At 37.7% G+C, this 144,179-nt stretch overlaps 4 protein-coding genes, 2 long non-coding RNA genes and 2 pseudogenes across 8 annotated transcripts; 6 read left to right on the plus strand and 2 right to left on the minus strand.

Annotated features, from left to right (window-relative positions):
- The first annotated feature begins 1,234 nt into the window (after positions 1 to 1,234).
- LOC113700801 (peptide methionine sulfoxide reductase A5-like) lies at positions 1,235 to 26,743 on the plus strand (annotated as a pseudogene).
- Positions 26,744 to 29,004: 2,261 nt separating this feature from the next.
- On the plus strand, positions 29,005 to 30,444 carry LOC113700800 (uncharacterized). The gene is made up of 3 exons (XM_027221242.1): positions 29,005 to 29,535; positions 29,623 to 29,731; positions 30,236 to 30,444. Exons 1-3 carry the CDS (start codon positions 29,005 to 29,007, stop codon positions 30,442 to 30,444), a joined length of 849 nt encoding a protein of 282 aa, XP_027077043.1.
- Positions 30,445 to 52,558: 22,114 nt separating this feature from the next.
- Positions 52,559 to 57,821, minus strand: LOC113700450 (small nuclear ribonucleoprotein SmD3b-like). 3 transcript variants are annotated; one of them, XM_072059046.1, is made up of 7 exons: positions 57,613 to 57,821; positions 54,993 to 55,082; positions 54,545 to 54,742; positions 53,420 to 53,472; positions 53,275 to 53,341; positions 53,133 to 53,189; positions 52,559 to 52,836 (listed from the first exon to the last, which is right to left on the minus strand). In XM_072059046.1, exons 3-7 carry the CDS (start codon positions 54,701 to 54,703, stop codon positions 52,774 to 52,776), a joined length of 399 nt encoding a protein of 132 aa, XP_071915147.1. In that variant the 5' UTR covers positions 54,704 to 54,742; positions 54,993 to 55,082; positions 57,613 to 57,821; the 3' UTR covers positions 52,559 to 52,773. The 3 variants fall into 3 exon arrangements, with proteins under 3 accessions (XP_071915147.1, XP_027076702.1, XP_027076703.1); XM_027220901.2 differs by lacking the exon at positions 57,613 to 57,821 and adding an exon at positions 56,162 to 56,517; XM_027220902.2 differs by lacking the exon at positions 57,613 to 57,821 and adding an exon at positions 56,162 to 56,470 and having other exon boundaries at positions 54,545 to 54,767.
- LOC140011055 (uncharacterized) lies at positions 55,857 to 56,253 on the plus strand. Its single transcript, XR_011818309.1, has 2 exons — positions 55,857 to 55,989; positions 56,137 to 56,253. It is a non-coding gene; the product is annotated as an uncharacterized lncRNA (long non-coding RNA).
- Positions 57,822 to 83,020: 25,199 nt separating the features above from the next.
- LOC113700798 (dolichol-phosphate mannosyltransferase subunit 1-like) lies at positions 83,021 to 86,057 on the plus strand. Its single transcript, XM_027221241.1, has 7 exons — positions 83,021 to 83,104; positions 83,845 to 83,912; positions 84,131 to 84,230; positions 85,253 to 85,278; positions 85,367 to 85,531; positions 85,613 to 85,727; positions 85,953 to 86,057. Exons 1-7 carry the CDS (start codon positions 83,021 to 83,023, stop codon positions 86,055 to 86,057), a joined length of 663 nt encoding a protein of 220 aa, XP_027077042.1.
- A 1,296-nt stretch (positions 86,058 to 87,353) lies between these two features.
- LOC113700804 (peptide methionine sulfoxide reductase A5-like) lies at positions 87,354 to 93,846 on the plus strand (annotated as a pseudogene).
- Positions 93,847 to 99,979: 6,133 nt separating this feature from the next.
- On the plus strand, positions 99,980 to 100,533 carry LOC113700797 (uncharacterized). Its single transcript, XR_011818449.1, has 2 exons — positions 99,980 to 100,081; positions 100,385 to 100,533. It is a non-coding gene; the product is annotated as an uncharacterized lncRNA (long non-coding RNA).
- A 4,215-nt stretch (positions 100,534 to 104,748) lies between these two features.
- LOC113700803 (small nuclear ribonucleoprotein SmD3b-like) lies at positions 104,749 to 106,827 on the minus strand. Its single transcript, XM_027221244.1, has 6 exons — positions 106,669 to 106,827; positions 106,054 to 106,122; positions 105,528 to 105,580; positions 105,377 to 105,443; positions 105,235 to 105,291; positions 104,749 to 104,939 (listed from the first exon to the last, which is right to left on the minus strand). The coding sequence occupies exons 1-6, from the start codon at positions 106,825 to 106,827 to the stop codon at positions 104,877 to 104,879; spliced, it is 468 nt and encodes a 155-aa protein (XP_027077045.1). The 3' UTR covers positions 104,749 to 104,876.
- Positions 106,828 to 144,179: the final 37,352 nt, after the last annotated feature.

The following is a 144,179-nucleotide window of genomic DNA, read 5'->3' on the forward strand; positions in this document are numbered from 1 at the left end:
GACTTCCACTGGACGCCCCTTTTCGTTTCGCGTGAAAGTTCCTTACTTGTGCCCTGGCAATCTCGATTCTTTGGGCCTTCTCCAAAACTTCAGTAAAAGTATTGATCTGAGCTGCCGCCAAGGCCTCTTGTATTTCCACATTGAGCCCTTGAACAAACCTCCTTATCCTTCTTTGCTCTGTGGCTATCAATTCAAGAACAAATTTAGATAACTTCGTAAACTGGGTTTCATACTCAGCTATACTCAAAGTTCCCTGCCGGAGCTTAATAAAATCGTCCTCTCTCTTCTCCTGGACGATAGGTGGGAAGTATTTTTCGTTAAACTCTCGCATGAAATTCACCCACGTCCATGCGGTCCCCTCTCGCTTCCACTTAGCTTGAACCACATTCCACCAAATCCTGGCCGGAACTTCAAATTGAAAAATGGCAAAGTGCACTTGTCTATCCTCCGCATAGTTCAGAATGGCAAAGATATTGATCATGGTCTCTAACCATCTCTCGGCTTCCTCAGGGTCCGGTCCTCCCAGGAACTTAGGAGGAGAAAACTTTTGAAATCTCTCAAGAGCTTTATCTTGTCCCATATTGGGATCCCTAGGTTGGTTTACAGGGGCTTGACCCTGTTGCTCTACCAAGCGAGCGAGGATATTGGTCATTTGTTGGATCGCAGTTGCCATCTGATCCCACCCCATAACTTGGTGTCCAGGTTGCGGTCCACTCGTTTCACCCATTTTCCCTCTCGGTTCTTGCGTGGGTCCTTGCGTCTGTCTACCCCCACGCCCACGATTAGAGCCACGCCCTCGAGTAGCTCCCTGATTTTGGCTCCTCCTACCTTCCATGGTTCTTAGCTAACCAATCATATAAATATGAGCAAAATAAGGTATGGTTCGGATAAGACATTTCCAAACCATAAAGCAGGGACAATAAAACACATTTAAAACAAACATGGCCTTTATATACATAACAAAAGAAGACACATAGCAAGTGAAAAGTGCTATACATATCAACTGGTCAAGTCAAAGGCTATACTAGCCAAGGGATAACCACATCGTCCACTAGCCCCCTGCACTCGGATAAAATACGGTCGGCCCGATCTCGAACATCTCCGACTACCCGTACAAGCGATCAGTAGTCACCTGAGCCTGCATCCTGAAGGCATCAGTGCGCTGCTGGTTCTCCAGAATCGAGACCTCAAGCTCTCGGATCCTGGCACTGTGTGCTCGGAGGGTTTCCCGGAGATGCTCTATCTCCGACTGGCACCTACGGTTGGCGCTACCCAACCGCCTCCGCTCGTCATCCACGGCGAGGACTACCCGATAGGGGTAGGAATAGGTCTTCCAGCAGTCACAGCGCCGGATCTTGGGTACTGGGGACCACCGACACACGGGCCCACCGGGGCTCTCCTGGTAAGTCAATACCCGACATACGGGTCCCTAGAGGTGTATCTCATCAGTAGGCACGGGCTGAGATGGCCCAGCACCCCCAGCAGCGTCAATACCCGCCATCACCTATATTACGAATAAAATTACAAGAAGAAATAAGTGAGACGTATAAATCGTGGCTTAAGGTCGATGCTCAAATGCAAAATCCTGGCCTATCGTAACCAAACTATAACCAAGACATATCAAGTATAAATCACTCAAGCAACCCAGATCAATTCAAACCTAGGCTCTGATACCACCTGTGACGACCCCACCTCCCCCTAAAGAGTACCAAAGGGTTCGGCGGACCGCCTGTCCAACTCTCGTCAGGACTCACTCACTCGTGTCTCACGCATACATCCATAGACAAGAAATAACATCGCAATTCAACTTATAATATACATCGATGCACAAATCAAGATACAAAACTTCTATACACCCAAAATATTTCAACATATATACAATCCAAGTACAAGTCATCCTAATCGAGTGATAGCGCGAGTACAAGTCAAAAGTCAAAATATCTAGTCTAGGCTAGTCTGTACACGTCTCACGCCCCGCTCGTACCCCTGTAAGGAAAACAAAACTAAAGGAGTGAGATAAAGCTCAGTGAAGTTCCAAATATCAAATTGGCCATCAAATAAAGTAAAGGTAGTGCAAAAGTGAAATAGCGAGCAAATCAAGTCAAAATTAAGTAATAACGCTTCATATAACCAGATAACAAATATTACGCATTTCACATGTAAGGATACAGTTGCACATATATAGGTTCCACCATAGCTTGATCGATTGGTAGTTGACACTCCGTCAAATTTCAAATAAGAAAATAGTCCAGTAGAACGCCACTTAACTCCAATCTCCGTCCACCAAGCAAACCCCTTACCGGGCCCGAACTCCACAATAAACACTGGTGGTAATACTCGAGTATACCGATTAGTCGAGGAGATAACACTCCACTCGACATCACTAACTACCCAGGGTTCGTTGTCTAATCTACCAGGCTCTTGCCGGCTCGACTCGACTAACTAGCCACGGGATTTCTGGAATTCCAGGCAAGATACAATTCACACGCATGTAGAGCAAGTCAATTGAAATCGATGAACAAGAACAAAGCTCGTTAGGGCAAGTGCGATAAAGTACACCCTTGCCCTATCAAATCACTTATATGTCATGTAATCACATTGGTCAAAGATAAATCACAAATATCAAGTTCAATCAGATATTTGGAAGCACTCACCCAAAGTAGTGCCTCTAGTGATCGCGTCTGGGTTGTACTCCGGGTTTGGAGTCCAAATCTGCGATAAAAACTTTGCTTAAGAACTTTAAAAATTGACTAAGTTTCGAAACTTAGACATTTCGTTCAAATTCACTTGGAGAATAGTCGTGAAACACTTGCTCGCTTTTTAAACTATAAAACTTATTTATACTTGGAAATGCCATTTGAGTCAAAAGTACAAGGAAAACATACTCCTAGTAGTCATTATTTTATTTCTTAAGGGTACAAGTTCAGCCAAATCCTTACTTATATACCTCGGTAAAAGAAGACGCAAATATCCTAGATGGTTCAAGTGGTAATCACTCTTAACCCTTACTCAAGTTGCAAGTATGTCTACCTAGCCCTTGAGCGTAAATTTGGCCAGCACGCCCTTTGTATTTTCCTATTTCCAGCCATTTATGGATTCATTCTTTTCCTCAATCAAACCCAAAGTTACACACAAAATAATCTCATTTCAATAGCCGTTCAATAGGCTCAAGGTCATACAAGTACAAAATCAAGCTAACGACATGTGCGGAAATGAAGTTTAGCAAAAGACAGATTTGACGTTGTTTTGCGTAACGGATACAACCGAAGCTACGCTTAGCGGATTGGGGTGAAATTTATACCATTTTGAAGCTAAGGCAGAGAGATACAACTTTGATGAAGATCACCTAGTCCAGTTCATAGTGTATCTAGGTCAAAATTTCGAATTACTAAACCAGAAGTTCACAAATAGGTTAGTTAACCGCGCTATGTTTAAACAACAATAACTCAGGCTACCGAAGTCCAAACGAGGTGATTTTAGGGGCGTTAGAAAGCTAAGACATAGAACTACAACTTTCATGTTTTAGCTAAATGCTAATTCAGTACACATCAGTGTGAATAGACACGGTTAGTATTGTGAAATATCAAAACTGTCCATTGGACTAAACCTATGAGATTCAGGGGTATTTTTGTCTTTTCACAGGTTACATTGCTCCGATTGAGTTGAAATTTTGTAGAAAACTATAAAACAGCATTATCTAAAACTTTCATGTTTTATGCTAAGCCTAATTCAGCCTCTAACATGGTGAATTGAAACCGGGTAGAACAGGGTACATACTAACTTCAATTCTGGAAATTTGCTACCATCAAGATATAAATCTCATTTTTAACTTGAAACCATCACTACCACCTCTTATACCAACATATATACATCATACACCATCCATACAACAAGTATGAGGAGGGTATCACTCAAACCCTAACTCAATTGCATCATTCCAATCATTCAAAATCACTTGATATAAGCATTATTATAACCAAAAATACAAGCTACTAAGCAACTCCAACATGATTAAAGGACAAAGAAAGGTGTGGGCAGCCATATTACCTCAAAACAAAGCTTGCTAGAGTTATCCTCCACTTCCCCTTGAAATTTTTGGTTCCTTGAGCTTCCCAAACTCCCAAACTAGTGATTAATCGGTTTAGTTTTTCTTGTTTTCACTCAAAATGTTGGATTCAAGGTTGAAAATTGAAAACTCTCTTCACTCTTTCTCCCTCTCTTGCTCTCGGCCAAACCAAGAAAAATGGTGAAGAAATGGAGTCCAAGTGAAGATAAGAAGCAAAGAAAATTGGCTTGGTCAAAGGTCTCTAAGTGACCAACAAGTGTCACACTTTGGTGCATCCAAAATTTATTTTCTTTTTTTTGTTTTCTTGGTCAATAAATTCAGCCAACATGATCAGATTTTGGCTGATTTTTAGGCTCTAATAATAAGGAGATTAACTTGATAAAATGGTGGTCAAATGGTGTGTTCAATTGGTAGCCAATCGGTAGCGAACCTTACCCGTCGGTTATAGCTGTTTTTCCTTAAATCGCGTATACTAAGGTTTGAACTTATAATTCACTAACTCATTATTACCACTTCTAATCACACTCTTAATATCATCTACAACTCACTCTAAATCACCAAATTTGATCCCCACTCTGTACCGGATAGTCACACTACGGATAGACGTAAAAACCCTAATTCGCTCTAACTCGAAAACAGAAGGGAAAACCCTTAGTTCTATGTTCTTTTACACTTATTGTGGGGTGATTGGGTAGTAGGGCTATTATAAAATATTAATTTCCAAATAAAACGGGAATGTTTAAGAAAAATATAAGGAATTTGCAAGTCCTCACACATTCCCCATTTGGCCTTTTTCCGTTTTCTTGTTACCCCACCCGTAGACAAATAGGACTACTATACTCTATACTCTATACCATAAACTCCAATCTCCGTTCATCATATATATGTATTTGTGTTTTGGACAGTGTGATTGTGCATGAAATCCCCATTTGATTAATGACTGATCTAGAGAATTAGGATATGGTACGTTATATGTGACGGCCCCACCTCCCCCTAAGGCGAGCCAAAGGGTTCGGCGGACCGCCTGCCCAGCTTTCGCCGGGACTCACTCACTCACTACAGTCCTCAAACAAATTACAAGGCACAACTCAAATAATACATCAAATTCTCTAAGAATTATATATCATAAGTGAAGTGGAAACTAATTCTAAGCGTGGAACGTATATATACAACCAATTCAATTCCAAATATTTATACAGGCCCACAATTACACAAGGTGAATCATCACATCCAATAACCTATGGTACAATCTCAATAATAAACGAAATAACATTTTCCCCAAGTTCCACGAATATACAAACCACAAGTGAATCAAAATCGAAATATACATGAAATAATCTTCCAGATATGTTAACAACTTATTACACGCGCTTCCTTTGCCTCGATCCCTGTGGGGAGAAGAAAACATTTGGGGGTAAGCTAGAAGCTCAGCGAGTGTCCAGTAAAATCAACAATCAAGTATATTTCACAATAAAGCATTTAGATGATGTCATGATGCAGTAATCAAATGTACATTTATTGCTCGTGTGAGCCAGTGAAGTTCTTGTACTTAAATATCCAACGCTCATTTAGATCAGGTAACAGATAAACAGAAATAAGGAGCCATCGTGCTCCAAAGAATGTGTAAACAGTAGTGGAGACGTTGGTTCTAAGCACAAGATTTTCCCAAGAACTCATTGGAGCCAAATTATGTCATGGCACACACACACACACAAATGATATGCAATCAAACAACCAATACAAGAAATTTAGTAACCAGTGCAAGAATTAGTTCAAAAGTAACTTTAGAAGTAGTTAAGGGATCACTCACCAGTTCCAGTACAGATACTTCAAAAGTTTTTTTTTTTTTTACCCAAAGTGGCTTTAATCGCCGAGAAATCCTAAAATAATCAAGACAAAACAATTATAGCTAGCACATCCACAAACCCAGTAAATGGAATGCATAAATGAGGCTTGACTACATGTCGTACGCCTTTCCAGGTTAAGTACGAGTATAAAAGAATAAAAATATGACTTTTGAGTAAAAAGATAACAATTGGTCCTAGGGTTACAAACAACCCCCAAAACCCCTCATTTTTTTGTTTTACTGAGATCAACTCAACTTGAAGGAATCACGTAACCCTAAAATTTTGGGCAGCATGCCCTCTGTATTTTGCTATATTCCAGCCATTTATGGCTTCATTATTTTTCCTCAACTCAGTCCAATCCAACACATAATAAATCGCAATACAATAGCCCATCAACTTGGCTCAAGTTCATCCAAATACAAAGCAAGTCTAGGAATGCAACTGGAAATCAAGTTTTAAGGACAAAAGCTAAATCGCAGGTTTGACGTCCCTTCATGTATCGATCACAACCAAAGATACGCTTATCAGATTGGGATACAATTTATACCATTTCGAAGCTAAGACAGAGGGCTACAACTTTAATGAAGACCACTCAGCCCATTTTGCAGTGTAACTAGGTCAAAATTACCAAAACAACCCCAGATTTTCCAGTTCGAAGCTCACTGTGAAATTCAACTAGCAGTCCTGATTCATTCAATCATATCTCAGCACACAAAACTCCGATTCAGGTAATTCCAAAGCCATTTGAAAGCTAAGATACAAGGATATAATTCTTAAGAAGACATTGACAACCAAATCAGTAGTATTCCCGGTCAAACTAACCATTTACAGAAGCTGATTATCCGTTCCGGACAGAAACAGGGCATCAGGGGTATTTCGATCTTTTCACAGGCTACAGAGGTCGGGATGAAATTTTTCAGGAAACTATACAACATCATTCTCTACAACTTTCATGTTTTATACTAAGGCCAATTCGGCCTCTAACTAGGTTTAACAGTACCGGGCAGAACAGGGGAAATTGAAACCCTAATTCTGGAATTTTCCGCACAACATGGAAATTTTCCGCAATTCGCTACAATTTACGCACTATAGCTTCATTCTAGATCATTCCCAACCATCATCCATGGCCAACCAATATAAAACATATAAAAACAGAAAAAATCCTCAATAAATAGGAAAATTAGACAACTCAACCATCACTTGAGAAATAATCTACAAAATGACATGCTTCACCACTAGAAACCCTTAATTGATCACTATTATCATGAGAAGGAAGATATCTAGAAAACTCACCTTTGCAACTCCAAGAAGCAAGATAACTAGAGCTTGTTCTTCACAAATGGCTCCACTAAAAGCCTTAAACTAGCTTATCAACTCACTTTTGTGGAGGAATTTGGAATTTAAACGGTAGGTTTGCAAGATTCAAGCAAGAAAGGAAGGAAAATTGAAGAAGCTTTCTCTCTTCTTTTCTCCACAATAATTCTGCCAAGATGCTAAAGAATTGAAGATGATTTTGGTCAAATTTTGATGTTTAGTAAAGGTAAAGAAAGCTTGGTCAAAGTCCACACCCAATAGGTTCATGACACTTGGCTCCTTTAATGTTTAAGCTTATCTTCTTGTCTCTCCATACTAATTAATCTAGCTAACCTCTAATTGTCTCCTAGCACCTTGTAAAATAATATCACTTAATACAAAACTCTAACAAGTTGTCAAAAATATATAGCATTTACCGCACTAGCGGGTCCCACGTCCATAATACACTTCAAACTTAACGTGGACTAACTTGTATCAAGGAAATGATTTGAAAACTATATTCCCTTATAAAAATGTATAGGAAATTAATATATTGAAGAAAGGTATAAAATTATAGACAAGGAAACAAAATAATGTCTAGAACATATATAAAAATTTTCGGGTTCTCACACTCATTCTTTCGGGGCGTCACAGACTCCCCTCCTTAAAAGAATGTCGTCCTTGACATTCCAACTTGCACTAATCAGATCAGAATAGCTCTCGAAAGTCGGTCACGTACTACAAATCACTCTAATCTCACTTTTCACAATCAAGTACTAAAAAGCACCCCAATCCAGCTTATCAAATAGTCATGATCCAATAGATAGTCGATCGAGTAACTAGATAAAACATGCAAAAGGCTCGAAGTTGGACTTGAAGTCCCAGATATTCGAAAAATTCAGGACATGGTTAATCTCAAATCAAAATTTCTCAAGTCGGAAATATTCCCTTGGTGGTGCTGGACAACACAACAAACTAGCACCACGGCTATACTTCGCCAAAGAGTCTCAGTTCAAAAATTTCATCCTTGGTGATGCTTGATAATGTGACAGCCCCACCTTCCCCTAAGGCGAACCAAAGGGGTTAGCGGACTGCCTGCCCAGCTCTCGCCAGGACTAACGGTTCGGTATAGAGCGAGCTAATACGTTCCGGAACTTACAAACGCGTGTAAACAGGTCAAAATGTCAAAATAAAAAAAATGAAACCGGAGTCGGCTATGAATAGTAACCGACCCGTCAGAATCCAACCAAATATCAAGCAAACATTCACATCTTGAAATTTAGCATTTACAAGCCAAAGTGGCATACAAAAGTATTCAAAAGTGGATACATGTCTGGTTTGCCAAATCAAAAGAGAAACGGTCCCAAAAGTACATTTAGGGTTTCAATAAATGAGCTATACAAAAGATATGTCCAACTAGCTCAATTCGGCAACCAATTATCAATTGCAGTCCAAAAGTATTTATTTTCCTGTAAGGAAAACAAAAGGAATAGGGTGAACTTACGCCCAGTGAGATAATACCACTCAAGCAGCAAAGTTCACATAAGCATAAAGCTTTTCATTCCAATTCATCAAAAGTAAACAAAGGCACACATTAATGGTGGTGATAAAAGGATACGGGCGGCTCTCAAGAGTCATTTTCCTCGTTTGCATTCTTGATCGAAGCTCATTGACCCTCCGTCAATGTTTAAGAATAACCAACCGTAGACTCCACTTTACTTCCATTCCTTCCACCCAACATACCCCTACCGGGCCCGAACTCCAAACACTTGCACTGTGGTATTACTCGAGTATACCGGAATCGAGAGTCTCTCATACTACAAGATTCCATATAATAGTCCCCAAGGTTCATTAATTGGCACGACCAAGCCCTCGCCGGCTCAATTCAATCAATTACCAATGGGGTTGAGCTCAATGGTCACAATCATGGTCGTTGGATACTCGTCCAATCGACACCAAGTCAAGTACTTTTCATTTCGTGTAACATTCCAATAACATGAGAAATAAGTGAGAGTGATAAAGTACACCCTCACTTCAATCAATATCGATGGTGCAATAACATTCAACTCATCAAGTTCAAGTATCAAAGCCATATAGTAACACACAAGTGAGTAGTACACTCACCAAGCTTGAAAATGATATTTCATGCACCTCCGTCAAAGGAGCGTCGTGAACCACCGTCACGCCCTAAAACATGCAAACAAGTACAATGAGACTCGATAACGAGTCATAAACCAATGCCAAATATTCTCAAAATAGGGTTCCATAAGCACACACAAGCAATAGAGGAAACCAGAAAAATCCGGAAATGGAGTAAGTGTTAACCCGGAAAAAAACAGTTTTTGACATTATTTTGCGGTTTTGGTACCAATGGCACTACGATTATCGGATGAAGGTGCAAGATCCACCGTTTCGAAGCTAAGAGATAGGGCTACAATATTACAGAAGGTCACTCAGCCCAGTTTTGAGTGTAACCAGGTAAAACATGCAATCTACTACACCAGAACAGCAAAAACAGATTCACAGAATGCATTCTAGTGCAAACATCATAAATCAGCCTACCTAAGTCCAAATCCAGAAATTCCAATGCCATCTGAAAGTTAAGAAACAGGGATAAATTTCATCAGAATACCTCAACAACCATTTCGGAAGCATTCCTAACCAAAATAACCAATTACAGAAGCAATTCCCAAATTCGGGTAAAACCAGGGCAGCAAGGGTAATTCCATCTTTTCTCAAGCTACGCTACTCGGATTGACCTGAAATTTTGCAGGCACCTCTAAAATATTATTCCCTACAACTTTCATGTTTTAACTCAAGGCCAATTTTTCCTCTAACTATGAGCTACAAAACCGAGCAGAATATAATTCCAAGAACCCTAACTTTCCAATTTTTCTTCCAAAACAGAAATTGCTTGCAATTTACCACTTTTTCCACCTTCTAGCTTCCTTAAATACCATTTCCAATCATCATACATAACCACAGAATCATATTCATATGAAAACAGAAAAACCCCCAATAATTACAAAACTTCACCAATTCAACCAAAAATCAAGATATAAACCATAAAATTGCATCTTATACTACCACTAATCATGGATTAAACATCATTAGAGGGAGGAGAGGGGTCCTTCTCAACTTACCTTAGCAACACAAGAGAGAGAGCAACTAGTCACCTTAGCTTTCCAAACAACTTCACCAATCACCTCACCAACACTAAGTGAAGAGGTTTTATGGAACAAAAGAAAGTTTAAGTGGTTGTTTTGGTAGATTTGAGCAAGAAGAAATCAAGAAGTTGGAGAGGTTTTTCTTTTCTTCCTTCCTTGAGAGAGAGAGTCGGCTTCAAGCTTGCAAATTTTAAGGAATTTTTGGGTCAATTTTTAATTTATTGGTAAGAGAAGGAATAGTGGTCAAAAGTGAAACCAACCTCCAAGTGACACTTGTCACTTTATTTAATGCATCTCTATCTCTTTGTTTCCTCTCACACCAATCCAAATAGCAACTTCTCATTATCTCTTAGCACCCGATAATTTAAACCCAGTATCCATAACTTAACCTAGTTGGCCGAATTTTTCTGAACTTTCCGCACTAGCGGGTCCCACGTCCGGTATACGCTCTTAATTTCTCAAAACCTAACCGATACTAGAAAAATCATCTAAAAACTATATTTACTCATAAAAATTATCTAGAAAATTTTCCGGATACAGCAAGTGCAAAAAACAAGCCATTGAATGTAATAAAACCCTAAAATGGAAAAATTACGGGCTCTCACAGATAACACAACAAGTTAGCACAACGGTTAAACTTCACCAGAGGATCTTAGCTCAAGAAATTGGCCCTGGTGGTGCTTGAAAACACAACAAGTTAGCACAACAGCTAAACTTCACCAGAGAGCATCAAGTCAAAGTTTCATCCCTGATGGTGCTTGATAACACAACAGGCATGCCTCGCCAAAGGAATGGCGGTGCTTGATAACACACCAGGCAATACCTCATCAGAGAGGTTCAGTTCAAGAATTTCAATCCCTGGTGGAGCTTGAAAACACAACAGGCATGCCTCGCCAGAAAAATGGCGGTGTTTGAAAACACACCAGGCAATGCCTCACCAGAGAGGTTCAGTTCAACCGCTACAGAAGAGTAGTAGCCGGTCTACAACTACACAAGTACGAATAAGTTCAGAAGCAGAGTCAAAAGCAGGGTTCAAGTATATATATATATATATAGGTTCAAAAGCAGGGCCGAATATTTCAGGTTTTATGGTGCACGAATACGAATAAGAACTCACTCGCCTAACTTATGCCCAGCAATTCACATTCTCAAGCAATCACAGAATTCAAATCCACCTACAGGTCATATATGAACCAAGCTACTTGCTCAAGCATGAAAGAGATACCCTATTTTCAGTCAAGTCAGGTCTATCAAGTGTATGTAAGAGTACACTAGCCAAAACAGATTCAAGTCCTAAATGAGCTCAGTCTAGTCGATCTCAGACAGTTCATTTCAAATCCCAATGCTTACAAATTGGGTAGTGTACCTTAATAAAACAAGAAGACTAGAAGGAGGGTGCAAAACCAAAAGTTTCCCCAACAAATCAGATCACCACCATAATGTATCAAAACCCTAGCCAAAATCTTATCGGATGGATCCAAGATAGCAGTCATCATTTCAATGTCCTCAACTAGGTTAATCCATTATACACTAGTAGATCTAATCTTCTGGTTTATTTTCTATTCATATTCAGTACTAGGGTCTCCTTAAATTATATAAGACTATCCATCAATTTTTCTCACGAGGACGGGGTTGTCTAAGCCCTCGGCCACGACCCCTTTTTTCCCATTCCTGCTGCCATACTTAATAGAAGTCTATAAGCGCCAGAAAAGCAATAATTAAGCATAAAAGAACTTAATGCATATACAAGTTGCAAAAATATTTAGAATCAAGACATGATTCTTTACATGTATCAAAAGTCATAGCACGAGTTAAGAAGTCACAAAACAAGCCCAATATGTCAACTACTGCATATAGGAAATTAAGTGCCACAAAATGTAGAAGTATATGCAAGCAGGATACAAAAGGCCTCACGGCGTGCATCACTCTTCCTAAGTCCTGAGTGAAACCAAAGGGTCCAAATATCACGAATTTTCAATCAGATCACATGCCTTTACGAAATTAGATCCAATCAAACCATAACACAAGCTGAAACCATTGGTTATCCATTCGAAGTTCAAAATCTTCAATAAGCAAGCCACCAACCAGAGCACCACCATCTCAAAGTATAACCAGGCTTAGGGTTTTATCAGTAAAGCCTCAAGTTCCAAGTTCAAACCCAAGAAATAAGTACAACCTGCTAACTTACGTGTCAAATGGAAACCAAATCAATTCACACTAACTTCATGCTCTTGAATGCAGTTACTCTATATCTCAAAGTTCCCTCAGTCCGTGCATCTAAAGATAGGTTCACTCTTCTTGAAAACCAAGAATTTTAAAACATAAGAAGAGTATTTAAAGTTTTAAAATACTTTTGCCACAAACATGAAATTCTTACTAGGAAAACCTGTATAAATCATTTATGAGCACAAATACAACTGACTGTCCTCGTGTTCTGAATAGCATTCACCACCCAACCCATGTTACCTCCTTAAAGAGTGAATAGATTTCAGTTCCAATTTACTAACATCCCATAGTTTCAATTTTCCTGCCACAGAAAATCATCGTAGGCTTCCGCCCATCATGCATTGGAATCAAAGTGAAAGAAAAAGGCATTAAGAAGCTCGAAAGCAGCTTAAAGACACCAGAAACAGAAAAGCTGTGACGCCCCGAAAGAATGAGTGTGAGAACCCGAATATTTTTATATATTTTCTAGGCATTATTTTGTTTCCTTGTCTATAATTTTATGCCTTTCTTCAATATATTAATTTCCTACACATTTTTATAGGGGAATATAGTTTTCAAATCATTTTCTTGATACAAGTTAGTCCACGTTAAGTTTGAAGTGTATTATGGACGTGGGACCCGCTAGTACGGTAAATGCGATATATTTTTGAAAACTTGTTGGAGTTTCGTATTAAGTGATATTATTTTACAAGGTGCTAAGAGATAATTAGAGGTTACTTAGATGGTTAATCTTGGAGAGACAAAGGGATAAGAATAAACTTAAGAAGGGCCAAGTGTCGCGATCCGATTGGAAGTTGACTTGCCTAACTTTTATTTAAATTTCCTAAACTCCAATTTTGACCAACATTTTCTCATTTCTTTACCCCTCTTGGCTGAGACATGTAGAGAGAAAAGAGAGGAAAAACCTTCATCTTGTTACTTCAATTCTTGTCCAAATCTTGAGTTTCAACCAACCAAATCACAAACTACACCATACAAGTGATCATTAGGGAAGGTTAAAGGGGTTGGTGGAGTTGTTTTAGAGGAGGAAAGATTAAGCTCCTACCTTTCTTGTGGTTTTAAGGTATTTTGCCTAGAACATCCTCTTTACTTCAATTCATTGCTTATTAGTGGTTTTTAGTTGTTTTAGATATTGTTTTGTGGAGGATTAGCACTTGAATACATAAATTCCAGCTTGGATGATAACCTGCCCTGCTTCTGCCCGGTTCTATTTCACCTTGTTAGAGGCCGAACTAGTCTTAGCACAAAACATGAACGTTGTAGAGAATGATGTTTTATAGTTTCCTACAAAATTTCAACTCAATCGGAGCAACGTAGCCTGTGAAAAGACCGAAATACCCCTGCTGCCCTGTTTCTGTCCGAAAATGAAAATCAGCCTCAGTAAGTGGTTAGTTTGACCAGGAATATTACCGAATTGGTTGCTGATGTCTTCTTAAGAATTATATCCTTGTATCTTAGCTTTCAAATGGCTTTAAAATTGCCTGAATTGGAGTTGTGTGTACTGAGATATGAGTGAATGAATCAGGACTGCTAGTTGAATTTCACAGTGAGTTTTGAACTGGAAAATCTGGAGTTGTTTTGGTAAATTTGACCTAGTTAGGGTGAGAACTGGACTGAGTGGTCTTCATGGAAGTTGTAGGTCCTTATCTTAGCTTCAAAATGGTATAAATTACATTCCAATCCGATAAGGATAGCTTCACTTATGGATATTGTGCCAAAAGGTGTTAAACGGAACTTTTATACGTTAACTGCGATCGTTGCGGAAAAGTTACGCTTGAGGGAATAAATTCCGGTTTCTAGGGTTTAATTGGGGGTTTTTCTAATGGTGGCTCTTAAGCTTCTAATTAGCTTTTATTGAGGGATATTGTGGCCTAATTGGATATATTTTATTGCTTATTAACCGTATGTGTGATTGGTAATATATTGTAGGTTGGAAATGAAGCATTTATAGGGAAATGCTGTCCCAACTTTGAGAATGTATGATTGCTTTGAGTTTGTGATTTAGGGCTTGGACTCGGGCAAGGTAATGATATATGATGGATGATTTCTGAGCCGTGGAGGTGAGTGACCCTAAACCGTTTCCAAAGTTACTTTTGAACCGTTTCTTGCATTATTTACTTGTTTGCATATCATGTGTGCCGGCATGCGAGTTCATGACATGATTTGGCTTAACTGAGTTCTTGGGAAGTCTGTGCTGAGCACCAACGTCTCCACTATCTGTTTACTAGTTATTTGGAGCACGATGGCTCATCATTCCTGTTTATATGTTATTTGAGCTATTTGAGCGTTGGGTGTTTAAGTGCAATGATTTCACTGGCTCACGAGAGCAAAACTACGTACATTTGATCTTGGAATCATGACATCATCGAAATGCATTATTGTGAAATATATTTGATTACTGATTTTATTGGTTACTCACTGAGCTTCTAACTCACACCAAAAATATTTTATTCCCCTCCATAGGGCTCGTGGCGAAGGAAGGCTTGTAGTACTTATTCACGTGGCTAGATGGCATATATCTTGTACAGTTTGGATTTGGAATCATTTTATGTATAGTTGGGAATTGTTTCCGCTTCGCTTATGACATGTAATTATTGGAGAATTTGATGTAATATTTGAGATTTATCTCGTAATTTATTTGAGGACTGTAGTGACTGACTGAGTCCCGGCGAGAGTTGGGCAGGCGGTCCGCCGAACCCTTTAGTTTGCCTTAGGGGGAGGTGGGGCTGTCACAAAAGCACTTTCACAATTCTTAATGAAGGGCAGAATAACATTGGAACGAGAGTACCTTAGCTGTGAAAGTGATGTTCTCGAGCTGGCAATTCCAATTGTCTTCGCATTCAACCATGCTTCCTCTGTAGAGCTCTCCGCTCTTCAGCTCTACGGTCACAATGTGTCCTGTGGCTCGTGTAGAAGCTTCACCGGTATACCTAAGCTGCAACTCATTGCTATTGCTATTTCCTGCTATGCTCCCTACGGAAAACCCTAAACCCAAAGTCCAGCAGAAAGCTACCAAAAATTAATTAGCAGTAACTATATACCAGTAGATCCAGCACAAAGCTTCGAAAAAAAAGTTTAAAAAATCGTAGACAAATGTAAAAATAGAAATGCACAATCAATTCTAAGAATTATAGCAAAAAAAATGATGCATACAAGAGATAGAAATTTGTGAGATTAAAAGTAAATAAATAAATAAAAGGCAAGAAGAGAGAGATAAAATAAAGTAACCTTACCGGATAAAGAGGTAGAGAAGTATATCCTCGTCGTTGGCTACCGCCGGAAGATGCTGCGTTGCAGTTCAGCTAGGAGAACCGTGTCTTCACCTAGCGGCGAGGACAGGGAAAGTTTTCAAATCCAATGTTTTCAAATCCGAACCGGACCATTCGGTTTGACCGCAAACCGCCCATGTGTCCGGTCCGGTTCATAGCTTATGTTAACTTGGATCAAGAACTGGTCAAACTCGTAAAAAAATCATTCAAACCATTAAAAACCAGCGCGAACCGTGAACCGCAGTTTTCCAAATTTTGAGTCAAAATTGACAAAATTTCCAATTTTGATCGAAAGTATCTAAACCCTAATCTTCACTTCAGTCTTTCTCTTCACACTTCGCTTCGGTCTTCCTGCTTCCTCTCTCTACAATTGGCGAAATTGCCTTGCCTGCCATCTCTATTTCCTTCTCCCCTTAATAGCTTAACTCTAATCCCTTCTCCAAACTCCAAACTCCAATATTGAGCCATAGCAATCAGCAAAAGGAAGCACCGAAGCATGATGTTTTCCCTCCTGCTGCTGCGATTCTAAGCCAAAAAAAACTCTGGAATTCAAGCTTATACCAGGTTCGTTAATCTTTTTTCCTTTTTTTTTCCTTTCGTTGCTGATTCTAAGCCAAAAAAAAAAAAACTCTGGAATTACGTTTTGGTTGCTTTGAGGATAAGAAGAGCAATTCTTGCATAACAGATTTACAAAGTTCTTTTATTTTCCACTAAATTGCTAGTTTCCAAATGTGTAGAAGTTAAATTTGGGGATTTTAACTTTTTATACCCTGGATGCAGAATTTCTTTCGAAATGAGAATTTGTTGCCTGAGAGCGAGCTAGAATATTCCGCTGAGGGAGCTAGAATGAAGTTGCTAAACCTTATAGAGGGATACCTGTTGGAAAATTCTGTTACTCTCTGCAACTCTGCTCATTTAGTTTTCCTTTATTGTGCAGAGAATAGGACTGTATGCTGCACTTCACTGTATAAGGTCTAGTGTCTGGTGAGATAAGAGCCCTAATACGACTAGATCTACTGACAAAAGTGAAATCTCGCAACATTTGGAGGATTTTTCTTAACAGGCTGTTGATGAGACCTGGGCTTTTGAATCATGACATCACTGAAATATATTTTCTTTTCCTAAATGAAAGAATGTCTAAATTAGGCTCACAATTCTTACTGAATAAACATATTGTTGGTTTTTCCAAGCTGATATATCCACGCAATGCCCTATTTGGAATTCCTAAATTGATACATTCTGATGTGTTGTGTTCATTCTTGATGAATAAAGTATCAAGTGGTTATTTTGCCTATCATATGTTTAACTCCGGTTGACCTGATTGGAATTATGACTCGTCTGGAAATTTAGGATTATAAATGAATTCAAGTACTATTTTGCTACTGAACTACTATGAGCCATCTAAACTTCAACTTCTATTTGTTTTTTGGTGGTGCAAACAAGTGTAGAGTTCCCTTTTCTCCTTCTAATATTAGATCAATAGCTGTCCTACCTTCATTAACATGACAGATGAAATCCATACAAAAATCTACAGTAACATGACAGATGAAAGTTTGAAAATGTTAACCTTGCCAAGTTGATCAACTTCTGTTTTCCCATTGAATAGAGACTGCTTCGCTGAGCCAGATAAAAGATTTTGATTATCTCAACTAAAAAATACAATAGTGCATAAAACTATGCTCACTTGTACCACAAAGTAACCACCAAGTTAGTATATGGTTTCAAAGGGCTTCCATATTGATGTGCTAATCCAAAGTCACAGATCTTCAACTCACCACAATTATTTAAAAGCATATTGGATGTCTTTAAATCTCTGTGCAAAACCCAGTTATCGTGAAGATACTTAACACCGTCAAGAAATGCACAAGGCTTAGGGAATTAACTTCACTCTAGCTAAACGGTTGTTTCATTGTCTCCATTAACCCCTTTAGATCTTTTGGTAACAGTTTCAATTCCCAAATATGAATAGTTTAGACAATTGGACATGTAAGTTTGATAACTATGTTAACTGTGTGTGTGTTAATTGTTGGATATTGCTCTTATGTTAATTGTGGTTTAGCATTTATATCTTATTCTGTGCATAGGTGTGTGTCTCTTCTATATACATATATTTATTTATTTATTTATTTATTGAACCAGAGTTGAACCGGTCCGACTGGTTGAACCTTGACCCTTTCACTTCACCGGTTCAATTGACGGTCCGAGTTTTAAAACATTGTAGCTTAGGTATACCGGTGAAACTTCTACACGAAGCCACAGGGCACATCGTGACCGTAGAGTTGAAGACACTTGTCTCAGACTGAGCTGGAAAAGATCGAGCTCCTGTGTTCTTCTCAGTAGCTTACTCCACTTAGGTACTTGATCCTATCAACCAAATTGGACAGCAAAACAATTTTGGTACAGCTTTAAAATGCATGTTTTTCTACCGCATAAGATTTTCATTTAGCTCATTCTTCTACTTGTCAAATTATGCCTCTTCAATTCCCTTTTGTGTCAGCTGAATTTCCAAAAGCAGTATAACTATCCTAATTCCTTATCAGTGAGCAATAGCTCTAACAAATTCTTAAAATTTGAGGGAATAACACGACCGGTCTGATTAAAAAAAATCTTCTTTTAGTATAATATGAAGAAAGCCCATCTTTTCAAGTTCAATTTCGATTAATTCAAGTAAATTACATATTTCATGCTGAGTAAGAGCAGTAAAATACCACTCATGTCCAAGAATATATCCAAAACTTTTCGATACGGGTTGGTAGCTGCTGTAACTACGTGAGACTGTTCGAAGGAATAGCTCTAACATAAGGTATCCAATATGTATAAAACAATCAATAACGATTACACAAAGATTCCCATACAAAAGAAGATTTGGAAGCTGGGAAATTCAATCAGTTTAACAACTTGAATTGAAAATCAGAAATGATCTAACCTTAAAGACGACAACTTTATAAGGTATCCAATATGTATAAAACAGTCAATAACGATTACACAAAGATTCCCATGCAAAAGAAGATTTGGAAGTTGGGAAATTCAATCAGTTTAACAACTTGAACTGAAAATCAGAAATGATCTAACCTTAAAGACGACAACTTTATATGGTTTGGAAGCTTGAATTATGCGCAAATGGCCGAGACTTTAAGAAGACAATTATTGGGTTTAGTGCTTTGAATTGGGAGTTTGATAATATTAACGAGAGAAGTTCTCTCTTCTTTCGTCTCTTTCAAAAAATCAAGAAAGCAACTATTGATGAACGAGTGACAGTGTCGTGGGAATGTGAAAGTCAATCCTCTGTTACCCACCAACAGGGGTTGGTCCGAGTGGTAAGCGGCTCGGATTCGCTTAAGCAGGTCTCGTGTTCAAGTCTTAGTGTATATAGACACTCCTGTTGGGAGACTCTCCCACCATAGCCAGGTGCGCGACGCGGGTCGGGTCCGGATTAGTTGGAGCAAAGCTTCGGATACCAGGCGGGCAACAAAAAAAAATCCTCTGTTACCCATGTTGATGAACTGGGCGGGGAAGTGAGTTGACTTTCGCACCATTTTGGGCCACACATTTTAGCTTCTCTTGGAAGCTTCATTTTGATCAAAACACTCTCTCTCTTGCTCTCATTCCAGCCGGCCAAAGGAGGAGGAAAAACAACCCCAAGTTCTTCAATTTTCTTCTTCATTTCTTCATCAAATCTTCACCAAATCACACCAAACTTTAACCACACTTTGCTAAACACTTGGAGAGCACTTCAAGCTAGAAAAGGAGGCTGCTCTTACGGTTTTTCTTGAGCAAATAGGGACAGAAATTTCTGCCTTAATCATCTAAGTAAGTAAGTGATGATCAATCTTCAAAATCTTAACTTATGGAAGTTGTATTGCACATATAACCTCATATATTCATGTGGGTAGCTTTATTTATGTTGGATTTTGGTGAGTGGGCTCTATGAACTCCCACAATGGCTTGAAGGACTGATTTGTTGTGGTTAATCTAGTGGAAATAGGTTGTATTGTTGAAGGAAAGTTCAAAGGAAGTGAAGAAGGAATTTTTCCATTTCTGCCCCTGCCATGCCGTGGCCCTTAGGGCAATTTTTTTGTGGTTCTAATGACTTTTTTATGATGCAAACATGTTGTGTGGGTTGTGTAGAAAGTTTCATCAAAAAATTTCATGATTTGATTGGCCAAATGATGTATTTTCAGAAATCGGCAAAACTGGAAAATTTTCTCGTAACTGCTCTGGCAGTGTTTTTGTTTTGGCTATAACTTTTTGCTCCGACATCAAAATCGAGTGCTGTTTGTGGCAATGGAAAGTAGACATTCCCATATTTCCAACGATATAAAATGCACATTCTGATTCCACCTGATTAGTCCATACCAATCGTTTGAACATGACTGTCCTGTTTCACTGGTTCACTGGAGTCCACGTCTTGAGCTGCAACTTGATGCTCAAAGATGAGCTAGTTGTGGACAGATTTTAAAAACAACTTCTTCTAAGAAATTGTAACCTTATGAATGAAGTTTTCAACTCCACAAACTACACTCAATTCCAAGTTGAATTGAGTGAGATATGGCCAAATTACAGACCTGGATTTTTGCTTGAAAATCCTCTTTTGGCTAGTTAAATGGCCTAGCTTGATTTGGAACTTGTTGTTTTGGAAACTTTGATGTCCAACATATACCAAACTTTATATTAGATGTTCCTTGGACTTTGTTTCACAAATAAACCTGATTTGGGTTGGTTGCATCGGACAAAATGTTTAAAAGGGAAAGAAGAGCTAGAAGACAGTTTTGCCTTGGGAAATTTCTTGAACTTTGATGGTTTAGTTAACTACCTTCCCGTGTGAATTTTCAAATGAAATTTGATAGAGGAGTAGTTTTCATATGTAGGTTTAATTGTGAAAAATTTGGTGATATTCTAAGACCATTTTGATATCCAAATGATGTCCCAAAATTGCTCTTCGAATCTGGAAAACTTTTCCTTTTCTCTTAGCCGAATGACCAATCTTGACTTGGGACTTGTTATTTCAAAATTCTTGGTGTTAATCACCTAAGAACATGTATCTTGAATGTTACTTAGACATTGTCTACACAAATGAACCATGTTTGAAAATATTTCATTAGCCAAATGATTTAGAAAAGGGAAATGGTAGCACAAGGCAGCTTTACCTTGAAAATTTAGAAACTTTTGTGACTTTGTTAAACGACTTCCCATACGTATTTTTCCATGAAATTTGACAGAGAAATAGCCCTTATATGGTACTATAATACTGCTAAATTCAATGGCATTCCGAGTCCGTTTCAATGCTTAACCAAAGTCCCAAAGTTTGTGATTTGAACCTGGAAATTGCCTAAAAGTTTTGATTTTTCAGCAACTTTGAGCTACTATATCTTGGTGCTCAAAACTCTGATTCTTGTTCTGCTTGTTGTGTTTTAAACTTTTTCATGACTCTAATTGAGTTCCAAATTTCAGAGGCTAGTTCACATTGTGTGAACTTTGCCGAATTTTCAAACTTTGCCGAAAACCAACCCCGAAACTGTCTCGCAAGCCAAAACAGCAACTTTGAGACAAATTTTGAATACCTTCCGTTTGGAATCATAGAAAAATGTCTTCTAGAAACTTTTAGTACTTTGGAAGTAGTTCCCAACGGTACCAAGTTTATCTATTTTAGACTCATAGAGAGTGAGATCTGATTTTTCAAAGTTTGCTTGCCGAATCTGAAATTTTCGAACTTAAAGGAAATTGAGGGTTTCGAACTCTCCATTTTCCTCTGATATTGCTAGACCGTTTTACATTTGATTTCAAAGGCGAAAATCAGATTTCTCTTGTATTTTTGAAACCCACTTCCGAGCGTCGATTATAAATAATTAAGGCTCAATTCATCAATTCTCCTTAGATTGTACACTAGTACAACCTCCTTCGATAAGTAGGGGTTCTAAGTGATAGTGTATAATAATTGATGGTTATTTGCTCAGGCGCTCAAGGAGATCTTCAAAAGGAATTCGAAGTGGATGCCTAAACACGTGTTTGAGTACTTACTCACTTGTTTTGAATAGGTGAGTGTTCCATATAGGAGTACGAAATTTGAATAAATCTATGACATGCTTATCCCATAGTCATTAAGTGTTAAGTGCTACATGTTAAGTATTTACCACACTCATGCATATCTAAGTAAGATATACTTGAATTACTAGATATGAAATGCTTGAAGAGCATATTTACGTGACTACTTGAATTACTCGACCTAAAATCCTTGAAGGGCATATTTATTTAATATGTCTATCAATTAACCGTGACTACTTACCGTTAACCGTTAACCGTAATTACTTACCGTTTATCAATTTACTTGATTACCTTCTTACGTGATTACTTGACTACTTGATTACTTGATTACCATAAATTATATGTTCATATGAAATTATCGCATATTGCTTATGTGTTTACGTGTTAAGTGTTACTGGTAACTACTCATATGAAATTGTCCACCATTTTAAGGCGAGTGTGTACTTTATCTCATTCGACCTACTAAAATGATAAATTTTTACCGTTCATCGGTTTACTTGATTACTTGTGCATGTTGTAAACTCTAAGATGAACTAGGCCCTGCCCTTGGTTACTAACCTGCTCGAGCCAAGACTGAGCTCGGTCGGGTAGGTTGGATCACTGGGACACCGTTTCGATATACTCGAGTACTACCACTGGAGGGATAAGGTGATGGCCAGACAAACCGAGGGGATCCAGAAGTTATAAGGTGCAGATGACCGACATGGTTCCACTAGAACACCGTATCCTTCAATGTGTGTTAATTTTGCATAGAGATAACTATTTCATGCAAATGTGCCAACGTGCAAATCTTGAGTCATACCTGTGACATGCTCAAATTACTCGTACCATGATAATTGTCTCATGTTAATGTGTCATACCTGTGATATGCTCAAAGTACTCGTATAATGATAATTGTCTCATGTTCATGAGCCAACGTGCAACCCCGAACCATACATGTGGTATGCTCAATTACTTGATTTATTAGAACTGCTAGAGTGTCTTGGAACCTCACTGAGTTGTGTAGCTCATCCCATGTTTTTGTTCTCTTTAACAAGATTCGAGACCGAGAGTGCTTGTGAATAGTACTAGATTGATTTCTTTTGAAGACCTTAAGTTGTATTATAACGGATGGTTGTAGTACATATTCTTGTGGATTGTATTAAGCTCGAAAGCTAAGTATTTGTAAGCACGCAATATTTTGGAGTACTTTAATGATATGTTGAAGTTATTTGAAGTATTTCGAGCTTTTGAATTGTGGATTGTAGTGAGTCCTGGCGAGAGTTGGGCAGGCATCCCGCGGATACCCTTTGGTTCGCCTTAGGGAGAAGTGGGGGCATCACAATATATTTATGTGATCTTTTCTATTTGTTTCTTGTTTGTGATGTAGTTCGGTCTAGGTACTCTAGAGGGGGGCTTAGCAAATTCAAGACAAAACTGTTTGAATGGTGGTTTATTTGTAAAATTATGGGTTAATTCCACTTTGTCCCCCCAAACTTTGGACGATTACCCACTTCAGTCCCTAAACTTTAAAATGGGACACTTAAGTCCTTAAACTTATAAATACCTCACACTTAAGTCCCTAAACTTATAAAATGTAACACTTAAATCCCTAAACCCTTATAAAATGGGACACTTCGACCACCAACGGTATTCAGGATTTGTTAACAATTTTCCTTAAGTGGGATGTATTTATAAATTTAGGGACTTAAGTGTCCCATTTTGAAGTTTAGGGACTGAAGTGGGTAATCGTCCAAAGTTTGGGGGGAAAAGTGGTATTAACCCTAAAATTATTTTGATTGCATTATAAGCACAATTTATACATCAAAAAAGTATTATAATATTTTTAAAAAAAATTTTGTGCCAAACAATCCCCTATCCAAGCATATGAATTATTTCTTTGGTCCTACTCTTAAAGGAATTTACTTGAAATTTGTGGACAAATGAAATTCAACACAAGGAAGAATCTACATTTACTTTACATCAATCAAAATTTTTTTTAAAAAAAAAACCCATGGGTGTCTAAACAAGCTCTGTTGTACTAATTCGTAACTGAAGCCTAAGAAATCGACTTTTGATAGAAAGAAGATATCATTCTCCCCAACTTTTTGGGTGGGTGAATTAGTAATTTTCTCTTGAACATAAAAAACAGAAAGGAATAAAAAAAACTACTGGAAAACCATGAATTATTAATTCGTGCATTAACCGGAGAAATCATAACTAATTGGAAAATGAGATAATATATTTATAATGGACTTCCGAATTCGAATCGGATGATCCGATCACAGCCAGCTGAATTTTGGAGAAACCGGACTCGACTTCGTCGAACACTATAAAGAAATTCCAGCGACCGGACCGGATTATTCTGGCCGTCAACATCATTCAACTCGAGCCCAATGAAGGCGGCCGCGCGCCTTACATGCTATTTACCCATAATCATTGTATTGGCAGCAAATTTATGTGTGGGCATCAGATTCTCCGCCCGGATATCGGAGAGTTCAATTACAGACATAGCCAATCAACAACAGCTGCAAACAGCGATTTTTTGCTCTAGGAAGCTTCTGGAGATCGGAGGCGGTGTTTGGCTGCTTGGATGGGGTTGTGCGTACGACTGTCAGCTATGCCGGTGGATCCAAAACCAATCCCGAGTATCGGAGCTTAGGTGATCACGCTGAATCTGTTCAGGTTACCTCTTACGTTCCTTCTTTTCTTTAGCCTATTGATTTCCATTTTATTACTGGTTTAAGTCTTTTGGTTTTGCTAATTCGTAAAAGGTTGGACAATAAGATCTAATTTGAAATTTAAGGACTCATCAAGATTTTGTTTTTAGTTGTTTATTACTAATTCTCATACTCGGTTGATGTGTCTGAGAAGGCTCTAATGTTGAGTGATTGGAGATAAGTACTGGGGATGTTCTTTTTTGGTGATTAACAAAATTAGTTGGGAGAGGAAAATGGCGAATATTGATTGTTCCTATGAACTATCGTTACTCTAGGCAGATCATGGAGAATTAGTCAACTTCTTTTATTGCCAGTGAGTCTTAATCAAGAAAAACTAGGAAGTACTTCCTATGTTTTGCGGGAGATGGGGAATACAAGTGTAAATATCTTGAATTATTTTTAGCCAGTCTATGCAACTTAGTTTTTGACTGTCATCGTTTTGTTTGCTTAGAGAAGGCCTTGGAGATTCTGTAACATGACCGTGCATGAGGTTATTACTAATGGACTTGCAACAATAGGTTTCAGTCATCCCATCAACTTTGCACTTGTTACCTTTCAGCTGGATTTCTCAGTTGTCCACCAGCACTGAGTGAGAGTGGAAGAGTGGTACTTCATTTTGTGAACTAAATGCTTGTAGCAAACCTATTGTTGCAGTTTAATTTGTTATGAAGTCGGCACTCGTTTGATTTGGGTTCTTGACATAGTTAGCTGTTTTAAGCCTTTGAAACAGATCATTATTATAGTCTACTGTGGAGCTAATTTAATGTTTATCCTACCAAGAGTTTTGCTTGTCACCTGAATTAGCCGAGAGGTGGAAAACCATTTGCCTAATCTAATCTATGATAGCCTCAATAGCATAAAAGACATCCAAATTAAAAGTTTAGCAATATGAAAGTTTATGAACACTTTGAGATAACATGCTAGTCTCGCTACAGAGAAAATGGAATTGTACGCCCAAGTCAGTTACTGTTGCAATTACCAACTACCAAAATATTCTCTTTAATAGACATTCAATTATTTCTGCATTTGTTTTATATATTGAAATCGATTCTGTGCAGATTGAATATGATCCTAAGGTAATTACTTTTAAACAACTTTTGGAGGTCTTCTGGACCAGCCACGATTCCAGGCTGGTATTTGGGCAAGGTCCTGATGTGGGTGACCAGTACAGGTACTGTTGGTAACCTGGATTGAAGTAGTATTTTCTATGTCATAATGCTGGCTTTCTTAGTTGAAAGTTGAAACTTTCCAAGCAGATCCATCGTTTTCACAAATGGAACTGAAGAGTCAAGATTGGCTTCTGTAAGTAAAGAAAGAGAGCAGACAAGGTCAAAGAGTGGCATTGTAACCACTCAAATTCAGCAATTGGGAACATTATATCCTGCAGAGCCTGATCATCAGGTTAGTATCTTTCATCAACTTGTGTAAATCACAAAAAGCAAAATTGGTGTTACAAGTACAGGTTTTTCCTTTGTTTTGCTCCTATACGGAACGGATAGGAAGGAGTCACTGTAGCAACTTGTAGATTCTGAAATAGGTGGTCCAGCAGAATTTACGAGTGCAGAATGATGACCTCTGCTTAGTTTTCTTTAGAAGTTAAAACCTTTATCTTATTCCTGGCTTCTGCGATATTCTTACTGGGCACATTTTGCACTTATAAGAATGAAAGGAACATTAATGAAAATTTTGACTTGTGATCTTCAGAAATTTGAGCTGAAATGGAATCCATTTCTTCTTCAACTAATGGGAAACTTGCCTAAAGAAGAGCTTGAAAAATCAAGTCTGGCAGCCAAATTAAATGGTTATGCAGCAGAGCGCTTTGTCCGCCAAGATTGCAAAAATGTATTCATGCAAAGATCAATGACATCCTAAGAAAAGCTTGGCCCATCGTCAGAGAAGTTTAGGAAGAAATATTTTTTGGTGGTGAATTTAGAGATCCGGGGAGGCATATATTTTCGGAGGAAAATTTATTCAATTTCGTTCAGCTGCCCGCAACATTTTTTTTGTTAAATTATACCACTAATTTAGTTATTCCTTGGAAGATCTAACAATTCCTTGAGAGAGATTGAGCATTATGACAAATTTGGATTTCACGACATTTTTCCTCAAAATTGGAGCGACTGATTTTTTGTTTTTTGGCACAATATTGGGAAAATGACCAATTTAGTCCCTATATTTTTTTTACTGTCAATTTAGTCCTTATATAATTTTTTTGGCCAATTTAAACCCTATACTTATTTTTCGGCTCCAATTGAGGAGCTTCGCGGCGGCGCCACCTCCTAATTGCAATTGAATGTCTAATTGAGCACTTAAGCGTGGGCATTTCTGGTACTTCAGTATTGGGGCTCCTTTTTAGAAGTAAAAATCAAAACCAAAAAGTTACCGGTGCAATTTTTATCACCACTGAGAAAAGCCCTAACCAAAAACCTCAACTTTTTCTTGCAAAAATCGACTGAAATTGACTGAAATGGTAATGAATAAGGAAATGTAGTGGCGCAGGAAGTCGAAGGAATCTGAAAAGGGAGCAAGTGACAAAAGGCACGAAAGAAGAAATTTTGAGAAATAGGGGTCAACAAAAATGGGTAAGTTGAGCCACTTAAATCTATTTGATTTGTTGTGTTAATAGCTTAATGAAGTTCGGTGTGAGTTTGTATTGCCCTAAACAGCAAGTATTGTACTTGAATAGCAAGATCGATTGAAATGTGGTTGGAAAAGGGCTCTGTTTGCTGTTCTTCCTTTTTTTTTGAAAAGGGGTTGCATGGTTGTAAATCTAATTTGTTAAGTTCGGTTTGAGTTTGTCTTGCCCTAAACAGCAAATATTGTACTTGAATAGCAAGATCGATTGAAATGTAGTTGGAAAAAGGGCTTTTTTCAGTTCTTCCTTTTTTTTTTCTGAAAAGAGGTTGCATGGCTATAAATTTAATTTGTTATGTTCGGTGTGGGTTTGTGTTGTTGTGAACAACAAGTATTGTACTTTAATAGCAAGATCGATTGAAATGTGGTTGGAAAAAGGGTTATGTTCTTGGTTTTTCAATTTTTTTTCTGAAAGGGGATCATGTGGTCCATGGCTGTAAATTTAATTTGTCATGTTGCTTTCATGTCCCTCAAAAGGCAGACAATGACTGTGAATTACAAATTATGGTAGTAATTTTTGATTTGTTTGGAAAATAAAATAGGTGATGACTCGGATATATTCATTCTGTATATCTACTCTGGTGGGGCATACATTGAAGAACCAGAACCAAAATATGTGGGAGGTACCATGGAGCATTTTGATGGGGTTTTAGCCTCCAAGATTAACGTAGCTTCTGTGTTAAACTTTGGTCATTTACTTGGATGTGATGAAAATGCCAGCTATAGATATAGAATCCCTACCATAGATGGGAGACTGAGAGTTAGACAAATAGACAGTGAACAGGACGTGATGGACATGGCTGCTATAGGTAAACAAACTGGGAAAGTTGAACTGTACATTGTCCAAGAGTTTCATATTCGATCCATAGAACCTGCAGTTTTCGAGAGAGACTGTGAGAATGAAAAAAAAAATCTACTGTATGTGGACATCACATTTGATGAATTCTTTGGGAATGAAGAACTTGCAGAGCTTGCAGTTGAGGTAACTAAAGTAGATTGGGGGAAAATAAAAAAGGTTAAACGGAGAGGTGCTAATGTGATTGAAAAAGATGAAGGTGCAGATAATGAAACTAAACCAGAATTAGAGGAAACGGATGGTGGTGAAAGCTTTCATGATAGTGAATATGATTTTAGGGAAGACAAAAATGACATAATATACAAGAATTGTTCAACTACTGCTGATATCGAAATTGATGGTCAGAGGAGTGTATATGATGCTAGTTATGGAGGGGAAAATGCCACTGGTGAAGAGAAGAAAGGATCAGAGCAGCCACAAAAAGCCAAAGCACAAGCAAAAGGAAAAGATAAGTGTTGCGACTGACCATTACTGTGATATTTATGATGGTGACCAGATTCCTATCCAAGAGGAATCAGATTCCATCAACACAGGAGTTTAATAGTTGCTCTAGTAGCTCGGATGAAAATACCTCAAGAAAGAAACCGAACTATGCAAGGTTCAAGCCAGATATGGATATGAAGGACCCCCCAATTATATGTTGGTTTACTGTTTGACACTAAGAAGCTGTTTAAAAGAGCTGTTGAATATTATTCTGTGCAGTGGGGCAAAGAGCATGGTTGGCAAAAGAATGATAAGAACAGGATCATAGCAAAATGCAAGAAAGAGAAATGCAATTGGTTTGTTTATGCTACAAAAGAACCAGATTGCGAAGCATTATGATAAGAACGATAGGGCCACAACATCAATGTGGTAGAACTTTCTATCACAAACATGGAAATTCTGGTTTTTTGGCTACGCATTACATGGAGTTCCTGCGGATGAATAAAAAGGTTACGGTTGGTGCATTTAAGGACAAGGTGCATGAAGAACTGAATGTGAACATCACAAAAGATCAGGCTTATAAGACCTGTGGGAAAGCCAAAATTCTGATCCAAGGAAAATATAAGCAGCAATGCACAAGAATTTGGGACTATTGTGAGGAATTGTTGAGCTCAAATCCTGGTTCCACAGTGCATGTAGAGACGGAGGCTAATGAATTTAGTGGAAAAGAGACATTCAGAAGACTATACATTTGTTTTGCAGCCTTGAAGAAAGGTTTTAAAGAAGGTTGTCGGCCTGTACTTGGTATGGATGGGTGCCATCTAAGAGGACCACATCCGGGAGTACTTTTGACAGCAGTAGGGATAGATGCTAATGATTGCATCTATCCTGTTGCATATGCAGTGGTTGAGACCAAAAACAAGAGTTCTTGGACATGGTTCTTTGAATTCTTAAAGTTTGATCTCACAATCCAGGACCAAAGACAATGGACATTTATCAGTGATAGGCAAAAGGTATGGCTAAGTAATATAGAAATTTTGTTTGTTGGAAAACTACATATAATGACTAATTAGTGAATTTTTTGTTGTTTTATATAACAGGGTTTGGGTTCCGCCATCCAAGATATTCTTCCTAGAGTGGAGCATAGGCACTGTGTTGGGCATTTACACAATAATTTCAAAAAGGTCCATCCCGGAGAAACACTCAAAGGTATGTTTTGGGCTTGTGCAAGATCCTCGTATGTCAATAAATTTGAAACTGAAATGGATATGTTAAGGCAGTATGATGAGAAAGCACACAAATGGCTAGTGGACAACACATCACCATACCATTGGTCTAGATCACATTTTAGGATGACGGCGAAATGTGATATTCTTCTCAATAATCTTGTGAGAGCTTTAATTCTGTTATATTAGATGCAAGAGAAAAGCCCATCCTTGGTATGCTTGAAAGCATTAGGATATATCTAATGGAAGGACTTAGGACAAAAAGGGAATGGATGAGAAAAAGAAGTGATATTATTTGTCCAAAAGTTCAAAAAAAAAGTTGAAAAGTCGAAGGATGATGCTAGATCAAATATTGCCAAATGGTCTGATGATGACAAATTTGAGGTGACACATATGTATGGAGCCAAGTTTGTTGTTGACTTAAAGGCGAAGACATGTACATGTAGAAAATGGAAACTCACTGGTATACTGTGCTATAATGCTATAGGTTGCATTGCTTTGACCGGAGCCGAGCCTGAAAGTCTAGTGCATCCATATTACTCAAGAGATGCATATCTAAAGGCTTACGAGCCAGCTATTGGTCCAATTAATGGACCTAATAACTGGAAAAGGTGTAAGAGGGCCCCTATGTATGCACCTAAGAAACTAAAACTTTCCGGTAGGCCTAAGAAGGCAAGGAGGAGAGAGCCGGGATGAGCCACGAAGTGATATGGCTGGATGCACAAGACTGTCTAGAAAGGGTACTACACGTATGACTTGCTCTCTTTGTCATCAAAAGGGCCACACTAAAAGATGTTGTCACCTCAGCATGGAAGGAGTGGACAGCAATGAAAGAATACCACCTGTGAATAGTAATAGGTATGAAAAATGCAAGAAACTTTGATACAATGCAAGAACTTTTCCATTGGATGCCAAGAAAAAAGACGGAACTCATGGTGAAACTGGTATGGCTGAACTCCTATTTTCTTTCATGTTGCACTGTTTTAGCTAGCAGCTGCTAATTTGTTTTAGTTGTTGCAGCTGCTTCTGTGAATGGTAATGAGGAATTTTGAGACTGTATGAGACATTTCAAGACTCTCCTACATTGCAAGAAGTTGACACAAGTAGTCTTTGCTTTTAAGTTTTTTAACAACTACTGTGATTGTTGCTCAAATCCTGTTTACTGTTTGATGAATAAATCTGATATTTGTCATGTTTTATAATGCAAGTTGATCAAGTTTCTGAAGAAATTGATGTTCAACCTACTGCTCCAACTGAAAGCCCTCAGAGGCTCAAAAGGACCATGTGTTGTTTTTATTGTCATGCCTCGGGCCAGACCAAAAGAACTTGCATTTGCTGTCAAGCACAAGCGTGGAGAGACAGGATGGCTACTGTGAAAAGAAGAAAACAAAGGGTAACTTTTTTGGGGCCACAAAATCGTATATAAATTATTGATTTTAATTTACTCTTGGAGATTCTTACTACGTATGAATTTGCAGTCTCATAGGATACTCGATGAGCCAGATAATCAATGAAAATGATAATATTTACATGATGACGTTGTTGATGAAGTTGTTTTTGAATTGACTATTTTTGGACTGATGAAGTTGGCTGATGAAGTTGGTAGATGAATGCAGCTACATATGAAGCTGATGAAGTTGCTAGATTAAGTTTGTTATTTTTTTCATGCAATTTGATGTCCAGACCCTTATGTCATGGGATTCACTTGCTTTTGTAATTGATACGTTCCTCGATCAACTTGTTTCGAGAAACGTAGCACGTTTGCCCAAGGATCTAGCGAGGTTGTCCTACGCTTGGTTTGTGGGACCTTAAATCAACACGGACGACACGAGTTGGTTTAAAGCGGTGGAACGACGACTCTAATGAAGGTGATTACTCCAAGGGATAGGTCGGACGAACAATCATGGACAAGATGCAAGATTGCTCAATAACCCTTGCCAAAGCAAGTTAAAGGCTCGAATTCTCTCTTAAGAAGAAAGCGAAAATACTAAGAACTTTATTCATAAAATTTGTGTTCCAAAACCTTACAAAGCAAGCCTATTTATAGGCTAAGGTTGACCAAAAACCCTAAGGAAACAATGGAAAGGAGTTCGGCCATCTTGGTGATCAAGATGGGCCGGCCCAATGATCTACTAAGACAAACTAATCCAATCTAACAGGTATTAGGACTAGGGCTATAACGCCCCCACTTCTCCCAAGGGCGAACCCGAGGGTATCGGCGGGACGCCTGCCTAACTCGTGCCAGGACTCAAAACACAAAGCAAATAAAACCATATAAACCAAAAGAGTACTATTCATAATATATTCAATCCCCAAAAGAGTATTTACATCCTTAAAAGGAGTTATCCAGACTACTACATTATCTTATGCTAATAACCAAAATATAAAGTAGACCCGAAGAGGGTTCCTTAAACAGATCACCAAAACAAGAAGAAACATCTTAGTTGTGGAGCTATTACAAACCAAGTCTAACTATTCTAGTGATAGTGCCAAAAGTTCCCCGCGTCGGCCTCTGTTAAGGAAAACAAAAGGAAAGGGGTAAGCTAGATGCTTAGTAATTAAACAGGGGTAAAAATGTAAATTTCACAGTAATACGAACAATTTCGTCACAAAGATGTCAAATCGAAAATATAAAAGTAATAACACAAGTTAAGTATACAGGTTGGCTCCAACGCCACGTCATGTGCCATGTGTGACCTCCTGTCGACACTCTGTCGACCACAAATAAAGGTCCGTAGAACTCCACTTACTCCCACCGTACACCTTATCACCCACACTGGCTAGTCACCTCACAAAATGGCTCGAGCAAACGAAATTGAGCTTGGTTCACAAGCTCGGTTCACAAACTTGGTTCACATACTCGGTGAATCGGATTCACAAACTTGGTGACCTCAGACTAGGTTGGACTGACTTCGACCAAGCCCCCGCCGGCTCGAATAGTCCGTCTAGGTCTTGAGATCGGGCCCACAACTTCATCATATTTCACAAATTTCACAAAAGTCACCCCGAGCTACAAGCTCAAGGGGTTCAGCACCAAAATAATTCATATATAATTCAAAATAATTCAAATAATTCATAAAGAAGCACAAGTACAAATTAGGGTTTAGGTCGAGTGTGATCAAGTACACCCTCGCCTAAGTACCCTCTCATCCATACCAAAGCACATAAGCAAGTTATACACAAAAATGGCCTGAATACTTACACACAGAACAAGGATAGTAAAAGCATGAAAATCGCGTCGCGAATAATAGCTAGTAGGCCCCACTGGCTCTGTCTAGCTCACCACCGTCTGAAATAGAAGAGTGTACCACATTATTCCACAAACAGCTACTAGAATGCATAAATCAAACAAGACGGCAAAATTGGCACATGCATGCACGGAAACGGCTTGCAGAAACGGAAATGGAAACGGGCATAGTTGCTGTCCCAATCTGTTTTGATCAGATTTTAGGCTACAGGTATCGGATTATAGTGCATGAGATACCGTTCTGAAGCTAAGAATAAGGGCTACAACTTTCATGAAGACATCTCAAACCAGATCTCAATGGAACTAGGACAAAATTGCACAAAACAGTTCCAGCCGTTTCATTTCAGATTACCAAATAGGCCCTGCTTGAACGACCATAACTCATGACTCACAGATTGGAATCAAGAAATTCCAAAGGAATTGGAAATCTTATTGATAAGGCTATAACTTTTGTGTTTTGACCAAAAACTGAATCAGTACAGAGCATAGGGAAAAATGGGTCCAAATTTCCTGTCAGAACTGGCCAACTTCAAAGGCAGTTCTGACGCCCGATTTTGTTTTAGGTATAACTGGAGCTACGGAACTCGGATTTGAATGAATTTTATATCATTTTGAAGCTAAAACAAATATATACAAATCTTATGAAGACCTCAACACCCAGTTCATACGTTATCGAGGTGAACTGAGCATGGTCAGAAGTGAAATCAAGAAACGCAGCAAAATTCTGGGTTTAGAATAGAAGCGAGTGTTTTGGCCATAAGTCAGGCTACACAGATCCGTTTCACCTGAAATTTTGTAGGCACAACAAGGACTTAAGAAGCTACAACTTTCATGTTTTGGATAAACCTAGAATCAGTACGTAACATCAAGAAAAATGGAGCTCAAGTTCAGGTTCTGGGCTGCCCTGTTTGGGGGTTTGAACGGTTCCGCACATCGCAAACGCATGGTTCGTTTTCATGGTTCTCATGCAAGTTTTTAACCAATTTCATACCAAATATACACACATATACTATCTTCTAAATGGCCTACAAATGGGCCGAAAATTTCCCTCTAAGTCACCATAAAATTACCAAACACTAACCAAAATCCCTAACCTCCCTTCATTTGCACCAATGAACTTATTCTAACAATCTACTAACCAAACCCTAACCAACTAAACTCTAGCCAAGCTAAACTAACCTAATGGAGTCTAGGGTTTCATGGTCCAAACCAGATTTGGCTAGGAAGCAACCATATAAAGGAAATAATCATACCAAAGATTCCATTTGCAAGCCAAATAAGTAACGAAATCAACTAGACAAAGCATAAAGTAAAAGCCCTAATTCCTCATAGCCTTAACTGAAATTTCAGCAACATGATCATCAAAGTAAACCATGAAAGTACTCTAAAATCACCATATATTCACCATATAAACCATAAAAAAGCACAACCATAACAAAAGCATCACTTTTCATGGTTTCAAAGCTTAATCACCAAGAGGTAACTTTCAATTAAGATGATTTACCTTCAATCAAGCCTTGTTGGTGATCAACCCACAACAATCAAGTGCTCAAGTTGCTATTCCAAGCTCCAAGACCAAGATGAGTGGCTAAACTTGAAAGAACTTGGAAGGAATTTTTCTTTTTTCTTTGCTACTAATCTCGGCCCTCTCTCTCTCTTTTCTCTCCTTTGATGTTTTGTTTTGTATCTTATGGTTATCTTATATAACACAAAACTAGTCAAAGCATTGGAAGATATTTTCCCTAACAACCAATCACATAAAAGTTTCAATTTTGCTCCTTAGCCCCTTAAACCTTTAATTTCTCTTTCTTACACTATTGCCCAAACATATATAGAAAGCTTTCAATTAACTCCATAGGACCTAAACTTAATCTAGTCCAAACTAATTAATCTTACTTAATTTCTCTACTAATCACCCCACTAACTTCATCATCTACACTTAATCATACTTTCTCCATAATAAAAATAATTAAACAACAACCTTTATAACATTGGCAAAATTAGGATTTTAAACCCAACTTAAGCTTTCTAATCTATTGGAACACTAGAGGGTTTACTAGTCTGAGGTTTTCTAACTTTTAAACTTACTTAACATATATAAAATAAATCGAATCCTATACTTACTTGTACCAAAACACACTCTAGAATACCAAACATGAATTACAACTCAAATGTGTGATTAATACAAAAACTAGGATTTTATAAATAATCCAGTTTAGGGTTTTCTAATAATTTAGTACAAAATAGAACAAAATGCTATTAATATCACATAATTTCGAAATTAAGGACTATCCGGGGTGTCACAAGGGCCCTACTTGGCCGATTCTCTTGGAGGCCCACTTGAGTCTTCATGGGCTTGGATCAAGGTGTAGATAACTGGATTGTCTCTTTCCAAGCCTTCAATATCTCTATGGACTCCATGTTGGTCTTGGACAATGCGAACAAGGGCTTGGAGAGATTCTTTGAATAGCTTGGCCCGTGCACGTTGTGACAGCCCCACCTCCCCCTAAGGCGAACAAAGGGGTTAGCGGACTGCCTGCCCAGCTCTCGCCAGGACTAACGGTTCAGTATAGAACGAGCTAATACATTCCGAAACTTACCAACGCGGGTAAACAAGTCAAAATGGCAAAATAACCCAAAATAAAAAAAGAAATCCGGAGTCGGCCATGAATAGTAACCGACCCGTCAGAACCCAACCAAATATCAAACAAACATTCACATCTTGAAACTTAGCATTTACAAGCCAAAGTGGCATACAAAAGTATTCAAAAGTGGATACATGTCTGATTTGCCAAGTCAAAAGGGAAACGGTCCCAAAAGTACATTTAGGGTTTCAATACATGAGCTATACAAAAGATATGTTCAACTAGCTCAATTTGGCAGCCAATTGTCAAATCCAGTCCAAAAGTATTTATTTTCCTGTAAGGAAAACAAAAAGGAACAGAAAGGGGTGAGCTTGCGCTCAATGAGGTACCAGACATATAGCAGTAAAATCATGGCATTTCACATTTAACAAATCAGGTACACATGCCAGATGTAAAGTAAATGAACCAATGATTCAAATCAGAAGGATACAGGTGGCTCTCAGGAGCCAAATTCCCATTAGCATCATCGAAGCTTGATCGAAATAATAGTTGACACTCCGTCAACGCTAAAGGAGTAACCAATACCGTAGACTCCACTTTCTTCGATTCCTTCCACCTCACATACCCCACCGGGCCCGAAATCCAATCAGATCAGAAATGGTAATACTTGAGTATACCCGGAATCAAGGGTCTCAATACCCAAAGATCCCAAAACAGACTACCGTGGTTCGTTATCTAATCGAACAGGCCCTTGCCGGCCCGACTCGAGTAACTGGCCACAGGTGTTGAGCTCAAAGGTCACAGAAAGGTCATTGGACACAAGTTTCCAAACGACGTCAGAACAGATACAGATCCAGATACAGTTAACAGATACAGATACAGATACAGATAGCAGATTCAGATACGCGTTCAAAATTGGCATATGAACAGACCAGAGAACGAGTGTGATAAACTACACCCTCGCCTCCCTTTTATCAAAACAGTATTTGGCTCCAACAGTTATAAATCAAGTATTCAGATATTCAGATATTTCACATAACGGGTAGCAGGTAATGGAACACTCACCGGGGTCAGTACAGATACCTCCCCAAAAGAGAGCTTTAATCACCAAGAAACCCTAAGATAATCCAAAGAAAACAATTGAAGGTTCCACTTTCAAAATCGAGTATACAGAATGCACATGTGAGGCTCGACTACCAGTCGTATGCCTCGCCAAATGATGATTAAAGCAAGGGTGCAAAACATGAATTTTTGGAAACGAAAAGGTAAAATGAAGACCTAGGCTCAAACAACCCAAAAGTCCTTCGCTCAAATCACAAGTAAATCCAACTAGCCTTCAAGTAAAATTTCGGCAGCATATCCCTTGTGTTTACCTAATTTCCAGCCATCATGGCTTCATTATTTCCTCAAATCAGTCCCAACATCTCGTACAAAAATAATCTCATTCCCAAAAGCCGTTCACTAGGCTTAATGGCATTCAAGTACAAAATTTAGTTAGGAAATGACCGGATAAGAAAGTCAAGCCCTAAACTATTCAAATAAACACAATAAGACTCGATTACAAGTCATAAACCAATTCTACATACTACCAAAACAGGGTTCCCTAAGCATACACAAACAATAGAGGAAACCAGAAAAATCCGGAAATGATTTAGCTTTAGCCCTGAAAAAAACAGTTTTTGTCCTTATTTTGCGGTAATGGTGGCAAAGGCACTACGATTATCGGATAAAGGTGCAAGACCCACTGTTTCGAAGCTAAGAGATAGGGCTCCAACATTACAAAAGGTCACTCAAGCCAGTTTTGAGTGTAACCAGGTCAAAAATGCAAGATACCATACCAGAATCACAAAAACAGATTCACAGAATGCATTCTAGCGGAAACATCATAACTCAGGCTCTACAAGTCCAAATCCAGAAATTCCAAAACCAGATGAAAGCTAAGAAACAGGGATAAATTTCATCAGAAGGCCTCAACAACCAATTCAGAAGAAATTCCAGCCAAAATAACCAATTACAGGCGCAATTCTTACATTCGGGTAAAACCAGAACAGCAATAGTAATTTCGACTTTTCTCACTCTAAGCTACTCCGATTGACCTGAAATTTTTGTAGGCACCTCTAAAATGTCATTCCCTACAACTTTCATGTTTTAAGCCAAGGCCAATTCGGCCTCTAACTAGGAGCTAAAAATTCGGGCAGAATGCTCCCACTAGAACCCTAATTTTCTGAAATTTCTTCCAAACCAGAAATTGGTTGCAATTAATCACTTTTTCCACCTCCTAGAGTCATTATATACCATTTCCAATCATCATAGATAGCCACACAATCATGCTTATATTAAAACAGAAAAATCCCCAAAAATAATAAAACTTCATCACTTCAACCACAAATCGAGAAATAATCCATAATATTGCATCTCATACTACCACTAAGCATGATTTAAGCATCAATTAAGGGAGGAGGGTGGTTCTTCATAACTCACCTTAAAAACAAGAGAGAGAGAGCAATTGGTCACCTTAACTTTCCAAATAACTTCACACAACAACTCACAAACACTAATTGAAGAGGTTTTACGGAGAAATTGCAAGATTAAATGGTTAGTTTGTGAGATTGGGCAAGATTGGAGCAAGAAACTTGGAAGCTTTTCTTTCTTTTCTTTTAGGAAGAGGTTCGGCCAAGAAGCTTTGAAATTTGGAGAGTTTTTGGTCAATTTTTGGTTTTATTTAGTAAAATGGTAAAAAGATGAATAGTAAGTCAAAAGTAGGAATAAATCTCCAAGTGACACATGTCACTTTCATTAATTGTTTGCCTAACTTTTTGTCTCTCTCACACCTATCCACTTGGCAACCTCGAAATATCTCATAACACCCGGTAATTTAATTCCAGTATCCAAAACTTAACCTAGTTGGCCGAATTTTTTCGAACTTTTCGCACTAGTGGGTCCCACGTCCGGTATACGCTCTTAATTGCACCCCAATCTGGTAAGCATAGCCTCGGTTGTGCCCGTTACGCTATGTGACGGCAAATCTGTCTTTTGTTTTATGACTTACACTTCATTTCCAGACATTTTACTAGCTTGATTTTGTACTTGTACGATATTGAGCCTATTGAACGGCTATTGAATTGAGATTATTTTGTGTGTGACTTTGGGACTGATTTGAGGAAAATATTGAAGCCATAAATGGCTGAAAAATAGGTAAACACAAGGGGCATGCCGCCAAATTTTCACTGGAGGTATAAACCGATCTTTGGAGTTCTAGTTTGGTAATCAGCAAATTTGACTTGGATACACTGAAAACTGGGTTGAGGTGTCTTCATGGAAATTGTAACCTTTTGTCTAAGTTTTGAGATACTCCTAGTACATTTTGATCCGAGAACCACAGCTCCAGTTATGGTCAAAATCGTGTAACCCGTTTTGTACCATTTTCATTTCCGCGCACGCGCGCATGCATTCCTTTACCGTTTTGCTGCTTTGATTGTTCTAGTCCTTATTCCCATTTGGGATGGTCGATTCACTGATATTTCAGTATAATCTTCTATCACAGGCAGTGATAAATCGGACGGAGTCGGTGGACCCGTATAAAGTGCCTTGATTTGCGTGCTCACTATTTTGAGTGAGTAATTGGGTTGTTTATTGATGTGAAATTGTCAAATTGCTTTGTATATGTTAAATGGGTACTTAGACGAGGGTGTACTTTATCTCACTCGACCTAAGCCATCATTTGCTTTGATTTCATATGTGAGAATACATGTCTTATGTTGAGTATCACTCTTTTGCTGTGTGCTGATGGGGGTGATTATATGACTTTAATTGAACCCCTTTTTGCTGTGTGCTGTTGGGGTAAGTACTTTGTTGTGTACTTTGTTAAGAGATATCACCTATTGAGAGATTGGATATCTCAGGACTTGGTTCCAACCCGGTTCCAATGGTAGACGAACTATTCGAGCCAGTCGAGGCGTGGTCGAAGATAGTTCCATGCTAACCTTGAGATTTCGTTCTTTGTTAAGCTTTGATTAAAGCTAAGTGATTTTGTTTCGCTCGATCTGCTGTGTGCTGTTGACTGGTCAGCGGAGGTTGATAAGATGAACGGGGAAAGTTAAGTGGAGTCTACGGTCTATGAGTATTTTGGTTGACGGAGTGTCAATAGGCGTTCAAGCTTGTGGAATTGAACTGGTTTTGAAGCCACCCGTATCCTACCATTGTGATGTTACGTTTCTGTCTATTGATGTGAATATCTTGGTTACATGTTTATTTGGATGTGATTTTTCCATTTTTACCCCCGATTATTCACTAAGCATATAGCTTACCCCATTCCATTTGTTTTCCTTAGCAGAGGGTACGAGCGAGGCGTGAGACTTGTATAGAGTAGTCTAGTTTTGAAATTTCGATTTGTACTCGCACTAGCACCCGACTAGGGTTAATTGGACTTGGATTGTAAACGCGTTAATGTATTTGAACGTATATAAGCCTTGTAGCCGGATCTGAGCATCAATGTATATATTAAGTTTGAACTTGTGGTGTTACTTATTTTCCATGGATGTAAGTTATTTTCTCGAGATATGAGTGAGTGAGTCCTGGCGAGAGTTGGGCAGGCAACCCACCGAACCTTGGGGTACGCCCTAGGGAGAGATGGGGCCGTCACAGATGGTATCAGAGCCATTTCGCGTGGTCTCTGCGCGGAGTGAGCTTGGGCCAAGTAGTGTTATGGTCCTAATTTCGTGAATGGGTGTAAAGGATTAAGGACTCTTTTGAACATAAGTTACGAATCATGAAACGTTCTAGGTTTAAACCTTTATCATGGTACTTTGGGGACAATAGTTAGGTATGTTAGGTAGGAATCTCTAATATGGGTGATTTACTCTTAGGACCGGCCGGCTCTAGTTGTGAATTGTCTTATTGTGGATTCTTGTACTTGGGTACCAAATAGTGGAGAGCGCTAGAATAAGGGTGTGTATCTTGATCGCACTTGAGGTGATTTTTGATGGCAAAGGTTAAGGCGTGGATGATTCTAACATTTAACCTAGTCATTGGACTGATCAAAGGGATTGGAAATACTTGAACTGCCTGAGACCGACTAGGCTGCGCTCATTTGAAAATTGAACTTGTTTTGGTGAGTGTGCTCTTACGTACATGTAATGGACCTGATTTGACTTTACGCATGAGTAATATGACCTATATGTGGACTTGAATTCGGTGACTGTTTGAGAATGTGAATTGTTGGGTATAGGCTAGCCGAGTGAGTTCTTATTCGTACCCGTGCTCCTTGAACTTGAAGTAATTGACTCTGCTTTTGAACTTATATGTTTGAACCCTGCTTTGACCTTGCTTTTGAACTTATTCGTACTCGTGTGGTTGTAGACCGGCTACTACTCCTCTGTAGCGGTTGAACTGAACCTCTCTGGTGAGGCATTGCCTGTTGTGTTTTCAAGCACCGCCGGGATGAACTTTGTGAGAACCCTAAAATTTTCACATTTTCTTATCCTTTGTTTATTCTCACTTCCCCTTGTTAAGTGAAAATGTGTTAACCATTTGTTTTCAACAAAGAAAGGTTTTGATATTACGTGTATTTGGGTGAACGATATGTATATACGTGTATGTGTTGGAAGTACGGTTGAGCGCGGCAATTGAACTAGGATTATTTTATTTCGTTGCCTACATTTTATACTTTCCTTGAAAATATTAAAATTTCTATGCATTTTTACAAGCAAGTGCAGTTTTAAATTCATTTTTCTAGTATGAGTTAGTGGACGTTAAATTTGAAACGCATTATCGACGTGGGACCCGCTAGTGCGATACACGCAATATTTTTTTTTTACAACTAGTTGGTCAACTATGGAGTTAATTGCAAAGATTAAAAGTTATTGGGGCCATAGTGTGAGACTGAACAAAGTAAGATATTAGTAACCTTGAAGCTTCTAAGGTCTTCCTAAGCTTAAATTTAATTGGTGGAGGAAAAGTGACCTTTGACCTTAGCTTAAATATCTAGGATGTTAGTAAATGAGAAAGAAAACAAAGCAAAAACTCATAGAAAATATGAGAGAGAGGGCCGTGAGCCTTGAGGAAAACCAAGAGGAAAGAAAACTTCAATTGCATCTTGGGTTTACTCGATTTAGTGAGAACAAGAAAAAACTAAACCGATTAATCATTAGTTTGGAAGTTTGGGAAGTTTAAGGAACCAAAAATTTCAAGGAGTAATGGAGGATCACTCTTCCAAGGTCTTGTCTTGAGGTATAATGGCTGATCACTCTTTCTTTCTCCATTAATCATGATTAAGTTGGGTATTAATGTTAGAGTTGTGTTTGTGATGCTTGTTTCAAATGGTTTTGATGATTGGAGGGAGGAATATTGAGTTAGGGTTTTGATTTATTCACTCATATTTCTTGTGGGTTAGGTGTTATATGGTGTATATATATGGTATATAATCTTGTAAAGGAGAAAGTAGTGGTAATTTTAAGGTAAAAATGTGAATTATAGCTTGACTATAACAAAAGTCCAGATTTCTGGAAATTCAAGTTTCAGTTCTGTCCGATTCCAGTTCGTGATGTTAAAGGCCGAATTAGGCTGAGAATAAAACATGAAAGTTGTAGAGAATGATGTTTTATAGTTACCTACAAAATTTCAGCTCAATCGGAGCAACGTAGCCTGTGAAAAAACAAAAATACCCTTGACTCTCATAGTTTAGTCCAGTGGACAATTTTGATATTTCACAACACTAACCGTGTCTGTTCACCCTGATGTGTATTGAATTAGCCTTTGGCCAAAACACAAAATTGTAGTGCTATGTTTTAGCTTTCCAACACCCCTGGAATCACCTCGTTTGGATTTCGGTAGCCTGAGTTGTTGTCGTTTACACATAAGGTGGTTAACAAACCAGAATGTGAGATTCTGGTTCTGTTATTTGAGATTTTGACTTAGATACACTACAAACTGGACTGAGTGGTCTTCATCAAAGTTGTAGGCCTTTGTCTTAGCTTCGAAACGGTATAAATTTCACCCCAATCCGATAAGCCTATCTTTGGTTGTGTCCGTTACGTAAAACAACGTCAAATCTGTCTTTTGTTTCTTGACTCAACCTTCATTTCCGCACACGCTCCTAGCTTGATTTTGTACTTGTATGACTTGGAGCCTATGGAATGGCTATTGAAATGAGATGATTTTGTATATGACTTTGGGTTTGATTGAGGAAAAGAATGAAACCATAAATGGCTGGAAAATAGGCAAATACAAAGGGCGTGCTGCCCAAATTTACGCTCGAGAACTAGGTCGATATACTTGCAACTTGAGTAAGACTTGAGAGCGAATACCACATGAACCATCTAGGGTATTTATGTTTTCTTTACCACTTCGACTCAAATAACGATTTTAAAGTTTTACAAGTGAGTCTAAGTTTTACAAATATTTTACTTATGTCCTTTGGTTTCAATGTACTCTTTTCACTACCAAAACTATATTTATACTTTGCACTAGTACGTATTCGACTTGTCTTTGACTCACTTACATCTTTGATGGTTGAAGCATAATGTGTTCGTTTGATTATTAGGATTCCTTGGTGATTGAGAGTATTATCCGAAAGGAAACTTTGGACGTTATTTTGCTTAAATAGGTGAGTGTTCCTTGTTGTTATGTTACTCTTGACTATATGCCTTGTTCCATGTTATGGATATTTGATTGAATGTTAAATGCTTTCAATGATTGCTAAAATGAGTTTTCTAGGCGAATGTGTACTTTATCGCACTCAACCTAAATGAATGTGAAATTTTCAATGATCGAATGATTATATATGCATGAATGTAAGCCATTGGCTGAACTGGGCCCTGCCCTTCGTTACTGATCGACTTGAGCCAGAAGCGGACTCGGTCGGGCGATTTAATGACCCTGGGTGAACGTTTGGTATACTCGAGTATTACCTTGTTGTCGGGTGGAGTCCGGCCAACGTTCGGAAGGGAGTGAAATGAAATGAATGAACGAGTGGCAATGAATGAAATGAAGGGTTTTACTTATCAAAATACATTTTCAAATAATTGGAGGAATAAGGGGAACGACAGGAGAATGAACGAACGAACGAATAGCTCCATGTGAGCCCGTATCCTTTTAATGAATGTGTTGTTATCGCTTTCCCTTGTAAATGTTTCTCGAACTAGATTGATTATTTGATTATGTGTTCGGAACCTCACTGAGCTTTTAGCTCATCCCTTTAGTTTTGTTTTCCTTAACAGGGGAAGGCGAGCAAGGACGAGAGCTCGGTAGAGACTAGCCTAGACTAGTTTCTTTGATTTTGTAATGGTTCTCGCCCTAGTGCTCGGCACGGGTTGGATGTATGGTGAATCGAGAACCTTCGTATATTCGATGGTTGTACTCCCTTTTGAGATAGCAATGTATATAAGTTGTGCTTTAAGTTTTGGATCGTTGTTATGTTTATTCTTGGTTTATTTTGGTTTCGATTGAGGATTGAAGTGAACGACTGAGTCCCGGCGAGAGTTGGGCAGGCGGTCCGCTAACCCCTTTGGTTCGCCTTAGGGGGAGGTGGGGCTGTCACAAACTTCTTGAACTGAGACTTACTGGTGAAGTATAGCCGTTGTGCTAGTTTGTTGTGTTGTCCAGCACCGCCAGGGGTAAAATTTTCGACCTGAGAAATTTTCGATTTGAGGCTACGCTATGTCCTGAATTTTTCGAATATCTGGGACTTTATTTCCAACTCAGGGCTAGTTGTTTGAATCGAGCCCTTTTGCATGTTCTATTTGGTTACTTGTTTAGCAATCTATTGGCTCTTTACTAAGTGATAAGATCATATATAAGGGATTGGAGTGATTTTTAGTACTTGACAGACTTTGGAAGACTATTTTGACTGGATTAGTACCCGTTGGAATGTCGAGGACGACATTCTTTTAAGGAGGGGAGATTGTAATACACCGAATGTTAGGAGATTGTTTTTTTTTTGGGTTTGATTTAAAACCTTAAATTTGTTTTAAAGGGACTAGAAACCCTAAAGTCTAATAAAAAACCCTAGTTTACTTGTGACTAACCGGTTTTCTTAAATCTCTCAAATTTTAATCGAAACCCTAATTGTAATCAATGGAATTATAAAATCCCTCACATTTTTCTTAAAATTCCCTTTTATTTTGGAAAATATTACTTTATAATGACCCTACTACCCAATCACCCCACAATAAGTGCAAATGAACATAGAATTAAGGATTTTCCCTTTTCGTTTTCAAGTTATCGCAAACTAGAGTTTTCACGTCTTTTCGTAGTGTTATTATTTGGTACGGACAGTGTACTAAATTTGATGATTAAGAGTGAGTTTTAGACAAGAAAAAGTGTGTGATTAGAAGTAAGAATCATAAGTTAGTGAATTATAAGTTAAAATCCTAGTACGTGCGAAATAAGGAAAAACGGATTGGACCGACGGGTACTGTTCGCTACTGATTGAGTGGCCCACTTGAACACCACATTATTACCTTAATCTTCTCACTTTTATTTCAGCAAAATTGGCCCTAAATATCTCCTCCATAGGGCTGAAATTATTGACCAAGAAAAGGGAGGAAAAAAAATTAAAATTGAATCTTGTGGTGACACTTGTTGACAATCCATGGACCTTTGACCAAATGAGTTTCCTTCCTTTTTATCTTTCTTCTTGGCTCCATTCCCTTCCATTTTTCTTCCATCTTGGCCGAAAATAAGAGAGGGAAAAGAGAGAAAAACAACTTCACCTCCAACCATGATTCTTCCTTGTTGAGTTGAAATTAACCGAACCAAACCGATTAACCTACCTTTTGGTGCTTGGAAGGCTTGGTGTACTGAAATTTTTGGAAGAAAGTGGTGTCTTTCTCACCTCCAAGGAGCTTTTGGAAGGTGCCATGGCTGCCTATCCCTTTACTCTTCCTTAATCTTGTTTAAGTGTGAATAAAAACTCAGATTCTTGGTTTATGACGGTTAATCGGTTAGTTTTGATTGATTTGTTGGGTATGAAGCTAGGGTATACATTTTCAGCTTTGATTATAGTTATCTCCTCTTAATTGATGTTATTGAGTTAGTAATTGGTGGGTTTGATGATAGAGCACTTGTTAGATATGGATTTCTAGAGTAAAGGTGCAAAAGCCAGAAATTGGAAACCAATCTGCCTTGTTCTGCCCGGTTCTGTTAGACCATGATGGAGGCCAAATTAGATTTAGCACAAAACATGAAAGTTGTAGGGAATGATGTTTTATAACTTCCTATAAAATTTCACCTCAATCAGAGTACTGTAACACATGAAAAGACAAAAATACCCCTGACTGCCATAGGTAGAGCTTTGTGACCAGTTTTGACATTTCATCAATCGGACCGCATCTGTTCACCCTGATCCGTACTAAACTAGTATTTGGAAAAAACACAGAAGTTGTAGTGCTATGTCTTAGCTTTCCAACGCCTCTAAAACCGCTTTAATCGGACTTCGGTAACCTGAGTTATTGTCGTTTACGCATAGTGCGGTTAACTAGCCCTAAGGTGAGATTCTGGTTCTTTAAATTGAAATTTTGACCAAGATACACTACGAACTGGACTGAGTGGTCTTCATCAAAGTTGTAGACCTTTGTCTTAGGTTCGAAACGGTATAAATTTCACCCCAATTCGAAAAGTATAGCTTCGGTTGTACCCGTTACGCTATGTGACGGCAAATCTGTCTTTTGTTTTATGACTTACACTTCATTTCTGGACATTTTACTAGCTTGATTTTGTACTTGTACGACATTGAGTTTATTGAACGGCTATTGAAATGAGATTATTTTATATGTGAATTTGGGACTGATTTGAGGAAAATATTGAAGTCATAAATGGCAGGAAAATAGGTAAACACAAGGGGCATGACGCCAAATTTTCACTAGAGGTATAAACCGGTCTTTGGAGTTCTTGTTTGGTAATCTGCAAATTTGACTTGGATACACTGAAAACTGGATTGAGGTGTCTTCATGGAAGTTGTAACCTTTTGCCTAAGCTTCGAGACACTATCTAGTACATTTTGATCCGAGAACCACAGCTCCAGTTATGGTCAAAATCGTGTAACCCGTTTTGTACCATTTTCATTTCCGCGCACGCGCGCATGCATTCCTTTGCCGTTTTGCCACTTTTATTGTTCTAGTCCTTATTCCCATTTGGGATGGTCGATTCACTGATATTTGAGTATAATCTTCTGTCACAGGCAGTGATGAACCGGACGGAGTCGGTGGACCCGTATAAAGTGTCTTGATTTGCGTGCTCACTATTTTGAGTGAGTAATTGGATTGTTCATTGATGTGAAATTGTCAAAATGCTTTGTATATGTTAAATGGGTACTTAGGCAAGGGTGTACTTTATCTCACTCGACCTAAACCATCCTTTGCTTTTATTTCATATGTAAGAATACATGCCTTATGTTGAGTATCACCCTTTTGCTGTGTGCTGATGGGGATGATTACATGACTTGAATTGAACCCGTTTTTGCTGTGTGCTGTTGGGGTAAGTACTTTGTTGTGTACTTTGTTAAGAGATATCATCTATTGAGAGATTGGATATCTTAGGGCTTGGTTCTAGCCCGGTTCCAATGGTAGACGAACTATTCGAGCCAGTCGGGGCGTGGTCGAAGATAGTTCCATGCTAACCTTGGGATTTCGTTCTTTGTTAAAGCTTTGATTAAAGCTATTTGATTAAAGCTAAGTGATTTTGTTTCGCTCGAGCTGCTGTGTGCTGTTGACTGGCCAGCGGGGGTTGATAAGGTGAACGGGGAAAATTAAGTGGAGTCTACGGTCTATTAGTATTTTGGTTGACGGAGTGTCAACAGGCGTTCAAGCTCGGGGAATTAAACTGGCTTTGAAGCCACCATATCCTACCATTCTGATGTTACCTTTCTGTCTATTGATGTGAAATATCTTGGTTACATGTTTATTTGGATGTGATTTTTTCATTTTTACCCCCGATTATTCACTAAGCATATAGTTTACCCCATTCCATTTGTTTTCCTTAGCAGGGGATATGAGCGAGGCATGAGACTTGTACAGAGTAGTCTAGTTTTGAAATTTCGACTTGTACTCGCACTAGCACCCGACTAGGGTTGATTGGACTTGGATTGTAAACGCGTTAATGTATATGGGCATGTATAAGCCTTGTAGCTGGATCTGAGCATTAATGTATATATTAAGTTTGAACTTTTTGTGTTACTTATTTTCCATAGATGTAAGTTATTTTCTAGAGATACAAGTGAGTAAGTCTTGGCGAGAGTTGGGTAGGCGACCCGCCGAACCTTGGGGTACGCTCTAGGGGGAAGTGGGGCAGTCACAAGTTGCGCCAAAACTTGACCATTTGCATTATTTCTCTGGTGAATTCTTTCAAGGCTTATGATTCAATCTAAAATTCATTCTTGGTCTGAGGTTATAAAGTTCTACCGCAGTCGTTAGCAGTAACATGATAGATACTTGCTTCAGTTAAAGTACGTACTTGATCAATCGTCTGCATTAATCTACAATCAAGGAACTAACCAAGACATGCATTAAATGAAAGCATACTGTATCATGACATAGTTGTCGAAACTTGTTTCTCTTTCTGGTTCGATCATTTTGTCCAAAAAGTTGAAGATTGAAACGTGTTCTGAAATAAATGTTGGGCTGCATTCGATTTTGGTGGTTATATATCAATTTGAAGAATCGCACGGGCACTAAGAATAATATACAAGGTAAGCCAATAATATTCCTATGAAGATTGTAGGGCTCAAAGATATTTACTTACGTAGACATAATATCCTGTAAACCATGTAACTCATTGGTGCACATCTTAAACGGAAGCAACGTCCTTATGCTTACAGTCTCTTATACAATAAACTGAATACACCTACCAAGTTTGTCAAAAAAGCAATTCTTTTTATTTTGTTTAGTTCAAAGGAGATTTTGAATCTTGGAGAAGGAAAAAAAATAGAAGAATTGAAAGTCGAGTAAGTGGTCTTACGATGATCTACGAAGAGTTGAGTTAGATGGTAAATTGGAAAGGATTGTAAATAACGAGAAAAACAATTGACCTTACAATCAACTAACTAATGATATATTTTTATTTATACAATTTCATAATCAACTAACTAATGGCTTACTATTATTTACACAAGTATTAAGAGTCAGCTCAATATAGCCAAAGGCCTCAACATTAAAAAAAAAAAAAACTTGTTTTTTACAATATGCATGCACTCTCGCATTACAGATGTGAGTATATACTAAGATGAATGATATACACATTCAACTATATTAAGCAACTCACCAACCTTTTGATGCACCGCAAAGTTTTTAGTGTCACATTGACAATTCATTCCGTGGACCTGGAAACCGATATTTTTTCGTAGTTTATGATCACACGTTACATGCAACTTGAGTGGGTCAAATCCCACTTTCCTTTTCATAAAAGAAAGCGAAATACTTGAAGTTACATAACTTGGACTTGCACATCATCATCATCATGGTGTAAAATGAATTACCAATAAAGTCTTTGCTTCTTATCCTTTTAAAAAAAATGATAATACTCTAAAAAAATTCCATTATGATATTTCCAATATCAAAGAAAATAAAAACGCCATTATGGAAAACAAAGGTTTTCTGTTAAAGAAAAAAAAAAAGAAAGAAAGAATATAGGGACATACTCATCAATTCTCTTATAATTGAAAAACAAATAATCCGACATTGAAATTCTTTTTGTCCATTAAAAACTTTATGGTACAATAAATCTATAAGGATGCTACTGATTTTTCCCTATGCTAAGTGATAATTTGGCGTTCAAAAGGTCCCATATGTATGCTACCCGAACCAATAGCAATAGTGATAAAGACGGCATCTGCATGATGGTTAACGCGTTTCTTCGTTCTAATTTTTCCATGTCAATGAGAACATTCAATCAAGTCCTTACTGGCCCCTCCAAGCCATTGTCCCAGAGAGTAGGCCATTTTTTAGCCAATTATTCAACCCCCATTTCGATCCACCCGCAGCAACTTATTTCGACGCAGCTAGCTACATTTCTTGTCAACCACTAAATTAGTCCGTCATATCCGGAACCAGGGATATTGCATCCCAGCTTTGGCCAAGTTCTTTATTTTCAGTTCTTACACAGCTTCTCTATGCATGGATATGAACGAGGTCAACAAGAGAAAAACTGCAAAATGTTGGAGTTGACTTCGTTATTGCGGACAACTAGTATGAGAAAGACGTAACGTCTCTTAATCTGGTATTGAGGAGATAGCAACTGATTAGTGTTTGTAATTAATAGGGTCGTCAATCGTTAAGAGAGGCCTTGAGTACTACTTAATTCTTTGCAAAAGTGAGATTTTTTTTTTTTTGGAACGATATATGGTTGTATTCCTTTTCAAAAGATGTACAAGTACAAGCAAAGGCTCGATGAAACTATACAAGCAGTCATTTAACCACTAAGGAAACAAAAGTTCCTCATCAAAAGTAATGCCTAAAGCATAAGTACTAAGCTTGGAGCTTAGATGATAGTTATCATTTTGAACTAGACAAAAGAAGCACATATGAAACAAAAGTCTAAGTTGAACAATATCCTCCACCACAGTTGCTAATCTGATATCCCGTGCTTGTTTGGATTGAATAAGGTTGAGGAGCTGCTGATTCTGCACTTGGAATTGGACCACTATCTCAAAGCAATCCTTGAAAGAAAAAAAAAAGAATATGATTGATTGACGGTGATAGTTAATATCGCACTGAAATTTGATTTTCATTTATTTTCATTTTCTTTCCCCTGAGTTTTAAGCAATGGCTTTTGGTCTTGCGGATCATCATTAAGCAGGGAAGCCAATTAGTGAGTTTCATTAAGTAGAACAGAAGTTGGGTTAATCAATTCCATCAATCATCAAATATTGATTGGGCATGGTTTCATAAATCGACCAAGACATGTTGGAAACATATTCCGCCTTGCACATGCAGTTGGGACCTCCAAATGGTCCCCTAATTCAATGGTTTGATTAAGTTCACACAATTGAAGATTAAGATTTTGGTCTCTGGATTTGGATTGGACGTAAGACCTAATACTATTAGGGTTTATTGACGGGACAGAATGAAGAAAATCCATACTCATATTCGTAGTAGGAATTAGAAGCTGATCAAAAACAATTTCCCTTGATGAAGTTTTCATCAAGGAGACGCAGAGCACATGCTAATAAAACTCTGATTGACAAGAGAGGCGTTAAACCCTCACATCATCCTCCACTCATTCTTCAAGAAGTAGTGTTGATATGTCCCAAACACATAATATCAGCTTTAATTAACACTTATTGCTTAATTAGAAGTGTGGACTATATATATGGTTTATCAGTTGTTTTCTTCATTCTGTTTGGCAGTTAAAGCTGTGCATTAGAAGTGACCCCTGCCCCCAAAAAAAAATATTTTTTTTTTGTTTTGCTTAGCATATTTGAACTACTAATTAGTGAAGGCTGTTATCCTTTCTTCTTTGCTTTATTTATCCACACAGCCCAGAAATATATACAATTCTGAAAAAACATTTTACATACTTATTATGTATGTTTTTAACTCTCAATAATCATCTTAAGCAAGGATGTCATACATTTCATGAATATATATATATATATATATATATATATATATATATATATATATATATGAAAGTCAAACTAAAGCAATCCTGACCAAGACCATAAAAGTTGAAATTTCTGTTCACACAAAACCCAAAAGAGTCTTCTCATCGGGTCAAACAAGCATTTTCAGTAGAAAGAAAGCCTATTCATATTCAACGCATAAATAAATCCCCGTTATAATAAAAATAGTAGTCAATCTTTCGAAGTCATTGCGATCACCATTAGTGGTCCAACCATTTATCTGAAATCGACACCTTTTATTAGTCCAACCATTTTCTGACTTCCATACCCAAGTCAACGTCAAGCGAGACAATTTTATTGGTCATCAGTCGCCGCCCAAATGCCAAATAAAATAAATTCGGCGCACTTTGGAGAGCCACAACCATTGATCGCTACTGCTCAAGAACTTCTTCAATTCGGAGAACACTTTTGTTGTGCTTGAAGAATGAAGAAAAATTATACCAAACGTTTGGTGGTTGTACTATTATATTTTCCAGCTCAGCTGCCTCTGATACAGATGAATTTTGGCAGTCCCTTTCTGTGGGCTGTACAGTGGTGTCTCCATGCCTGTTCATGCACAGAAATAATGTGGCAAGAGAGACAAGACAAGACTCTTGTTTGTGAATTGTGAATCAAACACTTCGTGGGATGGATAGGATTTGATTTAGGCTGTAGGAAAAAAGTTCTGTTGCATCTAATTCATAGCGTGACTACTTGAACTAGGAAGACTTTTATTATTAGTAAAGTATACACAATTCAATTGTGTCTTCATCGTCGGGCTTTTCATCGACACCACGCAATCTGATAGAATAATACTAGTACTGTTAACTAACGTATAGATAATGGAGAATTTCAAGCAGTATGTCTGTTTTGGTGCACATTGATTGGGCCGAAAACATCTGAGTTAGAATTGCTCCATTTCATTTAAAGGACCATGAGTTGAGTCGGGTTCCAATTAGCGTAATTTAATTTCTCCTTCAAAGGTGGTGCAATTTGTCAGAAGCGGCACAAATAATCTGCCTAACGGCCGCTCATTCAAAATAACCACGAAGTTTTGGACCTTCCAACCAACAGGCAGTAAAAGGTGTTTTTGTAGCAGCAAGGGCAGCGGTTAATGAAAGGGCACACGTAATTCTGGATTATCAACTGCGTTTCACCACCAAAAACTAACCTCTCCTCCATAAGCCTTGCATTCCTGATAATCATTCAAATTCTGGATCAATTCTCTTCAAAAAGCTTATTGCATTGCTCGCTATTTGTATCCGCACAAGTAATTACGGATGGAGGCAATTTGCTATTTCCACGTTACAGCAGAATACGACTTCCCACATCGACTTCTTTCGCTACATGACTAACAGACAGCCGATCGATCTGCTTTACATCAAATTTTAGAATCAGCTAAAACGGAAGCTTAAATTGGAAAACCATTCACATCTCTAAATGAGCACTAGCCAAGTTCAAAAGCGTACATAATTCTTAAGGTCTCAAAGGCCAAATATTATCCTATACCAAATTGGGCTGCATAACATGGATTTGATGATCTCCCTTGCATAATATACGAGCTTTGACGCTCTTAAGATTACAATCATATTCTGGAATGATCACCTCCTTACAGGTGGCACAACGCCCCTCCCAGGTGGAGCTCCACGACCAGCAGCCTGAGCCTGCATACACGGATGGGGCACAGTCAGGCAAACTTCACTCCACAAAACTTAATTTGTAACTATCTATTTCTCCAAGCTAATCATTTTACATACTCCGTAAAACTACATTCTCTTTGTTTTACAGTATTTGTTAAATCCCAGTTCTAGAGTGGCCATCCAGCATTGCCTTTTCTTGAAAAAAGAGATCATAATGCATTTCAGAGCTTACAGTACAGATATGGAGTGTCATTCCTAACTTTGGATTTAAATAAATGATCTTGGCGTATAAGATGCAAAAGTCACGAAATAGATCTTACCCTGGCTCTCATGGCAACAGCACGTCCCCGTCCAACGCCGAGTGCTGAACCCTTGCCCTTCAAAAGATAATATAAAAAGTGTAAGCAAAGCTGTGATGGTCACAAATACACTCTAATACACATGGGCAAACTGGGAAAGCACCTTGATTCTAGCTTCTAGACGTTTGAACATTGGAGCATTCTTAAGCATATCTGGAATCACCATAAACCTGATAAAAATTTGTTTTACCCGTAATCAGAAAGCAGTTGAGAGAATCAAAAAACATTTTATATTACAGTTTCTGTACCTGACTTTGCTTCCTCGAATGAAAACATGCTCAAGTTGTGATACCTTACCATCCTGTAAAGATACAGACCAAAATTAGTCTTCCACAAGACTAATAAAAGCCAAAAGGGCACAACATAACATCTTAATCCAATGAAACTCTCTCTAATAGGCAGTCAAAAACAACTGAAGTCTTGAAGCTAATTTGCTTCAGTTCAGAGGTTTAAAAAAGAAGATATCAGGATTGAGATGTAAATTATATCAGTGCTTCAAAGATCCATGAAACGATAAGAGACTGTTCAGAATCTATCAATAATTCAAAAAGAGAACTTATATTCTATAGCCATTGATGTAGAAGAAATTATATGGCACTGGAACTACTTGCTTATGAATGCCAAAAATGACAGGTTCAGTTTCAATGAAATTATCAAGGGAATACTCTTAAAACCAGCTGTCAGTTAAAATAAGTATGATAAATGAGCATCCACAGGTCAAAAAGTTCCTTACAACCCCAACCCCAGGTAGTCCGACACATTGAACTCTAAAGCATGTGTGCAGAAGACACTTAATTTGTTGTAAAATCTGAGACGGGCATCTGACACCTAAAGCACACGTCATAAAATAAGATGCTTAACGTATTAAAGACCTAACCCCCAACCAAAAAAAAAACACATATTAAAGAATGGTCTTGCATGTAAGATCAAAGAATTTAAAAAAAAAAAAGAAAAAGAAAATACAAAACCAGGAATTTAGTTGGATAGAATTCTGTTATATAAGAACATATTGCCAATAATAGTTTTAAAATACTTTTGCCACAAACATGAAATTCTTTCTAGGAAACCTGTATACATCATTTATGAGCACAAATACAACTGACTGTCCTCGTGTTCTGGGTAGCATTCACCACCCAACCCATGTTACCTCCTTAAAGAGTGAATAGATTTCAGTTCCAATTTACTAACATCCCATAGCTTCAATTTTCCTGCCACAGAAAATTATCGTAGGCTTCCACCCATCATGCATTGGAATCAAAGTGAAAGAAAAAAGTCATTAAGAAGCTCGAAAGCAGCATAAAGACACCCGAAACAGAAAAGCACTTTCACAATTCGTAATGAAGGGCAGAAGAATAACATTGGAACGAGAATACCTTAGCTGTGAAAGTGATGTTCTCGAGCTGGCAATTCCAATTGTCTTCGCATTCAACCATGCTGCCTCTGTAGAGCTCTCCGCTCTTCAGCTCTACGGTCACGATGTGTCCTGTGGCTTCGTGTAGAAGCTTCACCGGTATTCCTAAGCTACGACTCATTGCTATTGCTATTTCCTGCTATGCTCCCTACGCAAAACCCTAAACCCAAAGTCCAACAAGAAAACTACCAAAAATTAATTAGCAGTAACTATATACCAGTAAATCCAGCACAAAGCTTCGAAAAAGAAGTTTAAAAAAATGTAGACAAACGTAAAAATAGAAATGCACAATCTATTCTAAGAATTATAGAAAAAAAAAACGATGCATACAAGAGATTGAAATTTGTGAGATTAAAAGTAAATAAATAAATAAAAGGCGAGAAGTGAGAGATAAAATAAAGTAACCTTACCGGATAAAGAGGTAGAGAAGTATATCCTCGTCGTTGGCTGCCGCCGGAAGATGCTGCGTTGCGGTTCAGCTAGGAGAACTGCGTCTTCACCTAGCGGCGAGGAGAGAGGGAAAGTTAATACTTAATAGGGAGTGAGATCCGCTGTATCAAGATCCGGACCTATATTTACGATTTGACCCGCCCATGTTTCCTAATTAGGCCTGTCAACGGGGCGGGTCTGGGCCGGAATTAATAAATCCGGACCCGGACCCGTAGCACTGTATTAATTCTGGACCCGGATCGAATACCCAACGGGTCTCTTGTTCTTTATCCCGGCACTGCACCCGACAGGTCCCGGGTCCGGGTCCAGGCCTACCCGGATAAGACCAATCAAAGAATCCTGATATGTTTAGAACTGTTTCAACTTCAGTCCAACTGCATGTTCTTTTATGCCCCATTTTTCAACCAAGGAATATGCTAAATCATGAATTAATGCAACAAATAAAATAACGGTAAAAGTTAGAAGGGTGCAAGACTTCTATAATTTAGATATAAGACTTCTGTAATTTAGATACAAGGCTGTAAAAACAAGGAAAATTAATTAAAAGAAGAGAGACACAGAAAAAAAACGAGCAAAAATGAACGAAAATTACAGGTATTGAACAAAGAGTATGCTTATTTGTTAAGAGTACGGCCACCTCACGACACGGATCTCGCATAAAGACAACGAAAATGACCCTGCAATTGAATCCAACATGAAAACGGCGCCTGAGCTCATCTTAACGGCCTTATTTGTTTTCCCACATCAGAAACAGAGAATTGGATTGATCACGCTTTTTTAAACTGAAGCCCGTCTCAAACATCCGCACCCAAATATTGAATATAGTGTATACAAACACACACCCCAAAAAAAAAGAAATGTTAAAATAAAAAATCCAATTCTCATCAAACTTCCATTCCAGAATCCAGAAGCCCAAAAAAAAAAGCCAATTTCTAACTATTTTGCACCTGTATATACGTATGTATAAGTCGCTGTATCTATATACTCTTTGTATTTTTCTCAAAGTCGATTTTTGATTTGCCCTTTTCTTTTTCTTCATTTTTTTTGTTTGTTTTATTTTAATCTAAATTTGATCAACCTTCTTTGTTGATTCTTTAATCACAGGTATTGAAAAATTTTAAAAAATTACCTGTGATTGTGAGAAAGAAAGCCGGGCTGCTAGAAGGTGGAGAAAGAAGCCGGGTTTGGCTTCTTTGGAGCTGGACTGCTGGAGAATGGAGATGGAGAGAGCGTCGCCAGAGATGGACTTCTTGGACCTCTGATATCCAACGCACTTCTGATGTCAGAGAGTGTCGCCGGAGATGGAGAGATGGGGCATCACAATGGAGATGGAAGAGCGGACTGGTCAGTGGAGAGGGCCGAAGGCAGAGAAAAAGAGAGATAGACTGAGGGGAAAAGGGGTGCGGTGCGGCGGTGGGTGTGGGTATTAGGGTTCGACAGATTTTGGGAATGAAACTATGAAAGTGTATTATTGTGTACTGATATGAATAATTGATAGATAGGTATATATTTTTAATTATTAATTAATTAAAAACGGGTCCAAGTCGAATACGGGTCGGAATGACATATTTCATATTTGATCCGTAATTTTATTAGATAAAACGGTTCCGGGTCACGGGTCTATATATCTATCCGGACCCGGAATATGTAGGCAGGCCCGGTTCGGGTCCGGGTCTCGACCCGGACCGTTAACACCCCTATTCCTAGGGGTGAGCATTCGGTGCAAATGCGGTAAATCGGTGCGCTGAATTCGATTTTTTCGGTTATTGCACCTATAGAAATCTAAACCGTTTTCAATTTCGAATTGGGCATTACCGAATTCATGCGGTACCCGATTTCAAATTCGAAAACAGTAATGAATTCGGTCTAACCGAATTCATCTATTATGTTAAAAAAAACCCTGAAGCAAATTAAGAGAATATATAAAACCAATCTTTATAGTTCAGCAACTACCAACCCCCGCAAGCCATGAGAAAGCTACAAATATTAGACTGAAAATATGTAAAGAAGCTAGACATATGTAGGCCTTCTACTGATTTGTAGTTATAAAAGCTAAATTGTTCTCTTCGATATGTTCTAGACTTGCTCCAATGCTTTCCATTACTTATTCAGGAGCTGATTACTTTTATTGAGCTTATTAAGGTGACCTTTCTGCTTATTTATACATAGATGTTTCTTCTTTTACACATTGCAGAAAATTCATATCCAGAATCCTAGGTACAACTTCTGGAGCCGTACTTTCACTAGATGTGCACCAGAGATTGAGAATCTCCACGGACAAGGAGGTAAAATTTTCATTTTAGCAAGTTTTTTCCTTTTTAATTTTTCTAACGGGTAAAAGGTGGAATTTTTCCCCAAGGCCTTAACTTTTGAAGGCTGCACAACTGGAGAGAGCTTTCTTGTGTATAAAATACAAAGCTTATGTTATATCACACCTAATCTAAACTACTACAACAGTTAGAGTTTGCAATTGGAAGCTCAGATTTCTACCCCTTTTCAATTCAGGATAACAAATTTCCTAGTCCATCTTGGCCCATTTTAATGCCAGAGACACAGAGCCAAAAACAGAGGAGCACTTACCTAAGCGAGCCAGAGATGAGCAGTGATGAACCAGCGATGAACCAGTGAGATCTTGGTGCTTCGTCTTCGACACTCGGCAGCGATGAACCAGCACGGCAGGACACAGCCGACAGGAGACGTAGAGCGCGGCGGACTGGCGGAGACCGGAGAGGCGGAGACCAGCTTCGATTTGGGAATTGGGACTTGGGACTTGGGAGTGTTAGTGCTGTGAAAACCCTAGGCGACGGCGGTCACGGCACTATGCAATATTGCAAATTTGCAATGGTTGTTTTCTCACTTTTCATCAGCTGAAGATGAAATCCGACTTTTCCCAAATGAAGTGATTTTGTAATTTTTAATTTATAAATTGGGGCTCCTAAATTATAATACATTCATTATGCTCCTCAATGATTTAAAAATTATTACTGATTTGATCCCCAAATTTATTCATAATTGAACACATTACTTATGTTCAAATCATTTTGTGGTTTAATTGGCATTTATTTGATCACTTATACCTAAAATTCTTGGTCTATGATTTAAGAAACACATAAAAAATGATTAATTTCAACTAATTTAGTTAGTAGTTACAATGAATTTATAATTTACAATGATTAATAATAAGTAATATTAGTTACAAACTTACAAATTACAATGAATCAATGATTAGTGATAAGTTACATTAGTTACAAACTTATAATTTATTTCAAATCAAAATAAATATTTACTTGATTTGCAACTCGCATGCATTCACTTACACTGCTTAGTTATTTTGTCTATACTTAAAGCCTTAAGATTAGTAAATATATAATATGAATTTTAACTTATTTGATCACTTATACCTACAATCCTTAGTCTATGATTTAAGGAACACATAAAAAGTGATTAATTTAAACTAGAATAAACCTTAGACTGTACAATGATTAGTAATAATTTATGAATTTATAATTTACAATGATTAATAATAAGTCATATTAGTTACAAACTTACAAATTACAATGATTAGTGATAAGTTATGTTAGTTACAAACTTATAATTTATTTCAAATCAAAATTAAACTTATTTACTTACATATGTTATTGTGAAAGTCAATACACTAATACATTGATTTGCAATTCATATACATTCACTTACACTGCTTAGTTGTCTTATCTTTACTTAAAGCCTTAAAATTAGTGAATATGTAATGTAAATTTAGAGTACACTAATACTTGCAAGTTATAGATTACGCATTCAAATATTCAATAATTCAAACATGAATGATGTATCAAATTACCAATATCTAAATTATAATTACTAATTATGTTTATTGTTTAATATTTAGTATTATACATATATGTATTAATTATTATCTAATTCTAGTCATGTTAGTATGTTACTCATGTATAAAATAATAAGTATTATAGTTATCTTATATTGTAATGTATTACTATGCATTATTGTAGTCATATAACAATTAATAAATACTAAAATAATATAAATATATTGTACATTATTATATATTATTAGTATTATAAGTACATGATATGATGATAATACCCATATACTAATTATTATTAATAACATTTACCTATATAATATAATAAAGTATTAGTAGTATATACTAATACTAAATAGCATTTATCTATATATTATATAATTTTATATATCAATTTGGTATTCGAATGCGGTAATGCGGTACCCGATTTCAATTACCGAATTTTGAATTCGAAATCGCTTATTACCAAATTCATAATCTCATTACCTATTTTATACCATATTAGAATTCGGTGAATTCAGTATGCACCGAATTGGTACCGAATTACCAACTACCCTACCTATTCCTAATCCTAAAATTTTCCTTATTATTTATTGCCTGGGCCTTGGGCCTTGGACTTTTACTTGGTTATAGACCATTAGTAGTAACTACTAACTTGGTATTAGCTTCTCTATATTTTTACTTTAGTAGGAATACCACAAAAAGGAAAAGGCTTTTCGAGTTTAAAAAAAAAAAACTAAAGTGGTAATGGCAATGGTTTTGGCAAAGGAGATTCTTGAAAATAAGTGGTTAAGTAAAATTTAACAAAGGTTTAAAAAATAAAAAGCAGGACAAAGTAAAATTTGCAAGTCCACATGTTATGGAAAATAGGCCTGCATGAAGAAAAGATAACAATATATTAAAACTACTTTTAGTTCTGAGAATTTGTCGAAGTAAATAGTTTTTTTTTCTTAATAAAAAAACTGCCTAGAAACGGTGTAAGATTGGACATAAACTCTAACCTATTTATTAAAAAATTTCAAAGAGTACATGATAAAAAAGAATATACACTTCTCAAGATTGACTGACTGAGAATTTTATAAACTTTTAAATGATTTCAACATGCTCCACATTCATGGTACCGTGAAGGTGTTAGAATTTTTTACTTTAAATTTTGTTGTATTTGTATTGTTTTACTACTAGTTTTGAACATTCGTTTTATTTTTTGACTTTCTTTGAAATTATTTGGTTGAACTGATCATCGTCGACGTATTGATCTATGTCACTCTTCGTGAGTAGTCTACTTCTTTATTGTTGTCATCGTTGATTATTTGAAAAACACTTAGGCTAAGTTTGGGAGTTTAGGATAGAAAAGAGAAGAAGGAAAAACTTAAGTTATGAGAGAAGAGAAGAGATTGTTATGTTATTTGGGAGTTTTGAGAATTAGTGGAATGATTTTGGATATAAAAGTTATTAAATATTTGTTCAAAACATTTTTAAGGATAAAATAGGTATTTTAAAAAACTTTCATAAGCTTTCTCCAACTTTCTCTCCATTTCTCTCCAATTTGGGATGAAAAATTTTACTTACTAGTTATTCTCTTAAATCCTTCCATTTCTCTTCTATTCTTTCCTAATTAAAACTAACAAACGAAGGAAATGTTCACTTTCTCTTCTTTCCCTTTCTTTTCTCTCCAAATCATCCACTCCCAAACGAACCCTTAAACAATTACCTTCAAAGATCTGTTTTGTAACAGTGGCTCATATATGAAGTAAATAGTTTTTGGATTAGCGTTTCATACATGAGGAGGTCTACATTTATGATACACATAAAAGATTTCAAATGTGAATACAGATAATGAGGTGTAAATTTAAGTTAGATCATAGAAAAAGATAGGCACATTAAACGTTAATATAAAACTTTACAAGGGATGATGGGAGGAGATGGAGAATCCGCATTGGATTATACTGCTTACATACAAGCATAGCAAGCATCTAACTCACATTGTCAATAGGGATGGCAAAGGGGGCGGGGGATTGGGGGGGCGGGGGCGGGGGCAAAAAATTTACCCTCGCCTTAAAACGGAGCGGAAGATGAGGCAACATACACCTGTCCCGTCCCCCGTAAAAAAAAATATATGTACACAAAATATACACAAAAGTAACAAAAACCCTTATTAGTTATTAGGGATAATTTCATAAACCTCCCCTGAGGTTTCATGAAATATCACGTAGCTCCCCTGAACTTTTCAAAATCTCACTTAGCACCCTTGAAGTGATAGTAGGACCATATGCGAATATCAAATGTGATGAATTGTCAATAATACCCTCATATTTAAAATTTCTAAACTTGTTTTTCTTTCTCTAAATGTCAATGAAATATAGGATTTAATCATAATCAATGAAATATCCAACGCATTTAGAGAAAAATAGTTGCTGGTTCTTTTTTCCCCCTTTTTTTTTGTGTTTCACAACTTTATTTATTTATTTAGTTATTTGTTCCTATTCATGTAGAGTGCAAGAGAAATAAAGTAACTAAAACTCCGAACTGCAGTTTTTCAAATTCTGAGTTTTTATAATAAAATTTTCATATTTCATACCTATAAAAATGTCGGCCTATTTTGAGTAAATTCTCTCTATGATATTGAAGTTGAATTTCATCTATTGCTGAATTTTTTTTGGCTCAAATGTATACTTTTTACAGGCTAATTGCCTTCAGTGCTATGGAGGGTTTTATTTATAGAAATGGTTTAAAAAAATATTTGCTTTTACTGTCTCTCTCTACTATAGGAATGACTATTGGCTGTAACATAAAATCTTATTAATTTTCATCTCCTCATTTTTAAGATAGTTCCAATTTAGTACTTTTTTCCTTGGTTTGTAAAATATTCATTTTTCTATAGGCTAAGGGTATTAAAGACACTAAAATAATCTCTCTCCTCAAACATGAATTTTTTTATGTTACTTTTGGTTAGAAGGGTGATAATGTTACCAAAATGTCAATTTGAGGGGTGCTAAGTGAGATTTTGAAAACTTCAAGGGAGCTAGGTGATATTTCATGAAACCTCAGGGGAGGTTTCTAAAATTATCCCTAGTCATTATTGTGGCGACCCCACTTCCCCCTAAGGCGAACCAGAGGGTTGGCGGGCCGTCTGCCTAACTCTCGCCAGGACTCACGCAAGAAATCTAGCCCAAATCCTTCCGAAGTATAGCCTAAGCTATTACAATATTGATCCACCAAAATAGACCAATAACCAAGACCACATTAACTTCAAAGATAACAACACTTTAAGATAGCGACTCGTCGATTCTTAAATACTTTACGCATTACAAACCACGGAATAAAGTCAAACAATCCCATTTAACAAATTCATACAAGCCAAATACATTCTTACAAGCCAAGTAACAAAACCAGGGTTTGCACTTTTCCAGCTTCAAGTGGCAACCCAAAACAAAGCTACACTGTTTAATTCGAATTACATTCATAACAAGTAAAGTAGATTTTTGATCTTTCTCACATGCCAAGACCTGTCAAGGAAAACAAAATAACGTGGGGTGAGCTAAAACTCAGTGGTGCCCCAAAACATGCAATCACATAAAACAAATAACGAGCATTAACTTCAATTAAAGTAAGCAATTAGGAAAGCGTTTAACAACACAAGAAAGGATACAGGGCTCTCAGGAGCCATTTTCCCCACGAGCTTGATCAAAATTTTCCGTAGTCGACCCTCCGTCAACTTTCACTACCTAAGGTCCGTGTAGATCTTTTTTATTTTTCTTAACTCCAACCACCAATCTTACCCCTGTACCGGGCCCGCACGCCAAACATGAAAGTGGTAATATTCGAGTATACCTTAGACTGGTCGAGGAATTCACCCAACGACGTTACGTCCAACACTTATAGACTGGTCGAGGGATTCACCCAACGACTTTACGTCCAACACTTATAGCAAGCACAAGCTAAATATTCACGAAAACATTTCAAACAAGTCACCACTCGAAAGGCTAGTGTGATAAGTACACACTGCTCACTTCGATGGATCAGCAATCATTTTCCAAGTATCGCATATCGAGTCACGAAAGCACTTTAACCAAATAAGCATAGAACAAGCAGGGACACTCACCAAGAGTAAAGCTCAAAAGTCAAGTTGGAAATCGAAGTCCACGTCCTCGCTACCCTAGAAAACCAAGTTTTTAAAACTATAAGTTTTACTATACAAGTTCTTGGTTTATATATATATAAGAGATTATCTAGTATATAAATAGTTGTATTTTCTCGAGATAACTTGACATTTTTCTTGGAGTTAAGATTAGCAAAGGTGATCAAATGTTTCATATAGTTTCCTAAAAAAAATACTTTTCTTTCTAGAGGTGCAACTAGAATTACTTTACTTCAAGTAAGTTTTCCTGCCAAACAAGTTTTCTACGCTTTTTAGTTAAAGTTATTAAAATCTAGTGTTTTTAACAATTTTCCTCTAAACAACTGGCCAGGAATAATTTCACGAAAAACTTAAAGTTTAGAAGTTAATACAATTATTTCCTAAATATGACGCCCCCACTTCTCCCAAGGGAGAACCCAAGGGTATCCGCGGAACGCCTGCCTAGCTCTCGCCAAAACTCAAGACAAATTGATTCAAACTTATCGATACATAACAATTAATACGAGCCAAATAAAGAAAAGTCGCTTCCATAATCAACCATCCAAGGCTCACACCACGAGTTCAAAATACATCAGTTAGCCAATCCTTACATCAAGTTCCCAAAAGATACATCAGTTCCCCAAACTATACAACAATCACAAGTCCAGCCAAAACATTTGAAACCCTAATACCAAAATACATCAAAAGGGGTTCCTCCGAAATTCACTTCCTCCATTCCTGTTAAGGAAAACAAACTAATGGGATGAGCCAATACTCAGTGAGGCCAAGAAACACACATGCAAACACATAACCCAAGTAGCCGCAATTTACATAGTAAGTAAAGCTATAAAATTCGAATAATTCACATTTCGAATAGGAAAAATGAACAGAAACAATTCAAGGATACTGTAGCTCTCAGGAGCTAAATTCCACGTAGTCGAGTCAAAGTCTTGATCACATCTCACGTTGACACTCCGCCAACCACATAAGTATCGAATTCGTAGATACACCACTTTTCTTCGAATCCCGTCACCGTTACACCCCCTTACCGGGTCCGCTCATCAAATTTTTTTTTTAATAATACTCGAGTATATCATGGCAATACTGCACTAGTAATGCCGAGCAAGATCTCTCCAATAGATCATGCTCTACGAATATCTCATGGTTTGCTAAGCTTGTCGACCAAGCCCATGCTGGCTCGATTCGCAAAGTTAGCCAATGAGTTTGGGCGTCCCCTGAATACGAATATGAATGCAAATATGAATACGGATATAAGTCGATGAGCAACGCTCAAATCGACGATTCCAAATAGGAATCACAAATACGGATCACATATATGAATCACAAATACGAATCACATCCACATTACTATGTACAAGTCAAATATAAATTCACATAGCAAAATTCAAATATAAGTTCATTCGAAAGAGAGCGAGTGCGATAAAGTACACACTCGTCTCAAATTTTCAAATTCACATAACGGATAAGAACCAATTAACCATTTAGCAACAAACTCATGCACTTGACACTCACAGTGATTCAAGTAGCAAGTTCAAATGATGATTTAGGCGTCTCCCGTGAGATCCTCTGGAAGATCCTGTTGAGCGCCTGAGCATTTAATAATAAACTATCACTTATACATCCCAATTAATAAGGAAGATTGTACCATTGTACAATCTAAGAAAATTTCACGAGAATGAGCCTTAATTACTCGTAAATCGAGGCTCAAAAGTGAGGTTTTAAAACACAAGCAAAATCTGATTTTCATCCTTGAAATCGAGTGTAAAACGATCCAGTGATATCAAAGGAAAAAGAGAGAGTTTGCAAAACTCCATTTGCTTGAAGTTAGAAATTTTCAGATTTGTTACACTTACTTTGAAAAATCGTATCTCACTCTCTACAAGTCCAAAATTGGAAAATTTGGTACCATTGGAAACTACTTCCAATATACTAAAAGTTCCTAGAATACAGTTTTCCATGATTCCAAATGGCAGGCATTCAAAATTTGCTCAAAGTTACTGTTTTAAACTTGCAAGACAGTTTTGAGGTTGGTTTTTCGCCAACTTTGGAAATTCGGTAAAATTCATACGTTGCAAACCAGCCTCCAAAATTTATAACTCATTTAGAGTTGCAAGTAAAGTTTAGGACAGAGCAAACAGATCAAGAATCGGAGTTTTGAGCACCGAGATACGGTCGCTCAAAATTGGAGGAAAAACGAAACTGTTAAGCTAGTTTCCAGATTTGAGTTCCAAACTTTGGGACTTTATTTTGGTAGTAAAATGGACTCAAAATGGCACCAAATTTGGTATGAATATACTACCATATAAGGGCCACTCCCTTGCCAAATTTCATAGAAAAATATGAACGGGAAGTCAGTTAACAAAACCGTTGAAATCGCAAGAAGTTCGAAGGCTAAGCTGCCTTTGAGCTTCCGTTTTGCCGTTTTCCAAACATTTGGCCAAGAAACGACTCAAACATGATTTATTCCAGTAAGTAATGTCTAAAATATGTCCAAGGTACATTTGATCGGTGATTTACACCAAGAAATTTCGGATAACAAGTCCCAAATCATTGCTAGTTCAAATCTGTCCAAATGTAAGGTATTCCTTCACCAGACCAGATTCGAGCTTTGATCATAAATCACTCAATTCAACTCAGAATTGAGCGTGGTTGGTGGTATTGGAAAATAAACTCATAAGGATACCTTTTCTCAGAAGAAACCATTTTCAAAATCAGTCCATAACCAGCTCGTTCGTGAGCATTAAGTTGCAGCTCATGAGCTGCCTTCCAGGAAGCAACGAAACAGGACAGTGGATTTCAAATGAATGGTTTGGCTAGCTCAAGTAAAACCAGGACATGAATTTTATACCAACAGAAAGATAGGAATGTCTATTTTCCAGTGCCACAAACGGCACTCGATTCCGACATCGGAGCAACAAGTTATGGCCGAAACAAGAAGACTGCCTGGGCAGTGACGGGATTCAAATTCCAGATTTTCAAGCTTTCGAATTTCCGACATTTGGGTGATCAAATCATGTTATTTTTCAATGAAACTTTATACACAACCAATATAACATGTAAACAACATAAACAAACCATTAGAACCTTAAAATTTTGCACAAAAGTGGTCGAACAAACCAGGGGCAAAATGGTCACTTTTGGTCATTGCACCATCCATGAGTTTCTATCAACAACCCAACATTAATCCACCAATATAAGCACTAAACCAACATTATTTTCATCATCAATCATCAAATCAGTCCTTCCATCAAAAGTGGGAGTTCATAGAGCCCACCAAACAAAAATTCATCGTAAACAAGACTACCCACATGCATGCAAGAGTTTATACGTTTAATTCTACTTCCATAAACCAAAATTCGAAGGTCGGATCGTTACCTACTTGTGTGATGAACAAAGACAGAATTTTTTGGTCCCCTCTTGGCCAAGAAAAATCGTGAAAAGCTCCCCCTTTTTGCAGCTTAAAATGATCTCCAAGTGTTTAGCTAAGTGTGGTTAAATTTTGGTGTGATTTGGTGGAAGATTTGATGAAGAAATGAAGAAGAAATTGGAAGAGCTTTTTGGTTCTTTTTCTTTCTTGATGCACGGCTGCTATGGTGAGGAAAAGAGTGTGTTTTGCAGCTGAAAAGGCTTCTTGAGAGACTTAAGAATGAGTGGCTCAAAATGCTCCAAAAGTCAACTAGGACTAGTGCGCACACGTGCGCGTTTCGCACTCGATTCCTCTCGAGTTTATTTCACTAGTGTATTAAACCTCTAATGCACTTATATTCATACTATTATTATTCACTCTTAATGGTCTAAAAATCATGGTCTTAAGTCCTTCAATTAATCGCGCGCGTAAAAACGCGTACTTCCGATCTGTGCGCGATAAAGTCGAATTTTCAAGAATTTCTTATAACGATAGTACTAATAACTATCACTTGAGCACTTAAACATAAAATTACCTATTTTAGCACCATTGTGTAAGTCTCTAATTTTTCAAACTTATTGTACTCTCAATCGGTTAAAATTTCCAAACATTTTTTTTACTATTTTCACTAAACGAGCTTCCAAAAATTAAATTTTGAAACGAGTCACTTTAAAAATATAATTGAGTTATAGACCCATGTAATTAGGTCTAAAGAGTTTAGAAAATAATATTCGGAGTAAATGGCCAAGTAAATAATTAAATAAGTTAGAAATAGGAAATTTAAATAAGTAAATTTTGCGAGTCCTCATATGAGTCGAGTGTTAATTCCTCAATTCTCAAATTAACATTTCTTAATCTACTATTGATCATTCTTACTTCTCCAAAATTAATACACTCTCAATTCAAATGTAGCCTCGAAAAACGTGTATTCGTGTTCCGAACTAAACGAGTTTTTAAAAAAATAATTTTTCTAACAAAACGCTTTAAAAACATAAGAGAGGCGTTTTTTCATATAAATGGATTTTAAGTAGTCGAATTAAATAATAAGGAGAAAATGAGTGAATAACTATTTAAATAAACCAGTAATATATGACGAAAATAAGAAAATTTTCGGATCCTCACACTAAAAGTAATAAAACTAGTTTAAGCAAAGAAAAGAAATAACTAGTTGGCAAGGTTTTAAAAATCCCGACACCCGAATTTTTAACACTATCGTACTATACTCAAATTCTATAGCTTGATATTAAGATAAAATATTTCAATAAAGCTTGATAAAAAATACTCAAATTTAACAAGGCCAAAACGGCTTTCACGATTCCAACTCATTTACACTTTGAATTCCAAGTCACCAATATAGAAAAATCACAAACCAAACATCGATTTCACTAGGGCTTCATCAATCATTAGCCCTAGGTCTCAATGAATTCAATTCCAAACAAATTCAATAAAGGAAGTCCAAGGTATCACAACAAATCCAAATTGCAAACCATGGACCTTCCAAGTACAATTCAGCCAATTACTTGAACAAATTTCCCAAAATTAAACCCTTGCAAAAATTACTCAAATGGCCAAGAGCTTCATCAATCATTAGCTCTTGGCATCAAACAAATATTTCTTGCAACCAGTCAACTAGAAATTTAACTCGAACATAGAAGATAAGTCACGGCTAGCTTACATACAACTAACTCTAGAATTTCAGATTTTTCCTTTCTTGTTTCGATAGTCAAGAAAAATTCCAGCAAATGTTAATTCTAGATATCCATTAACTCCATCTTTTACTTGCTAGAAACACTAAACATATGGCTTATAATCTGTCCAAGCCAAGCTGAAGTAATTAATACACAAATCCAGCAAATAAACTCACCAAGAGTCCCAACCAATTCGGCCAGCAACCTTGAACAATATCCAGCCATATAACAATTTAAATATAGAACTTTGTCCATAATTTTCTTCAAGTTTTACTTCAACTCAACATGCAAAAGGGGATTAGTAAGCTACAACCTAGTCTTAAACGTCCAATACAAAAATCTTAGCTAAATTCAAAGGAAAACTAGTCAAGTGCTCAACTCTTTTCTCTCGGCCATGCTGGAAAATATTTTTCTTCAATAATTGCTTCAGTTCATGTTTGAAACTTTCATGCATGTCCAATCTAAGTTAATATACCATATATATTACCATTTAACAAAAGAATTCAAGACCAAAATTCATAAAAATAGTTGGAAACTTCACTATTTCCTTCATACGGCCAACCTGGAAAAAAAATTCCAGCAACTCTCCTCTCACTGTCTCACCCAAACTTTCAACTTTCCCCTTAATCTCTTCAACTAAAATTCACTTAACCCATAGAGCTAACAAATTACATGCATTACCATACATAAACTTCCATTTTACTGGAATCACAAGCTGCAAGACAAACATGTAATCTCTCGGTTCCTTATCCTAGGTCCAGCTTCCATATTTTTTTCTTATCAAAATTCCCTTTAGCCAAATATTATTACTCATGGCTAAAAACCAACATGCAGCCCAAAACAGCTACATGCATAACCAAATAAACAGCTATCTAACAAATTTGATCAAAAATCAGGTTCGGATGCCATAAAAAAAAAACCACCATCTAACCAAAAAGTCATCCAAATTCTCTCGGTTGACATGCATGCAACCAGATCTTGTTTTTTTTTTTTTTGTATTCCTTAAATTTTCTTGCTTTCTCACAGCTAATTAACTTCATGCAAGGCATAGTCATCCAGTTTTTTAGTTAGCTAAATACACAATTAAACTCAGATTACCACCAATTGGCCAATTAAAACTGTAATATCCAGCCCAAGCTCTCGGCAAACCCAAATTCATTCAAAACCAGATTTCTTGTACTTAATTCTTCATCCAACCGCACAACTCTCACATGCATGCCCCTAAACAGCTTCATCAACCAATAAACAACTAGTCTAAGTCCAGAACTTACCTCAGTTTGAAGCTCAACACACACGACTTAGCAGCTGCAATATTTCTCTCCTCTCGGCTTTGCTCACGCACGCGAGGATGGTTGGTCTGAGTTCAGTGGTTGCAGCTGTGGTGGTTGTGATTGAATTGATCACGGCAGGTTGAGGGTGAAGAATGAAATGGCAGCTCTCGGTGGTGATGATCAGCAGCTCACACGACTCCCACTTGCTCTCTCTCTCTCACTCCAGAACGGAAAGGTTGCAGCACTCCCGCGGCTTCCTTTCTTTTCTTTCCTCTCGACTTGCAGAGTACGGAATGCAACTCCCTCTCTCGCACTTCGTCGATGATAACAAGGCAAAGGAAATGTTGTTGTGAGTTGAGGTGGTGGAAGGGAAATGAGTTGCGGATGAGAAATGTGGAGTGTTTGAGAGGATAAAAGGAAATGCAGTCCGACAGAGAATAGAAATGTTCTGATTTGAAGAGTGGCCAATGGAGCTCGGATGGTTGCATGGTAATTTTTCCGAAATTTTGGAGGGCCAATTTGGTCTTTTCACATTTCATCCAAATTTCCACTCAAGTCCTCAATCCTACTCTAATTCCAAAATTTACCCCGAATGTAATTTGAATGCCTACTAGTATACTCGTCTCGCAAAAATTAAACTATCGAGATTCAACGTCCTAAATATAATTATAAGGTTTTTTTTTGACCTAAGTCATTTCCGTCTTAATTCTAGGATTCCGTTAACACCTAACGTTATTAACACTTAAAATTAACTATTGAAATTCAAGGAATTAATATTAAAGCAATAAAATACTCTACATCATGAAATATTAATTTAACTTAGCAAGATTCAAGTAACTTAATATTTGTACAATTAACTTATTTATATATAAAAATTATGGTCACATACTTATTTAAAAACCAACAATAGTAACGATTATTAAGAGTCTAAAATGCAAATGCAATATGTATATATTATTAATTTTTTTTTCAAGGTTCTCACATCCTCCCCCCCTTAAAATGAATTTTATCCTCAAAATTCTCACCTTCTAATAAAATAACTCGGGGTACTTTTTCTGCATAACCTCTTCCAGTTCCCAAGTTGCTTCCTCTATTCCATGATTTTTTCATAGAATCTTCACCAAAGGAATTTTCTTATTTCGCAATTTCTTCACTTCTCTTTCCAAAACCTTAACTGGTCCTTCCTCATAAGTTAATGACTCATCCACTTCAATACCTTCTAATTGCAACACGTGGCTTGGATCGGGGTGATGTTTCTTGAGCATAGAAACATGAAATACATTGTGAATCTTGGCCATGCTCGAAGGCAATTGCAGTTGATACGCCACTTTTCCGATTCGTTTCAAAATTTCAAAGGGTCCAATATACCTCGGCTTTAGCTTTTTACCCTTTTTGGACACTACTCCACCCTTCACGGGTTTAACTCTTAGAAAAACTTTGTCTCCTACTTCAAATTTCAGATCTTTCCTCCTTGTGTCGGCGTAGCTCTTTTGTCGACTCTGGGCAGTTTGAAGCCTTTCTCTAATTACTTTCACTTTCTCATGAGCTTCCTCCATCCAAGGTATAACCGTTGGATCCAAAATTCTCTTCTCTCCTACTTCATTCCAATGAATCGGAGATCGACACCTTCTCCCATACAATGCCTCATAAGATGCCATTTGAATTGACGCATGATAGCTATTATTCTAGGCAAATTCTACTAAGGCCATATACTGGCTCCATTTACCTCCAAAATCCAATATACACGACCTCAGCATATCCTCCAAAGTCTGAATTGTTCTTTCCGACTGCCCGTCGGTTTGGGGATGGTATGCAGTACTAAATTTCAACTTGGTCCCCAATGACTCTTGAAATTTCTGCCAGAAACGCGAGACAAACCTTGGATCTCGATCAGACACAATACTTATAGGGATACCATGCAATCTCATGATCTCTTCTGTGCACAACTTGGCCAATTTCTCTAAAGAAAAACTCATGCTTACAGGTAGAAAATGTGCGGACTTGGTAAGCCTGTCAACTATTACCCAGACCGCATCAAATCCTTTTTGATTTTGAGGCAACCCCGTTACAAAATCCATGGTTATATGGTCCCACTTCCATTCAGGGATTTCTAGTGGCTGCAATAAACCAGAAGGTTTCTGATGTTCAGCTTTTACTTGCTGGCATATCAGACATTTTTGTACAAACTTTGCCACGTCCTTTTTCAAACCGTCCCACCAGTATGATTCCTTCACATCATGATACATTTTGTTCACTCCTGGGTGTATGGTATACCTCGATCGATGTGACTTTTCTAAAATTTCTTTCCTTAATTCTTCATCAACTGGAACCACAATTCGATCTTGAAACCTTAATTCTCCTTCAGACCCTAGTTTAAAATCTAGGTTTTCTCCGTTTTGCACTTTTTTCAACCTTTTCTGGATCGTGGGGTCCATTTTCTGTGCCTCTTTAATACGCTCCATCAACGGTGATTTCAACGACAAGTTTCCAAATAAAATCTTCAATCTCTTCAAACGAGGGTTCCAACTACTAACCTCCTCTAGCATATCCCATTGTTTTACCATTAACCCCGCTACTTGAGCCTTTCTACTTAAAGCGTCTGCTACCACGTTGGCTTTTCCTGGGTGGTAGTTTATTGAACAATCATAATCCTCCAAAAATTCTACCCATCGCCTTTGTCTCAAATTCAATTCCTTTTGGGAAAACAAGTACTTGAGGCTCTTGTGGTCCTTATAAACCTCAAAGGTCACACCGTACAAGTAATGTCTCCATTTCTTTAAGGCAAAGATCACTGCGGCCAATTATAGGTCATGTGTTGGGTAATTTTGCTCGTGAGACTTCAATTTTCTAGAGGCGTAGGCAACTACCTTACCCTTTTGCATTAGTACGCATCCTAGACCTTTCCTAGAGGCATCAGAGTATACGACATAACTTTCTGCTCCGTCAGGCAAAGCCAACACAGGAGCTGATGTTAAGCGCCTTTTTAACTCTTGAAAGCTTGACTCGTACTTTGGGGTCCAGATAAACTTGTTACCTTTCTTGGTCAGTTCGGTCATAGGTCCAGCAATCTTCAAGAAATCCTTGATAAACCTCCTATAGTAACCTGCTAAACCCAAGAAACTTCTAACCTCTGTTGGAGTTTCTGGCTGTTTCCACATTGTGACTGCCTCAACTTTTGCCGGATCTACGACAATTCCATCTTTAGAAACCTTATGTCCTAGAAAAGATATCTCTTCCAGCCAAAACTCGCACTTACTGAATTTGGCATACAACTTATGCTCTCTTAATATCTGCAAAAATATCTCCAAGTGCTTAACATGTTCCTCTCGAGTCTTAGAGTATATCAAAATATCATCGATGAAAACCACTACGAACTGATCCAGATACTTCTTAAAAACTCGCTGCATCAAATCCATGAAAGCAGCTGGTGCATTAGTTAATCCAAATGGCATGACTGCAAACTCAAAATGTCCATATCTTGTATTAAAAGCAGTCTTGGGTATGTCTTCCTTCTTAATTTTCAATTGGTAATACCCTTGCCTCAAGTCTAGCTTAGAGAAAACTACAGATCCTTGCAGCTGATCAAATAAACTATCGATCAAAGGTAGAGGGTATTTGTTCTTAATTATAACCTCGTTTAACCCTCGGTAATCGATATATAACCTCAAGCTTCCGTCCTTTTTCTTGACAAATAGAACAGGTGCGCCCCATGGTGAGTCACTTTCTCTAACGAAACCTTTCTCCAGTAGGTCCTGCAGTTGAATTTTCAACTCTTTTAGCTCTGCAGGAGCCATTCGGTACGGAGTCTTAGAAATCGGAGCCGTTCCCGGCACCAAGTCAATCTTGAACTCCACTTCTCTCTCCGGCGGTAATGTTTTTAGTTCTTCGGGAAAAACATCTGAAAATTCCAGTACCACTGGTATATCTTCTAACTTCACTTGGTCACTGGGAGCGTTAATCAGAAAAGCTAAGAAACCTTGCGCTCCTTTATACAACATTTTTCTTGCCCGAATTCCCGAAATCATGGCAGTTGATGCTAACCTACCTTTCACATCCAATTTCAGGGTTGCTTCCCCAGGAATCCAAAATTCTACCACTTTTGCTCTACAATCAAGCTTAGCATGGTAACGAGCTAGGAAATCCATTCCTATGATAACATCATACCCTTTTATGTCCAAACTGACTAGGTCTACTAGTATCTTACGCTCTCCAACCCAGAATTCGCAGTTCTTATAGGCCCGGCTAGTGATTATACTCTTATTACCCATAGGTGTCCTAACTTCAAGATCGAAGGGTAATTTAACAGGTTGCACATCAATTCCGGACATAAAAGTTGGATTCACAAATGAATAAGTTGCACCTGGATCAATTAGTACTCTAGCTAATCGATGAAAAATTGGAAGAGTACCTTCCACAACTTCCGAGGAATCAGGTACAGGTTGGTCATCTATAACGTACACCCTGGCAGGAACTTTCGGCCTATTTCCTCCAGAATTGGCTGATCTAGCATTCAGGGTACCACCATCTTGCATTTTTGGGCAACCGGAAATATGGTGCTCACTGCTTCCGCACCTCAAGCACTTTCCTTGTTTCTTCCAGCAACCGTCCTCAATATGGCCAATTCTCTTGCAATACGCGCAAGTCACCTGGGAAATTATCGCATGACCTCCTTGCGAGGCGTTCCTAGGTTGACCCCTTCCAGTTGGTCCCCTTCTAGCTCCATCATCTCTTCCCCCTGCACTTCTGCCCCAGTTCCTCTTGCTAGAGCGCCTCGTGGTGCTCCAAGGCTATTCACTCCACTCGTTCCTCGACCCACTTTGGCTGGTGGAGCACTTCCATAAGTCGGCTCCCGACTGCTACTAGGGGCAAATCTTTTCTTAGCCTGAAAAGATTTTACTTGGGCTCTGGCTACTTCAACCCTTTGGGCTCTCTCGACAGCGTCGGCAAATGTGTCCAATCGAACGACAGCTAAACCTTCCTGAATTTCCAAATTTAGTCCCTGCACAAATCTCCTTACATGCCCTCGTTCCGTGGCTACCAATTCAGGAGCAAAACGGGACAATTTCGTGAATTGGACCTCATATTCGGCGACACTCATCGCCCCTTGCCTACATTTGATGAAGTCGTCATCTCTTTTCTCCTGGATGAGAGGTGGAAGAAACTTGGCGTTGAACTCCCTTGTGAAGTTCGCCCAGGTCTTGGGAGTATGATTCCTATCCCAATTAACCCTAACCAGATTCCATCAGGAGCGAGCAGCTCCTTCAAACTGGAATGCGGCGAAAGTCACTTGTCTTTCTTCCGCATAGTTTAAGGCTGCGAAAATGTCGGAGATTCTCTCCCACCAGCCTTCGGCTACCTCCGGTTCAGGTCCTCCATAGAACTTGGGAGGTCCAAACTTCAAAAATCTCTCCAGTGCCCGATCCTCAGTATCGGCTGGACCTCCTTGGTGACGCACTTGTCCAGAGGCTTGGTGCTCAGTCAAGCGTTCTAGGACATTAGTGATTCGATTAATTGCGGTGGCCACTTGGTCTTGATTGACCTCAGGTTCCCTATCACCACCCTCCTCGGGATGTTGTCTAGTTGGTCTCCCACGTCCCCTACCTATCACTTGTCGATCCATGACCTAGTTATGCCTATTATTGAGAAATAAGGCAATTAGGCGAGAATATTATTTGTTATTGGTTTTCTCTTTTTAAATAAAATCAACATCAAAATTGAGAAGAAGAAGAATAAAATGCTTAATATATATTCCACGTGAGAGTCATACGATAACGGGTTGGGACACTTTCCAAAAGTAAGGCACATGAGTTTAACAAAAATACATACAAATAATCCCTTAAACAAAAAATTAGGGATGTGGTGCCTCAAAAGTAAGTCATCCAACTAGACAAAATTTGATGACCTAACAAATGTCCCCCTTTCTATCCCTACATATCCCGTACTATCAAGTTAGACCTAACCTAACCCTCAGCAGGGCTTCCAGGAGCAACGTCCTCCTCCGGATCCTCTTCCGGGTCCTCCTCCGGATCCTCCTCCGGGTCCTCCTCGCCACTCGCATGAGCATTACCCTGAAGAATACTCGTGGCCTCATCCATCATCATAGTGGCGTCAGCCCTAATACCAACACTCCTATCTCGTATCCCCTCAGCTAATCGAGTCGCCCGAGACCTCTGTCGCTCAATCTCCACACGAGCAGCCTTCAACCTAGCATGCTCAGCCGCTAGCCACATCTCTAAGTCGGCTATACGGTCGAACTGGGTGTCAACCATGATGCTCAACTCCTTAGTATCCTGGGTCAAGGTATGATTAGCGTCCCACAGCTGGCGGTGCTCATCGTCCCACAGCTGGCGGCGCTCATCTTCCAAAGATAGCACTAACTCATTAGGGTAAGCGTATGTAGCTCTACACTGGCATCGAGGATACCTATCAGCTGGTGTATACCTCACACGAGCTCCTCCGCCTCGTGGCCTATATGAGATAGATCTAAGCGGCTCTACGTGTCCATTAGTCACTCTATCACCATTAGCATGTCCATTTCCGTTTTTCATACCTGCCAAAGAATCAAAACCCAAAGGTTAAAACTTAAATAGCTAACTGGTTCAGATATCACTTAAGACATATCTAATGGCTTTATTTCTTACTTCTAGAAAGGATTAGGGTTTCTAACATATCTAATATGTCTTTCATATAACTTTTCTAACCTAGGCTCTGATACCACCTGTGGTGACCCCACTTCCCCCTAAGGCGAACCAGAGGGCTGGCGGGCCGTCTGCCTAGATCTCTCCAGGACTCACGCAAGAAATCTAGCCCAAATCCTTCCGAAGTATAGCCTAAGCTATTACAATATTGATCCACCAAAATAGACCAATAACCAAGACCACATTAACTTCAAAGATAACAGCACTTTAAGATAGCGACTCGTCGATTCTTAAATACTTTACGCATTACAAACCACGGAATAAAGTCAAACAATCCCATTTAACAAATTCATACAAGCCAAATACATTCTTACAAGCCAAGTAACAAAATCAGGGTTTGCACTTTTCCAGCTTCAAGTGGCAACCCAAAACAAAGCTACACTATTTAATTCGAATTACATTCATAACAAGTAAAGTAGATTTTTGATCTTTCTCACATGCCAAGACCTGTCAAGAAAAACAAAATAACGTGGGGTGAGCTAAAGCTCAGTGGTGCCCCAAAACATGCAATCACATAAAACAAATAGCGAGCATTAACTTCAACTAAAGTAAGCAATTAGGAAAGCGTTTAACATCACAAGAAAGGATACAGGGCTCTCAGGAGCCATTTTCCCCACGAGCTTGATCAAAATTTTCCGTAGTCGACCCTCCGTCAACTTTCACTACCTAAGGTCCGTGTAGATCTTTTTTATTTTTCTTAACTCCAACCACCAATCTTACCCCTGTACCGGGCCCGCACGCCAAACATGAAAGTGGTAATACTCGAGTATACCATAGACTGGTCGAGGAATTCACTCAATGACGTTACGTCCAACACTTATAGACTGGTCGAGGGATTCACCCAACGACTTTACGTCCAACACTTATAGACTGGTCGACGGATTCACCCAACGACTTTACGTCCAACACTTATAGCAAGCGCAAGCTAAATATTCACGAAAACACTTCAAACAAGTCACCACTCGAAAGGCTAGTGTGATAAGTACACACTGCTCACTTCGATGGATCAGCAATCATTTTCCAATTATCGCATATCGTGTCACGAAAGCACTTTAACCAAATAAGCATAGAACAAGCAGGGACACTCACCAAGAGTGAAGCTCAAAAGTCAAGCTGGGAATCAAAGTCCACGTCCTCGCTACCCTAGAAAACCAAGTTTTTAAAACTATAAGTTTTACTATACAAGTTCTTGGTTTATATATATATAAGAGATTATCTAGTATATAACTAGTTGTATTTTCTCGAGATAACTTGACGTTTTTCTTGGAGTTAAGATTAGCAAAGGTGATCAAATGTTTCATATAGTTTCCTAAAAAAAATACTTTTCTTTCTAGAGGTGCAACTAGAATTACTTTACTTCAAGTAAGTTTTCTTGCCGAACAAGTTTTCTACGCTTTTTAGTTAAAGTTATTAAAATCTAGTGTTTTTAACAATTTTCCTCTAAACAACTGGCCAGGAATAATTTCACGAAAAACTTAAAGTTTAGAAGTTAATACAATTATTTCCTAAAAGTAATAAAACTAGTTTAAGCAAAGAAAAGAAATAACTAGTTGGCAAGGTTTTAAAAATCCCGACACCCGAATTTTTAACACTATCGTACTATACTCAAATTCTATAGCTTGATATTAAGATAAAATATTTCAATAAAGCTTGATAAAAAATACTCAAATTTAACAAGGCCAAAACGGCTTTCACGATTCCAACTCATTTGCACTTTGAATTCCAAGTCACCAATATAGAAAAATCACAAACCAAACATCGATTTCACTAGGGTTTCATCAATCATTAGCCCTAGGTCTCAACGAATTCAATTCCAAACAAATTCAATAAAGGAAGTCCAAGGTATCACAACAAATCCAAATTGCAAACCATGTACCTTCCAAGTACAATTCAGCCAATTACTTGAACAAATTTCCCAAAATTAAACCCTTGCAAAAATTACTCAAATGGCCAAGAGCTTCATCAATCATTAGCTCTTGGCATCAAACAAATATTTCTTGTAACCAGTCAACTAGAAATTTAACTCGAACATAGAAGATAAGTCATGGCTAGCTTACACACAACTAACTCTAGAATTTCAAAATTTTCCTTTCTTGTTTCGATAGTCAAGAAAAATTCCAGCAAATGTTAATTCTAGATATCCATTAACTCCATCTTTTACTTGCTAGAAACACTAAACATATGGCTTATAATCTGTCCAAGCCAAGCTGAAGTAATTAATACACAAATCCAGCAAATAAACTCACCAAGAGTCCCAACCAATTAGGCCAGCAACCTTGAACAATATCCAGCCATATAACAATTTAAATATAGAACTTTGTCCATAATTTTCTTCAAGTTTTACTTCAACTAAACATGCAAAAGGGGATTAGTAAGCTACAACCTAGTCTTAAACGTCCAATACAAAAATCTTAGCTAAATTCAAAGGAAAACTAGCCAAGTGCTCAACTCTTTTCTCTCGGCCATGCTGGAAAATATTTTTCTTCAATAATTGCTTCAGTTCATGTTTGAAACTTTCATGCATGTCCAATCTAAGTTAATATACCATATATATTACCATTTAACAAAATAATTCAAGACCAAAATTCATAAAAATAGTTGGAAACTTCACCATTTCCTTCATACGGCCAACCTGGAAAAAAAATTCCAGCAACTCTCCTCTCACTGTCTCACCCAAAATTTCAACTTTCCCCTTAATCTCTTCAACTAAACTTCACTTAACCCATAGAGCTAACAAATTACATGCATTACCATACATAAACTTCCATTTTACTGGAATCACAAGCTGCAAGACAAACATGTAATCTCTCGGTTCCTTATCCTAGGTCCAGCTTCCATATTTTTTTCTTATCAAAATTCCCTTTAGCCAAATATTATTACTCATGGCTAAAAACCAACATGCAGCCCGCAAAACAGCTACATGCATAACCAAATAAACAGCTATCTAACAAATTTGATAAAAAACCAGGTTCGGATGCCATAAAAAAAAAACCACCATCTAATCAAAAAGTCATCCAAATTCTCTCGGTTGACATGCATGCAACCAGATCTTGTTTTTTTTTTTTTTTTTTTTGTATTCCTTAAATTTTCTTACTTTCTCACAGCTAATTAACTTCATGCAAGGCATAGTCATCCAGTTTTTTAGTTAGCTAAATACACAATTAAACTCAAATTACCACCAATTGGCCAATTAAAACTGTAATATCCAGCCCAAGCTCTCGGCAAACCCAAATTCATTCAAAACTAGATTTCTTGTACTTAATTCTTCATCCAACTACACAACTCTCACATGCATGCCCTTAAACAGCTTCATCAACCAATAAACAACTAGTCTAAGTCCAGAACTTACCTCAGTTTGAAGCTCAACACACACAACTTAGCAGCTACAATATTTCTTTCCTCTCGGCTTTGCTCACGCACGCGAGGATGGTTGGTCTGAGTTCAGTGGTTGCAGCTGTGGTGGTTGTGATTGAATTGATCACGGCTGGTTGAGGGTGAAGAATGAAATGGCAGCTCTCGGTGGTGATGATCAGCAGCTCACACGACTTCCACTTGCTCTCTCTCTCTCACTCCAGAACGGAAAGGTTGCAGCACTCGCGCGGCTTCCTTTCTTTTCTTTCCTCTCGACTTGCAGAGTACGGAATGCAACTCCCTCTCTCGCACTTCGTCGATGATAACAAGGCAAAGGAAATGTTGTTGTGAGTTGAGGTGGTGGAAGGGAAATGAGTTATGGATGAGAAAGGTGGAGTGTTTGAGAGGATAAAAGGAAATGCAGTCCAGCAGAGAATGGAAATGTTCTGATTTGAAGAGTGGCCAATGGAGCTCGGATGGTTGCATGGTAATTTTTTCGAAATTGTGGAGGGCCAATTTGGTCTTTTCACATTTCATCCAAATTTCCACTCAAGTCCTCAATCCTACTCTAATTCCAAAATTTACCCCGAATGTAATTTGAATGCCTACTAGTATACTCGTCTCGCAAAAATTAAACTATCGAGATTCAACGTCCTAAATATAATTATAAGGTTTTTTTTTTGACCTAAGTCATTTCCGTCTTAATTCTAGGATTCCGTTAACACCTGACGTTATTAACACTTAAAATTAGCTATTGAAATTCAAGGAATTAATATTAAAGCAATAAAATACTCTACATCATGAAATATTAATTTAACTTAGCAAGATTCAAGTAACTTAATATTTGTACAATTAACTTATTTATATATAAAAATTATGGTCACATACTTATTTAAAAACCAACAATAGTAACGATTATTAAGAGTCTAAAATGCAAATGCAATATGTATATATTATTATTATTATTATTTTTTTCAAGGTTCTCACAATTATCGCCCTGAGCTACTCCTTCATTCCCTCCTTCGCAGCCACTGCCGTCGCCTCCCATTCCACTCAGTTCTAATCACTACTCAACTAAACCCATCCTCTCTGTCTAAATCCTCCTAAAATTTTACCCAACCCGTAAATCCTCCTAAAATTTTACCCGACCCAGAATCCCAGATCGAGCTGATATCTTCGTCGGCACTTACTGATGTCTTCGTCTTTGTTTTCCTTGTGCGCTTAAATTGTTTGATAATTAGGAAGGAACGACTCTGTCTCTGTTTCTGGTTGAATGAATAGTTATTTGATTAGCAAACTTAGAATACTGATAAGTGCCTAAATTAATACGAAACTTTATACCGACAAGAATTTGCAGCTTGATTTCATGGTGTTAAATGAATTGTGTGCCAGTGCCACATATTTTATGCAAATCGAAGAGTGTCTTGTCACGCATGAGTCAAAGTGAAAATTTTTCAAAAAAGCCTGATAATTACGCAAAATACTAGAAAAATATCAATTTATTTCAAGCTATTCAAAGAATTAAAAAAAGAAACTATTTTTTTTCACCAACTCTTCTCTCATTTTACGAATATAGCGTGAAAGAAAAATGGAATATTGGATGCCAAAGCTGAAGAAATTATTGCTCTCTAAGTTAACAATTCGACATGATCCAAAAAACAATGAGTAAGCTAGTAACATTAAAAGAGTATATCTATAAGAGAATTCTGCTATATTTCAATCAAGCCTAAATACAATTTATGGGGCTTAAACCATGTAGCGTGATCATATGATTCATATGGGATAAAATTGTTTTCTTTCTGGATAGTGATATGTGGTTAATTTGTTTTCCTTGTGCATATAAGATGTTTGTGAAAAAGCCTTAATGAAAATGTAAATACGAGAGCCTAATGGAACACGAATTCTTTCCATGTCCTATGATATCATTTATAAGCAGTTCCAACAACCATGGCTTTGTTTTTCCCTCATTTTGCTGATTTTCTCTTTTATGTTTTCCATTGATCTTTGCCTTTTGTTATTTCTGGATTTTAACTGTTCAAGGTATTTTTGGTTAGTGTTTGGGAATTCTTCCTCTCTCCTGTTAGTTCTCAAAAATGCTTGGACATACGAGGAGAGTTTTACTTTTCGTATAGGCTTGCTTTTGATTTTTTTTTTTTGCTTCATGTACTAGGCTTCTGAATTTGTTGAATACAAGAATAAATGTAACTTGACTTGTTATGCTTTATTTTCATCTTGATAGCTATATAATTTTATTTAACATTATTTACAATTGTATTATTGTAAATGAATATTTATGTTAAGTTGATTTTATTTTGCTCGCGGGGGACCGCGAGGGAAACGGGGCAGGGGGCAAGGGGCGGGGGATGGGACGGGGGAGGGGAAAGGATCCCCCGCCCCATTGCCATCACTAATTGTCAATGACCACTAGGTTAGCTTCAAGGGTCAAACTCATAACCAAATGGATAAAAACCAGGCCCAAATAACCCGCCCAGTTCATTAACACAGGTAACAAAGGATTGACTTTCATGTTCCCACGAGGGTATCACTCGTTCATCAATAGTTGCTTTCTCGGTTTTTCGAAAGAAACAAAAGAAGAGAGAACTTCTCTCGTTAATATTATCAAACTCCAATTCAAAGCCCTAAACACAATAATTGTCTTCTCAAAGTGTTGGCCATTTGCGCATAATTCAAGCTTCCAAACCATATAAAGTTGCCGTCTTTAAGGTTAGATCGTTTCTGATTTTCAGCTCAAGTTGTTAAACTGATTGAATTTCCCAGCTTTTCATTACGCTTCTTCAGTTAGTTTAGATGGAGAGCTGAATTTGTATGGGAATCCCTGTATAATCGTTAGTGACTATTGTATACATTCTGGGTACCTTATGTTAGAGCCATTCCTTCAAACAGTCTCATGTAGTTACAGCAACTACCAACTTGTATCGAAAAGTTTTGGATATATTCTTGGACATCAGTGGTATTTTACTGCTCTTACTCAGCATGAAATATGTAATTTACTTGAATTAATTGAAATTGAACTTGAAAAGATGGGCTTCCTTCATATTATACTAAAAGAAGAAATTTTTTTTTCAATCAGATCGGTCCTGTTATTCTGTCAAATTTTAAGAATTTTTTAGAGCTATTGCTCACTGATCAGGAATTAGGATAGTTATACTGCTTTTGGAAATTCAGCTGACACAAAATGGAATTGAAGAGGCATAATTACAAGTAGAAGAATGAGCTAAATGAAAATCTTATGCAGTAGAAAAACATGCATTTTGAAGATGTACCAAATTTGTTTTGCTATCCAATTTGGTTGATGGAATCAAGTACCTAAGTGGAGTAAGCTGCTGAGAAGAACACATGAGCACGATCTTTTCCAGCTCAGTCTGAGACAAGTGAATTGTTGGGTATAGCTCTTTAACGTATTAGAGGGTTGAATTATCACAAACAAAAAAAACTAATAGGATGGAACTTTAGTTTGAATTGAAATACTAACAGCTGTTATCTACAACTTGCATTAGCTGTAAGTGTTTTACTTTTTGCCTTCCGTCTCTCTCTTTAACCAAGTTCAATAAAAATTTGCATTTTCTAGGGGTCGGAGGGATTTTGATGCAGACAGAATATGGGCAATGAGCAAAAGGAGAATAGCAATAAGTATAGTATAATCATCCCCACCTACAATGAGCGCCTCAACATTGTTCTCCTTGTTTATCTCATCTTCAAGCATCTGCCATACCCTCTCTCTCTCTCTCTCTCTCTCTCGCTCTCTCTCTCTCTCGTTACCAAGTTATCCATGATGATGCATGTTCTCCTTTTTCTTTTCTGTGAATATATGTATAAAACAGATGATGCATGTTCCTTTTCCTCTGCTTTGTTTGTCTAGTGGCTTCTTTCATTGCACTTTTGGCTTTTACACTTATATTCTGTGAATTTTTCATTTCACGTTCTAAATCTTTTTGTTGCATGCATCAAAAGGTTTATTTATGTTTATTTGAATGAAGTGTTTTTGGTGATCTTACAGCTTATTACTTGGTCATCACAATCATCTATCAACTGCTGAAATAATTATCTCCATGTTACACAGGAACACTTCTTCACTTTTTTTTTATTATTATTAGTATTATTATTGTTATAGCATTATTTTATTATTATTATTATTATTATTTGTGCTTTTTGTGTGTGATTGACTGACAATTTGGAAAGAAGTGTTTCTGGGTATTTGATTTAGATATCATGCGAAATATCAAAATCTTAGCTTCAGAATTGTTTGAAAATTGATAAGCAATGCACACAGTGGCACATATTTTATATGGTTACTTTTTTCTCTCAATCATGATTGGTAATTGGTAACTAAGTGTACTTTTTCTTATACATATGTCTAGGATAAGCTGATTAAAACTGATTTGCTGTGAAAAAGTTTGCGTCTTTGTCCACTCAAACTTCTAGATGATTAGCCGTGAGCATATTCAGCTCTATAGTTGTGAGTGGGTGTGGGAACCATTAGGTGTAAGAAGGTGAAGCTTTGGACTTGCAACTGAATATGTGAATAACATGGACCAAATTGTTGTATGAAATTAACTATTTAAGATTGTGCTTCATAGGTTTTAGTTTGGCATTAGATGATAGATATTACTTAATAAAGATGTGAAAAACAGTAACACTAAAACAATGACAAACAACATTCTCTTCATGATCTATACTTGTATCTGACAATTGGTCCTTGCCTGGCTAGGAATGTCAATTTTGAGATTATTGTTGTGGATGATGGAAGTCCAGATGGGACTCAAAATTTTGTTAAACAACTGCAATCTGTCTATGGAAAGGATCACATTGTAAGTCCTCTTTGGCATTAATTTGCAATGTTTTTGATGCTTTGCCAATGCTTATCTCTTTGAAAGGTCTACTTATGTAAGGCTATCTACTAATCCAGCTGTTGAGGGCTAGACCTTAGAAGCTTGGTTTAGGTATGTCTTTGGCTGGCCTTGGTTTAAGTTTTTGAAGTAGCAAAAGGGATCATTAATTTGGTTAAGTTTCAGGTACAGCTTACATCCATGGCCTGAAGCATGCCTCCAGGAATTTTGTGGTCATTATGGATGCTGATTTATCACACCATGCAAGTGCACTCCTACTCATTAGAATGATGAGGATGACGCTCTATCAAACCCTCCTCCCCCCCAACCAAAACCAAAAAAAAAAAAAAAAAACCCAAAAGCCGCCACTGAAAACAAAAAAAAATATTCCTCACCCCAATTTTTGTGCCTCCAAAAAGAAAAAGAGGAAGGGAGGGGAAAAAAAGGAAACACATTTTTTTCCTCGCTTTCTTAGGATTTGGCGTGAACAAGGGGGGAAAGCTGCTTATTCTGGGGTTGAGCTTGAGGTTGGTGGAAGATTACGAAATGATTGGGAGATCTGAAGTGTATTTCCATTTCTAATATACTTTTGGTGAGCTGTCTCTTTTACAGTGCATTTAGTAATCATAATAGTTTTAGCTGCTTTGATACTGGTCTTTTACCTTGGGTGTAAGTTTGATAAGTTAAGAAGATCATATGCAGCAGTGTTTAACAAACTGGAAAACTGAGTTCTAACAGAAAGTTATTTTGTTGAATTAGGGCCTTTGAGCACAGTAAGACTACATGGGTCAATTTTTAGTTTTTGTATTGCATCGCTTTTGGATTAAATGTGTGAGTGCTTGAGGTTTTCTGCAGGCATGTGTTTTATCTATTTTTTTTGCTTCCGCTCGAATTATTATTGATGTTCATTTAGCCTATATATTAGCGGAACTATTATTGGTGTTCATTTAGCTTATATGTTACTTCACTTGTTATCTAATGCATCTCTTTTTCTTACTTTACAGCGAAAATATCTTCCAAACTTCATCAGGTAAGAACCTTTCAACTCAAGTATTAGAATTTTATTTAATTTTACCAAGTTTTAGAAGTATATTAGCTGAATATGTTTTGATGTTTAGGAAGCAGATGGAGACAGGTGCAGATATAGTTACTGGAACACGATATGTCAAAGGAGGTGGTGTGCATGGTTGGAATCTCATGCGCAAATTGACAAGCAGGGGAGCAAATGTCCTTGCGCAGACACTCCTTTGGCCTGGTGTATTAGACCTAACTGGATCTTTCCGGTAAACCAATATACCAAATGCTGTTGTTGCTTCTGCCTAAGCTTCCACTTCCTTAGCCAATAACTGTTATTTTGCCTAAAGGCTTTATAGGAAATCCGTGCTTCAAGATGTTATAAGCTCATGCGTGAGTAAAGGATATGTTTTTCAGATGGAGATGATTGTTCGTGCTACACGAAAAGGTTACAACATTGCTGAGGTACTTTTGTTGCTTATCATTTGGTCTTTTAGGTTTATTGGGTTGATTATCTTCTTCTTGGCAAATATCTATAGCTTCTAACTACATATGACATTTAGTCATTCGGTTTTAAGATCTCTGATGAACTATTTCTTCTTAGTTTTGGCTCTTTCGTTGGTTTGCATCTCCTCTTTGTGTTTTATTGTGTTAATGGAGATATTTGAATTCGATTTTATGTCTTCACAGGTTCCAATTACTTTTGTCGATAGAGTGTATGGGAGTTCAAAGCTTGGAGGATCTGAAATAGTTGAGTATTTGAAAGGTCTTGTATACCTTCTCCTCACAACTTAAAACAAGGATGAGAACAACTGTGCCTAGTAACTTCATGGTTCCTCGAAACCAACCATTTTTGGATAGTTTAAAGCCAATGATGATTCACATAACCAACTCAAGGAGACTGATGAGGGAGCAACACCAAATTGGTCTTTTCGATTTAGTTCCTTTTTTTTTTTTGATACCAACAGTTAACATTTACTGTACTTTTTTGTAGGCCAAAACTAAATGTGGCTTGATTACTTTGATTGTAGGCATCTAATTTTTCTGGGTTTTGTTTGAATAAGTAAAGTGTGTATCAACATTGAGAACAACTATGATTCCAATATATTTATGTGATCTTTTCTATTTGTTTCTTGTTTGTGATGTAGTTCAGTCTAGGTACTCTAGGGGGGGCTTAGCAAATTCAAGACAATAATATGTTAACAGTCTAGGCGAATTTTTGTTCAAAAACAAAAACTTATTTAAATGTGTTTGAATAGTGGTTTATTTGTAAAATTATATTGATTGCATTATAAGCACATTTTGTACATCAAAAAAGTATTATAATATTTTTTTAAAAAAATATTGTGCCAAACAATACCCTATCCAAGCATAGGAATTATTTCTTTGGTCCTACTCTTAAAGGAATTTACTTGAAATTTGTGGACAAATGAAATTCAACACAAGGAGGGATCTACATTTACTTTACATCAATCAAAAAAAAAATTTCAAAAAAAACCAGGGGTGTCTAAACAAGCTCTATTGTACTAATTCGTAACCGGAGCCTAAGAAATCCTCTTTTGATGGAAAGCAGATATCATCATTCTCCCCAACTTTTTGGGTGGGTGAATTAGTAATTTTCTCTTGAACATAAAAAACAGAGGAAAAAAATACTACTGGAAAACCATGAATTATTCGTGCATTAACTGGAGAAATATATCGTTTGGATTGACATGTTTTTCAAAAACAAGTTTTTCAAATACAATGCTACAGTAATATACAATAACTCAAAAAGCATCTCATCCATACAATATATCAAATACTTCAAAAAAAATTTATAGTAAAAATTTTTCATATACACTGCTACAGTAAAGTTTTTCAAAAACACCCCAAAAACAGCTAATCCAAACGGAGCTGTTTGATAATATATTTATAATGAGATTATATGAGATAATATATTTACAATGGACATGCGGATTCAAATCGGATTGACCCGATCACAGCCAGATGAATTTTGGAGAAACCGGACTCGACTTCGTCGAGCATTATAATGAAATTCCAGCGGCCCAACCGGATCATTCTGGCCGTCGGCATCATTCAACTCCGAGCCCAATGAAGGTGGCCACGCGCCTTACGTGCTATTTACCCATAATCATTGTATTGGCAGCAGATTTATGTGTGGGCATTAGATTCTCCGCCCGGATATCGGAGAGTTCAATTACAGACACAGCCAATCAACAGCAGCTACCAACAGCGGTTTTTGCTCTAGAAGCTTCTGGAGATCAGAGGCGGTGTTTGGCTGCTTGGATGGGGTTGTGCGTACGACTGTTGGCTATGCCGGTGGATCGAAAGCCAATCCCGAGTATCGGAGCTTAGGTGATCACGCTGAATCTGTTCAGGTCACCTCCTACGTTCCTTCTTTCTGCAGCCTATTGATTTACATTTTATTACTGGTTTAAGTCTTTTGGTTTTGCTAATTGGTAAAAGGTTGGACAATTAGATCTTGTTTGAAATTTGAGGACTTGTCAAGATTTTGTTTTTAGTTGTTTATGGCTAATTCTCAAACTCGGTTGTTGTGCCTGAGAAGGCTCTAATGTTGATTGATTGAAGATAAGTACCGGGGATGTTCTTTTTTTGTGATTAACAAAATTAGTTGGGAGAGGAAAATGGTGAATATTGATTGTTCCTATGAACTATCGTTACTCTAGGCAGATCATGGAGAATTAGTCAACTACTTTTATTGCCAATGAGTCTTAATGAAGCAAAACTAGGAAGTATTTCCTATGTTTTGCGGGATATGGGGAATACAAGTGTAAAGATCTTGAATTGTTTTTAGCTAGTCTATGCAACTTAGTTTTTGACTGTCATCGTTCTGTTTGCGTCGAAAAGGCCTTGGAGATTCTGTAACATGACCGTGCATGAGGTTATTGCTAATGGACTTGCAACAATAGGTTTCAGTCATCCCATCAACTTTGCACTGGTTACCTTTCAGCTGGATTTCTTTAGTTGTCCACCAACACTGAGTGAGAGTGGAAGAGTGGTACTTCGTTTTGTGAACTAAATGCTTGTAACAAACCTATTGTTGCAGTTTAATTTGTTATGAAGTCATCACTCATTTGATTTGGGTTCTTGACATAGTTAGCTGTTTTGAGCGCTTGAAACAGATCATTATTATAGTCTTCTGTGGGGCTAATGTAATGTTTATCCTACCAAGAGTTTTGCTTGTGACCTGAATTAGCCGAAAGGTGGAAAACCATTTGCCTAATCTAATCTATGATAGCTTCAATAGCATAAAAGACATCCAAATTAAAAGTTTAGAAATATGAAAGTTTATGAACACATTGACATAACATGCTAGTCTCACTACAGAGAAAAATGGAAATGTACTCCCAAGTCAGATACTATTGCAATTACCAACTACCAAAATATGCTCTTTAGTAGACATTCAATTATTTCTACACTTGTTTTCTATATTGAAATCGATTCTGTGCAGATTGAATATGATCCTAAGGGAATTACTTTTAAACAACTTTTGGAGGTCTTCTGGACCAGCCACGATTCTAGGCAGGTGTTTGGGCAAGGTCCTGATGTGGGTAACCAGTACAAGTACTGTTGATAACCTGGATTGAAGTTGTATTTTCTATGTCAAAATGCTGGCTTTCTATGACGCCCCCACTTCTCCCAAGGGCGAACCCAAGGGTATCTGTGGGACGCCAGCCCAACTCTCGCCAGGACTCGGTACAAATTCAATTCAAATTTAAGAATAACCAATCAGTACTAAAAGTTGAAAATATAAAGGAAGCTCAATTCCTTAATAATCGTTCAAGTCTTACATTATAAGTTACCAAAATATCTTACAATCCCAAAATATACAGTTTCCAAAAGTTGACTAAATGAATACATTCAAAATTCTAATAAAAAGGCCATCAAGTCGACCTCTCCATAATTCCTTCCATTTCAGCTCCTGTTAAAGAAAGCAAGTCTAACGGGGTGAGCGGATGCTCGTGAGGCCAAGAAAACATGCAAGACAAGTAATTCAATAATAATAGCACTTACACAATAGTGAAAGCTATAACATTCAAGGAATTTCACAATTCATAATAAACACCCTTGAGTAGGATGCAGAAGCTCTCCGGAGCTAATGATTTCTTACTTTGCCCAAATTCAATTTTAATACCTTCCCATGACGACACCCCGTTCCCCGGGTAGGTAATTGAGTTCGTAGCCCTTCACGTATTCCATGTATATTTCTAAGACGACTCGAGAGGTACCTCCCACCCAAAACGGTGTGGTACTTACTATCGTTCAGTTTATAGTTCTGAGACGATTCTAGAGGTACCTCCCACCAAATCGGTGTGGTACTTACTATCGTCCAGAGGTCGATGAGATATCGCTCCAATCGACTTAGAATGCTTTAGGGTTCTGAGACGATTCGAGAGATACCTCCCACCCGGATCGGTCTGGTACTTGCTATCGTTCAGAGGTCTAGGGTACTGAGACGATTCGACAGGTACCTCCCACCCGGTACTTACAATCGTTCTGTTAATAGGTCTGAGACGATTCGAGAGGTACCTCCCACCAAATCGGTGTGGTACTTGCTATCGTTTAGAGGTCGATGAGACATCGCTCCAATCGACTTATGCAGCCATAGCATATTTTCCAATCAGGTCAAGTCATGTCAGGTTAAGCAAGTTAGGTCAGGTCAAGTAAGTCAAGTCAGGTCAAGCAAGTCAGGTCAGGTCAAGCAAGTCAAGTTAGGTCAAACAAGTCAGGTCAAACATGAGTCATTTATTTCAAATGAGAACGAATGTGATAAAGTACACACTCGACTCGACAAGTTTACGTATCATGTATAACACTTGTACAACTAAATCTCAATCACATGAGCATTTAACACATACTTGACACTTACCAAATAAACAAAGAAGAAATGTCACTTGACGTTCAGGCGTCCACCGTGGAATCCTCTTGAAAGTCCTCGTGCGAGCCTGAGCAATTAATAGTGAACTATCATTTATATACCCGAATTATCACGAATGGTTGTACGCTTGTACAATCCAAGAAAATCTCACGAAAGCGAGCCTAAATTACTCGCGAATCAAGGCTCAAAAGTGGGGTTTTTAAAGCACAAGAGAAATCAAGTTTTCATCTTTGAAATCAAGTGTAAAACGTTCAAGTGATATCGAGGGAAAAAAAGAGAATTTGAAAAACTTCATTTCCTTAACTTTCGAAAATTTCAGTTTTGATACGAGATCTTTGAAAAATCGTATCTCATTCATTACAAGTCCAAAATTGGAAAACTTGGTACCGTTGGAAACTTCTTCCAAAGTGGTAAAAGTTCCTAGAATACACTTTTCCATGATTCCAAATGGAAGGCATTCGAAAGTTGGCCCAAAGTGGCTGTTTTGGACCATTAAGATAGTTTTGGGTTGATCTTCGGCAAAGTTTGGAAATTCACATAATGCGAACTAGTCTCTAAAATTTGGAACTCAATTAGAGTTACAATCAAAGTTTAAAACACAACAGGCAGAACAAGAATCAGAGTTTTGAGTATCGAGAGACATCAGTCCAAAGTTGATCACATTTCGCAAACTGTTCAGTCATTTTTCAGATTCAAATACTATCTTGAAAATATCATTTGGCCATCAATTTGGCATTAGAAATACACCAAAATTGGTACACTAAATCTTCCATGTGTGAACAATATTTCTACCAAGTTTCATGCAAAAATTCCCACGGGAAGGCAGAATGAGATTTGAAGGTAATGAACATAGCAATTTAAAGGTAATGAACATCACAATTTTCGAAATATAACTCCCCAAATGAGATTTGACCATTCGGCAAAGAGAAAAGGAAAAGTTTTCCAGATTTGAAAAGCAGAATTTGGGACATCTGTTGGGCATCGAGGAGGACTTGGAATGCCACCAAATTTGGCAATATTATATTACCATATGAGAAATATTCCTCTGTCAATTTTCATGGAAAAATACGCGCGGCAAGTTGGTTAACCAGATCACCAAGATTTCCAAATTTCCAAGGCAAATCTGCCTTGGACATGAGTTTTCCGTTTTCAAAACATTTGGCCAACAAAAATGTCTCAAACATGGTCTTTTGTATGTAGGTAATGTATAAGAAACATCCAAGATGCATTTGGTAGATGACTAACACCAAGAATTTCGAAACAACAAGTTCCAATCAAGATTTAGACATTTACTAGCCAAAAAGAGGGTTTCAAATTATTGAGTCAGTTTTGAACTTTGGTCACAACTCACTCAATTCAACTTGAAATTGAGCGTGGTTAGTGGTGTTGAAAACTAGATTCGTAAATCTACAATTTATTAGAAGAAATCGTTTTCAAAATATATCCACAGCTAGCTCATATTTGAGCACCAATTCGCTGCTCAAAACAGAGCTCCCAGTGTAGATGCGAAACAGGACAGTCATGTTCAAACGATTGGTATGGACTACTCAGGTGGAACCAGAACGTGCATTTATACCGTTGGAAAGCTGGAAATGTCTAGTTTCCATTGCCACGAACAGAACTCAATTTCGACATCGGAGCAAAAAGTTATAGCCAAAACAAAAGTACTGCCAGAGCAGTTACGGGAAAATTTCCAGTTTTTGCTGATTTCCGAAAACACATAATTTGGCCAACCAAACCATGAAATTTTTTGATGAAACTTTCTACACAACCCACACAACATGTATACATCATAAACAAGTAATTAGAACCACAAAAAAAATTGCTCTAAGGCCACGGTATGTACAGGGGCAGAAATGGAAAAATATTCCCTCATCACTTCCTTTGAATTTTCATCCACAATATCACTCATTTCTACTAATTCAAGCACTAATCCAATATTATTAACATCAAAACTCACAAAATCAGTCCATCAAGCCAAAGTGGGAGTTCATAGAGCCCACTCACCAAATTTCTAACAATTTAAAGCTACCCATGAGAATCCAAGAGCTCATGAGTGTAATATAACTTCTATAAACTAAGATTTTTGAGGTTGATCGTTCATTACCTCTTTGGATGAGCAAGACAGAAATTTTCGGCCTCTTGAAGCTCGAAACCATGGAAAGCAAGCTCTCTTCCTAGCTAATGTTGTTCACCAAGTGTTTAGCAAGTTGTACGTAAAATTTGAGATGATTTGAGCAAGAATTGTGATGTGAAATGAAGAGAATTGTTGGTCTTTTTCTTCCATGGAGTGCACGGCTGCTAAGAGGAAGAAAGGAAGAGTTTTGATCTGGTGTGATGCTTCCATGAGAAGCTTAAGAATGTGTGGCCAAAATTGCTCCAAAAGTCAACCAAGGATAGTGCGCGTACGCGCGCGTTTCGTGCTCGATTTCTCTCGAGTTTGTTTCACTTGTGCTCTAAACCTCTAATACACTTTCATTCATATGATTATTATTCACTCTTAAGGGTCTAAAAATAAGGATCTAAAATCCCTCAATTAATCGCGCGGGTAAAAACGCGTAGTACCGATTTGTGCACGATAAAGTGAAATCTCTAAGAATTTCTTATAACGATGGTATAATTAACTAACACTTGAGCACTTAATCATAAAAATACCTATTTTAAGACTAATGTACAAGTCTCCAGTTTTTCAAGTTTATTGTATCCTCAAATCTATTATTAACTCCAATCGCGTATTCACTATTCTCACTTAGCGAGCTTTCAAAAATTAAATTTCGAAACAAATCATTTTAAAAATATATGCAAGTCATAATTCCATGTAATTGGGTCTAAAAAGATTGAAATAAAATATTCAGAGTAAACGGACAATTAAATATTTAAATAAGCTAGTAATAAGAATTTAAAATAAGTAAATTTTTGTGAGTCCTCACATTTTCTTGGTTGAAAGTTGAAACTTTCCAAGCAGATCCATCGTTTTCACAAATGGAACTGAAGAGTCAAGATTGGCTTCTGTTGTGACACCCCAACTTTTAAGATGCTATTGTTTTACGGTTTCTTTCGTTCATTTTATTTTAAAACATTATTTTGTTTCAGGGAAGATACTAAAGTTATTTCTTTGGGTTTGATTTAAAACCTTATTTTGTTTTAAAAGACTAGAAACCCTAAAATTTTAATCAAAAACCCTAGTTTACTTGTGACTATGTTTAAATCCCTCATATTTGACTCAAAACCCTAATTTTATTCTATGGAATTGTAAAATTCATCACATTTTTCTTAAAATTCCTTTTATTTAGAAATTATTCATTTATTATGGCCCTACTACTCAAGCACCCTACAACAAGTGCAAATGAACCTAGAAAGTAGGGTTTCACTTTTCGTTTTCAAGATTGGAGCAAATTAGGGTTTTCGCGATTTTTCGCCGGATGAATTTTCGATACGGAGAGGGGATCAAATTTGGTGATTAAAAGTGACTTTTAAGTGAGAAATAATATGTGATTAGGAGCAATGATATAAGGTTAGTGAATAGGACGTAAAAACCCTAGTACGTGTGTTTTTAAGAAAAACGGCGCGAATCGACGTGTACCGTGTACTACCGATTGAACCCATCACTTGACCACCACTTTCTTACCACATGAGCTCATTAATACTTGAGCAAAATATCTTCTTATTTTCCAGCTAGCTTGACTGAATTTTAAGGCTAAAAATGGCAAGGAAAAGAAAGAGAAAAATGAAAGGTGGTGGTGGCGACAAGTGTCGCCACCTAAGGGTTTCTTGACCAAGACAATTGTCCAACCTTCTTATCCCCCAAATTGCTCCATACTCCTTCATTTTTCTGCTGAAGAGCTGAGAGAGAGAGAGGGAAAGAACAAGAGAAAAACTTCTTCATTTCTTCTTGAATCTAGCAACCAAGGGAGGAAACAAAGAAACTAAACCGATTAAAGGCACCCTTGAGTGTTTATTTAGTGAGCTATTGGTGAAATTTTGAAGGGGAAAGCTAGGGTTGCTCTTGGTAGACACTAAGCAAGGTAAGGATGATGATTTCCCCAAATTTTACTCTTAATCTTGTTTAAATTAGCTTAGCTTCTCAATATTGTGATGAATGACGGTTATTATCATGTTTTGGGTAGTTTTCCCTTTTGTTACATGAATTAGGGTTTGATGGCTTGCTGTCTATACTTGATGTATGATTGATATATGTTGTACCCAAGGTTATATAGGGGGTTTTGGTAGCAAGTGTAGCAAGAAATTAAGAAAACTATCATTGAAACCAAAAGATTTCAGATTTCTGGAAATTTTCACCCTATTCTGTCCGTTTTTTTTACACCATGTTAGAGGCCGAATTGGGCTTGGCATAAAACATGAAAGTTGTATAGAATGGTATTTTATAGGTGCCTACAAAAGTTCAGCTCAATCGGAGCAACATAGCCTGTGAAAAGATGGAAATACCCTCGCTGTTCTAGGTTACATTCCAGAGTTCCGCGTGGACAGTTTAGTCTATTTGGTTGTGTTTATTCACTATAATCCGTTGGGATTTAGCTATTTTCCAAAACATGAAAGTTTTAGTATTCTGTCTTAGATTTTAAACGCCTCCAAGAACACCTTAATCGGACCTTGGTAACCTGAGATATGACCATTCCAGTGCAGTGCGGTTAATTAGCCGACTAGTTGGATTTTGGTTCTGTAAATTGGGAATTTGACTAGGTTGCATTGGAAACTGTGTGAGGCCCCAGTCAAGTTGAAATTAGGGTTATTCATTATTCGGTGTGGTGAAATTAGGGTTCTAGGGCTAAGGAGAAAACCCTAATCTTGGTTAAGATTGAAAACCCTAGTTTATGTATGTATTATTATTCGTAGGTTCGAGCTATAATTTATATTCGGTGTTCTAGTGTGTGTTTTGGCATACGTAAGTTTAGGATTTGTTTTAGTTTACAAAGGTTTAGCAAGTTTGATATGGTTAGCAAACTCTAGATTAGCAAACCTCTAGTGTTACAATTTATTAGAAAGCTTAAGTGGGGTTTACAAACCCTAATTTTGCCAAAGTTATAAAAGTTGTTGTTTGATTGTGTTTTTATGGAGAAAGTATGTTTAAGTATAGGTGATTAAAATAAGAAAGTGATTAGTGAAGTAATTAAGTGTGATTACATGTTTTAGACTAGAGTAAGTTATCATTTATGGAGTTAATTGAAAGAGTTTAAAATGTTTGAGGGCAAGAGTTGAACAAAAACTAAGTTGAAGGTGGAAGGGCTTGAGAGCAAATTGGGAACTTTTATGTGATTGGTGGAAAGAGAAATATCTTCTCTTGTCTTTGACTAGCTTATATATACCTTAGACTTGTAAGATTATCATAAGAAAAACAAAACAAATAAGAAAGAAAGAGAGAGAGAGAGTGCCGACCAAGGAGGAAAGAAAAGAAAGGAAATTGCCTTCAAAATTCTGCAATTTATAGCTTCCATCTTGCCTTTGGAGCTTGAGGGAACAACTTAGGAACTTGATTGTTGAAGTTTGATCATCTACCAAACCTATTTGAAGGTAAATCATCTTCTTTGAAAGTTAAAATTTTGGGGTTTCTAATCTTTAAGCTATGAAAGTGATGTATTTTGTTGTGATTATGGATTTGTATGGTGGAATTGATGTTTATATTGAAGTTTCATGGTTTAATTATGATGATGATGTTGCTGAAATTTTGATTAAGCTTATGAAAGAATTAGGGTTTCATGCTAAATAAGTTAATTAGCTTTAATTTTGTGCTATGAAGATTGTAGTGGTTGTGTTTGATGATTGGTTTCTTTGGGTTGATGAGTTGGTGGTACAAAAACTGATTTGGGTTAAGAAACCCTAGGCTTTCTTAGGTTAGTTTAGCTTGGCTAATGTTTAGTTAGTTAGGGTTTGGTTAGTTGGGTGTTAGATCAAGTTCCTTAGTGCAAATGAAGTTAGGTTAGGGATTATGGTTCGTGTTTGGTAATTTTGTTGTAAAATAAGGAGAGAATTTCGGACCATTAATAGACTTTTTAGAAGCTGGTATATGTGTGTTTCATTGGTAGGAATTTTGTTGGAAACTTGTATAAGAACCATAGAAACGGACCGTGCGGTTACGGCGCGCAAAAAAACCGGCAAATCTGGAAAACTTGGGCAGTTCAGCATCCGAACTTTGGCTTCATTTTTCTTGATGTTACGTATGGATTCAGAAGTTCCTCAAAACATGAAAGTTGTAACCTCATAAGTTCTGAATATGCCTGTAAAATGTCAGATTAAAAGGATTAGTGTATCCTGAATTATAGACAAAACACTCATGCCTGTTTTGAACATTGGTTTGTGCTGCGTTGTGAAGTCAGCCTCTGACCGTGCAATTTTCTGTTTTGATTCCGTATGATCTGGGTGTCAACTCCTTCATAAGAAATGTAGATCTTGGTTTTTTCTTCAAAACGGTATAAAGTACGTCGAAATCCGAGTTCCGTAGCTCCTGTTATGACCAAAACAAGATCGATCGTCAGAACTGCCTTGAATCTGGACAGTTCTGACGGGTACTTTGACACTCAACTTTCGTTTTGTTCTGAATGGATTCAGGTCTTGGCCAAAACATCAAAGTTTTATCCTTATGTCTCAGCTTTCTAATGCCTTTGGAATTTCCTGATTTGGATTTGTGAGCTGGAGTTATGGTCCAGCAAACATACCCTGTTCGTCACTCTAGAGTGCGAATTCCTGGAACGGTTTTCTGTACTTTCGACCTATGTCCGTTTAGATTCGGATTGAGGTGTCTTCATGAAAACTGTAACCCTTCCTCTTAGCTTCACAACGGTACATCATGTACCTTGATCCGACACTCGTAGCTTCAATTAGGCTCAAAACAGTTTTGACGGCAAAGCGATTAGGTTACCATTTCCATTTCCGTATGCCGTTTCCGCACTCGTATGTGCCGATTTTGCCGTTTTGCTTGTTTTAGGCATATTAGTAGCTGTTTATGATATTATGTGACGTAATCTTCTATTTCAGATGGTGGTGAGCTAGGTGGAGCCGGTGGGGCCTACTAGCTACTCCTCGCGGCACAAATTTCGAACTTTTGTTCTTTTGTTCGTTGAGTAAGTATTCAGGCCGCTCTTATGTGTTAGTTGCTTATGTGTTTCGATATGTATGAAAAGGGTACCTAGGCGAGGGTGTACTTTATCGCACTCGACCTAAACCCTAATTTACGCACATATTTGTACATGGCATATGTATATGAATCATTTTGGAACTAAACCCCTTGAGCTTGTGGCTCGGGGTGACTTTTGAGTAAATTTTGTGAAGTTTGTGAGTTTGGGGCCCGATCTCATGACCTAGATGGACTATTCGAGCCGGTTAGGGCTTGATCGAAGTCAGTCCAACCTGATTTGAGGTCACCAAGTTTGTGAATCCGGTTCACCGATTATGTGGACCAAGTTGTGAACCGAGCTTGTGAACCAAGCTCAATTTCGTTCGCTCGAGCAAGTTTGTGAGGTGTCTGGCCAGAGAGGGTGATAAGGTGTACGGTGGGAGTACAAGTGAAGTTCTACGGACCATTATTTGTGGTCGACGGAGTGTCGGCAGGAGGTCACACATGGCAAACGATCTGGCTTTGGAGCCACCTGTATCCTTATTATGTGATGTTACTTTTCTGCTTTTGCTTTACTCTTACTATGTAACTGTTGTCACGTGAAATTTACGCTTTTGCCCCTGTTTACTTACTAAGCATATAGCTTACCCCTTTCCTTTTGTTTTCCTTAGCAGGGGCTGACGCGGGGACTTTTGGCACATACACTAGTATGGTTAGGTTTGCTTGTAATAGTTGGACAATTAGGATGTTTGTTTTTGTTGTGGTGGTTTGTATAAGGACCCTCCTTAGGGTGTACTCTTTGGTTTTGGTTATAATTATAAGGATGTAATAGTATGAGCAGGTACTTTTGAAGAATGTAATTAGAACACTTTTGGGGATTGTATATATTGTATAGAGTGCTCTTTCGATTTATCTAGTTTTATTACTTTAGGTTTTGAGTCCTGGCGCGAGCTAGGCAGGCGGCCCGCCGATACCCTTGGGTTCGCCCTTGGGAGAAGTGGGGTCGTCACAAACTGGACTAAGTGATCTTCATGAAAATTGTAGCCCTGTGTCTTAGCTTCGAAACGGTATAAGTTGCGCCTCAATCCAATAAGCGTAGCCTCGGATGTGTTATTTCCGCAACCACGCGTCAAATCTGTCTTTTGCTAGGTTACATTTCCGCACTTGTTATCACTTTGATTTTTGTTCTTATGTTGTTATGAGCCTATGGAATGGCTATTGAAATGGAATTGTGTTATGGATAACTTTGGGTTGGATTGAGTAAAATATTGAAGCCATAAATGGCTGGAAAATGGGTAAACACAAGGGGCATGCCGCCGAATTTTCACGAGAAAGATAAACTAGTCTTCGGAGTCCTAGTTTTATATTTTGTAAATTTAACTTGGATACACTGAAAAATGGATTGGGTTATCTTCATGGAAGTTGTAACCTTTTGTCTAAGGTTCGAGACACTATCTAGTACATTTTGATCCGATAACCCTAGCTCCCGTTATGGACAAGATCGTGTAACCGTTTTGATTATTTTGACCGTTTTCAACTGTATTCGATCGTTTCAGTTGTAAATTGCTGTTGTATGGCCGTTTCACTCATGTGTGTATATAATCTGCCCATACAGATCTTAAGGCTTTTGACAGTGACGCTCAAGCTTCGTGAATTGTATCATTTTCGTGCCAAGTTGTATCAAGTGAGTAATTGGGTGGTTATTGATGTGAAATTGTTAAAGTGCTTTGTACATATTAAATGGGTTTGTAGGCGAGGGTGTACTTTATCTCACTCGACCTAAGCCCATCCTTTATTTTGATTTTCCATGTGAGAATACATGCTTTATGTTGAGTATCACCCTCTTGCTGTGTGCTGAGGAAGGGAATTACATGACTTGAGTATCACCCTTTTGCTGTGTGCTGATAGGGGTGATCTCGTGACTTGAATTAAACCCCATTTGTTGTGTGCTATTTGGGGTAAGTATATTGTTGTGCACTTGTTGAGAGATACCATCTATTGAGAGATCGGATATCTCAGGGCTTGGTTCCAGCCCGGTTCCAAGGGTTAGACGAACTATTCGAGCCAGCCGGGGCTTGGTCAAAGATAGTTCCATGCTAAACTTGGGATTTAGTTTCTTGTTATAGCTTTGATGAAAGCTAAGTTACTTTATTTCGCTCGAGCTGCTGTGTGCTGTTGACTGGCCAGCGGGGGTTGATAAGGTGAACGGGGAACGTTTAAGTGGAGTCTACGGACCATGAGTACTTGGTTGACGGAGTGTCAACAGGTGTTCAAGTTCGGGGAATTGAACTGGCTTTGGAGCCACCCGTATCCTACACTTGTGATGTTACTTTTCTGTTTTTGATGTGAAATATCCTGATTTACTTGTTTAATTATGTGAGTTTTATTTTTTTTCCCCCTGATTGCTCACTAAGCATATAGCTTACCCCATTCCATTTGTTTTCCTTAGCAGGGGGCCGACGCGGGGAATCGCTCGGGAAGGTGTTTAGTGTTTTGATTTTAGATGAGTGAGCTTGTACTTGTTATAAGTTAACTGGCAAGATGTATATAGTTGTTGTGGTGGTTATAATTATCAACTTTTCTAGGGTTTACTTTCTGCTACTCGTGGTATGTATGATTTGATGTATATTTGAGATTTATATTGAAATTTGTTTGAGGTTTGTAGTGAGGGAGTGAGTCCCGACGAGAGCTGGGCAGGCGACTCGCCGAACCCTGGGGTACGCCCTTGGGGGAGGTGGGGCCGTCACATCTGTAAGTAAAGAAAGAGAGCAGACAAGGTCAAAGAGTGGCATTGTAACCACTCAAATTCAGCAACTGGGAACATTCTATCCTGCAGGGCCTGATCATCAGGTTAGTATCTTTCATCAACTTGTATAAATCACAAAAAGCAAAATTGGTGTTACAAGTACAGGTTTTTCCTTTGTTTTGTTCCTATTCGGAACGGATAGGAGGGAGTCACTGTAGCCACTTGTAGATTCTGAAAGAGGTGGTCCAGCAGAATTTACGAGTGCAGAAGGATGACCTCTGCTTAGTTTTCTTTAGAAGTTAAAACCTTTATCTTATTCCTGGCTTCTGCGATATTCTTACTAGGCACATTTTGCACTTATAAGAATGAAAGGAACAATAATGAAAATTTTAACTTGTGATCTTCAGAAATTTGAGCTGAAACGGAATCCATTTCTTCTTCAACTAATGGGAAACTTGCCTGAAGAAGAGCTGGAAAAATCAAGTCTGGCAGCCAAATTAAATGGTTATGCAGCAGAGCTTTGTCCGCCAAGATTGCAAAAACGTATTCATGCAAAGATCAATGACATCCTAAGAAAAGCTTGGCCCATCCTCAGAGAAGTTTAGGAAGAGATATTTTTGGTGGTGAACTTAAAGATCCTGGGAGGCATATATTTTCGGAGGAAAATTTATTCAATTTCGTTCAGCTGCCCGCGACATTTTTTTTGTTAAATTATACCGCTAATTTAGTTATTCCTTGGAAGATCTAACAATTCCTTGAGAGAGATTGAGCATTATGACAAATTTTGGATTTCACGACATTTTTCCTCAAAATTGGAGCGACTGATTTTTTGTTTTTTGGTACAATATTTTATCTGCTTTGTAAAGGATATTATAGTCTAATTAGTTAATTCGTTTAAGGATATTATAATTTTTCTATCGTGGATACACACTGTTACGGGTACCATGCTGGCTACTGGCACTAGGCCATTAATAGTGTGGATGTGCAAAAATAATAAAATTTTATCCTTTACTTTTGGGTACCATCAATTATTATTATTTTTTAATATCTCATAGTCAGATTAAAGCATTTTCACTTGTATTGAAGATTATTTAGAAAACAACAGTAACGAAGAAAATACTTAATTCTAGAAAGCTGAAATGTAAATGAAAAATAAAAGGTGCTGTTGCTGAAATTCTAATTGTAGTAATTCGTAGGACAAATTTAACGACAAAAAATCAGTTTTTACTTGTTGCATCGCATGCTCTTCGACATTTTTTGTTTTCCAACTCTTGCCACAAAAAAAAATGAATAAAAATAAAAGCATTTGGGCAGTGTAACAGGCTAGTTGAAAAAGCCCATGTACACCAGAGGGCGCACGCACACACGTAGCCCAAGGCCTGCGAGTGACCAATTTCGTTTAGGCTAATTTCTTAGAATATTCGTATATAAAAAACATCCGCCAAATGAAGCTCTGACACACTTTATTTCTCATTCTACACCTGCCGTGTTGACTCAACACGGCAGCAAAAATGAATTTCCCATCCACAGTCAGACAACATAAAATTCAGTAGGGGTCTCAGTCCTAGCTGTGCTGACTGTGCACGGCTCCCTGACGCGGATGTCAGCCACAGCCGTGCACAGTCAGCACGGCTGGGGCTGACACTTCTAACCCCCTTGCAGCAGCTGTCGGCTGACTTCGGGAAAAAAAAAGGCTAGGGGTTTGGTTTTTAAAGTTTTGTTGCTTCTAGTGTGGAAAGTAGAGTGAACTCTCCTCCGTAGGCAGATGAAGTATTAACTCAATTGGGACCCAATTGAAATAAGGCAATCGGCTGTGGCTGTAGGGTTGGCTTAACAAACCTGGCCTTGATGATGGATGGAGCCCGGAAATGCTGAGTGAATTAATGACTTTCTTGCGTCAAAACCTGAGTTTTGTTATTACTGACAAAGTGCTTAACATACTAGTCGGGTTTTCATAATTACGATCCCAAGCTTAACATGCCATGTTGGTACCAACTGGATTATGGTTATGAAATTGGGTTCTTGTTAATTATTATTACAAGAAATATTTATAATTGGAAAAGATTCATTTCTTGCATAATGAATAATAAATATTTTTAAGAAAAATCGTTTAAAATATTTTTTACATTTCGTTAAACGAATTTTTTCATCTTTTACTTTTAAAATATTAACTTTATATATCTTACAAATTCAAATTCACAATTTTTGGCCCCAACCTAAGTTTCAACCACTTTTTAGTCTAAATTATTACATGACCCATATGTAATAATTGTTTTATACAAAAATGTCAACTTTTACTTTTTTTTAGTGACACAAATAAATATAAATTGACAAAAATGAATATGGTATCAAGTCAGATCTTGCTTGTTTAAGTGCAAAAATGAATATGAATTTGATCATTTGTTTAATTATAAATGGGGTATAACTTTTTTGCCTATAAAAAAATGAACTTTTCTTTTTGCCATGATAAAAGCTACTTTTATTTTAACTATCTATAACTACCCATGACTATTTTACTTTTAACTATTTTAAGTATATGTTTTCAACATAACTACCCATAAATATCATAACTACTAATATAAAATTATTTTATGAAAAATATTTAAAAGATTAAAATGTGTTTTCATAATAAAAAAATTATTTAAAATATATGATCATAAATATTATATATTTTTTGATTGCACACACATTGGATGTGCATGAGCACTAGTTATAATCGAATTCCAAATCTCGCTCCTAGTGATAATGCAATTGTTTCAAATAGTGAATATCTTCCCTACTAAATAATTAGATTGTGCTAAACTAGATCCTAAGTCTGTTAGCTCCCACGGTAGATGTCAAGTTATGCTCCCACGGTAGCGGTGCAATAATTTCCGCACGTCACATGACCTTTGTCAGGCGCCTAAGAATGGCTGACAAAGGCCCCTGGCCCTTTTTTTTTGTTGACCGCCTATCCCCAGCCATGCCCAGTCAACACGGCAGGGGACAGGCTGATTAAAAAAAAAAAAATTGCGCTGCTGACCGCATTGAAACTTTTGCAGAGGTCAGAGAATTTATTCTGCTGCTGTGTTGAGTCAGCACGGTAGGTATAGTTTGAAAAATATAGTGTGTCAAAGCTACATTTGACAGATGTTTTTTTTTTATGCCTATATTTTAAGCAAGTAGCCTTTGGTTTAATATTATTTGATTTGAGTAGTAGGAGTATTTGATCCTGCACTTCAATTTGGAGTCGCCACTGGTGAAGCGCAAGACATCACTCGGGTACTTATTAAGGTCAGTCAAACTCGAGCTCAGTTGTTAATTCCCACTTTCTCCATTCCGTTGCTCTTCACAGAATAAAAATTTAACCAATAAAAGCTGCAAAAATAGAGTTAGATCGGAAGAGGAAGAAGAATTCGGCTCCGAATCCATCAACGGATCGGTCGGAAAAGCACAAGAAGAAGACGAAAATGTCCTCGTCCTCATCTTCCACAGATAGCGTTAGGGCTTCCCATATATTGATAAAGCACGAAGGATCCCGGTGCAAAGCTTTCTGGAAAGATCCAGAAGGCCAAATCATCAGTAACACCACTCGCGACGCTGCCGTTTCTCAGCTCATAGCTCTCTACCAAGACATCGTCTCCAGCAAGGCTAAGTTCGAGGACGTTGCTGCTCGTTGCTCCGATTGCAGCTCTGCTAAGCGCGGAGGAGACCTTGGTATTTATCCCCTTTTGTTTTAATTTTGATTTAGTTTTTCTTTCTAATTTACTTTCTTCTGCTTTTTTCAAGTGCTGTGCTTATGTAATTTAACCGTTCAATTTTTTTAACTTTTATTTTCAGGTGTTTTTCATTAATTTTGCGTGTGATTCTAGCTCTTAAATTTGTTATAAAGATGCTTATGTGTTAGTGGAGGCTGGTAATTTTGGTTCTTTTTTGTGATAAGTCTCTGCCTTCCCCCCCCTCCTCAAAAATTTTTTTTTTGTTTGTCAAACAGATATATGGAATTGCATCAGCAATTACTTATTTGTTTCTGCATTTTAAGGATCGAATATTTTGGATTCTGATTGAGGACATTGAGCTCACTGGAATATGTATTAGAATTTATTGATTTTTACATGGATTAGGAGCAAGAAAATATTGGAAAAGTAGCTCCACTGCCATTGTGTTTCAAAAAGATTACCAGAATTAGTATGATAGTAATACCAATATAATCTTCATCCATGAAAAAATACTACTTTGACTGAACTTACGTTCTTAGCAATTGTCTTTTCTCGTTATTTTTTTGGAATGGTATTAGTCGATAATTCCATGATAATGTGCATGCTTTTCTTGAGCTCTTTAGTTGTGGGTATTGCCTTTTCAATTAGACGAACTTTTGTTGATTTGTACTGCTTAAGCAATGTGGAAACTAATTGGCATAGTCATTTTAAACTAATAGAATTATTTGAGATGGTTTTAATTGGATAATTCCATGTCATACTTGAACAGGGTGTCCTCTTCAGTTTGTTCTATGCAATCTTGGTGACAGCATGAGGCTTGTATCATTGCATGAGTAAAGATGATTATGACCATCCTAAGTGCAGAATGCCAACCAATAATTAGCTCTGTCACTTAATGACTTTTGGATCAAATTAAAGTTTTCTGGAATTTCGGTTGGTTAGATAGAGCGTAAGATAGAGTATATATGTTGAGAATTCATTTTACATGATGAATATCACTATTCACCATGCCCTACGTCATGCTACTCAACCTCATCAGCGACATTTTATGATCACTAGTATAAAAAACATAATTCTTAAGGTCTCAAAGGCCAAATATTATCCTATACCAAATTGGGCTGCATAACATGGATTTGATGATCTCCCTTGCATAATATACGAGCTTTGATGCTCTTAAGATTACAATCATATTCTAGAATGATCACCTCCTTACAGGTGGCACAATGCCCCTCCCTGGTGGAGCTCTACGACCAGCAGCCTGAGCCTGCATACACGGATGGCACAGTCAGGCAAAATTCACCCCACAAAACTTAATTTGTAACCCCACATATTTCTCCAAGCTAATCATTTTACATACTCCGTAAAACTACATTCTCTTTGTTCTACAGTATTTGTTAAATCCCAGTTCTAGAGTGGCCATCCGGCATTGCCTTTTCTTGACAAGAGATCATAATGCATTTCAGAGCTTACGGTGCAGATATGGAGTGTCATTCCTAACTTTTAGATTTAAATAAATGATCGAGGAGCATAAGATGCAAAAGTCACGAAATAGATCTTACCCTGGCTCTCATGGCAACAGCACGTCCCCGTCTAATGCCAAGTGCTGAACCCTTGCCCTTCAAAAGATAATATAAAAAGTGTAAGCAAAGCTGTGATGGTCACAAATACACTCTAATACACATAGGCAAACTGGGAAAGCACCTTGATTCTAGCTTCTAGACGTTTGAACATTGGAGCATTCTTAAGCATATCTGGAATCACCATAAACCTGATAAAATTTGTTTTACCCATAATCAGAACTCAGAAAGCAGTTGAGAGAATCAGAAAATATTTTATATTACAGTTTTTGTACCTGACTTTGCTTCCTTGAATGAAAACATGCTCAAGTTGTGATACCTTGCCATCCTATAAAGATACAGACCAAAATTAGTCTTCCACAAGACTAAAAAAAGCCAAAAGGGCACAACATAACATCTTAATCCAATGAAACTCTCTCTAATAGGCAGTCAAAAACAACTGAAGTCTTGAAGCTAATTTGCTTCAGTTCAGAGGTTCAAAAAAGAAGATATCAGGATTGAGGCGGCTGAAGATGTAAATTATATTAGTGCTTCAAAGATCCATGAAAGGATAAGAGACTGTTCAGAAGCTATCAACAATTCAAAAAGAGATCTTACATTCTGTAGCCATTGATGTAGAAGAAATTATATGGCACTGGAAATAATTGCTAATGAATGTCAAAAATGACAGGTCCAATTTCAATGAAATTATCAAGGAAGAAATACTCTTAAAACCAGCTGCCAGTTAAAATAAGTATGATAAATGAGCATCCACAGGTCAAAAAGTTCCTTACAACCCCAACCCCGGGTAGTCCGACATACTGTGAACTCTAAAGCATGTGTGCAGAAGACACTTAATTTGTTGTAAAATCTAAGACGTGCATCTGACACCTAAAGGACACGTCATAAAATAAGATGTTTAAATCTACAATAAAAACACATATTAAAGACCTAACCCACAACAAAAAAAAAACACATATTAAAGAACGGTTTTGCATGTAAGATCAAAGAATTTAAAAAAAGAAAATACACGGCCTGGAATTTAGTTGGATAGAATTCTGTTATATGAGAACATATTGCCAATAATAGTTTTAAAATACTTTTGCCACAAACATGAAATTCTTACTAGGAAAACCTGTATAAATCATTTATGAGCACAAATACAACTGACTGTCCTCGTGTTCTGAATAGCATTCACCACCCAACCCATGTTAACTCCTTAAAGAGTGAATAGATTTCAGTTCCAATTTACTAACATCCCATAGTTTCAATTTTCCTGCCGCAGAAAATCATCGTAGGCTTCCGCCTATTATGCATTGGAATCAAAGTGAAAGAAAAAGGCATTAAGAAGCTCGAAAGCAGCATAAAGACACCAGAAACAGAAAAGCAGTTTCACAATTCTTAATGAAGGGCAGAATAACATTGGAACGAGAGTACCTTAGTTGTGAAAGTGATGTTCTCGAGTTGGCAATTCCAATTGTCTTCGCATTCAACCATGCTGCCTCTGTAGAGCTCTCCGCTCTTCAGCTCTGCGGTCATGATGTGTCCTGTGGTTTCGTGTAGAAGCTTTACCGGTATACCTAAGCTACGACTCATTGCTATTGCTATTTCCTGCTATGCTTCCTACGCAAAACCCTAAACCCAAAGTCCAGCAGAAAGCTACCAAAAATTAATTAGCAGTAACTATATAACAGTAAATCCAGCACAAAGCTTCGAAAAAAAAGTTTAAAAAATCATACACAAACGTAAATATAGAAATGCACAATCAATTTTAAGAATTATAGCAAAAAAAAAAAAGATGCATACAAGAGATTGAAATTTGTGAGATTAAAAGTAAATAAATAAATAAAAGGCGAGAAGAGAGAGTGTGATACCCCAACTTTTAGGATACTATTGTTGTTTAGTCTAAAAAAAAAAATATTACGCTTCCTTTAGTTTATTTTTATTTTAAGACATTGTTTTGTTTTAAAGACTAGAAACCCTAAATTCTAATAAAAAAAACCCTAGTTTTACTTGTGACTACTCGGTTTTCTCAAATCTCTCATATTTTACCCGAAACCCTAACTGGAATCAAGGGAATTGTAAAATCCCTCACATTTTTACTTAAATATCCTTTTATTTGGCGTTTATTCCTTTCTAATAGCTTTACTACTCAATCACCCCACAATAAGTGCAAATGAGCCTAGAAAGTAGGGTTTCACTTTTCGTTTTTTAAGTTAGCGTGAATTAGGATTTTACGCCTATTCGTAGTGCGACTATCCGGTACGAAGTGTGGATCAAATTTGGTGATTAAAAATGAGTTTTAGATGATATTAAGTGTGGGATTAGAGGTGATAATAATAAGTTAGTGAATTATAAGTTAAAACCCTAGTATACGCGATTTAAGGAAAATCGGGTTGAACCGACGTGTACCGTTCTCTATCGATGGTGTGACAGCCCCACCTCCCCCTAAGGAGAACCAGAGGGTTCGGCGGACCGCCTGCCCAGCTCTCGCCGGGACTCAGTCGATCACTACATTCCTCAAATAAATTACAAGATAAATCTCAAATATTACATCAAATTCTACAAGAATTACATATCAAAAGCGAAGCGGAAACTAATCACTTGCACTATCAACTAAAACCTCAAGAGAGCAAAGCAATACAAGTACAATCGTAGATTCAACTGAACAGGACTTCAACGGAACAAGAAATGATTCCAAATCCAACTGTACAAAATATAGGCCATCTATTCACGTGAATAAGCACAACAAGCCTTCCTTCGCCACGAGCCCTGTGGAGGGGAATAAAATAGTTTTGGGGTGAGCTAGAAGCTCAGCGAGTAACTAGTAAAATCAGTAATCAAATATATTTCACAATATTGCATTTTGATCCTTTCGATGATGTCATGATTCAGAGATCAAATGTCCGTTTATTGCTCTCGTGAGCCAGTGAAGTCATAGCACTTGAACACCCAACGCTCAAATAGAACATTTAACATTAACATTAACATTAAGAGGGAGCCCCTTTTTGAGCTCCGGAGCCATTTGCTCCAAGTAAACAGAGGTGGAGACGTTGGTGTCCAGCACAAGACTCCCCAAGAACTCATTGAAGCCAAAATCATATCATGAATTCACATGCAAGCACGCATGAGATGCAGTCGAGTAAATAATGCAAGAAACATTTCATAAGAAGCTTTAACAATAGTTTGGGGTCACTCACCTCCATGGCTCAGGAACCATCCATCATATATCATTGCCTTGCTCAAATCCAAGTCTTAGTTCACAAACTCAATGCAAACAAGTCCTTTCAAAATTCGGACAGCACTTCCCCTGAATTTGCTAACTCTTCCAGCCATCATGGCTTCATTATTTCCTCATTCCAACCCAAAGGTACACACACAACAACAAGTTCATCCAATAGCCATTCAGCAAGCTCCAAGTAGCTAGTACAAGTCAAGCTAGGGAAAAGTCCGGAAATGAAAGTTAAGCTCAAAACCAGAAAAATAGGTTTTGACGTCATTTTGCGGTAATGGTACCAAAGGCACTACGATTATCGGATGAAGGTCCAAGACCCACCGTTTCGAAGCTAAGAGATTGGGTTACAATGTTCCAGAAGGAAACTCTGTCCAGTTTCGAGTGTAACAAGGTCAAAAATGCAAGATACCATACCAGAATCACAAAAATAGATTCACAGAACACATTCTAGCGGAAACATCATAAAGCAGGCTATCCAAGTCCAAATCCAGAAATTCCAAAACCAGCTGAAAGCTAAGAAACAGGGATAAATTTCATTAGAAGACCTCAACAGCCAATTCTGAAGCAATTCCAGCCAAAACAACCAATTACAGGTGAAATTCTTACATTCGGGTAAAACCAGAACAGCAATAGTAATTTCGACTTTTCTCATTCTACGCTACTCTGATTGACCTAAAATTTTGTAGGCACCTCTAAAATGTCATTTCCTACAACTTTCATGTTTTAAGCCAAGGCCAATTCGGCCTCTATCTATGACCTATAAATTCGGGCAGAATGCACAATCATAAACCCTAACTTTCCAAAATTTCTTCCAAAACAGAAATTGGTTGCAATTAATCACTTTTTCCACCTCATAGAGTCCTTAAACATCATTTCCAATCATCATATATAACCACACAATAATATCCATATGAAAACAGAAAAATCCCCAATAATTATAAAACTTCACCAATTCAACCAAAACCAAGATATAATCCATAAAAGTGCATCTTATACCACCACCAATCATGAATTGAACATCATTAGAGGAAGGAAAGTGGTTCTTCACAACTCACCTTAGCAATACAAGAGATAGAGCAATTAGTCACCTTAGCTTTCCAAACAACTTCACAACCAAGCTCAACTCCACCAAACTAAGAGGTTTTATGGAGTAATTGGAAGATTAATCGGTTTAATTGAAAGATTGGGCAAGATTGGAGACTAGAAAATTGAGAGCTTTTCTTCCCTTTTTTGAGCAAGAGAATTCGGCCAAGAAGCTTGCAAAATGAAGAGATTTTTGGCCAATTTTAATTAAATGGTAAAGTTATGAATAGTAGTCAAACTCAAGACTAAATCTTATGGTGACACTTGTCACCTTTAGGTTTAAAACTTATCTTTTTGTCTCTCCAATACAAATATCTTAACACTTTGTAAAATAATATCACTTAATACAAAATTCCAACAAGTTATCAAAAATATAATGCATTTACCGCACTTGTGGGTCCCACGTCCAAAATACGCTCTTAATTTTTCAAAAACTAACCGATACTAGAAAAATCATTTTAAAACTATCTTTGCTCATAAAATTTATCTGGGGAATTTTTCTAATAAAGAAAATGTAGAAAAGGCGGGCGATTAAAAAAAAAAAACCCTAGAAAATTAGAAAATTTCCGGGTTCGCACACTTATACTTTTCGGGGCGTCACAGATGGATTACACCACTTGACCACCACTTTATTACCTTAATTACCTTGTTTTTACTTGACTAATTAGCCCTAAATTACCCATTAATCCAGCCACCTTTGTTGACTAAAGAAAAGGAAGAAAAGAAAAAAATTGAGATTGAATCCTACGGCGACACTTGGCGGTAATCCACTTAACTTTGACCCAAGCTTATTAATATCTTCTTAACCTTCTTGAAGCTTCATTTTAGCCTCCATGTCTGCACATTAGAACCGTGACTTAGAGAGGAGAAAAGGAGAGAAAGAAACCAAGTGAGCAACCACCAAGTTTCACCTTGAATCACCTTCATTTGAGCAAAATCAATGAATCCAAACCGATTAAACCTTCATTTGAGTGCTTAGGTAGTTGTGTGTGATAAAAGTTTGGGAAGAAAGTGTTTGGTTTCACACCTACAAGGGAGTTTTTGGCAGGTACATGGCTGCCCACGCTTTTCTTTGTCCTTTAATCATGTTGGAGTTGCTTAGTAGCTTGTATTTGTGGTTATAATAATGCTTATATCAAGTGATTTTGGATGATTGGAATGATGCAATTGAGTTAGGGTTTGAATGATACCCTCCTCATACTTATTGTATGGATGGTGTATGATGTATATATGTTGGTATAAGAGGTGGTAGTGATGGTTTCAAGCTAAAAATGAGTTTTATATCTTGATTGTAGCCAATTTCCAGAATTGAAGTTAGTATGTCCCTTGTTCTGCCTGGTTTCCGTTCACCATGTTAGAGGCTGAATTAGTCTTAGCTCAAAACATGAAAGTTGTAGGGAATGATGTTTTATATATGTATGTAAAATTTCAGCTCAATCTGAGTACTGTATCATGTGAAAAGACCGAAATATCCTTGGCTGCCATAGGTAGAATGTTAGGGGCAGTTTTGACATTTCACCCAATATGATCGTGTCTGTTCACCGTGATCTGTACTGAATTATCATTTGACCAAAACATGAAAGTTGTAGTGCTATGTCTTAGCTTTCTAACGCCCCTAGAATCGCCTCAATTGGACTTTGGTAGCCTGAGTTATTGTCGTTTATGCATAGTGCAGTTGACTAGCCTGAATGTGAGATTCTGGTTCTGTAATTTGAGATTTTGACTTAGATACACTATAAACTGGACAGAGTGATCTTCATCAAAGTTGTAGGCCTTTGTCTTAGCTTCGAAACGGTATAAATTTCATCCCAATCCAATAAGCATAGCTTCGATTGTGCTCGTTACGCTAAGTGACGGCAAATCTGTCTTTTGATTTATGCCTTCCATTTCATTTCCGGACATGTACCTAGTTTAATTTTGTACTTGTATGAGTTTGAGCCTATGGAATGGCTATTGAAATGAGATTATTTTATGTGTGACTTTGGGACTGTTTGAGGAAAATATTGAAGCCATAAATGGCTGGAAAATTGGTAAACACAAGGGGCATGCCGCCAAATTTTCACTAGAGGACTATTTTTGTTATTTTTGTTACCATTCCGGCTGTTTCGGCCGATTTTGACATTCTTTTGGCCTTAACATCGTTTTTGACCATTTTTGATTATTTTTGACCGTTTTCGACCGTTTTCAATTGTTTAAGTTATAAACTGCTATTGTATGGTCGTTTCACTTATGTGTGTATATAATCTGTCAATACAGACTGTGAGGCTTTTGACGGTGACGGTCAAGCGCAGTGACTTGTATCGTTTTTTGTGCCAAGCTTTATCAAGTGAGTAATTGGGTTGTTTATTGATGTGAAATTGTTAAAGTGCTTTGTATATGTTAAATGGGTACTTAGGCGAGGGTGTACTTTATCTCACTCAACCTAAGCCCATCCTTTGTTTTGATTTCATAAGTGAGAATACCTGCCTTATGTTGAGTATCACCCTTTTGCTGTGTGCTGATGGGGGTAATTACATGACTTGAATTAAACCCCTTTTGCTGTGTGCTGTTGGGGTAAGTACTTTGTTGTGTACTTTGTTGAGAGATACCATCTATTGAGAGATTGGATATCTCAGGGCTTGGTTCCAGCCCGGTTCCAAGGGTAGACGAACTATTCGAGCCAGCCGGGGTTTGGTCGAAAATAGTTCCATGCTAACCTTGGGATTTAGTTCTTTGTTAAAGCTTTGATGAAAGCTAAGTTATTTTGTTTCGTTCGAGCTGATGTGTGCTGTTGACTGGCCAGCGGGGGTTGATAAGGTGAACGGGAAAAGTTAAGTGGAGTCTACGGTCTATGAGTATTTTGGTTGACAGAGTGTCAACAGGCGTTCAAGCTCGGGGAATTGAACTGGATTTGGAGCCACCCGTATCCTACCATTTTGATGTTACATTTCTGTATTGATGTGAAATATTTGGATTTATATGTTTAATTGAATGTGCTTTTACATTTTTACCCCCAATTATTCACTAAACATATAGGTTACCCCATTCCATTTGTTTTGCTTAGCAGGGGGTACGAGCGAGGCGTGAGACTTGTACAGAGTAGTCTAGTTTTGAATTTTGAATGGTACTCACGCTAGCACTCGACAAGGGTTGATTGGACTCGGACTGTAAATACGTTAATGTATTTGGGTGTGTATAAACCTTGTAACTGGATCTGAGTATCAATGTATATATTAAGTTTGAACTTGTGGTGTTACTTATTTTCCAGAGATATAAGTTATTTTCTAGAGACGTGAGTGAGTGAGTCCTGACGAGGGTTGGGCAGGCGGTCCACTAAACCCTGAGGTACGCCCTAGGGGGAGGTGGGGCAGTCACAGAGAGATAAAATGAAGTAACCTTACTGGATAAAGAGGTAGAGAAATATATCCTCGCCGTTGGCTGTCGCCGGAAGATGCTGTGTTGCGGTTCAGCTAGGAGAACCGTGTCTTCACCTAGCGGCGAGGACAGGGAAAGTTAATAATGTAGCAGCGTACAAGTGAGATCCGCTATATCAAGTTCCGGACCTATATTTTCGATTTGACCCACCCATGCTTCCTAATCCTAATCTTTTTCTATCTTTTGACTGCCTGGGGCCTTGGGCCTTGGACTTTTACTTGGTTAGAGACCATTACTAATTACTAGTTACTACTTAAGCATGGGTGGGTCAAATTCTAAATATAGGTCCGGAACTTGATATAGCGGATCTCACCAATGTTTTAAAACTTGGACCGTCAATTGAACCGGTGAAATGAAAGGGTCAAGATTCAATCGGTCGGACCGATTCAACCCTGGTTCAATAAATAAATAAATAAATATATGTATATATGTATATAGAAGACACACACACCTATGCATAGAATAAGATATAAATGCTAAACCACAATTAACATAAGAGCAATATCCAACAATTAACACACACAGTTAACATAGTTATCAAACTTATATGTCCAATTGTCTTAACTATTCGTATTTGGGAACTGAAACTGTCACTAAAAGATCTAAAGGGGTTAATGGAGATAATGAAACAACCGTTTAGCTAGAATGAAGTTAATTCCCTAAGCCTTGTGCATTTCTTGAGGGTGTTAAGTATCTTCACGATAACTGGGTTTTGCACAGAGATTTAAAGACATCAAATATACTTTTAAATAGTTGTTGTGAGTTGACGATCTGTGACTTTGGATTAGCACGTCAATATGGAAGCCCTTTGAAACCATATACTAACTTGGTGGTTACTTTGTGGTACAGGTGAGCGTAGTTTTATGCACTATTGTATTTTTTAGTTGAGATAATTAAAATCTTTTATCTGGCTCAGCGAAGCAGTCTCTATTCAATGGGAAAACAGAAGTTGATCAACTTGACAAGGTTAACATTTTGAAAACTTTCATCTGTCATGTTACTGTAGATTTTTGTATGGATTTCATCTGTCATGTTAATGAAGGCAGGACAACTATTGATCTAATATTAGAAGGAGAAAATGGAACTCTACACTTGTTTGCACCACCAAAAAAAACAAATAGAAGTTGAAGTTCAGATGGCTCATAGTAGTTCAGTAGCAAAATGGTACATGAATTCATTTATAATCCTAAATTTCCAGACGAGTCATAATTCCAATCAGGTCAATTGGATTTAAACATATGACAGGCAAAATAACCACTTGATACTTTATTCATCAAGAATCAGCACAACACATCAGAATGTATCATTTTAGGAATTCCAAAATAGGGCGTTGCGTGGATATATCAGCTTGGAAAAACCAACAATATGTTTATTCAGTAAGAATTGTGAGCCTAATTTAGACATTCTTTCATTTAGGAAAAGAAAATATATTTCAGTGATGTCATGATTCAAAAGCCCAGGTCTCATCAAAAGCCTGTTAAGAAAAATCCTCCAAATGGTGCAAGATTTCACTTTTGTCATTAGATCTAGTCCTATTAGGGCTCTTATCTCACCAGACACAAGACCTTATACAGTGAAGTGCAGCATACAGTCCTATTCTCTGCACAATAAAGGAAAACTAAATGAGCAGAGTTGTAGAGAGTAACAGAATTTTCCAACAGGTATCCCTCTATAAGGTTTAGCAACTTCATTCTAGCTCCCTTAGCGGAATATTCTAGCTTGCTCTCAGGCAACAATTTCTCATTTCGAAAGAAATTCTGCATCCAGGGTATAAAAAATTAAAATCCCCAAATTTAACTTCTACACATTTGGAAACTAGCAATTTAGTGGAAAATAAAAGAACTTTGTAAATCTGTTATGCAAGAAATGCTCTTCTTATCCTCAAAGCAACCAAAGCGTAATTCTAGAGTTTTTTTTTTTGGCTTAGAATCAGCAACGAAAGGAAAAAAAAGGGGAAAAAGATTAACGAACCTGGTATAAGCTTGAATTCCAGAGTTTTTTTTGGCTTAGAATCGCAGCAGCAAGCGGAAAAACTTCATGATTCGGTGCTTCCTTTTTGCTGATTGCTATGGCTCAAGATTGGAGTTTGGACTTTGGAGAAGGGATTAGAGTTAAGCTATTAAGGGGAGAAGGAAATAGAGATGGCAGGCAAGGCAATTTCGGCAATTGCAGAGAGAGGATGCAGGAAGACTGAAGCGAAGTGCGAAGAGAAAGACTGAAGTGAAGATTAGGGTTTAGAGTTTGAGATCCGCTATATCAAGTTCCAGACATATATTTACGATTTGACCCATCCATGCTTAAGTAGTAACTAGTAATTAGTAATGGTCTCTAACCAAGTAAAAGTCTAAGGCCCAAGGCCGCAGGTAGTCAAAAGTTAGGAAAAGATTAGTAATGGTCTCTAACCAAGTAAAAGTCCAAGGCCCAAGGCCCCAGGCAGTCAAAAGTAGTACCTAGAAACTAGTTACTAGTAATTAGTAACTAGTAACTAGTAACTAGTAACTAGTAACTAGTAACTAGTAACTAGTCCACCCATGCTTAAGTAGTAACTAGTAATTAGTAATGGTCTCTAACCAAGTAAAAGTTCAAGACCCAAGGTCCCAGGCAGTCAAAAGTTAGGAAAAGATTAGGATTAGGAAGCATGGGTGGGTCAAATCGTAAATATAGGTCCGGAACTTGATATAGCGGATCTCACTTGTACGCGGCCACATTATTAACTTTCCCTGTCCTCGCCGCTAGGTGAAGACATAGTTCTCCTAGCTGAACCGCAACACAGCATCTTCCGCGCGGCAGCCAACAGCGAGGATATATTTCTCTACCTCTTTATCCGGTAAGGTTACTTTATTTTATCTCTCTCTTCTCGCCTTTTATTTATTTATTTACTTTTAATCTCACAAATTTCAATCTCTTGTATGCATCTTTTTTTTTTGCTATAATTCTTAGAATTGATTGTGCATTTCTATTTTTACATTTGTCTACGATTTTTTAAACTTTTTTTTCGAAACTTTGTGCTGGATCTACTAGTATATAGTTACTGCTAATTAATTTTTGGTAGTTTTTTGCTAGACTTTGGGTTTAGGGTTTTGCGTAGGGAGCATAACAGGAAATAGCAATAGCAATGAGTCGTAGCTTAGGTATACCGGTGAAGCTTCTACATGAAGCCACAGGACACATTGACCGTAGAGCTGAAGAGCGGAGAGCTCTACAGAGGCAGCATGGTTGAATGCGAAGACAATTGGAATTGCCAGCTTGAGAACATCACCAGTGTCAAATACTTGCTCCAACTCTCCCCAAAATCCAGAACACAAGTCCTCAACATGTTCTCAAGGGTTTGAATTGTTCTCTCAGACTGTCCATCGGTCTGGGGATGATAAGTAGTACTAAAATTTAATTTAGTCCCCAATACCTCTTGTATCTTTTGCCAGAATCTTGAAACAAATCATGGGTCTCTATCGGACACAATACTTACAGGGATTCCGTGTAACCTGATAATCTCATCCAAGTACAACTTAGCTAACTTCTCCAATGGGTATTTCATATTGATCGGTAGAAAATGAGCCGATTTGGTCAGCCTATCCACTATCACCCAAATAGCATCGTGGCCTCTCTGTGTCCTTGGTAACCCTGATACAAAATCCATAGTGATATTCTCCCACTTCCACTCAGGTATCTCCAAAGGTTGCAAAAGTCCCGATGGTTTTTGATGTTCAGCTTTTACTTGTTGACAAGTCAAACAGGTCTGGACAAATTGAGCAATTTACTTCTTCATACTCTCCCACCAGTATAGACTCTTCAAGTTTTGGTACATTTTATTCCCTCCAGGGTGTACCGTAAACTTCGAGCGGTGTGCCTCTTCCAAAATGTCCTTCTTAAGCCCTTCATCCTTTGGCACCATTATCCGATTCCGAAATTTCAAAATACCATTTGTTCCGAAGTTAAAATCCTACTTTTCTCCCTTTTCGACTTTCTCCACCCATTTTTGCACTTCAGGGTCCTTTTCTTGAGATTCCTTGATACATTCCAACAGAATGGAATTCATTACAATATTTTCTAGAATTACTTTTCTCGGCTCAGGTTTAGGATTCCAACAACTAATTTCCTCTAACAAGTGTAATTCCTTAATCATCAATCAGGCCACTTGTACCTGACAACTCAAAGCATCGGCCACCACATTGGCTTTCCCCGGATGGTACTTTATCGTGCAATCATAGTCTTCCAAAAATTCCATCCATCTACGTTGCCTCAAATTCAACTCCTTTTGAGAAAACAAATACTTAAGGCTCTTATGATCAGTAAAAACCTCAAACGTTACTCCATACAAATAATGTCTCCATTTCTTTAAAGCAAACACCATAACTGCTAATTCCAAATCATGAGTCGGATAATTTTTTTCATATGGTTTCAATTTTCTAGATGCATATGCTATCACTTTATCATTTTGCATTAAAACACATCCCAAGCCTTCCTTAGAAGCATCTGTGTAGACCACAAAACTATTCTTTCCATTCGGTAAAGCTAACACAGGCGCTCTTGTCAACCGTCTTTTCAACTCTTGGAAACTCTCTTCACACTTGGAACTCCAAAGAAATTTCTCACTTTTCGTGGTCAACTTAGTCATAGGTCCAGCAATTCTAGAAAAATCCTTAATGAATCTCCGGTAATACCCTGCTAGTCCTATAAAACTTCGAATCTCAGTAGGGTTTTCCGGTCGTTTCCACTTTGAAACAACCTCAACTTTAGCTGGATCCATTTTAATCCCATCCTTAGAAATCATATGCCCCAAGAAAGTTACTTCTTTTAACCAAAATTCACACTTGCTAAACTTAGCATACAATTGGTGTTCTCTCAAAGTTTGCAAAACAATTCTCAAGTGTTTCTCGTGATCTTTCACATTCTTAGAGTACATCAGAATATCATCAATAAAGACCACCACAAATTGGTCTAGATATGGCTTAAAGACCCTGTGCATTAAGTCCATAAAAGCAGCAGGTGCATTCGTTAATCCAAATGGCATTACTACAAACTCGAAGTGTCCATACCTCGAGTTAAAAGCAGTTTTGGGTATATCTTTTTCCAAAACCTTCAATTGATAGTAACCCTGTCTCAAATCCAATTTCGAGAATACTACCGCCCCTTGCAATTGATCAAACAATTCATCAATGTGGGGCAACAGGTACTTATTCTTGATGGTAACCTCATTCAAGTCTCGGTAGTCTATACACAACATTAAACTTCCATCTCTCTTCTTAACAAATAAGACTGGGGCTCCCCATGGTGAATCACTCTCCTTTATAAAGCCCCGTTCCAACAAGTCATGTGGTTGTAATTTCAATTTTTTCAATTCGACTGGAGCCATCCGATATGGCGTCTTAGAGATAGGTGCTACTTCCGGAATTACATCAATCCTAAAAGTTATTTCCCTTTTCGGGGGTAAAGACTCTAACTACTCAGGAAAAACATCCGGATAATCTTTTACTACAGGCATGTCCTCCAATCTCACCTTATCACTAGGGGTATTGATTAGAAAAGCCAAAAATACCCAAGCTCCCTTACTTAATATTTTTCTAGTTCGAATTCCTGAGATAAGTGCAGATAAGCCTAATCTACCCCTTACATCCAATTTCAGGGTCGCCTCTCCCGAAATGTACAATTCTACTATTATTGTCCTGCTGTTCAATTGGGCATTATAACGGGCTAGCCAATCCATTCCTAGGATCACATCATATCCCTTAATCACTAAACCTATCAAATCGGCCAATAGTTTTCGTTCTCCAATCCAGATTTCAGAATCTCTATACATCAAGTTAGCGATTAGACTTTGGTCTCCAGTAGGCGTTTTAACCTCCAAATCATACGGTAATTTAATTGGGTTCAAGTCTATTCCACTCATGAAATTAGGGTTTACAAAAGAGTGTGTTGCACCCAGATCAATTAAAACCCTAGCTAAACGGTGAAAAATTGGAATTGTACCTTCAACCACCTCAGTAGCCTCAGGAACCTATTGATAGTCCAGTGCATAAACCCTAGCCGGTACTTTCGGTCGACTTCTTCCGGCACCGGTTTGCTTAGAGGTTGATTTTTCTGGTCCCTGAGTGTTACCTCCCATCTTCATTTTGTTTGGACAGTTCGCGAGTTGGTGCTCTGTACTACCACAAGCCAAACACTTCCCAGACTTCCTCCAACAATCATTCTCGGAGTGGTTGGATTTTTCACAGTACCTACAAGTGACTTGAGGGGTCATAGCTGAACCAGTAGAAGGCACTCTCCTAGCTTGGGTCGGCCCACTACTACCTCCTCTAGATAAAGCTCCTCTCGAAGCTCCAGCAGTCCTTATTCCTCCCATTCCTCTTCCAATTTTAGAAGGCTGAGTATTCTTACTAGTCTATCCAGAAGTACGACTAGATTAGTTCCTCTTCCTATGGTGAAAGTCTCTCACTTTCATTCTTGCACTTTCAACCCTTTGCGCTTTCTCTAAAGGCTCAGTAAGTGTAGAGATTTGGGTTGCGGCCTAACCCTCCTGGATTTCCATATTAAGCCCTTGTACAAATCGCCTTATCCGCTTTCGCTCATTAATCACCAACTCAGGGGCATACTTGAAAAGTTTAGTGAATTTCCCTTCATATTCCGTCACACTAAGGGTTCCTTGTTTCAACTTGATAAATTTATCCTCCTTCTTTTCTTGGATCAAAGACGGAAGGAATTTCTCATTAAACTGTCTCGTGAAATTCTCTCAGGTCCAAGGGGTTTGGGTTCTTTTCCACTTTCCCTTTATCATATTCCACCAAGCACGTGCCATCCCTCAAATTGGAAAGCAGAAAAATTCACTCACCTATCCTCGGTATAGTCTAAGGCGGCGAATATATTGGTCATTCTCTCCAACCAGTTCTCCGCTACATTAGGGTCGAGTTCATCAGTAAACTTAGGCGGGTTGAACTTTAAGAACCTCTCTAAGGCTCTATCCTCTCCTCTATCTTATCCCCCAGGTTGGTTAAGCGGTCCAGGACCTTGCCTATCAGTTAAGCATTCTAGGATGTCAGTCATCCTATTGATGGCGGTAGCCACTTGATTTCCCTCTACATTTTTCTGTCCCTGCGTCGGTCCCGTTGCCGATCCCTGGTCATCCCCATGAGGTTGGACCTGTCTAGTCCCTCGCCCACAGCCTCGACCATTTCTTAGTCCTTCCATTATTCTAGACGTGCCTAGTGTAAGAAATAAATCAATTATGCAAGAAAAGTCGAAAACAAGAACCAATCAAGAAAACATTGGAAATAAAATGATTTACATTCATTAGCATATCAAGATCCATACAATCAGCAAGTCATGGGGAAAATTATAAAAAATATAGCACACAGGTGCCACAAGAGTACTTTTAGTCACAGAAAACTAGAGTAAAAGCAAGTGCCTCAAAAGTAGGCCACACAGTCATGCAAAATACAATGGCCTCAGCACTTAGTATCACCCCAGCTAATCCTAACTGTCCCAGTCAAAAGGGTCAAAAGAGTCAAAAGAGGGTCAATCACTAGGGCCTAGTTTACAGTAGGACTACCAGGCGGAATCTCCTCCTCAGGATCCTCCTCCTGATCAGGGCTCTGGACTACATCCATCACTTCCTCTACTAGCCTAGTAGCATCAGCCAGGATCCCGGAAGCCCGATCATGGACCTCCTCACTTAAGTTAGTGAGTCGAGCCCTAGTCCTCTGGAGCTCCTCACGAGTAACTGCAGCAGTAGCCACCTCGCCTTCTATCACTTCCTCGAGCTCAGCGATCCGCTCACCCTGAGCACTAACCATCTGTTTCAGCTCGTCCACATCCACCTGCAAATCTAAATTGGCAGTCACCAACTGACGATGCTCATCGTCCAAGGCTAGCACGAGGTGGTTCGGGTAAGCAAAAGTCAACCTACACGAACATCGGGGGTACCTATCGGAGGGTGAGTAGCGCGCTCGAACCCCTCCACTAAGAGCCCGGTAGTAGATAGGCCTAAGAGACTCTACATGACCATTAGCATGACCATTCCCATTAGTTGCCGGAGTCCCATTTTCATTTTCCATCCCTGCAAAACAATTACACTTTTCGGGTCAGAGACTTAATCGCTAACTCGCATAGATGTCACTTACGGCATGCCTAACTTAGTCACTAATTTGCCCAAATATCCCTTGAAGTATGACTAAGTCATTCTGTCTCAGGTCTTAAGGATAGAGTATCTAGTAGGTCTCCCATATAGATCTCTAACCTAGTGCTCTGATACCAACTGTGACGCCCCCACTTCTCCCTAAGGCGAACCAAAGGGTATCCGCGGGACGCCTGCCCAGCTCTCACTAGAACTCGGTACAAAATCCCTTCAAGCTTAATACAATACTAGCCATTACCATGAATTAAAGTAAGAAAGTGTGAAAACTTTCAAACTTAACCATAAATAACAATTATCCGATCCTTACATCGGATTTCCAAAAGTTACATCAATACCCAAGATATACAACATCTAGATACATCAAATATCCCAAATATACATTAGGTTCTCAAAAGTACAATCAATAAGAGGTCTAGCCCAAAAATACATTAGGAACCCTAAGCCAAAAGTACAACAAAAGGGGGTTCTCCAAGTTCACTCCATGACCAATCCTGTTAAGGAAAATAAATCTACAGGGTGAGCAAAACGCTCGTGAGACCAAGAACACACATGCAAGCACATAGTCCAAGTAGCAAACCCAAATAACAGATCAATTGATAAGGTGCGAGTAATTAACAATTTCGATGAAATGTAAACAGAAACAATTCAAGGATATGATAGCTCTTAGGAGCTAAGTTCCACTTGCTTTGCCAGGGTCACTCGTATACCTTCCCGCGATGACTCTCCATCAATCGGATCGGTATTTTCAATCCGTAGATCTCCACTTATTTCTCATGTCCGTCCACCGTACACCGCACCGGGCCCGCACGACATTTATAGGGCGATACTCCACGAGTATGCCAAGCGAGATCTTTCTAATAGATCAAACTTATCATGTGATTCTCATGGCTCAGCGAGATTCCCGACCAAACCCATGCCGACTCGAGTCCCAAGGCCCGCCTATGAGTTTGGGCGTCCCCCATGTAACATTTGTATGTCGAGGAGATTCACTCCAACGACGTTTGCAGCCATAGCAAACAAATTCATGTCATTCAAGCATTTGATATATCCAAGCATTTGATAATTTCAAGCATTTGATATATTCCAGCATTTCAAGCATGAGTTATTCATTTCAAATGAGAACGAGTGCGATAAAGTACACACTCGACTCCATTTTCAAAATCTCAAGTCATGAATAACAAGTAAGCATGTATCAATTTCACAGGAGTTCAAGTAATTATGCACTTGACACTCACCAAGTAAACAAGAAGGAATGTCACTCAAGGTTCAAGCGTTCACCGTGGGTGTTATTCTTGGTTTTGATGATCACAAAAGTTCGTTTATACTGACCAAGATTGATCAGGCCTGATGGAACAAGGAAAGCATATGTTTGATTGACTCCAGTCTACGATGCTTTGGATGTGGCAAACAAGATTGAAATAATATAAATGAATTTAGTCATTGTTTTGTTCCGATCAAAGATACTGTCTTTTAAGTATGTCTAGTTTGTCATTCTTGGTACTTTGAAATGTTTATCTAACCTCCTTCAAATACAAGTGTTTCTGTCTATCCAAGAATCAGGTTCAAATATGTCATGAAATGCAAGACAACCAAAATGAGAAGCAAAAATAGGACAATCAGGTCGGACGGCCGAAAGGAAACTGTCGGACGTCCGGAAGGATCGGACGCACACCTCGGACGCATATCAACCAGATCGGACGTCCGAAAAATTCCAAGATAACTTGCTAGCTCTCGGCCTACGATCGGACGCTGTGCTGTCGGACGACAAAAATCTCATCGGACGTCCGAACTTCAACTTGGCTATTTTCGGACGATTGGTTCGGACGATGATTTGTTCGTCGGACGTCCGAAAGCCCCAACGGCTAGCTGACCCTTCATCTGCCTTCTATCCGTTGGAAGCTTTAATGAAGCTCATTTCTGTTCCCCTTTAAAAACAAACTGTTCTGAACGAAGGGAGGACTTTTGCACACTTTGTTTACAAGATCTCAAGAGATATTTTAGCTAGAAAATAGTCTCCAAAGATAGATTTGTTTTAAAGTGGTGTGAATTTCTGGTGAGCATTTCTTTTGTGATTGAAAGGATCATTAGTGTAGCTTTGTTGAGGGTTTTCTGAGTGATTGTAAAACTTCTTAGCTTGACTAAGTGAGGCTTAGGGCAAGGAGGAAGTGCTCCCTCCATTGTACATCTAGTTGATCGTCTTCCATCAAAGAGAAGTTGCTCTTCCTAGTGTGTGGTCTTCAAGTTTGAGGATAGCTTGGTAGACACTTGGTTTGATTCCCCAATTTACTTTTCTGTTTAATAAAATTCTCATTGCTTGTTTATACTTGTGTTTCTGATCAATATTGCTCTTGTCTTCTAATCCACTTGGTTGATCATTACTAGAAAAGAAGGAAATTTTCATTTAGCAAAAATTGCCTAAATCTGATTAAGATTTTGAATAACCCAATTCACCCCCCCTCTTGGTTGTCTTTGGGACTTACAATTGGTATCAGAGCTTGGTCTCCTTGAGATTAAGCTCTAACGGCTTGGAGTAAAGATGACAACCAGTCATGCTATGTTTGTTGAGGGGCAATCTGTTACTAGGCCTCCCATGTTCAGTGGCTCCAACTATGTTAGCTGGAAAGAACGGATGATTATTTTTTTGCAATCTATTGATATTGAACTGTGGTTTATTGTGAGTGAAGGATCGCATGAATCTAACTTTCTTGATGCAGATACAGGGCTGCTTCGGCCAAAAATGAGAGCTGAAATGAATGCTCAAGACAGGACTAACCTCACATTGAATGCCAAGGCCATGAATGTTCTTTATAGTGCCTTAGATTCAAATGAATCAATTAGAGTGAAAGGCTGTAAATCAGCCAAAGAAATGTGGGATAAGTTAAGAGAAATCCATGAGGGTGGTGACAATATGAGAGAACAGAGAAAGGCCATCTTGGTCACAAAGTATGAATCTTTTAAGATTGAACCTCTTGAGGATATTGACAAAATGTTTTGCAGGTTCACTGACTTGATCAAAGATCTCGAGGTGTTGGGCAAAGAGTACACCTTGGGAGAGAAGAACAGAAAAATTCTCAATGCATTGGGCAAAGAATGGGAAAATAAAGTGACTGCAATAGAGGAGGCTAAGGATTTAAGTTCTGTGCCTATTGAATCTATCATTAACTCACTAACCTCTTATGAGTTAAAACTGAAATCTAAAGTGCAGGAGGAAGAGGATGCTAGAGCAAAAAGAAATATTGCTCTAAAGACTACTCAAAGTGAAGATGATCCAGCTCACTTGGATGATGAAGATTCGGATGGTGATGATAATGATCTTGCTCTCATCACAAGAGGCTTCAAAAGAATCTTGAACAAAAGGAAGTTCAGAAAGGGAGGACCTAGCAATCAATTCCAAAATTATTCATCAAATGCAAGGAACAAAGGAAAACAAGAATTCAACAAGAAGCAAGTGGACAAATGCTATGAATGTGGACAACCTGGACACTATGCAAACGAATGCCCCATGAAGAAAATGAAAGATGGAAAAGCTGATCGAAAGCCAAGATTCAACAACTTCCAGATTACTTGGAATGAATGCAACTCTGAAGGGGAAGTTGAAGAAGAGGAAGAATCAGCTCAAATGGCCTTCATGGCTATTGGAGATAATGAGGAAAAATGCTCACACAAGTCCAAATGGTTCATTGATAGCGGTTGTTCAAGGCATATGACCGGTGATCCCTCTTTGTTCATAAAGCTGAAATCAAGATCAAGTGGAAAAGTGACATTTGGTGATGATGTGAAAGCTAAAACAATTGGAATAGGTGATGTTGGTAAGGATGGTGAAACTTTTGTTCATAATGTGCTCTTAGTTGATAACTTGAGTTATAATTTGCTTAGTGTTAGTCAATTGTGTGATAAAGACTTGAATGTGTTGTTTAGAAAACATGAATGCATTGTGCTTGATTCCAAATACAATGTTGTGTTCAAAGGTAAGAGGTTCAACGACATATATATTGTGGTTCTTGATAAAATTGATTCTTCTAGCTTAACATGTCTTAAAGCTTCAAATGAAGATCCTTGGTTGTGGCATAGAAGACTTTGTCATTTTAACATGGAGTTACTAAAGGAAATTTCGAAAAAGGAGCTAGTTAGAGGCTTGCCAAAAATCAGTTTTGAAAAGGATAAAATATGTGATGCATGTCAATTTGGAAAGCAAACAAAAGTTTCTTTTAAACCAAAGAAGTGTGTATCTACTTCCAAACCTTTAGAACTCTTGCATCTTGACTTATTTGGCCCTACTCAAATCTCTAGCTTGGGTGGTAAGAAATACTGTTTTGTGATTGTAGATGATTATTCTAGATACACTTGGGTAATATTTCTTGCTCATAAGGATGATGCATTCAAGAATTTCACTTCATTGTTTGCTAAAGTGCAAAATCTGCTTGGATTAAAAATTGTTAGAATTAGAAGTGATAATGGAACAGAATTCAAGTATTGTGGTTTTCCAGAATTTTGTGATCATAATGGCATAACTCATGAGTTTTCTATTGCAAGAACTCCACAGCAAAATGGTGTTGTAGAAAGGAAAAACAGGACTCTCCAAGAGGCTGCTAGAACTATGTTAAATGAATGTAGGTTGCCTAAATATCTTTGGGCTGAAGCGGTAAACACTGCATGTTATGTGATGAATAGAATTCTCTTGAGACCTATCTTAAAGAAAACTCCTTATGAGCTGATTTTTGATAAGAAACCTACAGTTGGTTATTTCAAATTATTTGGTTGTAAATGTTTTATTTTGAATCTAAAGGAACATCTTGGTAAGTTTGATAAAAAATCTGATGAAGGAATATTTTTGGGGTATTGTGAGAATAAAAGAGGATATAGAGTTTTTAATAGAAGGACTCTTGTGATTGAAGAAGCTATACATATAACATTTGATAAAACCAATGATGATAATTCCAAAAGTCCGTGTGAGGATGATGATGTAGGTGTTCGAGCAGGAATGGAAAAGCTGTCAATTGGAAATGAAGGAAGTTCTAAACCAGCAGCAACTGAAATGGAAAATGAAGTTCATAATGATCAAGAAGAGGAAGATGAAGACAAAAATGATGATCCACTCAAAGATCTTCCCAAGGCTTGGAAATTCAGCCAAAATCATCCAAAAGAGCTTATAATTGGTGATCCATCCGAGAAGGTAAACACTCGCTCCTCATCTAGAAAATTGATTGACAATTTTGCTTTAGTGTCTCTTTTTGAACCCAAAAATGTCAATGATGCTTTAAAGGATGAAAACTGGATTTTGGCAATGCAAGAGGAACTTAATCAATTTGAGAGGAATGAAGTTTGGACACTTGTTGATAGACCTCAAAATCAACCTATCATTGGCACAAAGTGGATTTTTAGAAATAAGTTAGATGATAAAGGTGTTGTTGTAAGAAATAAAGCCAGATTAGTTGCTAAAGGATATGCACAAGAAGAAGGAATTGATTTTGATGAAACATTTGCTCCCGTAGCAAGATTAGAATCTATTAGAATGCTTCTTGCTTTTGCATGCTTTAAAGGCTTCAAATTGTTTCAAATGGATGTTAAAAGTGCCTTTTTAAATGGTTTTATTGATCAAGAAGTATATGTGGATCAACCCCCCGATTTTGAAAATACAAAATTTCCAAGTCATGTGTTTAAACTATCTAAAGCTTTATATGGTCTAAAACAAGCTCCAAGAGCTTGGTATGAAAGACTAAGTGGTTTTTTGATTGAAAATGGTTTCAAAAGGGGTGTTGTGGACACCACACTTTTTACTAAGCAAGTGTTGAATGACCTTCTTATTGTGCAAATATATGTTGATGATATTATTTTTGGTGCTACTAATGAGTATCTATGCAAGGATTTTTCCACCACTATGCAAAGTGAATTTGAAATGAGTATGATGGGAGAATTAAATTTCTTCCTTGGACTTCAAATACATCAAGCTCTTGAGGGAATTTTTATAAATCAAGCAAAATATACCAAAGAATTGCTGAAAAGGTTTGGCATGGAGGACTCAAAGCAAGTTGGAACTCCAATGTGCACTTCTACAAAGCTTGACAAAGATGAAGAAGGTAATCATGTGGATGAAAAGCAATATAGAGGTATGATCGGAAGCCTACTCTATTTAACCGCAAGTAGACCTGATATTATGTTCGCTGTTTGCTTGTGTGCTAGATTTCAATCTTGTCCAAAAGAATCACATTTGAATGCTGTAAAAAGAATTTTTAGGTATTTGAAAGGTACATTAGACTATGGTCTTTGGTATGCTAGATCTAATGAGTTTGCACTATACGGTTATTCGGATGCTGATTTTGGAGGTTGTCGTGTGGATAGAAAGAGTACTAGTGGAACTTGTCATTTTCTTGGAAATTGTTTAGTCTCTTGGTTTAGCAAAAAGCAAAATGCAATATCTTTGTCTACAACCGAAGCGGAATATATTGCCGCTAGTGCATGTTGTGCTCAACTTTTATGGATGAAGCACACTTTGAATGATTTTGGATTGTTGTATGACTGCATGCCTGTATTCTGTGATAATACTAGTGCTATAAATTTGACCAAAAATCCTATTCATCATTCTAGGACAAAGCACATAGATATAAAGCATCACTTTATTCGTGATCTTGTTCAAAAAGGTGACATATGTGTAAATTATGTTTGTTCTAAAGATCAATTTGCTGATATTTTTACCAAAGCTCTGCCATTAGATCAGTTCATTCATCTAAGATCAAAATTAGGAATAATCGAAAAATCATCTTAAAATTTCTCAAAGTCTTCGGACGTCCGAAAGAAGATGAACGGACGTCCGATGATGTTCTTCAGCCATTTTCCAGAATTGCGCCTGTTTGGACGCAACTGTCGGACGTACAACTTCGTTCGGCCGTCCGACAGTGCAACAGCTCACTTTTTAAATTAACTTTCTCCCTTATTTGCTTCAAACTCTTCTTTTCTATTTCCTCTCGGACGAAAACCCTCTCATTTCTCACTCTCAAATTCATACCATTCTGAAGCTCTCATTCCCAAATTGACTCAAACAAAACTTTTCCTGATTGATTGCGATTCATTTCTCCTAATTATTTCATCGAATTGCAAAACATTTCGTAAATTCCCAAATTTCCCTCAAAACCCTACTTTCTCATAACCGCTCTGTCAAATCTTGTTCAAGGACTTTGTGTCCCAAAATTTCTGTGCGATTCACTTCCCTACTGCTGTGTGCATCATTTGCATCCCTCATTCCACACATTTCGCACAATGGTGAATCTAAGGGGAGGAAAAGTTACTGCCGGACGCAAGCATCCACTCAGGGATGAGGATGAGAGTCTTCCCACTGTCAAACGGACATCCAAACGCTTCAAAAGAGGAGCTATCAAGGGTCAAATGTCACGGCCTACACCACAACCCTCCTCTCAGCCTGAATCTGGACAGGGGACATCTTCTCAACCGCCTCCAAAATCAGCCCCTCCTCCTACATTCTTTGATGATGCTGCGAAAGACAAATACTCCTGGATATCCCAGAAGGGTGTCATCCCTCAAAGAACTGTAAACCCCTCTGAATTTCGCTCCATAGGTTTAGAATCCATTCTGAGTCTATTTGCTTTCCAGAAATGGTCACATCTTATTTCTATGCCAAATGTCTACTATCCTGATATGTTGCATCAATTTTTTGCCAATCTAAGGGAAGGTTCTGACCCAACTGAAATATTTTCCAGGGTTAATGGGGTAGACTTAATCATTGACTCTGAAATTGTGAACTCCATTTTAAATACTACCATTGAACGTTTATGCAAAGATAAGATTGCTAATTTCTTTTCCTATGAAGAGCCCCCGACTGTGGCAAATCATTTTGATGGGACAAAAATGTTAACCTATTTCAAAAGAAGTTTTTCCTCACCTGCTGATGCTAAATTGAATGATCTGGCCCCTGTGAATTTAATTATTTTTTCTATCATTTCAAACCTGCTTGTGCCTACTGATGGCCATAGAACTGATGCAAACAAAATGGAGTTGTACCTCTTTTATTGTTTTCAAGAAAAAATTCGTATTGATTTTGGTTTTGTCATGTGCAAGTTCTTACTTCGCTATGCCACTGATTCTCGCAGAAAATTATCTTATGGAAAGTTTCTTCAAAAGATTTTTGAGTTTAACAAAGTCCCTATTCTAGGTGTTTGTCCTAAAGAAGCATCTTCTTATGCCTTTACAAAAGGGTATTTTGAAATGAAAAATCTTGTTTTCAAAGATAATCTGTGGGCTTATAAGGGTGCATCTTCTAGTGAACTTAGGTCTAAGGCTGCACATGATCCTTCATCTATTCCACTCACTCCCATTCATCCTAGGAAATCTGCCTCTAAGGCATCTTCCTCTTCCAGTGATGAAGTAATTGAGCTCCTTCGTGAACTCAAACAGCATGTTCTTCTTCTAGAACATGGTCTAATGCTCACTATGTCCTCTGAGCAACAAACTGCCTTCCTAGACAAAAAGAACCTCCTGTTTCCCCCCCTGTAGTTGAGGAAGTTTCCCATGACAAAGAGTCACACCCCACTGATCCAAGTTCATCAATTCCGGATCCTGGTTCTTCAACCCCTGTGACTCCTCATGGCACCTCTACATTAGATAAAGGCAAGGCACCAGTTGAAGAGGCTGCTGAAGATGATGAAGAAACTGAAGAGGAGGATCTTGATCAATATCAGCTCTCTCGGAGGACACCTGGATCCACTTAGTTCATCATTTAGGACATTTGCATTTTGTTTGTCTCTTTTATGTTTTCGTGGTATTCAACAATGAATATGTAATGTAATGGATATTTTAAGTTTCGTTTTGGATGTTTAAGTACTGTTTTGATGGATGTCTGAATATTTTGATGAATGATTGTCTATTCTGCTTATGTGAATGTAATGAATTTGTGGATTGTCTATTCTGATTGATGGTCTAAGTTTTGATGTGTGAACTTGTCTAAATTTGTGAATTTGTGGATATGTTGATGTGATTGGTTGCCCGTTTGTGATGACAAAAAGGGGGAGATATGGTATCAAATGATTGGATTGAGTGATGATTGATGATTGGTGATGTTAGGATATGTTGGATTGATTGTTTAAATTTGGAGTGGCTGATATGCTAAATTGTTTAACTCGGATGGGCAGCTTTGTGAGGGGGAGTTTTTCAAAATTTTCAAATTTTGTGATTCACTAAGACAGGGGGAGTTCTTGTCTATTTTGAAAGGGGGAGTTTTCATTGCAATCATAAAATTTCATTTCAAACTTTTGTTTTGTCATCATCAAAAAGGGGGAGAATGTTATTCTTGGTTTTGATGATCACAAAAGTTCGTTTATACTGACCAAGATTGATCAGGCCTGATGGAACAAGGAAAGCATATGTTTGATTGACTCCAGTCTACGATGCTTTGGATGTGGCAAACAAGATTGAAATAATATAAATGAATTTAGTCATTGTTTTGTTCCGATCAAAGATACTGTCTTTTAAGTATGTCTAGTTTGTCATTCTTGGTACTTTGAAATGTTTATCTAACCTCCTTCAAATACAAGTGTTTCTGTCTATCCAAGAATCAAGTTCAAATATGTCATGAAATGCAAGACAACCAAAATGAGAAGCAAAAACAGGACAATCAGGTCGGACGGCCGAAAGGAAACTGTCGGACGTCCGGAAGGATCGGACGCACACCTCGGACGCATATCAACCAGATCGGACGTCCGAAAAATTCCAAGATAACTTGCTAGCTCTCGGCCTACGATCGGACGCTGTGCTGTCGAACGACAAAAATCTCATCGGACGTCCGAACTTCAACTTGGCTATTTTCGGACGATTGGTTCGGACGATGATTTGTTCGTCGGACGTCCGAAAGCCCCAACGGCTAGCTGACCCTTCATCTGCCTTCTATCCGTTGGAAGCTTTAATGAAGCTCATTTCTGTTCCCCTTTAAAAACAAACTGTTCTGAACGAAGGGAGGACTTTTGCACACTTTGTTTACAAGATCTCAAGAGATATTTTAGCTAGAAAATAGTCTCCAAAGATAGATTTGTTTTAAAGTGGTGTGAATTTCTGGTGAGCATTTCTTTTGTGATTGAAAGGATCATTAGTGTAGCTTTGTTGAGGGTTTTCTGAGTGATTGTAAAACTTCTTAGCTTGACTAAGTGAGGCTTAGGGCAAGGAGGAAGTGCTCCCTCCATTGTACATCTAGTTGATCGTCTTCCATCAAAGAGAAGTTGCTCTTCCTAGTGTGTGGTCTTCAAGTTTGAGGATAGCTTGGTAGACACTTGGTTTGATTCCCCAATTTACTTTTCTGTTTAATAAAATTCTCATTGCTTGTTTATACTTGTGTTTCTGATCAATATTGCTCTTGTCTTCTAATCCACTTGGTTGATCATTACTAGAAAAGAAGGAAATTTTCATTTAGCAAAAATTGCCTAAATCTGATTAAGATTTTGAATAACCCAATTCACCCCCCCTCTTGGTTGTCTTTGGGACTTACAGTGGGATCCTCTTGAAGGTCTTCATGCGAGCCTGAGCAATTAATAGTGAATCTTTACTTATAAACCCCAGTTACTACGGGATGTCGCACGCTCGAATGATCTAGAAAGTATCTCGAAAATGAGCCTAAATTTCCCTTGAAAATTCGAGGCTCAACGAGGGCTTTAAAACTCAAGTAAAATCCAATTTTTGTCCTTTAAATCATTGGATGAAAATAAGTAGGTACGGAATCATGTAAATCATTTTCAAAATGAACGATCGAAGTCGAATGGAAACGTGACACGTCACAATTCAGCCAGAAACTGGCCGGATATTCGGCCGGATTCAAGATAGTGAGGATCCGAAAATTTTTTCAAAACTTAACACCAATCCAGCCAACTCTCCAGCCAAGAACTGGCCGGATTCACGGCTGGATTCTGGTGAACAGTTTCCCGCGCGGATTCATTTCAAAATGGACAAAATTCAAGAATTTTAGGGTATTCATTGAAAAATCATAACTCGCTCTCTGAAAGTCCAAAATTGGAAAACTTGATACCGTTTAAAACTACTTTCCGAGTACTAAAAGTTCTTAGAATACACTTTCCCATGGATCCAAGTGGAAGACATTCAAAATTTAGCTCAAAGTTACTGTCTTAGGCTTGCAAGACTGTTTCAAGGTTGGTTTTTTCGCTAACTTTGGAAATTCGGTATAATTCACAGAATTTGAACTAGCCTCTCAAATTTGACAATCAATTAGAGTTACAATCGACGTTTAAAAAAAATAAACGAAACAAGAATTGGAGTTTTGAACACCAAAATATGGTGGCTCAAAGTTACTAAAATTTCCTCACTAAACAAGATTTTTTTCCAAACTAAAACCATGAACTTTGGGACTTCGGTTAAATATCGAAACGGACTCGGAATGGCACCAAATTTGGCAGTATCACCCTACCATATAAGGGCTATCCCTCTGTCAAATTTTATGGAAAAATACGTATAGGAAGTTGGTTAACCAAATCACAAAAGTTTCAAAAGTTCCAAGGCAAATCTGCCTTGGTCGTTCCGTTTTCCGTTTTCAAAACGTTTGGCCAAGCTAGTATCTCAAACACCGTCCATTTGCATCGAAAAAGTCTAAGAAACATCCAAGATGCATTTGGTATGTGATTAACACCAAGAATTTTGAAATAACAAGTCCCAATCAAGATTTAGACATTTTCTCGTCAAAAGAGGGTTTCAAATCATTGAGTCAGTTTCGAAATACGGCCACAACTCACTCAATTCAACTTGGAATTGAGTGTGATTGGTGGCGTTAAAAACTACGTTCATAAGGCTATAATTTCTTAGAAGAAATCATTATCAAAATCTGTCCACAGCTAGCTCATATTTGAGCATCAATTCACTGCTCAAAACCGAGCTCCCATTGTAGACGCGAAACAGAACAATCATGTTCAAATGATTGGTATGGACTACTCAGGTGGAATCAGAATGTGCATTTTATATCGTTGAAAATCTGGAAATGTCTAGTTTCCAGTTCCGCAAACGGCACCCGATTTCGACTTCAGATCAAAAAGTTATAGCCAAAACAAAAACACTGCCAAAGCAGTTACGGGAATAATTTCCAGTTTTTGCTGACTTCCGAAAATACATCATTTGGCCAACCAAATCATGAAATTTTTTGATGAAACTTTCTACACAACTCACACAACATGTATACATCATAAACAAGCCATTAGAACCACAAAAATTTTCCTTAAGGGCCACGGACATTCACAGGGGCAGAAATAGAAAGTTTTTCATCTTCACTCCCTTTGAGCTTTCATCCATAATATCACTCATTTCTACTAATTTAAGCACTAAACCAACATTAACAACATCAAAACACCACAAATCAGTCCAACAAGCCATAGTGGAAGTTCATAAAGCCCACACAACACTTTCCAACATAAACAAAGCTACCCACATGATTATATGAACTTATAAATGCAATATTACTTCCATAAACCAAGAATCTTAAGGTTGATCATTGCTTACTTGTTTAGATGAACCAAGCAGAAATTTTGGTCCAAAGATGCTCAAGAAAAATCGTGGAAGTGAAGCTCTTTTGTAGCTTAAGATGATCATCAAGTGCTTAGCAAAGTGTGATTGAATTTTGGTGTGATTTGGTGGAGATTTGATGAAGAAATGAAGAAGAAATTTGAAGAGCTTGGAGTTGTTTTCTTCTCTTGATGGCCAGCCAAATGAGAGAGAGAAAGGAGAGTTTTGGTTGCAAATGAAGCTTCCAAGAGAAGCTAAAATGTGTGGCTCTAAATGGTTCAAAAGTCAACTCTTCAATAGTGCGCGTTTGCGCGCGTTTCGCGCCCGATTCCTCTCGTGTTTGTTTCACTTGTGCACTAAACCTCTAATGCACTTTCATACATACTATTATTATTCACTCTTAATGGTTTAAAAATAAAAGTCTAAAGTCCCTCAAATAATCGCGCGCGTAAAAACGCTTACTTTCGATTTGTGCGCGATAAAATGAATTTTCCAAGAAATTCTTATAACGATAGTATAACTATGTAACATTTGAACACTTAAACATAAAAGTACCAATTTTAAGACTAATGTACCAGTCTTCAATTTTTCAACCTTATTGTCTCCTCGAATCGATTACTATTTCCAAACGCGCATCCACTATTCACACTTAACGAGCTTCCAAAAATTAAATTTTGAAACAAGCCACTTTAAAATATAAGTAGGCCATAGATCCATGTAATTAGGTCTAAGGAGATTAGAAAATAATATTCGGAGTAATTGGCCAAATAAATAATTAAATAAGCTAGAAATAGGAAATTAAAATAAGAAAATTTGTGAGTCCTCACAATATGTATATAAAGAAAGTATGTTATTTTAAATGTGTTTTATTATTTTTATTTTATGATTTGGAAATACTTGTACCAAGCTTTATAGCTATTTTATTTTGCTTATACCTATATAGTCCATTTTTCAAAAGGGGTATGGAAGGTAGGTGAAATCAGGGACGTGAGACTAGTCGAGGACGTGGTCCTAACCGTGGACGTGGGGTTAGACAAGTACAAGAATCGAAAGAAGAGAGAGATGCGACGGCTGAGCAACAACTTGAACCAAGGGTTGAAGGAGGGGATCAAGTAGCAACGGCAATCCAGCAAATGACTAATATTTTAGCTCGATTGGAAGAGTAGCGGGGTCAAACCCCTGTCAATCAACCTAAGAACCCTGAAATAGGGAAAGATAGGGCCCTATCGCGGTTCCAAAAGTTTTCTCCTCCCAAGTTTCTTGGAGGGCCAGACTCAGAGTTAGCGAAGAGATGGTTGGAAACAATGATCAGTATTTTCCCCACCTTGAATTATACGGAGGAAAGGCAGGTGAGCTTTACCGTATTCCAATTTGAGGGACCAGCCAGAGCTTGGTGGAATGTAATTAGGGCTAAATAGGAGAGAGAGCAGACAACATGGACTTGGTTGAACTTTGTACGAGAGTTTAACGAGAAATATCTTCCACCAATAGTGCAGGAGAAAAGGAAGGATGATTTCATTAGACTACGTCAGGGAGGCTTAAGTGTATTGAGTATGAGACTAAGTTCACCAAGTTATCTAAGTTTGCTCCTGAATTGATAACTACGGAGCAAAGGAAGATGAGGCGGTTTGTGCAAGGGTTGAACATAGAGATACAAGAGACTTTAGCGGCAGCACAAATGAATACATTCACGAAGGTCCTAGAGAAAGCCTAGAGGATTGAGATTGTGAGGGTACAAGTGAAAGCTTTTCATGCAAGAAAGAAAGGTGTGTTTAACAGAGACCAATAGCAGGACAGGGTAATCAAGGTATGCCAACCCCTAAGGTGGGTCGAGGAGCTGTGGTGTGAAAATTTTGGAGACATCTAAGGGAATTACTCCGATAGGAGCCCGGGTGGAAGAGGACAACTGGGAGGTACCTCACAAGGAGATCAAACATCAATCCCTCACTCATTTTGTGGATATTGTGGAAAGACCAATCATACTGAGGATAATTGTTGGCAAAAGGCACGGAAATGTTTATGGTGTGGCAGTGCTGAACACCAGATTTCAACCTATTCCCTCTTTGGTGAGACTCAGCAGTTAGATAGGTCAAACCCTAAACAACCAAATGTATGAGGGAATAGATCTAGAGTGCCTGCCACAGTATTACCTTAAACTACTAGCAAGTGCCTAACCAGTCTGAAGTGGTGGAAGGTACGATTCGTGTTTTCCATTATCTGGCTAAAATTTTGGCTAATGATGAGACCTGGGAGCTAGAGACGGTTATGCAAGAAAAAATACCCTGAGCTATTTACGAATAAGTGTATGAGTGTGAGGACTTGAAAATTACCCTATATTTTCCTTATAATTCTTCTTTATTTTGAATAAGTTAATTTATAATTCCTTTACTACTAATTTACTCCCTCAATAGTTTTAATAAATAATAGAATTGAAGGTTTTACTTTTACTTTTATAGTTAGAGTAAATTAGGGTTTTCGTGCACTTTGGTCATGTGATCACTTGGTGAGGTATGTGTACTAAATTTGATGGATAAGAGTGAGTATTAGGTAAGAGGAAGTGTGTGATTAGAAGTGCTAATAATATGTTAATGAATCATAAGTTAAAACAAAAGTACAACAGAGTTAAGGAAAATAGGTTTGAACCGACGTGTGTCGTTTGTTACCGGTTGAGTATCCTACTTGTCCAATACTTTCTTACCTTAATCTCCTTGATTTTATTTCATTTAATCCTCCCTTACTTACTTCTTAAGTCAGCTGAAATTATTGACTAAGGAAAAGGAAAGAAAAGAAAAAAAAATGAGGAAAAATCTTGGCTCGCCAAGTGTCGGCGATCTAAGGCTTGGTTGATCAAGAAGCTTTATTCCATCTATATCTTTCTTTTGGACCAAAATTGCCTCCATTTCTTCTTGTCTTGGCCGAGTCTTTGGAGAGAAAAAAAGAGAGGAGAAAACTTCCATTTCCATCTTGATCTTGCTTTGTTTGAATTTAATTACAAAAACTAAACCGATCAAACTAGCACCAAGGGAGTTAGAAAGCTTGGAGTGGACAGTTTATTTGGAGAAATAGCTTGGTTCTTACTTCTCAAGAGGTTTTGAAGGTATAAGTTCAACAACTTCCTTTCTCTTTCTTATTCTTGCAAAATATGGTGCAGATGACTTGAATCTTGGAATATCATGGAAGATACTCTAGATTTGGTGATGATTAGCGAATTTCAGCTAGGGTTTTGCAACTTTCAGTCTTGATTTATGTTGTTTAACTATGATGTGTTGGTATTGAGCTTGGCTTTGGACTTGTGAGGTGATTGGTAGCTTTATTGTGACTTTTAGCTTTAAAAGAGGAAATTTCCAGCTTTATTAGAAATTTTCTGGCTTTGGTATTGTGATGATTATTTGCTATAAATGAGTTACAATTGGATGGTTTATGGCCTAGATCAAGAGCTATCTTTATATTCTTACTTGTAGTGTTGATTTGGGGCTGATTTGAAAAGAAACTGAAGCCTTGAATGGCTGGGAAAATTGGTAAATGCAAAGGAAACATTGCCCGGTTTTTCTTTCATGGGATAAGTGAGTGAATACAGAAATAAGTGTGTGACTTGTGAGCGATTTGGGACTTAGTTATGTAGGGATGCTTAAGTTGACCTTGTGGGTGACTTATGTGATGACTGGAAAATTCGCTCATATTTTCTTAAAATTTTCTCTTATTTTGATTAAATTACTTTGTAATATCTTTACTGCTCATTTACTCCCTCAATAGTTGTAATAAATCGTAGAATTAAGAGTTTTGCCATTAGTTTCGTAGTTAGGGTAAATTAGGATTTTTGCGTATTTTGGTAGTGTGATTAATTGGTGAGGTGTGTGTACTTAATTTGATGGTTAAGAGTGAGTTTTAGATAAGATGAAGTGTGTGATTGGAGGTGATTAGTAGCATGACTGTGATTTTTAAGCTGTAAAAGATGAATTTCCAGCTTTGATGAGTAGTTTTAGGGTTGATATGCAAAATTCCAACATTTGGTGGTGAATTTCAGTTCTGCCCTGTTTTTGGACTCAACTTGGGCTGCAAATTTCTCTATGTTTTAAATTGAATCAGCTTTTGGACAAAACATGAAAGGTATAGGGAATTTAGTTAAATATTTATCTCCAAAATTTCAACTCAATCAGAGTACTGCAGCTTGTGAAATGACTAAAATACCCTTAACTACCCAAATGCCCTGTTTAACCGACAGCTTTCTGTTTTCTTTGTGATTTCAATTTTTGACCCTGAAAATGCGAGAAATGGGTGTTGATGTCTTCATAGGAAATGTAGGTCTATGTCTTAGCTTCGAAACTCCATAACATTTACCTCGATATGATATACCTAGCTGTAGTTATAACCAAAACACCGAAGGATGACAAATCTGCCACTTAGACATTCTTCTTTAAAAGTAGTTTCTAGCTTCGATTTTGATGGTTGCATTGCTAGAATTGACTTGTATTTGGATAACATTGAGCCTAGTTGAAGAGATATCTTGTTAAGCTTGCTTATATGTTGAATTTGGGCTGAGTTGAGGAAAGAAATGAAGCCCTAAGTGGCTGGAAAATAGCTAAATACAAAGGGCATGCTACCCAAATTTTCACTCGAGGGTTTGGCGTATGTACTTGCGACTTGAGCGAAGATTTGAGGTCAAATTGAACTTGGATCATCTAAGGTATTCAAGTTTTCTTTAGTAGACGTATATAAGCTGAAATTTTGCTGAAACTCGTGCCCTTGAAAAAAATGAAAGTAGTGACCCTTGAAAATACGATTTTCTCAATCTTTTATACCAAGTGCGACTTCAAACACTTCTTTATCGAAACTAAACGAGCGAGTATGAATTTTCTAAAGTTTGATAAGTAATTTGAATACTATTTAAACAAGTTTTGTTTACTTGATTTTCTTGAAGCGAAACTCCTATGTTTCGAACCCTAGTTTAAAATTGATTTTAAACTCTTGAATAATATTTTATCGCAGATTTGGACTCCATCCAAGGAGTTGCACCTAAGCGTGACCTTGAAAAGCACTAGACCTTTGGTGAGTGCTTCCAAGTGCATGTTTGTCTTTGATACTTGCTCTTACATGTTTTACCAATGTGCGTGGACAATATTTACTTGGTTTGGTCGGGTAAGGGTGTATTTTATCGCACTTGCCCTAATGTGATATATATTTGTTCATTTGTTGCAATTGACTTTATATACTTGTGCTTGTAAGTGTTGGGCAGCCGTATGTACCACACTCAATCTGAGTGGGAGGTGCCTTTCATTCCCGCTCCATACTTTTCACGTGATTAAGTCGATTGGAGATGTTATCTCATCAACTATACTCACTTCTTGGGGACCCAAACCCTACTAGCTAGTTAATCGAGTCAGGCTGGCAAGGGCTTGGTCGATTAGATAACGAACCATGGGTATCTTGTTTTGTCGAGTGGAGTGGTACCTCTTCGACTAATTAGTATGTTCGCGTATTACCACACGTGTTTATTTTGGTGTTCGGGCTTGGTAAGGGGGTTGAATGGTGGACATATTGGCGTTAAGCAGAGCGCTACTGGACTGGTAACTTTACTTGAAAGTTGACGGAGAGTCAACTTGTGAGGACCAAAAAATTTTCTTATTTGTATCTTATTTTACTGGTTTATTTAATTATTTATTCAACTGTTTTCTCTGAATAATTTATTTCAACCATTTTAAATCCATTTACATGGAACAATGCCTTACTTATATTTTTAAAACGTCCCATTAGCAAAATTAATTTTCTATGACTCGTTTAGCGAGAAAAAGTGAATGCACATTTTTTGAGATAATATTCAATTCGAGAGTGCAATAATCTTGGAGAATTAAGAATGGCCAATAGTAGACTAAGAAAAGTTAATTGAGGGATTAGAGGTGAGTGAGTTCAAATTTTCGCTTTATCGTGCACGCGTCGCAAATTTCTCGAAAGTCACACCGCGCGACTAATTAGAGATTTGAGGAATTAATATTGCACTCATAACAGTGAGTAATTACAATGTTAAAGGAAGTATCTTGGAGGATTAGTGCATGAGTGTATCAAACTCGAGAGAAAACGGTGGTACGAAACCCTTGTGTGACAACTATTCAAAGTTGACTTTTGCACCCAACTTTAAGCAACTTTCCCTCCAATCTTCCCTCACAAGCCATAACACTCAAACCCTCATCTTCCTCCTCTCCATTCGGCCGACCAACCAAGAAAGAAAAGAAAGAAAAATCTCCATTTCTTCTAGCTTTCATTTGGCCTACAAATCATCATCCAACGTTCTAGTTTCTTGGAGATTCATCCTAGCTTGGAGTAAGAAGCAATCTTGTGGAATTTCGTGGAGGAAATTTCGGTGGAAAATCTGGTAATCTTCAAGTCTTTTAAGGGTAACCACTCCACCTCTTTTATCTTTCAAATTACAAGAAGTTTAACGGTTAATCTTCATGGGTTTACAACCCTAAGCAAGAAAATAGGTTAGAGGACTTGAGGAAACCATTTATTTCGCTTTAAAGCATAGGCTAGCAGACTTGATGAGACCTCTAGGTAGCTGACTTGAGGTTTGATTGTTTGGTTGTGGTTTTTTATGTGATATATAGCTTGATTACAGTTAGAAAGTGGAGAGAAATCGAAGGAAAAATTGGAAAGGAAGCTGGCTGAAAATTCTGTCCATGTTGTCCTGTCTTTATTTCAAAATTTTGATGCTTGGTTAGATGTGAAATTGAGTGATATATGTTATGTGTGTGTAGAGTGTGCCTTTCAAAAATCATTTTATTTGGTTGCTGAAAACTAGAGTTTTCGAAAAAAGAATAAACTGGAAATGGTGATCAGGACAGCCGAACAGTAGTTCTTTGTTTTGAACATAACTCTTTGTACAAAAGTCAAAATTGAGTGCTATTTGTGGCATTCAAAACTAGACATTCATAGCTTTCCAACTATATAAAAATTTCCTACTGGTTCATTTTGAGTGAACCGTAGCGAGTCAGCAAAGTTGGCTGTTCTGTTTTGACTGTTCGTACGAATGAAACTGGAAGCTGCATCTTGTGGCTCGATTTTGTTCCATTTGTGAAAAGATTTTTGTAACAATTCCTTCTGATAAATTGTAGAATTTTGAACCTAATTTCGAATTCCATCAACCATTCTCAATTTGGAGTTGTATAGAGTTAGATATGGCTTGATTTCGAAAACACGACAAAGCTGGAAACTGGAAACTTTTTCCTTTCTTGCTGACCGAATGGTCAAATCTGTTTTGGGGTGTTATATTTCAAAAATTTTAGTGTCATTTAACCATCAATTGCCTATTAAATGTTTTTGAAACTTTGGTTTCAAAATTTGAGCAAATTGGGGCTGATTGTGTTGGACAAAACGTTTGAGAAAGGAAGAGAACTACAGTTGGCAGATTAGCTTTGAAATTTTCCCAAACTTTGGTCTTTTCGTTAACTGCCTTTCCATGCGAGTTTTTACCTGAATTTTATAGAGAATAGTCCCTATATGGAACTTTAAGTGTATACCAAATTTAGTGTGATTTCAATACCATTTCGATACCCAAATGATACCTCAAAGATTGCTCTTCAAATCTGGAAATTCACTGTTCAAATAGTGAAAATCAACTGAATTTAAGCTATTATATCTTGTTGCTCAAAACTCCAAATTTAGTTTCGTTTGTTGTGTTTGAAATCTTGTTTAGAACTATTATCATGTTACAAATTTCAAAGGCTGATTCACTTTCTGCAAATTTTGGCGAATTTCCAAACATCACCGAAAAACCAAGACTGGTTATGTCTTGCTTTCTTGAATCAACAAATTTGAGCTGAAATATAAATGCTTTCCACTAGGAATCTTGGAAAAATATCTTCTGGGAACTTTTAGTACTTTTAATCTAGTTTCCAACGGTTTAAATTTTTCTATTTTTGGAAGTACCAAACTCAAGATCTGATTTTCCAAATTTTGTTGCGCAAAACTGCAATTTTCTGATTTCTTAAGAATTGAACTTTTAAGAACTTGTCACTTTCTTTCGATATTGATAGTCCGTCTTAAACTCGATTTCATGGAGGATGCAAGTTTCTCTTGTGACTTTAAATCCTCACTTTTGAGTCTCGATTTTCGAGAGATTAAAGTTCTCTTTAGGACATTGTCTTGATTTCTAAGCAAGTGTACATTTTCCTTGTATGATAAATAATTGTAAGTATATGTGAGTGATAGTTGATCACTATCTCTTCAGGTGCTCAAGAGGGGTTTGAAGGAAATCCCAAAGTGGACCATTAAAGACTTTACTTGCTCACTTACTTTTGACTTGGTGAGTGTCAAGTGCATAATTTGTTGCCTAATACTTGTAATACTCTTGTTGAATATGTGAATTATACTTGTTGAGACGAGTGTGTACTTTATCGCACTCGCTCTCTTTTACTTGATTAGATAATAGACTTGCTCATACTTGTAATTATACTTGGGTTTGACTCATGTCGATTGGAGTGAATCTCCTCGACTTATATTTGAAATTGTTAATTGGAGCGTTGTCTCGTCGACCATTCTTACTTGTAGGGGACGCCCAACCTCATTGGCTAACTTTACGAATCGAGCCAGCATGGGCTTGGTCGAGAAGTTTAGTAAACCATAAGCAAACATGAAGCTCAATCTATTGGAGAGATCCTGCTTGGCATACTCGCGTAGTATTACCACGATATACTCGAGTAATATCAAAACCTTGACGAGCGGGCCCGATAAGGGGGTGTAACGGTGAGCGGGATCTAGGGATAGTAGAGTCACTACGGATTTGATACTCAATTGGTTGACGGAGTGTCAAGATGGAATTTGATCAAGACCTTGACCCTGCTACATAGAATTTAACTCCTGAGAGCTACAGTATCCTTAAATTGTTTCTGCTTACTTTCCTACTTGAAATGTTAATTACTCGAACTTTACAGTTTTACTTACTGTATAAATGTTATTGTTACTTGGACTATGTATTTGCATGTGTGTTTCTTGGCCTCAGGAGTATTCGCTCACCCCCTTAGTTTGTTTTCCTTAATAGGAGCTCGGAATGGAAAGAATTTTTGGGGAGAGCCGACTTGTTTACTTTTGAGCAAAATCTTGGGATGTAATTGACTAGTCAACTCATAGTGGTTATATTTTGGGAAGATTCATGTAATTTTGAAAACTTGTGATGTAAGGTTTGAATGTTTATTTAAGAAAGCGAACTTTCTTTGTATCTACTTTCATTATTGGTTGTTTACCTTTAAGCTTGAATTGGATTCATATCGAGTCCTGGCGAGAGCTAGACAGGCATTTCACTGATACCCTTGGGTTCGCTCTAGGGAGAAGTGGGGGCGTCACACAACTACTATTTGACCAAGTTATGGCGGAGCTATTTTGAAATAACGGTTGTATCCTTTCACTTGACATGTTAAATATCCAGTGTTTGGCTTTACGAAACATTATTACTTATTTTCTTGACTTCATATGCTCGCTATTTTGATACTTGTGATTTTAAATCATGATCAACTTGCTATTTGGGTCTGCATGCAGTTCTGGAACCTCATTGAGCTTTAACTCATTATATGAGATTTGTTTTCCTTACAGGAGATACGAGCATGGGCGTGGGGACTGATACAGGCTAGCAAAGTCTAGTTTTTTGAATTTTTACGATTGTACTCGTGCTAGTGCTCGACTAGGGTTGAATGTATCTAGATTTTAAAAATTTTGATACATTTGGGCATATATGAGCCGTGGAGCTGAATTTAAGCATCAATGCATATTTTAAGTTTGGGAATTGTGTTTTGCTTATTTTTCATGATTGTACGTTATTTTCTTGGAGTACGTGAGCGAGTCCTGGCGAGAGCTGGGCAGGTGGTCTTCTAAACCCTGGAGTACGCCCTAAGGGGAGGTGGGGTCGTCACAACTTATAAGCGAAAATTTTGCTCAAAAGTGTATATTTTTTAAGGACAAAGTGGCGACCACTTTAAACACGATTTCCTAGTTTCTTCCACCAAGTTATGAACTTAAAAGTTTTAATTGCTTCTTTATCGAAACCAAAAGAGCAAGCATGAATTTTCTAGTATAATGGGTACCACTTAAATGCGTTCTATTTACTTGGTTTTGTTTAAGCGAAACTCCCATATTTTGAAACCCTAGTTGATTGCAAATTATTGAACGGTATTTTATCGCAGATTTGGACTCCAGCCAGGGAGTTGAACTTGAACATGGTTTTGAAAAGCAATAAGTTATTGGTAAGTGTTTTCAAATGCATCCTTGAACTTATTACTTGAATGAATCACTTTATTTGACAGGATAAGGATGTACTTTATCGCACTTGCCTTAATGTGACTTATTACTGTGCATTAGTTACAAATGGTTTGATATCTATATATGCGCATGACTTGAATACTGCCTGGGATCCAAACCCTATTGGTTAATCAGTCGAATCGAGCCAGTAAGGGTTTGGTCGAGGGGACTGGCAAACCATAGGTACTGTTTATTGTTCATCGTTTATTGTTTATTGTGTAATCCTGTGGTTATGGTCCACTGGATTCGGTATACTCGAGTATTACCATCACTCTTACTTTGGAGTTCGGGCCCGGTAAGGGGTTGATT

Source organism: Coffea arabica, chromosome 7e (genome assembly GCF_036785885.1).
Source record: "Coffea arabica cultivar ET-39 chromosome 7e, Coffea Arabica ET-39 HiFi, whole genome shotgun sequence".
Classification (NCBI taxonomy): domain Eukaryota; kingdom Viridiplantae; phylum Streptophyta; class Magnoliopsida; order Gentianales; family Rubiaceae; genus Coffea; species Coffea arabica.

What these genes read in the sequence shown, in the direction of transcription:
- LOC113700800 (XM_027221242.1), top strand. Translation starts at nt 29,005, where the DNA reads ATGGAGTTCCTGCGGATGAATAAAAAGGTTACGGTTGGTGCATTTAAG. An exon ending in TTATCAGTGATAGGCAAAAG is followed by an intron (nt 29,536 to 29,622) that starts GTATGGCTAAGT and finishes TTTATATAACAG; the next exon opens with GGTTTGGGTTCCGCCATCCA. An exon ending in TCCCGGAGAAACACTCAAAG is followed by an intron (nt 29,732 to 30,235) that starts GTATGTTTTGGG and finishes ATAATGCTATAG; the next exon opens with GTTGCATTGCTTTGACCGGA.
- LOC113700803 (XM_027221244.1), bottom strand. Translation starts at nt 106,827, where the DNA reads ATGAGTCGTAGCTTAGGTATACCGGTAAAGCTTCTACACGAAACCACA. An exon ending in ATTCAAGGAAGCAAAGTCAG is followed by an intron (nt 105,444 to 105,527) that starts GTACAAAAACTG and finishes AAATTTTATCAG; the next exon opens with GTTTATGGTGATTCCAGATA. An exon ending in GTCTAGAAGCTAGAATCAAG is followed by an intron (nt 105,292 to 105,376) that starts GTGCTTTCCCAG and finishes TATCTTTTGAAG; the next exon opens with GGCAAGGGTTCAGCACTTGG.
- LOC113700450 (XM_072059046.1), bottom strand. Translation starts at nt 54,703, where the DNA reads ATGAGTCGTAGCTTAGGAATACCGGTGAAGCTTCTACACGAAGCCACA. An exon ending in ACATCACTTTCACAGCTAAG is followed by an intron (nt 53,473 to 54,544) that starts GTATTCTCGTTC and finishes GTATCTTTACAG; the next exon opens with GATGGTAAGGTATCACAACT. An exon ending in ATTCGAGGAAGCAAAGTCAG is followed by an intron (nt 53,342 to 53,419) that starts GTACAGAAACTG and finishes AATTTTTATCAG; the next exon opens with GTTTATGGTGATTCCAGATA.
- LOC113700798 (XM_027221241.1), top strand. Translation starts at nt 83,021, where the DNA reads ATGGGCAATGAGCAAAAGGAGAATAGCAATAAGTATAGTATAATCATC. An exon ending in GCCTCAACATTGTTCTCCTT is followed by an intron (nt 83,105 to 83,844) that starts GTTTATCTCATC and finishes TCAAACTTCTAG; the next exon opens with ATGATTAGCCGTGAGCATAT. An exon ending in GAACCATTAGGTGTAAGAAG is followed by an intron (nt 83,913 to 84,130) that starts GTGAAGCTTTGG and finishes TTGCCTGGCTAG; the next exon opens with GAATGTCAATTTTGAGATTA.